The 144,179-nt window shown below is 41.0% G+C and overlaps 1 protein-coding gene across 5 annotated transcripts; it reads left to right on the top strand.

Annotated features, from left to right (window-relative positions):
- Positions 1 to 22,903: 22,903 nt before the first annotated feature.
- LRRC8D (leucine rich repeat containing 8 VRAC subunit D) lies at positions 22,904 to 142,496 on the top strand. Of its 5 annotated transcripts, none has more exons than XM_039460941.2 (3): positions 22,904 to 22,982; positions 45,823 to 45,966; positions 139,238 to 142,496. In XM_039460941.2, the coding sequence occupies exon 3, from the start codon at positions 139,240 to 139,242 to the stop codon at positions 141,814 to 141,816; it is 2,577 nt and encodes an 858-aa protein (XP_039316875.1). In that variant the 5' UTR covers positions 22,904 to 22,982; positions 45,823 to 45,966; positions 139,238 to 139,239; the 3' UTR covers positions 141,817 to 142,496. The 5 variants fall into 5 exon arrangements, with proteins under 5 accessions (XP_039316875.1, XP_039316876.1, XP_010342172.1 ...); XM_039460942.2 differs by lacking the exon at positions 22,904 to 22,982 and adding an exon at positions 23,269 to 23,337; XM_010343870.3 differs by lacking the exon at positions 22,904 to 22,982 and adding an exon at positions 23,536 to 23,841.
- Positions 142,497 to 144,179: the final 1,683 nt, after the last annotated feature.

The raw sequence follows: 144,179 nt of genomic DNA, 5'->3' as shown, positions 1-144,179 counted from the left end.
AAGAAAAAAGACCTGCATTTCTCCAACTACCCACACTGAGAGACTTTCCTGCACGTCTGAGCTGTGGCTAACACTCCTCACCTTTCATTCTGTCCTCAGTGTTTTGGGGAAACACCTTTAACTCTCTCTGACTTACAGGTTAGTAAGTGGCCCTTATAATTCCCTCCAGAGATAGAAAAGACTAATGATGAGGGAGTCTGAGCTCACAGCAGCAAGTGGGCATGTGTGCTCAGCAGCCATGTGGCTCATCTGCTAGATTACTACATATGATGTTCTGCAATGTTGCTTAACACAACGGGACTCTCTCGCAACTCAGAAGGTTTAATTGCTCACCTGCTTCTTTTTCTGCCCTCTTGGGCTCCTAAAATGAAAAGACCTCTAGGCTGATACAGTGAGTCAAAGGAGTGCCAACCATATCACAGCAAAATAAAGATCCCTAAAAAATCCCTGGCCTAAGATGACAGCCTTGGCTGGGTAAGTCTGAATGTGCTCACAGTGGACATGGGAGCGTGAAGGTGGTCAAAATGTTCACATTAAAGAACTTCCACACAGACTGCAAGAAAAGAGGGAGGAATGGAGGTGGCAGCACGAGTCCCTAAAATAATAGCAGATGTTTTGAGATCAGTTATATTCTTTCCGACAAAAATTAGAGACAGAAACCAAAGTTTAGCCTGAAGCGACAATTAACTGGGCAATGAGCCAGAGGCACATGTGGCATAGACAGATTTAAGTGTTCTCCCTTATATTAATATAAATACTAAATTAATGTCATATAAATATAAACACTTGGGTCTACAGTAGTTTTAAAGGAGATCTCACAAATGGGTTTGGCTTTTTTTTTTTTTTTTTTTTGAGACGGAGTTTCACCCTTGTTACCCAGGCTGGAGTGCAGTGGCGCGATCTCGGCTCACCGCAACCTCCGCCTCCTGGGTTCAAGAATTCTGCCTCCACCTCCCTAGTAGCTGGGACTACAGGCGTGCGCCACCATGCCCAGCTAATCTTTTGTATTTTTAGTAGAGACGGGGTTTCACCATGTTGACCAGGATGATCTTGATCTCTTGACCTCGTGATCCACCCAACTTGGCCTCCCAAAGTGCTGGGATTACAGGCTTGAGCCACCACACCGAGCCCGGGTTTGGCTTTTGAAGGTTAGCACTGATGGTCCAGAGAATTCATTTCGTTGCAGAGAGAGAGAAAGGAAAAATTTCTCGGGTCCCTTCAGGAAGGCGTCTGGCTTTGCCTCTCCTTGTATGTTTGAACTATGCATATGGCAGAAGAAGACAGAATTCCACAGATTTAAGGTGTGAAAAGTCCCTGGGTGCTTTAAGAAGCCTGGAATTCTTGGAAAAATAAGTTTATCGAGACAAAATGAGTTGGAGAAGGTTGTTATTGAAGTGAAGCAGAATTGCTTTTAGTAATCTGCTTATTATCCTCACCCTCACCCCCTTAACCTCTAACCCTAAACACTAACACTACCCCAATCCCTCATCCTACTCTTTAGCCCTGACCCTTGACACTTGACCCCAACCCCAAAACCCCAACACCGACCCTAAACTGCAAAGGACTCAGGTGTCGTCCCTGCTGACTGAAGAGGACTCCCATTTCCCCTCGAACCCAAAGTCACAGCAAAAGTAGCTTTCTCTTTGAAGAGCACACAACTTTTTCGAAACACACAGCTAAAACGATCCCCGCTTTAAGTGCTTCAAGCGGGGACCGTTTTAGCTGTGTATTCTGAAAAACTTGACTAGCATTCAAAGCACGGACAGTTTTAGCTGTGTATTTTCAAAAAGTTGTCTCTACGTGCCATAGCTCATGAAGTCAAAACGAGTGATCTGTGTCCCCTTGAGTTGAGCATTCTTTTAGTAAGAAAGGATTAAGCTCTATTTGAATTCTGGAAAACTGCTTCTCACCTTGTCAATCAACTGTCAATTTTGTGTGTTAATTTCTAGGAGAGGTAATAGAGTCAATCCAAAACCAAAGGTGTATTCAAGTCCAGATTGACAAGTAAAATCAAAAAAGCAGGCACTGAGCTGGAGGAGGGATCTTTTCCCAGTGGGCCTTAAGGCCCACATAAATCCCTGTGAAGGAATCGGGAAACAGAGACAGAAAGGGACTCGCCTAAGGCTTGTCACTTGAAAGTGCCTGGCAGACTGACTGGCAGAGGGCTGGAAATCAAATCCAAATCTTCGGACGTGTAATTCCACAGGGTGCACCGCCTCCCTCAGGCCCAATGTGACACTTCAATGGCTTAACGAGAGCTTGACTGGATTGATGTCAACATGAAAAGACATTAGATTCCATCGGACCTGTCTTTGGCCCCTTGTCTCTAAGGAGAATGTGCCTGGTTCAAATTCTCACTTTGCTTCTCACCTGAGAGATGTGGCCTCAGTGGTCAATGGGAAATGAGCTGGTTTCAATCACCACACTCTCACACATCATCAAGAAAAATTTCTTCAAACATACATAGATTGTGTTTTCAGGAGTGCTGGGCTTTATCCACGGCTCTGAGTAACATGGTACCAGAGGAAGAAAGATTTGCTGCTCTGGAATGGAGACAGAAATGCAGACACACACACACACACACACACACAGTGACACAGAAAACACACAAAGACAGGCCTCACACACAACTGTTAGTGTTCAGCCAAATACTTAGTGGTATGAGGTGGGCTTTGAACCCGTCCATGCTCCAAAGGAAGACACACCTTTCGCTATTTCACCCGTCTATTCTCGTAGGGAATGTGAATAAATCTTTCAGACATGGCTCATGATGACAGCGACCACTCTCATTTCACCCTCAGAGGCAGACAGGAGGACTGCAAAGGACTCAGGTGTCGTCCCTGCTGACTGAAAAGGACTCCCATTTCCCCTCGAACCCAAAGTCACAGCAAAAGTAGCTTTCTCTTTGAAGAGCACACAACTTTTACAAAATACACAGCTCAAACAGTCCCCGCTTTAAGTGCTTTAGCAGAGCCCGCAGCTTTTTGCTCTAGCTGTGGGCTCAGAGTGTCTCACTGGGCTTCCAGCTTTTATTTTTATGTTTTGCTTTTATTTTTAAAGGATATGATGTGATGTCCTCAACCAGAGTTGAGGACCCAGTGACAAGGAGTGGCTGTCCCGCCACTGGTCCTAATGTTCAGTCTTTACTAGGCAGAGCACGGGGGCCTATGCTGGGTGAGCCAGTGCCAGCTCCGTGAGCACCGTGGTCCAGCAGGCAGAGAATTCCAAATCTAGAGAATCTCGATATTGGGAGCTTCATGTATAATCACCCTGTTTTTGTAGCACTGGCTTCTTAAATCAATTAGAACATTGAATTTCCGAGTTGGCTATTTAAGTACATCGCCAGAAAAACCGCTAAACCCGCCATTCTTACACAGTCTGAGGCTTTCTGATGATTTTCCCATTAACATAACACATTTCTAGAATTAAGGATGTGAGATAAATAGCAGGTCTAAAAAGAATTCCAGGCCAGGCCCAGTGGCTCATGCCTGTAATCCCAGAGATCTGGGAGGCCAAGGCAGGAGGATGGCTTGAGGCCAGGAATTTGAGACCAGCCTGGGAAACACAGCAAGATCCAATCTCTACAAAAAAATTTTAAAACTACCCAGTTATAGTGATGCATAACTGTAGTCCCAGCTACTCAGGAGGCGGAAGCAAGAGGATCCCTTGAACCTAGGAACTTGGGGCTACGATTTTGCCACTGCACTCTAGAGTCGGTGAAGGAGCAAGACCCTGTTTCTAGATAAATAAATAAATAGATACAATTTCATGCAAGGTTCTAGGAATGAGGTTGTGATGAAATGAAAAATCATTTAACTTTTTTCCCTAGCGACTTTACCCATTAAGAGCTAGAATAAAATTGATTAGAGAAAAACAATAGCACCCGTATATTGATCTCTTACTATGTGCCAAGCCCTGTTAAGCCCTTTCATATCTTTCTTATTTAATCTCCACAACAATTTTGACTTTTCTTCCTGTTACTGGAAATGTGGCTTAGATTTACCTAAATTTACGGGAGCCACTAACCAGTAAGACTGGGATTAAAATGCACATAAATCTTTGTTTAAAGCCCTTAATTGCCTTATGTCATTCACAAGAAGATGACTGGAAAGGGTCTTTTTTATTTATTTTATTTTATTTTATTTTGAGATGGAGTCTTGCTCAGTCACTTGCTGGAGTGCAGTGGCATGATCTCGGCTCAGTGCAACCTCTGCTTCCTGGGTTGAAGTGGTTCTCCTGCCTCAGCCTCCTGAGAAGCCGGGACTACAGACATGGGCCACCACGCCCAACCAATTTTTGTATTTTTCATAGAGACATGGTTTCACCATGTTGGCCAGGCTGGTCTCAAACTCCTGATCTCAGGTGATCCACCCGCCTCTGCCTCCCAGAGTGCTGGGATTGTCACAGGCATGAGCCACTGCAGCCGGCCAAGGTCTTTATTTTTGAACCTTGCATTTTCTACAGCACTTTGTAATTTTCAAAATATTTTGTGAACAGTGTCTTTTTTTGAATCTCTTAACAATTCTGTGAATAAGGCAGACAAGGCTTTTTTTTCCATTTTGCAGATGAGGAAACTAAGGCCCAGACAGGTTAAATGATTGACCAAGTTTCCGGAACTGGAAAACATTGGAACACCAATAAAAACGTAGGTCTCACTCCTGTCCCAGTGTGAGATCCATTCCTCTCACCACCTCTTCATATAAGCAAAGAACCACGTGCTGAAAGAGACCTGAGTAATCATGGAGTGTAAAGCTCTCATTTTTAATTTGCAGAAACTAAGATCCAGAAAGAGTGAATTCTTTAACCAAGGTCAGCCAACTAGCCAATAACAGAACTGGCCCCAGAAATCAGACCCCCAATATTTGCCACTCTTCCAAAAAAAGAAGAAGAAATGTGTAAGCAAAATCATAATCAATAAAAAACATTTGACGGAGACATTTTGCCAGTTGCATTGGAAGCATGAAAGAGGAGGCCTCAGGACAAAGCGTTGCTGGTTGAGTTCTAACCTCAACCTGCACAGTAGTTACCAAAAGATTTTGTTTCAAGAATAATTTATTCATCAGTAATTAATATTATGCCTGTAAAGTCGCAAAGCAATTTTTCCTCGATGTTAATGTGTAACTTGCTATTAAAGATGTTTTTATGTAGGCCAAAATAGCCTTCAAAGTCCAGCATGCCTTAAATTAGAAAAGTGAACAGTTCAGAGACAGCATGCCTCATTACAGCATCCGGCACTAGACGGCGCTCTGTGAGAAGGTTGGCTATACAAACAGGAAGCCTCCGGGAGCGGCTAGAGACCCAAAAGGGAAGCCATGAAGAGAGGAAATAAACAGTAAAAAAAAAAACCAGTAATATCAATGGGTCTGATGTCACAAGCCACACGATAGGCAATGAAAAGGGGTGTGTCTGTGTCTGTGTCTGTGTGTGTCTCTATAGTTTGGTTTTAGTTTTGTTCTTGTTTTCATATAGCCTGAGTCCAGAATAGGATTGATTTTTCATGTGGATACCATTAAATGCTCACAAACTTGAAAGGTAGGTATTAGTATCTCCACTTCATAGATTAAGAAATCAAGGTTCAGTGAAATTAAGTCATGTGCCCAGGGTCATAATGCAAAAGTAGTGTATTATTAACACCTACCCAGAGCATTTTCAAAGCAATAAGGCTTTGATTACTGAAGAACATGTAATAACACCCTATTGTCTAATTAAATGTCTTTTATTTGCATAATTCCTTAGAATTTCTTTAGTTAAAACTGTTATTGCACAACTTTGTCCTTCCACTCTAATCAGCCCCATAATTTTTTTTGTCCATAAATATATCATTCTGTATTCTCTTAGTGACTTTATTCCAACTTCACTTACTAAAAACATCCTCCTTTCTTCGTCCTTCTCTGAGACCACCTAACCTTCATGCCATAGGGTCTGCACCGGCACCTCCTATGGCCCTTACACCTCTCCTCTCTGATCCTGACTGTCGGGACTTCTTGAACCCAGTAGGTGCCTGATAAATACTGGCTGACAGTGGTTCTCAAACCGTAATAGGCATCAGAATCACCAAGGGTGCTTGTCAAACTTGAAGATATTCAGGCCTTACCCTAAGAAATAATGATTCCCAAGGGTTGGGATAATAACCTTGCATCTTGGCTGATTCTGACATAGGTAGTCTGTGGACCTCATCTTGGCAAAATACCTCTTGTTGCATTCTTCTAATATGTTATGATTTGCCATTTGTTACTGTTACTTGAAATATCGTCTCAAGTTGCCACATTTCAATGCATTTTGTCTGTCAAGGGTGGAAGCTCTTAAAGGGCAGAGAGCTCATTTTCTGTTCTTTCCTATTCCTCCCTGTCACAGCCATCAGATCCCCATTGGGCTGGCAGATCCCCAGCACTCCGCTTCGCCTACAGCAGAACTCTCTCCCCATGTCCTTTACCTGTGTAGCTCCCACCCCGCTTCATGGCTGAGTCTGGATGGGTCCAAGTAATCTTATTGCTCAAGTCCAGGAATGCACTCCTGCTACATGTCAGCAAGGCACACTCCACCTCTCCCGCCAGGGCATGGCACACGATGCACACAGCTTTGCCTTCCCTTAGAAACTTTATCCAGCCTCACCTATTAGATACTTGCTGTACCCTCTTCACGAGGATAGGACCTTTGGTTTTCTTATCCCAGCTCTAGGAACAGAGCCTGATATGTGATAAGCACTTAATGATTGTTTATAGGTAAGTGAATGAACAAGCTGAGAAGAATGATTAAAAAGAGAAATACAGGAGAACAAACACTTTAAAATTACCTTATTTCATAAAAGACATGTGAAGTGTGGGGACAGTGGCCTTTGGGTTCAGAATGGGGTACCCAGGGATGGCCAAGGGGAGTTATGAAGCCCTGGTTACTTTACTAACTACATTTGCCGGGTGCATCTAATACAGTTCAACTTAATACATATTTACTGGGAGGCTTTGATGTGAAAGGCACTATGCTGGACACTGGGGGATCAGAAATGTGTAAGACACAGTCCCCGAACTTGAGGGTATGAGATTTAAAGTGAAACCATTTTGTGATCTATATGCCAGTGTGTTGAACTATTAATAGGAAGCAAGAGATGATGCTAGTCCTCTCTGAGGAGAGTTCAAATGATTCTGGGTCTTACAATTGCTACATTATGTAAGGTGAGTCTTAAGAAGCAATGAAGCACAATAGGAAAAAGAAAAGCCAGGTTTTGAAGTGCCACACACCCATGCTGAATACCGTAGCTGCCTCCTCTTACTAGTTATGCTACCAGCAGCCTGCACTGCCTGTGTAACGTAGGTCTAATAATAATAACACCATTTCTGCCATGTATTAGCAGTGGTTAGCATGATTTAGCATTGTGCCATGCACTCTGCTAAGCACTTTCCATGCATTATCACATTTAATCCTCTCAACTATCTAAGTAACACTTTTATTCACATTTTACTACTGAGGAAACTGGCTGTTGTAGACTGAAGGTTTGTGATCCCCCAAAATTCATATGTTGAAGCTCTAATCCCTACTGTGGCTGTATTTGAAGACAGGGCCTCAAAGGACATATTTAAGGTTAAATGAGGTCATAAGAGTGAGGCTCTGATAAAATAGGTTTAGTGTCCTTATAAGAAGAGACACCAGAAAGCCAGGCACAGTGACACACACCTGTAATCTCAGCACTTTGGGAGGCTGAGGTGGGAGGATCACCTGAGCCCAGGAGTTTGAGACCAGCCTGGACAATATAGTGAGATCTTGTCTCTACAAAAATTTTAAAAATTATCTGGGTGTGATGGGGCACTGGTAGTCCCACCTACTTGAGAGGCTGGGGTGGGAGGATTGTTTGAGCCTAGGAGTAGAGATTGCAGAGCCATGATTATGCCACTGCACTATAGTCTGGGAGACAGGGAAAGACCCTGCCTCAAAAAAAAAAAAAAAAAACAAAAGAAAGACCCAGGCAAAACTCTCTCTTTTCACCCCCTCCCCTCCAAGAAAGGCCGTGTGAGGCTTTTGCACCAAAAAAAGGCTGTGTGAAGACATAGTGAGAAGGCAGCCATGTGCCATCAAAGATAGACCGCTCACCAGACACCAACCCTCCTGGCATCTTGATCTTAGACTTCTAGTCTTCAGAACTATAAGAAAATGAATTTCTGTTGTTTAAACCACCCTGATTATGGTGTTCTCTTATGGCAGCCCGACTTGACTAATATAGCTCAGAGAGGCTAAATAATTTGTCTAAAGTAACCAGATATCAAATAGTACAGTTGGGATTTGAACCTAAATGAGACAATGTAGGTAAAATTCTGGCATGGTGCTGGCAAATAATAAGCTTTTAATAAATGGTTTATAATATTCATATTGCACTCATAAGTCAGGCCCACAGAATTATTGCTGTTAGTTACTATGAGGATGGCTCAGCAAGAGAGCAAGGAGGGCGAGGTTCCAGAGCCTGTGGCATGAGCCAGACACAGGAAAGGAGCCTCTTCAGCCATCACCACTGCTTCTGCAACTCCTCCTGCACTGAGCGTCCTTGGACTCAGGAGCTGCCACCCAGATCTGTGGAACCCTAACATCATAGGGTTACAAAGGCCTCACAGGTCACCCAGGTCCACAATCTGGTGCCTGCATGCCTCTACCACATCCCTGCCAAGGGACTGCAGCCGCTTTCACCTCTCACTGATGGCCTCTCAGTATGGTTCTCAGGCAGGGAATGCAGGGGATAGAGCCTAAGTCCCAGAAGTCATCCCTGGATGACATGTTCAAGATCTTCTAAGTCAACCCCAAGTGTTCCACATGGCCTGCCTGGTGGGGGAATGGCAGGGACTTAACCTAGGGAGAGGCTGCAGCTTTTCCCTCCATCCTGTAGAATGAATCATTCCTTCCCAACCCACTTTTCTCACTGTCCCTCCAGAAGGCAGTGAAAAGATTCCCATATTTGGAAATCCAAATTAACATTGATGCAAACAAAAGGGCCCCTAAGTCATCAGGAACTGGTGTGGTTGGCATCACCACGGAGACCTGGGAGGCAGTTGTCAGAGGAGATCTGGCTCAGATGCCAGAGACGCACACACTTGTACACGCTCAGTCCACAAGCAATACCCCCGAGCTGGCATCTAAACCCTTGGTAAAGCTCTTGGCTACGGAACGCTCATTGATGATGAATTTTCATCTCCAAGTCTCTCCTTGACTTTCCTTTCACTGATACAATGTACTGCACCTTAAAGCCTCCTGCGTCAGCTTTCAGCACAGGAGGTCATTAGTGAGGGGTAGTGCTGTATTCACACACTGGTTACCTGTTCGTCATGTCTTCTCTTTTCTGACAACACACAGCAGGGAAGTCCTTATCGTCCTTTGATGACCGGGGACAGCTATCTTCTTCAAAGGGCTGCAGCCTCAAAATGAGATGGTCCTTTAGATTTTTCAATCTCAGCTGTTTCAGGAAATCGTACCAAGATCCTGATTTCCCAAGCAGACATGAGTCAGGAATTTCGTTATTACCATTTAATAGCTTATCTGTGGCCGGGCGCGGTGGCTCAAGCCTGTCATCCCAGCACTTTGGGAGGCCGAGGCGGGTGGATCACGAGGTCGAGAGATCGAGACCATCCTGGTCAACATGGTGAAACCCCGTCTCTACTAAAAATACAAAAAACTAGCTGGGCGTGGTGGTGCGTGCCTGTAATCCCAGCTACTCAGGAGGCTGAGGCAGGAGAATTACCTGAGCCCGGGAGGCGGAGGTTGCGGTGAGCCGAGATCGCGCCATTGCACTCCAGCCCGGGTAACAAGAGCGAAACTCCGTCTCAAAAACAAAAACAAAAACAAAAACAAAAACAAAAAAATAGCTTATCTGTTAGTAGGTACTTGATAAAATGCACATTGAAAGGGACCTGAATGTGAGTCCATCCTTGGAGCCACTGCTCTGTCCCTCAAGCTTTATCTCCCCTAGCCCTCCAGCCTTCCCCTCCTGCTGGAGTTCTGCTGCTCCTGCAGGGCTGTGAATTTGAGTGGTGAAAACATGTCTCCAGACCTCATCATCAGTTCTTCCTAACAATGCTAAGCCTCTAATGCTTGTGCTTAGACTATTTTTAACTTGTCCTTTCTTTTGAAAAATTACACCAGAGGAGTTTAATAAGCCCCATTTAACTTTTTGTAGGAAAAGAAAATTTGCAGACATTAGCCAGTAAGTACTACTGAATGCCGTGGTTAGCTGGCACGCTTCTGTACACCAGCCTTCTGCCTGTGCAATACAATAGTTTATTTTTGGACAGCAGCCTCCACACAACATCACAAACATGTCACACTGGGGTTTTTAATGAACTTAAATGAAAGTGAAGATTTAGGTGAGAGGTTTAGAGAAGGAACTCAGGATTGCAGAGGGCCGGGTATGGGAAGGAGGGACGAGTTCCCGGGCAATGAGAAGTCGTGGCTGCCCAAAGCTACTTCCAGCATCTCGCACCTCCGGGTTCCTTATTTTTGCTTTGAATCAGCCAGCAGTATGAATTATATGAAGCAAGTGGGAGAAAATAAGGAAGATTTCAGATTTTTGTTCATTATCATGTAAAACTAACACACACAAGCGCTCACACACCACCACCACCACAACCACCAAAACCAGCAACTAACCAAACAAAAAAGAGCTCAAGCTCTTGCAGAGAATAAAACACTGTGGCAACGAACGTTTCGGTCATTCATCCATCCAAACTCCAGAGTCCCTTTGAGTCAAAGTTGATTCTAGGAAAATGTTCCCAGCTGTCCTACAAGGCCAGAAGAGGTCAAAGTCACAAATCACAGCCCTGCCTCCATGCGCGTCACAGCAGCTGGGACATGACTATTTGCCCACTGGATTTTAGTGGAAGTATCGTGGGGGTCTTTACAGGCATGAAAGTAAAGCCCCAGTCTTCTTGGTGCTCATACCCAACCACGCTGGTCATTCCAAAGTCACCTGATTACTTTCCCTATCGTGATCGTGGCCTTCTAAATCGGGGCTCAGACATGCCTTTACCTAATGGGGTTACAATAAACCCTCTCTGTTCTGGGGTTTCTGAATGCAGTGTGAGGCCCACAAACCAGCCTTATTTCACTGTTTCTGGTGTGTCTAAGGTCTGGGGACAATAGAGGGAGGAACATAGACGTCATCAGAGGAAGATCTTCCTCCTTGGATAACTAGCCCATTCTTTCTGAACAGTGTTAGTGTTATAATGATAACAGTGATATATCTTTATCTAATTTATCTTTAAATTATCTAATTTATCTTTAAATATCTATACTAATTTATCTTTAGTGATATAAAGATAAATTCTAAATTCTTTAGAATTTATCTTTAAAATCTACATTATTTCAAGAATTCCATGATAACTCGGAAGATAAAAATGCTTGCTCAAAGCAGGACAAAGTACTGTCTGGCTGTGTTGGCTAAAAGAAAAGATTTTTAAGACGCTAAGAAATAAAGGAAAAATTTGTACATGACAGGAATAATTTTTAAGTTGATTACTGTAAAAAGTTACTTGTGATCAAAATGAGTGTGAAGTATTTATTCAGTATAAAACTTTGTTTAATTAATCAAAAGGAGACAGGATAAGAAGAGCAATTCTTTTGAGATGCCACTCAAGTCTAGTGCTCATAATGAAAAAGGCAAAGAGTTTCATGTTTAGACTCTTGATGAGAGGTTAAAAAGTCAACAAACTCCCATCAAAAAAAGCAATTTTCTGAGTTCTTTACTTGCATGTTTGCTAGTGAGGCAAAAGAATTAAGCCAAGGCTTTTGCCTTATGCACAGCGTAAACAGAAATTGTGTAATCCTTACTCAATGACTCATTGAATTTAGGTCTAGAAGGGGCCTCATTGCTTGTCCCATGCTACAAGATAGAATGGAGATGAAGACAAGTCTGTACCCGTGCTCATACTGTTCCCTCTGTTGGTAGAACCTTCCCTGCCTTATCCACTAGGTAAATCTATATTCATCTTTTGGGACCCAGCAAAAAATACCACCTCCTCTCTGAAGGCTTCCTTGATGCACCCAAGGCAAAGTATAATCTTTCTATCTGGATTTCTGTCTCTCCTCACAGACTGTGGGTTCATAAAGGTGCAAGAATATGCTTTATTGACATGTGTATTTTGAGCACAAAGGTTGACTCACAGCAAGGAAATATTCACTAAAGGTTATTATTTATCATGTGTATAAATAAATGCTTTTAGAAGGCATGCATATATGGCAGTGACAAGGAGAACAAATAATAAAAAGAATTGAGGACAGGCATTATTTCATAAATTAATAATCACTGACTCATCACTGTGCCAGGAAGTGGGGAGACCGAAGAAACATAAAACAGAGTCTAGGTCCTAATTGGGAGAGTTAAAAGAAACCTACATGAAATAGCAGGGAATATAAAAAGCAATATGTGATTGCATCTTACAGTTAACGGTTCATAGTAGTGACAGTAGGTGTCAGAGCTTTGAGTTCTACCCCTCTCCAAGTGGATTACACCAATCCAATGTTTATCACCCAAAAAGCTGTCAGAATCCCTTTTCTGGGTTGTTCCTCACCCTATTTTGCACTTTGTCTTGGATGGTAAAATGTGCTGGAAATCTAGGCATTTATGTGAAATCTCCTGATTACTAAATATCAGCAACTAATTAAAAAAAATCTTAGAACACTGTGCAGGGAAAACACATTTGTAGGCTTTGGGTCTACAGCTTGTCAGCCAAGTGTTGCACAAGAAGAGAAGGGAGACTAACGTAGTCAACTCATAAAACTCTTAACTCCATTTGAGAGCGAAGAAAGATCATGTTTTAGGAGATAGGTAAATATTACTGAGGAAGGTGTCAGGAGAACTATCTGCTGATGTGCTGGACATAAACTTCCAGGGGATATAGTAGAAGCTCAGGAATGGGAGGTACTTGGTCACCTAGTCTCATGAATGGATAATTTACACTCTTGGTCTCAGCCCCCTGTATTTGTAAGGGTTCTCTCAAGAAATGGATCTAATTGTACATATATAGAGAGAGATGTAAAAGAGGATTTATGATGGGAATTGGCTCATGTCATTATGGAGGCTAAGCAGTCTGACAACCGCCTTCTGCAAACTGGAGAACTGGGGAAGCCAGCAGTGTAATTCAGTCTGAGGCCAGAGGCCTGAGAACCAGGGAGCCGGTGGCATAATTCTCTGTCTGAAGCTGCAGGCCTGACATCCTAGTGGAGCCGTTAGTGCAAGGCTGGGAGTATGAAGGCCTGAGAGCCTGGAGTTCTAATGTCCAAGGACAGGAGCAGATGAGTGTCCCAGCTTCAGAAAGGAATTTGAATTTGCCCTTTCTTTGCCTTTTTGTTCTATCTGGACTCAACTGATTAGATGGTGCTGCTTTCATTGGGTGAAGGTGGATCTTCCTTACTCAGTCTACTGACTCAAATGTCAATGTCTTCCAGAAACACCCTCACAGACATACCCAGAAATAATGCCTTACCACGATCTGGGTATCTTTTAACCTAATCAAATTGACACCTACATTTAAGTATCTCACTCCCCTTTGGTTTAATTTCCCTCCCTGAGCTGAGCAAGGGCACCAATTTCGAGAATGATCAGGAACGGAGACAGGACTGCTACCTTCTTCTGTGCGTCTGTGTTGCCCAGGGAGCCACTCATATCAGAATAATGCTGACTTTTAGTTCCATGGCTACAACCTCTCAGCTCGAACTTGATTTTCAAATCAGCTCCAGGTTTCGCTGCTTTGAGAAGCTGTCGGGTGAAATTTCAAACAATGCTCAGATATAATAATCTTTTAAAGCCAGAATGCCAGAATTTCATCCATGAGTAAGAAAACCCCACAAGCTGGCTTCCCTCTTCCTGTTCCTACATTCCAGTCTCCAGCACAGGCACTGCTCAGCCTCATCTTGACATTTAAGGTTTCTGGCTGTGCTCATCTTCTCTTCCCACAGACAAGTGTTATGAGGAGACACACCAACAACGTAATTTACATGTGGATTTCTAAACATTCAACTCACCATTTGGAAACAGCAATTACTCTTCCACTTTTCAAATGACTATACAAATCAGTTTACTTTGGGAGCTTTTTAATTTTTTAAGAATTGCTCAGTTCTTTTCTTATGGTGATGTTCCCGAGGATTTTATTATTATTTATATTATTTGCCATTTCAACTTTCAATTGGCAAAAGTATAACTAAGATTCCCACTTGCTATTTTATGTCACATCTGTGTTCTTTAGTCTCACTTAAACCTTTCTTTTATTTTAGCCGATTAGAATACATAGCAGCCTTACTGAATAACATGACAGTTTTAAAGTAAATAATTTGTTACAGGAAAATGAACGTTGAATCTGCTCTTACTCTTTTCACTCCTGTGTTACTTTGCTTTAATATTTTCCTTAATTAGAATATAACTTAGGACTTTGGAATTACTATGTAGCAATTTTGTTTACTTGTTAACTCAGATTAGATTGTTTTTCCGTATAAGAGATGAGTAAAAATGGTAATGTTTTTCACAAAGTTTCTTCTCCTGCCATGTAAATGACTAAGTGTTTGTTTAGTAATAGGTATGTATGATGGAAACTCTGAATATGAATCCCCTTTTCAATTAACAAAACTCAGAGAACAGCATGATGTGGGAAAACTTTTCCTGCATTTACTATTGATTAGAAACCTGAAATAAATGCATTAGTTCATTACGAAATGATTATTCAGTGTGTACTACATATGAGACACTATTCTAAATACATGTGGGCAAAATAGATAAAATTTTCTGTCTGCAAAAAGCTTATATTCTAGCAGGAAGAGATAAATAAGACACAAAAAATATAATAAGCAAGTGATAAGTGCCCAAAGAAAAATAATGAAGCAAGGTGATGGGAACGGAAATAGGCAGGGAGTGGGTTCCAATTTTAGATCTGGTTGTCCGGGTATGCTTCTCTGAGTAAGTGACATTTGGGGGTGTGGTATGCAGATCACATAAGAACCTCACAAGTCACCATAAGCACTTTGGCTTTATTCTGAGCAAAATGGGAGCGATCACAGGGTTTAGACAAAGGAGTGAGACGATTAGACACATGCTAAAATGATCACTCTGGCTGCTGCTGAGAATAGAGTGTGGGAGGGATATGACAGAAGCAGAAGCACATAGACTAATTAGATGACTAATGAGTTAATCTAGGAGAGAGATGATGGTGGACGGGACCAAGGTGGTAGCCGTGGAAGTGTATACTTAGAAAGTACAGCCAACAGAATTTCCCATTTCAATATGAGTTGCACTGTGGAGGAAACGGAGCTGGGCAGATAAAGAGTCAAGGATGACTCAGGCTTTTAGCCCAGGCAACTGGAAGAATGGAATTGCCATTTAGTAAGCTGTGTGGGATGCATAAGTTTTCGGGAGAAATCAGGAGTTCAGTTTTGAACATGCGGAGTTTGAAATGTCTATTAGACGTGTAAGAAGGAAACCCAACCAGACAGTCAGACACACAAACTGGAGCTCAGCAAAGAGGACTGAGTAAGAGATATAAATGCAGAGTTGTCGGCATAGAAAGGGAATTCAAAGCTATATAACTGGATAAACTCATTGAAGGGGATGAGTTTGGTGTCCTGAAAGGCAAGAGAAGTCCACTTGAAGAGGCAGTAATATTCAATGGTGTCAAATGCTGCTGAGAGGTCAAGTAAGGACCAAGAATTCTTGACTGTATTTAGCAGTGTGGAAGTTACCAGTTTCTTTGGCAAGATCAGTTTTAGTGACGTTTTGGTAGTAAACCCCTGATTCAATTAAGTCTAAGATGGGAGCGGGGCATGAATTGGAGACAATGAGTACAGACGATTCTTTTGAGACACATCCATAGTAGAAGCATGCAGGAAGGCAGTGTATGGTTACAAATTCATAGGCAGTTGAATTTGGTGTATTTCCTTTTTTAAAAAATTTAGTGAAGGAAAGACTTATTTCATGGTTACCTATTAAGAAGTACCCACTCATTTAGATAGGTAACCCTAATTTCACCACTTTTCAAATACATTTTTTATTTTTATTTAAATAGAGATGGGGGTCTTGCTATATTGACCAGTCTGGTCTCAAACTCCTGGTCTCAACCGATCCTCCCATCTCAGCCTCCCAAAGTGCTGGGATTACAGGAGTCAGTCAACACAACTAGCCCTATGAATCCATTTTAGAAGGCATAGATCCACTTCTTCTCCTTGTGGTTGGTTAAGACATGCCCCCTTAGTTTTTCTAGTTTCAGTTTCACCATGTTATTTCTAATGATAGCAGTCTGGCAATTTCCCTTCCTCTTTGGACTTGATGTTATGTCATACTCATGGAGGGTTACCCCCAACACTCTGCCCAGCTCCGTTTCCTCCACAGTGCTTCTACCCTTTCAACCTGCTCATTGCTAGTCTTCATCATTTCAATTTCCTCAGCTGTGAGGAATGGAGACAGCCTCTTCAGCTACTTACCAGGCTAACAGTTTAAGCCTGGGCAACACAGACCCCATCTCTACAAAAATTTTTTGTTTTAAATTAGCTGGGCATGGTGATGCATGCTGTGGTCCTAGCTACTTGGGAGGCTGAGGTGGCAGGAGTGCTTGAGCCCAGGAGGTTGTGGCTGCAGTGAGTGGTGATGGTGCTGCTGCGTTCCAGGCGGGGTCACAGGGCAAGAACCTGTCTCAGGGGAAAAACCGAAACAAACAACAAAACAAAAAAAAAGCAAGTGTTTAAATAAGTCTGAGAAGTGAAATGGGTCTAACCCATACAAAGACTAGAAAGAAGATGAAAAAGTAGGAGGTAGCACGGAGGAGGAAGGAAAATGAGAAAACGTTAGTTTTACTATTTACTTAGGCTGAACTCCCACCATGTCATTTTAAAGCACCGTTTGTATTGAATTCCCGTCTTCTGACAATATGAAGGTGCTCTAGATATTGCATATCATGTTATTAAGAGCAACACGAGATTAAGAAATTTTGTCACACTTTAATGTGGTTGTACTAAGGTAACACTTACTGAGCAAGGTCTGTGAGGCATTTGGCTAAGCCCTTTCCAGATGTCATTTAATTCTTTCCCTCATAATAAATTGACGTATGTATTAGTACGCCCATTTCAGAGATGAGGAAACTGAGAGAGGTGAGAGAGAGAGAGGCTCAAATAATTTGAAGCTTTTCAGCATTGCTACCACTTTCAAGCAAATACATTGTACATTTATTTGTGTATGACTATGCAGATATATCCCTAGTTAGCCCCTTCCCCCAGGGCCATTTTTCATCTCACAAGGAATTCATCATGACATTAACTCATAAGCCACCTCAGTGAGTGCATTTGAGATCAATTTATAAAGTTTGGTTGCTGCACAATCTTTCAAAAACATGTTTACAGATTATTGAAACCCATATTGCCTACCATATGTTAGGCACTCTGCTGGGTGATAAAATGGAAGAATGTAAAATCACTTCTCGGAGGAGCTCAGATTCTCCTTTTGTAGGAAAGTCAATTATTCATTCCCTCACTTAAAAGTATTATTGAGTGTCCTGGAATATGCTATAGTTTAGGTAAGAATAAATTAAGTTACAATCAGTATACTTAGTAAGAAAAGATGTACAAATAATGACATTTATCTTACCGGGTCCTTTTAAGACAGTACTGTGATTAAGTGCTTGGACCTCTAGAGCCAGGCCACCTGACTTAAAAATCTAGCTCTGTCAGTTAAACGCTGTGTGGTATTGAGCTAGCCACAGAGCCTCTTTAAAGCCTTCTGTTTCCCATCTATCACATGAGAATAGTATCTCATCAGGTTGCTGTGAAGACTAAAAGCATGTGTAAAGTATTTGGAAGAGGACCTATGTAAGTATTAGTTGTTATTATTGTGATACAGACTTACCATGTGCTGAAACAGTTGCTAATTCTTCACTATAATTAGTAGGATAGTAAGTGCTCTGTAATTTTGTGTTGAATAGAATTTCCTAGAAGCTGAGTTTCTCTGTAGATATGTCCAGAGTAGCCTCAGATTCCTTTTCCATCATATTTTTTCATTTTGAACCCAATGTGAAATCAGTTATTGTCCTTTGCTGCCTCCGTTCTGCTGGTTTTTTTTTTTTTTTTTTTTTTTTTTTTTTTTTTTTTTTTTTTTTTTTTGTGGAAATGGGGAAGCTGATGGGCTGGTGGTTTTTTGTTTTGTTTTGGCATTGCACATGATCAGAGTTATTTTTCATTTTTTATCATTGATAGACTTTTTTTTTGTATAATTTTTTTAACCAGAACATTTATTACATGATAAATCATTGAAATCCCAAGATGAACTGGGTGCTGCAACAGCTGCCCTCTTGGGTTTAGGTGTTGTTCTTTCATGGAATCCACACCTGAATCTGCAGTATACAATTTTTAGGTGCCTCCCTGGACCAGTCCCGGTGGTATTTCGTCTTTCAGCCTTGGCACTCCAGTTATACTTTCTCTCACGCTTGGCGGGGCAGCCACATTTGCCACAGGTTGACTTCTGAAGGTGGCAGGCCTCAGAGGCACAGTGGCAGCACAATGTGTGCGTCTTATTGCCCGGCTTTCCAAATGATGTTACCTTTGTCATCTCGCTTCTGCTGCTGAGACCAGAGACGATAGGCTTCTTACTAATTTTTTGCAGGCTATAGACTGAATATTGTGTGTCCCCACGCCACCCTCCATTTTACATGTCGAAATCCTAACCCCTGAAGTGATGGGATTAGGAAGTGGTGCATTTGGGAGGCAATTAGGTCATGATGGCAGCGTCTTCATGAATGGGATTAGTGGCCTTAAAAAGGAGGCCTGAGAGAGACCCTCATTCCTTTCCCTACAGCTAGTGCTCGACTTATGACCAGGATTGGTTCTGACAGACTGGTTATAACACGATTTGGTCGTAGGCTGAGTAGGCTATATGTACAGTACTGTGAAATGATGTCATAAAAATCTTTAAGTCATATTTTATCATAATTTTCTTTCATTATTGTTATATATCATAATTTTCTTTGTTCATTTTATGCCATTTTTATCATCTCTACACCATTTTGTTTCTTATTTTTACATTCGTCAGGTTTAAGTAAAACACTGCATTACCAGTACAACTGGTTTAATATTTGCAAAACATACAAAATCACAAAATACAGGTGCATACAAAAATACAAAATACAGGTGTAAAAAAATACCGTAGGAAACATTCTCCATTTCGTGGATGGGCCCACTTCGTTGATTTGTTACAACCTTTTACAGCTTCACGAATTCTTTATCTTTCAAAATCGTCGACACAGTCGAGTGTGATAACTTCGCATCACGTGCGATCACATTCACTTTCTCTCCTCCTTCGTTCTGCTTAATTACCTTCATGTTCGCGTCGAGACCGACGGCCTTTCTTTCCTTCCTGTCAGGCTGAGGCGTAGACAAAGACAATTTCCTCTTGGTAGACATCTTGGGAGGGGTTTGATGAAAAATATACAAGACACAAAACACAAACTGCTGTACCGAGTCTGGGATAACAGTTGAAATGGTGCACGCGGAGATGGTACTGCTGCCGGAAGCTCTTCCGCACTGTCGGAAGCCCAGCTGGGCAACGTTTGCGCTGCCAGACGCGGAGCAGTTGTGGCTAGCGATTGTGGTCGTAAAGTCGAATGGTCATAAGTTGCATAGGTCGTAAGTCGATCTATACCTGTATATGAAGATACAGCAATAAGTCACCCTCTATGAACCAGACAGAAAGCACACACACGGATGTGGAATCTGCTGGTGCCTTGATCTTGGACTTCCTGGCCAACCCCAACTGTAAGAAATAATTTTTTTTTTTTTTTTTTTTTTTTTTGAGACAGAGCCTGACTCTGTCACCCAGGCTGAAATGCAGTGGCAAGATCTTGGCTCACTGAAACCTCCACCTCCCGGGTTCAAGTAATTCTCCTGCTTCAGCCTCCCAAGGGATTACAAGTGCTTGCCACCACTCCTAGCTAAGTTTTGTATTTCTTTTTTTTTTTTCCTTAGACGGAGTTTCGCTCTTGTTACCCAGGCTGGAGTGCAATGGCGAGATCTCGGCTCACCGCAACCTCCACCTCCTGGGTTCAAGCAATTCTCCTGCCTCAGCCTCCTGAGCAGCTGGGATTACAGGCACGCGCCACCATGCCCAGCTAATTTTTTGTATTTTTAGTAGAGACGGGGTTTCACCATGTTGACCAGGATGGTCTCGATCTCCCAAAGTGCTGGGATTACAGGCGTGAGCCACCGCGCTCAGCCCCTAGTTTTTGTATTTCTAGTAGAGATGGTGTTTCACCACTTTGGCCAGGCTGGTCTCTACTCCTGACCTCAGGTGATCTGCCAGCCTCAGTCTCCCAAAATGCTGGGATTACAGGCATAAGCCACCATGCCCAGTCAATTTCTGTTGTTTATAAGCTACCCAGCTTATGGTATTTGGTTATAATAGCCCGAATATACTAAAACAATCCTTTAAGAATTATTTTTCTGATCATCAAAGTGATGTGTGCTCAATATAAAAACAATTCAAACATATAGAACTTCATAACAGAAAGTGAAAGGCCCTAGTAATCCCACATCCAGAGATAATAACCATTAACAGCTTGTTACATATGCTTCCAGATTTCTTCTGAAGCATACATTTAATAACATGTATATCTTAATGCAAAAAACGACCCCCAAAATGGAATCATACTATTCGTATTGTTCTGCAGCCTGCTTTTATTTTCACTTATAGATTTTCGACATCCTTTCATGTAGGTACAAATACAGTTAGGTTATTTTTGTTAATGGTTCATTAAGGTTTCCTTCTACATATCTAGAAAAATTTGCTTAAAGTTTCCTACTGGAACTTTATTATTTGATTTTTACACTATTACATGTTCTCACTATTACAAACAATGCTGTGATAAAGACACTTGTAATATATATATATATTTTTGTACACGTGTAATTATTTGTGACATAATTTTTGCACAAATCTGCTCAAAGTACAAACTCCTAGACATGGAATTACCTGTTCAAAGAGAACACACTTATTTATCAAAAATTTCCAAACTGTCCTCCAAAGGGATTTGTCCAATTTCCTCTTACATTTAAAGTGTGAGAGAATGTCTATTTCTCCAGTTTGACTGTTTTCTGAGTATCACTCCTTTTCTCAATTTATACCAATCTTGAAATCATGTTTTTTTCAAATCTAGTATCATAATTTAGAACCCAGGGAAGATCAAAAGAGCAAAGCACAAAATAGTTTATTATTATTTTTTACGAACAGTAAAACATTCCAAATTCATTTTAATAGTGGGCTGTTTTCAATCAAAATATTACTCCACTAGTTGCTAAGTTGTAAAAGACCGCTCATCTCTTAGATCAGCAAACCTGACACTGATTAGATCACTTGCTACACACTCCTTGCCCACATACCTCCTTGGCAGTGTGTGCAACAGGAAAGGCTGCTGGCAAGGAGGGACGGGGAAGAAAAGTGGGAGCAAGAGAAGGGCCGAGGGCTCAAAATCTGGTGTCATCTTGTGAAGGGTCTTGGGCATTCCCCTGAGTATATTCTGGATCTCTCTGTTCATGTTCCTGTTTGGGCTGCTCTTCTTCACGTCTAATGCCTGATGGCCAAGTGCTCACTATCCAAGGGTCAGTTCTATCACCTCCTCTCTGAATCCTTTCCTGAAACCCTAGACAATCATTCTCTTTAATATCTTACTATCTCTGAACCAACACCTTCCTGAGTACCCATAAGACTCTGTGAAGCATTCTTATTAAGAACATTTAGATGCTGGGTAAATGTTGATTAAACATTTGCTGACATGGAGAGATCTTGGCAGAAGACAGCTGAGACTTTCCATGGTTTACAGAAACATGTGGATTCAGATAAAAGAAGATACTGAAGCACAGGATTTAATCACATATTTTATTAGAACCAAGTAATTCCAAACATCCCACCTTAATTTATTTCTTGGCCCCTGCCTCTTCCCACCCACACACACAGACTGCAAACGAGCCTTGATCCTACAACAACAACAGCGTCTATAGGGCTGCAAAACTCTCTTAGCAGAGAACAATCTTTTCATCTGCCTGTTTCAGATATATGACATTTTTGATTAAAAGAATGAGAAGGGGCGGAGTCAGATAAAAACAAGCACCGACTTTCCAATACCGCTTCAATAGCAGACAGAACACATGAAGCTGGAAACTATCCATGCCAAGAAATAGTTGTGTGTGCCCTAAAGTTCAGGTAAGTATTCTTAGAGTTGGAAGGCACTTAAGCGACTTTTTAACGGAATTCAACCCCCCAACCCCTGCGCCAAGTCTTACTATCAGAGTTTTAGTCGACCTGACGGACTCCCTCGCCCAGGACGGGTGAAGGTCCCTGACGTTGCCTCGCACCTGACTGGTAACATCGCCTGCCCGGCCCGGAGCCCTACTCAGGTGGGCGCTAGAGAGAGCATTTCGGCGACGGCGTCGTAGGCGGCCGTTCTTCCCCTCCAAGCACCTGCTCGGCATCTAGCAGTCGCTCGCCGCCACTCCCCATCCGAGGGCCACCTCCCTAGCCACACAGACCCTGTCCGGTCAGCAGGCCAGCTCGCTGAGGAAGCGCCCCGACCCCGCCGGGCGCCGCAGGGCGACCGGAGAAAGTGCTCGCAATCACATGGAGGCCCGGGCCCGCCCCATTGGCTGCGGCCGGGCCAGTCGCGGCGCTCGCAGGCTGCGGTTGGTCCCAGAGCTGCAGCGCCTGCACGGGCCCGGAGTCCATGTTACGCTTTGTCTAATTCCCCTCGTTACAGAGTCATGTGCTGCTGCTCCCGTCGCCGCCGCTGCCGCTGCCGCTGCCGCCACCCGTGGTGCCCCGGCTCCTCCGCCGCGCTTCGAGGTGGCAGCCGCGGGCGGGGCCGCGGGAGCAGGGTCCAGGGCGCAGCGCGCCTTCGCCGCCCCGGCGCGTCCCGGTGCAGCCGCCGCCCGCCGCGGGTGATGCCGCCACCTCCGGCCTCAGCATAAGCCGTGGCTCGGCGGCCGCGCTGCCTCCCAAGGTTGGTGCGCACCTCTCCGGGCAGGGGCCGGCGGCGGCGAGGGAGGGCGACGCGCAGGTGGAGCCGAAGCGCGCAACCCTGGCGCAGGCGCCGCGGCCCGAGCTGAGGCTGAGGCCGGGAACTCATTCGGGGACGTCCGGGGGTCGGGAGGAGGTGGCGGCGAGCGGAGTGGACTCCCGTTTGCAGCCGCCAGGGCCTGGGAGGTTGTTCCGCTTTCTGCTGTCTTAGCTGCGGCCGCTTCGGCCGCGGGCGGCGGGCTCCGGGACCCCTCGCGCGCGCTCCCTGTTCTCGCCTCCCTCCGCCCAGTCGGAAAGGCGGGGAGAGCCGGTTTCGGCTGCGCTGCTTCCCCCCGGAGGTAGGTGTTTGGTGTCTGGCCTTGCTGGCCCGGTGTCCATAAGGTGAACCTTGAACTTCTCCAGAATCGCCTCCCCTCCACTTCCTTCCTGTGGCGGGTGGGCTGCCCCGGGAACCCGGCGGGCGGGGGCGGGGAGAGGAAGGCCCCCGCCCCGCCCCGCCCCCCGCGCCTGTGGGAGGGAGCTGGGGGCCCGCAGGTGCACCCAGCCGGCCGCGGGCCATCTCCGGGTTGGGTACCGGTATAATCCGCTTCTAGCTTGTTTGGAGGCGTGGGCTCTTGGGAGCGGGACTTCTGCTCAAATCCTGTCCAGGGGCTTGAAAGAGAGGAGAATTGGGGGTGGTTCCCCGGAGGACCAGCACCTCCGGTTACTGGAGGGTTGATAGGACCTTCCCCTTTCCGTCCCCCTTTACTGGGGGATATTCCTTGCAGATAAATGAGATTTTTTGATTTCTTAAAAAGCCAGCCGCAGCGAAGAAGAACTGCTGCAGGTCGAGGGGAAGAGAGGTAGGTTCCTGCTGGAGAGGGAGAGGTGGGCTGTGAGGTCCCAGGAGCACGCAGTTGGGGGTGTATGTGGCCGAAAGTGTAGAGGTAGCGTTGTAAGAAAGAAAGAGCCGGAGGAGAGAGAGGGCGCACTCAGGAGGAAGTGGGAGAAATGGGGAATAGATACTGGGGAGTCCTAGTGGCATGTAGGACCCAGCTGGAGCCGCTTGGGCTTATATTTGGCTCCTCGTGGCCTCGCAGATTTCCTGCTCTTGGATTTTGAAAAACATTTTTTGTTGGACAAAGAAAGCTATGAGGACATATTTTGGAAGAGAGATAGGACTAAAGAACTGACTTCTGGAAACTTTCCTTGGCAGCATTAATAGTAAAATTCCGTTCAGGCAGCGTTTATTGAGCACCTATTACGTGGTCCGTACTGGACTTTTGGAAGAGGCTGGACAGGCAGGGAATTCCCGTTTGCAGTAATGGTGAGGGCTGTCTACCTTATAAACAACCAAGAAGCCCGTCCGAGTGCCAAGAATGACAGTGATTCAGACCTTCCTCGTCAAAGCATCTGGAGCCTCTCTGCCTCTTACAGACCTGTGGGAAGAACCCTGTACCGTATCCCGTAAATGGGGTCTTCAGACAGCATTTATTTTTACAGTCCAAAAATAGTGACCACACACCTACTGTCCGCAAGGTCAGGGTTGGGGTTCTTGCTTCATCTGTCTTGACACCAACTAACTAAATTCCTATTAAAATCCAAGTGCAAGATAGGGAAGATGAAAATTAGGTGGTTAAAACAGGAGTCACAGAAAGTTGATTTGGGGGCGTTTGGTCTCTGTAGGTTATTTATGGAGACCCCCATGAAATGATTAGGCAATCGATGGAGCCAGGGAGAAATTCCAGAATCTTGAATTGGCACAGTTTATTTATATATCTGAACACTTTATCATAGATTTGAATCATTTTTATTGAGGGTGTATGTGTGTGTGTTGATTAAAACCTAACAGATTAGAAGGTTGGAGAGGAAACTGTCCTTAGATGACCCAGCTTTCCATTACCATGTGGAGTAGCATATGATGCAACAGTTAAAGTATTGAGCCATATTCATATCATTTTCTTCCTGCTGTTTTTTTTTCCAGCATTTAAAAAACGTGGTCAAAACTTGGCCTTTTTTTTTCCTCAAAATTGCTAAAGTTTAAAAAAAAAAAAAGAAAGAAAGAAAAGCTAGGCCCCCTCTTCCTTATTTTTTATGCAGAGTTTAAAAAATTAATTTTAGAAAATTCTGATGTGTTTGTCTTGTCCAAATAGTTAAATTGTTTTGGTAGCTATAGTTTGGAAATTAGACTTGATTCTATTTTCTGTACTGTAGACAAAATAGCTATTAAAAATAAAAGTCAAAAGTTTGTGAAAACTTTATAATCATGATTATATGTTCTTGAAGTGGTAGCTTGTAAGGGATTTCACTTATTTTTAATTGGAGCTGGTGTTTGACATTCTAAGAAACACCAGTTAATATTTGTTGAGTGCCAGCAGGAAGCAGAGAACTGGAGTGAGTACTATCCGATCTTAACAAGGCAGGAGAGGATTCTCGCAGTAATCACAGAGCAGATAAGACAGGCACACAGGAGAATGCTAGCAGAAGCAGACAGTTACAGTTGTATAAAATCCAGGGTGTATGGAACCAGATGAAAGTGTACGAAGTATGTTGCGGGAGGCGTGGAAATCTGAATTGACTTTTGACAGTGGTCAGGATTGTGGAACAGAAAATATGAGTTAAAAAGGAGGGTAGAGGGAACCTAGTTAGTGAAAAACTTAACCACAAGTCAGTGGTGTTAATCATTTGCCTCAAGACCAGTGGCTCTCAGCAGTAGGCAATTTTGCATCTCAACAGACATTGTGAAATACCTGGAGACATTTTTGGTTATCATAGCTAGGGGGCAGGTACTGCTGTCATCCAGTGGGTAGAGGCCAGAAATGCTATTTAAGCATCCTACTGTGCACAGGACATCATCAACCCCCTTCCTCATAAACAGAGAATGATCCTGTCCTAAGTGGCGATAGTGCCAAGGTTGAGAAACCCTGCCCTTAGATCTCAGAAGGTCTTGAAGGGCGATGGTGCTTGGCATGGGAGGAATAATAACATTGAGCTTAGGAAGCCGATCTAGGAGACTTCTGTGCTCAGGCCTGATGTGATTAGGGTCTGGGCAAATCCTAGTTGAAAGAAAGGGGCAGTTTGGAGGGAGATCATAGCAGATGAACTATTAGCACAGTATGATAGTGAAATAAGTTGGGAATCATAGAATCAGAATTGGCATTTTAGAGGGGCCTTGTCCAATTTATTTATTTTAGTAAATTCTTAACCATTGCTAGGTAACCTTTGTTTAAATAACACGAGGAACCGTGAACAACTTCTCCTGAAGATATGTTATTACATCTTTGGACTGTTTGTTGTATTACTACTTGAGCTGAAGACTGTCTCCTTGAATTTTTTTTTTCCATTGATTTCATTATTTTGGAGCTGCTCTGCTCTTTGAATGCACAAAGACAGTATGCTGTCCCCTTACCCCCAGTTAACTTTCCTAATGCAAACTAGTCCCAGCCTTTTATTGGGATGCAGTTTCTAGATGTCTTCTCAGTTTGTCAGCATCTCACGTGGAGAGTCTGGAATTGAATATGTAATTGAGATATGATCTGGCCAACAGAAACAGCTGTTTGCTGAGACCTAGTGAAAATGTCTGTTTACTGCACCTTAAGCTTACAACTGCCTTTGGTGTTTTTTAGGCAATGCTGAGCACAGACTTCTTCATTAGATAATCATGTTTTGGATAGTCAAAACCCCTCGACATTTGCTCTGTGAGCTGCTGCATTTTGTATTATTTGAGCAGATTTTTTTGGAGAAGTTTTTTTTTTGTTGTTCCCTTTTAATGTTAGCCTACTTATTTTGATCCTGTCTTCTAGCCTTTGACATTTTTGAATTTATGTCTTCTAATTATATCAGAGAGGAATGGAGGATGATTTTATTGAATACTTTGTAGTCAGTACTACGTGAAACTCAGTAGTTTGGGGCACTGCTAGTCCTTTTGAGAGCCGGAATTACTGAGTGATGGAGGTGAGTTCAAGGGCTAATTAGCCCTTAGTTTGGGGGCTCCTGAGAAATCTAAATGCTAAGCCACATGGCGTTTAGCTATTGAAATGTTTGCACCTGAGGTACCATTTTGAAGTTGTTTGAGTCTGTTCCAAGCTTCTGAAATCTGTATTCCTTCCTCTGGGTCTTTGTAGTTCTGTTTGCTTATCTGGAAGAGAGTTTTTAATGTTTTTTGCAAATCTGAAGCTTGCAGGATTAGAATTGCTTTTGAAATTTGTGAGGAGGTAGGATAACCAGCAAAATCAGCTATGGACTTGGTTCCCACTCAGCTAAGCTTTGTTCCTTTTTTGCTAATATGCCTTAAATACTTAGTGACAGCCTTACATTTAGGGAAGGAGAGAGGACAAACCTTTTTCTCAGAGCTGGACTTCAACTTGTCATTGATATAAGTCCATACTTGACTTTTACAGTCTTCACTGCAAAGACATGAGGAAATTACCATTCCCAGATGTCTTCTGAAGCAGGCAAATAAGAAATCCCAGGTAACTTTAGTGTCCAGTTCTCCAGATACTCTAGATCTATCCAGTGAACTAGATTTAATAAATTACTTGATTTGGCTGGTAGCTCTCTTACAGTGTTGAAGGATTGCTAGAGGAAAATTTCAAATCTCATAGCCAGTGTGTGTGACCTCTTTGTGATGAATGCCCATTGTGTCCCAGTCCTTTGTTAGTGTGTTGCCTGTCCAGATGGTGCAGTCTACTTGGTCTCCCTTCTCTACCAGTTCACATGTGAAACCTCTTTGTATCTTCTGGAGATGAAGGATATTCCTATGAAAAGAAGAGATGTCTTCTGAATAGTTGAGATTTCTTGAGGGGAAAATTATTGCTGTCCTTTTATATCATCAAAGGCTGTGTCAAAGTTGAAGTCTCCTTAGAATTAAGGATGCAGTTGTGTCATTTTGAGTAGAAAGACAGAATATTAAAGCTGGAAGGGGTCAACCCTTGAATTTTATAGTTGAGCATATCCAGGCACAGGGAGGTGATGTGTAAGTTTACACATGTAGTGACAGAGTAGGCATTAGAATCTGTCTCCCTTAAAGACCACCGTAAAGGCAAAGGATCAGGATTTCTTCTCTGCTTAGAGGTGTGTAAACAGTGGGGTCCCTGGGGTCTTATTTACATAATTGATCTAAAAGAAGGAGCACACAGTGGAATTCTAGGTTTGCAGATTACAGTAGGCTTTTCTGGGTTATGAAATGCCTAACCACTGGGGATTTGCTTCAGGAAAACCACACTAGGATGTATTAGTCATCTGAAGATTTGCAGATGAGTTTCTTGTGGGCAAATAGGAGGTTGGGTATTAAGGGGAACTTATAGAATTTCCATAGGATGGTGTTTTGTTGGATAAACTAAGGGAGGGGCTCTGAAAATACCTTAAAGCTTTACAAGACATATTCAGAATGAATGCAAAGAAATTTGGTTTTTCTCAACCCTGGCTGGCATCAAAATCAATCTGGGGAATATTTTAAAAATGCGTATAACCAGACCCTTCCCCATGCCTATTGAATCAGAATCTCCAGATATGGAGTTTAGTTTTGAAAAGAGGTCTCCATACCTCCAGGTAATTCTACTGTGCAGTTCAGTCAGGGTATTTTCAGGGCCCCTCCCTTAGTTTTTCTGATTTGTTGCAGAAAAACAAACACCACGAAATGCTAGGCTTCATCAGAAAGATATTTGGGCTGGTTATGGTGGCTCATGCCTGCAATACCAGCACTCTGGGAGGCTGAGGTGGGTAGATCACCTAAGGTCAGAAGTTAGAGACCAGCCTGGCCAACATGGTAAAACCCCATCTCTACTAAAAATTTAAAAAAAAAAAAAAATTAGCCAGGTGTGGTGGTGGCGCCGGTAATCCTAGCTGCTCGGGAGGCTGAGGCAGGAGAATTACTTGAACTCAGGAGGCGGAGGTTGCAGTGAACTGAGATCACACCATTGCACCCTAGCCTGGGTGACAGAGCAAGACTCTGTCTCAAAAAAAAAAAAATATATATATATATATACACATATATATATATACACATATATATATATATATGTGTGTGTGTGTGTGTGTGTGTGTGTGTGTATGTATAGAATGTTTGGACATTGCTGCTACAATGTAAACTTTATGAGGGCAAGGTCCTTGCTCATCCGTTTTTCTGATAAAAATATTAGGATTTCTAGTATCTGGAAAAAGTCATCTGAGAGTAGATGGTATGGAGGCCTATGAAACCATGAGGATACGGCCATGGGCAGCCTTGATGGTTCACTTTATTCTAATAAGCCCGAGTGTGCTATTTTAATTGCCTCCTGTCTTCATGCTCCAGTACTCTGTCAGTGCGGTGAAAGTAGGGATTTATCTCTCTTGTTCTCTCCTGATTTTCTAGTGCCTTGCACTTGTCAGGCCCTCTATTAGTAATTGTCATCAAGAGGAATGAATGAAGAGGTATACCTTAGCGCTTTACAAGACATATTCAGAATGAATGCAAAGAAATTTGGTTTTTCTCAACCCTGGCTGGCATCAAAATCAATCTGGGGAATATATTAAAAATATGTATAACCAGACCCTTCCCCTTGCCTATTGAATCAGAATCTCTGGATATGGAGTTTCGTTTTGAAAAGAGCTCTCCATACCTCCAGGTAATTCTACTGTGCAGCTCAGTCAGGGTAAGAACCACCATCTTAATAGTTGTACGCAAAGGCTGGATACTGACTGAAGACACCTTCAAATGGTTTTGAAACATCTGTGGCCAGCAAGCCCATAATTGGTTATTAAGACAGAAGAGGAGCTTTAAGGATATTTCAGTCTTCTTGGAAGATATGGTGACCCAAACAGCACATGGTCCACAACATGACCCTTGGTGCCTCCATGAGGTAGAGCGCTCTGGGCTGGATGGTATGATGGGACCATCTCCCTGTCCATTCTTGAGTAGTCATTTCCAGAGTGGGTCCCTGAGGAGAGTTTCACAGCCCATGAGAAAATGAGAAGAATAAAGACAATGCAACAAGCTTTCCTGCTTCAACTTTCGTGCTAAGTTTATTTAATTATAAGAGTCTGGTTTCTTTGTTTTAATTTGTTTAATCTTGGGTTGTCCTTCCTACTGGAGGATTGGTTGGTTTTTTCATTTTATGAAAGATGGTGATGGTTTTTTGGTGTCATTTTTAGGTCCAGTTTTAAGCTGGCAATTTTATGATAGTCTTTCTTTAGAAATTTTAGTGGCCTGTGAAGTCAAAAGTCTGGGAACTACCACTCATCTGAGGTTTTCAAGATGTCTGTATCTATCCCTTGACACCTGCTATTGGGGAATGCTCATAAATATGGTAGTAGCTTCCATTACAAACATTGTTTCTTTTAAAACATTTTTTCTTTCCTCTTATGCTTGCTGCTAATAGGAACATTGCCAGAGAAAGCCTCACTTCCCCAGGAATGCATAAAACCCATTGCTCCATCTTACTATCAACAGGTAGTCAGCACTGCAGTGAGTTCTACAGATCAAGGATTAAGGATGTACAAGGGGACACCTTTTTCTAATGGTCACTGGCCGCCAGAAAGCTGCCTCTCAAAGTCTCAGAAAAAAGGCTGCCTCTCAAAATCTGCTATGGAAACAGGACAGAACTCTTCAGACTGGTTATTAAATGCCATCAGTCAAAATTCTTTTCACTGATTGCTTACAACCCAATTTTAAGAAATATTAGAAAATTAAAGTTCTTGGAAAATTCATCTCCATGATGCTTGCAATGGCACTCTACTGAAAAGGCTTTTAAAATTAGTTTATTCTCAGACATGGCTAGTTTTTTATTTTTGTTTTTAACTTAGCTTGTTAAGAAGTATTTGGACAATGTACGGAACACCTAAAGTTATTAATAATAACAGCTATCAGGCACTTATGATTGTCCACACCTATGCCCTGGAATTTACATGCATTCACATGTAATCCTCAGAACAATTCTGAATGAAAGGTAGACTTATTTCCATTCTACAGATGAGGTCATAAGGCTGGAGAGGTTATGTAATTTGCAACAATGTCACATAGAGGTGGAATTTGAAACCAGACTCGTTTTATATCAGACTTTTGTATTTTAAATCAGACTTTTAAATATTTTATAAAATATACCTGTTATCTACTGTACCCTTTCTCATTTCTGCACATTTTTTGTATTTATTTTACAATACCTGTAATACCTATTGATATTTCTGCTACACGAAAAAGAGCATCAGGTTTCGGACTGTAAAGGTACCTGATAACTCCTGTAGTTGATGCTGCATGTTTGAAGAGTGGAGCTGTAGTGATGCCCCAGCATGTAGGCTTCCAGGCCAGTGCTCTTGTCCCAGATTGGTCTTAGAAGTATCAGCCTGCTGGTAAAACTACTTCAGTGAAAATTTATCCTGGAATTCAGAGGGTAACTTTAAATCACTTAATTGTGTTGGTGTTTTCTCTAGCCCTGCTCTCTTTTGTCACCCATATTGACAATAAAATGCCACTTGTAAAGTACATTTTTTTTTTTTTGAAACGGAGTTTCACTGTTGTTGACCAGGCTGCTGGAGTGCAGTGGCCTGATCTTGGCTCACTGCAACCTCTGCCTCCTGGTTCAAGTAATTCTTCTGCCTCAGCCTCCCAGGTAGCTGGGATTACAGGTGCACACACCATGCCCAGCTAATTTTTTAGTGGTGTCTCCATGTTGGTCAGGTTGGTCTCGAACTCCTGAACTCCTGACCTCAGGTAATCTGCTCATCTTGGCCTCCCCAGGTACTGGTATTACAGGCAAGAGCCACTGTTTCCAGCTGCAAAGTACATTTTAAGCACCCTCCTCCTGGTTAGATCTCACCTGACAACAATAACTACTATACATAAATATATAAAGTTATACCTAATTTTGCAAAGGTGTTATATCTTAGCTGAAAAAACTGCTCTAACAAATGTTTGCTGAACAAATGTCATAAATATATTTAATTAAAAAATCTATATCCTCAAAGTAAATGAAATAAATATCCACATATCTATATCATAGTCATAGGCTATTTCATTCATTCCTTTATTTTTTAAATACAGTAAAATTATACTTCATTATACTGAAGTATAATCTCTTCACTGGAGTGAATTTATTATGTTTAAGTTTTACTTTAACAATTTAATTATTAATGTTACTGTTTAGCCAGTAATAAAGTACAAATTGGGAAGTGGGCTGCAGTTCTATATATCTTGCACAAAACACCCTCTTCCTATGTGCGCACGTGCACACACACACACACACACGCACACACAGAGTGAGAGAGAGATATACTTGTTTTTTAGCTTAGCTCTCAAAATATTTTTCTATTCCAAAATATTTTCTCTTTCATCTGTTCTAAATTCTTTTTCTTATAACTTACTTATACTGGGTAAGTTCTGTATCAAGCAGAAATTAGATCTGTAATTTCTGTGCTAATCAGAGTTGGATACTAGCAGTAGCCTGGGGGTCTTGAGCAAATAGTGTGCCTCAGATGGTTTGTGGCAGCAGGCACTCGCCATCAGGGTGGGGTCATCAGGAGTGGGAGGCCCGCCTGAAGTGGGCCTGTTGCGCAGTGCATTGTTGCTGTGTGGGAACCTGTGGGCCTGTGTTGCCAGATCTTTTGATTTTTTTTTTTTTTTTTTTTTGCTGTAAGCCAGAAATCTGCATTATTGTGTAAAATCTGATTTTAAAGATTGGCTAATTCAAAATTGTAGAACTTCCTGTAAACCAAACAAAATAGCTTTGTGGGCTGGAAACAGCTTCTTAATTTAGGCCCTTGAAGATAGCCTAACTTTAGTGGCCAGATAAATGGAAGCATAGAGTTTGAGTAAAAAGCACAATACACTTTTTTTTTTTTTTTTTTTTTTTTTTTTTTTGAGATGGACTTGGGTGTGGTCCAGGCCAGAGTGCAGTGGTGTGATCTTGGCTCACTGCAGCCTCCGCCTCCTGGGTTCAAGAGATTCTCCTGCCTCAGCCTCCTGAGTAGCTAGGATTACAGGCAGGCACCACCACGCCCAGCTAATGTTTTGTGTTTTTAGTAGAGACAGAGTTTCACCATGTTGACCAGGACGGTCTCGATCTCTCAACCTCGTGATCCGCCCGCCTCGGCCTCCCAGAGTGCCGGGATGACAGGCGTGAGCCCCCGCGCCTGGCCTGCACTTTTAAACATTAAATTGACATAAATTGAAACTTGATTTCATCCTTTTCTCCCGCAACCCCAAACACGACGCAGAGCAGAGCAGATTCCAAGCCCCACACTTCCAATAACAATTTCTGACCTTTAAATGTGGTACATCATACCTAGAGTGGATGCATTGGAACAGGTTGTCTGGCCTGAGGATTAAGAGGTTTAGGGAGAAATAGGTAGAGTATGAATATGAGTGGGGAGAAGACAGGTGGGACAGAGAGAGAGAATGAAGGGTAAGAGCCACTTAGAGCTGAGTAAAGAGACCATCTACCCCAGAAGATAAGGGAATATTTGTTAATATCTTAAACTGGATTTGGGGTAAATGAGGAAGAAAGAGAAAAAAAAATACTAATATTTAGAAATAGTACAGAATTTATGTTGGTGGAGGGGCAAAGAGCGCTATGATTTTGCCATTCCTAGTGTATCATGTTGATGTATGATGTGGCTTCTCCAAAAGCGGAATTGGAATGAGAAGGAAGGGAAAGAGTTTATGTCAGAAAGAAGAAGTAGGGAGTGAAATAAAGAAGAGGGGTCCAGAGAGTAGCTAATAGCAAAAAGTAAACCAAGAAAGCTGGAAAATGTTTGCATTGTGGAAAGTTGGCTATGTTGGAGTACAAAGCAACACTTTTCTGCCCCTACCCCAAGTATGACATTGAGGGGGTATACACAGCAGTCCCGAGGAAAAAGAGGGTTTGGAACAGCAGCTTGTTTTGTTTTTGAAGGGCCAGGCTCCAGGGTCCCTTTGTGTGAAGCAGTGTCAACGGGGCTGCGTCTGCGCTGTCAGGGCACGCTACGGGGAGGACATTGTCTCCTGGGTTTTAGACCCTCTCCACCTCTGGGTATTCTGGTGCAGGACAGGACCTCAGGCCTTTACTGTGACCCCAATAGTGTTCCTGTCTTTAGTTTTATTTGCTTTTCTGAGGCAAATCAACATCATTTGTGTAACTTGTTGTACGTATACCCTCTTTGAAAGAGAAGAGAGTGGTAGTTGAACAGATTTCCACTACTAGCAGAATCCTAGTCTGAGAGGATTTTTAAAAGCATTTTGCTCTTAATCATGCCACTATCTAAGTGCCTTGTTCCTGGAATTTGAGCATTTGGGTGGGGTCTTTTGATTCATCTGCGGGTTTATTCCAGTCCTGGGACTGTCATCCCTGTGTGATCTGAAGTGTGTCTTTCTAGACTGGTGTAACTTTAAATTTCTAATACTTTGGTTGCTTTTTAGAATAAAGGCATTTTAAAATGCTCCCTTCTGTTTGTTACTTTAATGCAGTAAGGATCTTTATGGATTGTTTTCCCCCTTATGGAAACCATTTGTAGTACTGAGAGAATAGGTTCAGGTTTTGCATTTGCACTGTTGTTGGGAAGAAGAAAAATTCTTCAAATTCCACTGCTCGGCCTTCTAGGGACTCTACCCTACAGATTGAAATCCTGGAAGATCCTATCAGGAAGTGAAACTTGTGAAGAGTCTTTGTGCTCATTTGGGGCATTATGGATTAACAAGTTGTATAAGAAGTCTCGTTTAACCTTTTTTTATAAAATACACTTAAAAAAGAATCCAGTCCCAGTGACTAATTTGGAAATGAGAATAGGAAACACTTCACCATGTGCCAGGCTCTGTTTGCAGCACTTTACACATGTTCCCTCATTTACTTCTCACAGCAGCCCCATTTTGTAGTAGAGGAAACCAAGGCTGGGTTCTCTAGTCTGGCTGCACCTCCCGGTCACCATGAACAGCCCAGGGCTTTACCAGAGGTGGCAGAACTGTGATTTGAACCCAAGCTGCCATGGTTTCAGGATCTGTGCTTTTTAGGACTGCGTCATTGCCCCTTGAACTCCTCTCTCACAATGATGAACACAAATTTGCTTTAGAAACTTGTTTTGCCTTCCACACTACCTCAGTCTTAAAGTCAGCATCAGAGTTTGGTTGAAAAAAGAAAGGGAATCATATTCCTTCCCTGATACTGCCTCCCCAAACCAAATGACCAAATGAAATTGTGGAGACAGTTTCCATCGAGGAACAGAAAGCTGACTGAAGGATCTTCCTGGAACAGCGTACTAAAATGCTGGACTGATCATGACACAGGCTGCAGTTGGAGCCGTGTTGCTGTGACAACACACATCCTTGGCGCCAGAATTGTTTTTAATAGCACAAAACTCATCTTGTTTTACCTTTACCTTTACAACTGGTGGATTTGGCGAGCTTCTGAGAGCACTTTTAAAATTGCGTTTTGCAACCTCTATGGAGGCAGTGGGAAGGACGTAGAATCTGGAGCTTAGAAGACTTGAATTCTGGTCCCAGCGCTCTCTTCTGTGGGCTTGCGTGACCTTGCGTTTCATCTTCTGTAAATGGGGGAGGGGATAGTAACAGCAATAGGATTGGTTTGGTGAGGATAAGAAACTATTATATATGACCGTATTTTATTCACAACAATAGCAGTGTGTATCAGGCAGTGAGCTGACCAGCATGTCCTTTGTAAGTCTTGGAATGCATTTTCCATGGGTGGGTGGTGAGGTAGGTGGCTGGGGAAGGTTTGTGTTCATCTGAACCCCTTTCCTTTCCTGTTCTCTCCTTTACCTGTATTCTAGTGTGAATGATAGTGTGGGTGTCAGCTCAGTTTCTGGCCCAAACTCCTTTTCCTTGGTTTTCCCCCCTTCTATCTTGGGCTCTCTTCCAGTTTGCCTACAAAGTGCTGTTTGTTGCAAGGGTGAAACAGGCAATTCTCCGCGCACCGACACTGTGGCTGCAGGCGGTTACTGTAGTTCAAAGCAAACAGCCAAGCTAGAGTAGGAGAGACACTGACAGGGCTTGTTCCTTAGAATTTTGAATGTTGATTTTTGAAGGAAAGGAGAGTGCAGATAGAATAGGAATAGAAATATTATGAAATATCCTTTATCACGGAACAAGATTGGGTAAGGATAAAGGACTTTAAGAAATCACTTAACATTTATTTGAAAGCAAATGCTTTTTTTTTTTTTTTTTTTTTTTTAGTAAAAGTAAATGCTTTTTAGCATTGACTTTGCCTGCAATGCACTGTAGTGGGATGGGAAAAGTTAAAACTAAATATTAACAACAGCTATTATGTTAGTGCATTTCAGGTGGTCCACAGTGGGCCACTTTTCATGTTTTACACTTAAATCAGCTGTGAAGGTTGGTGTCATTGGTGTTCCGTTTCAAAGATTACAAGACTGAGGCTCAGTGTGTTTAAATAACCCACTCAAGGTTACAGTGCTAGTTACTAACTGGGAGAGCTACACTTTGACCTAGGTCTCTATTTCATCCCCGATATGAAAGATGAGTAAGGTAATGTTCCTGCTTTGAAGAGGAGACGTGCATGGTTTAGTATAATTCAGCACAACGAGCATTATATGTTGTAATTGTTGTGAGAGCTAATTTTTTTGGACATTTGCTCAGAAGGAGATACTGATTTTGACTGGAAAGATCAGGGAAGGTCTCACAAGGAAAAATACCTTGAGTAGGGCCTTGAAGGATGACAAAGATAGTGACAGGTGGAGAATTGATGGGAGAGCTGAGGGAACGTTGGAGCAGCAAAGCATGGAGATGTAGAAGTACAGAACGTGTTTGGGGCATGCTGTTGGGATAGAGTGAGGGATGGAGGAGGAAAGGAAGCCAGAGAAGTAGTTTGGAATAGATCACAGGGGGCCTAGAGTGCCTGCTGAGGAATTCAGACTTCACTTGCTTGCTTTTGAATAAAGGTTATTCCATTGAAGGTTCTTGGGAAGGGAAAGAATTTCACGTTGATCTCTGCCTTCAGTGATTCTGGTGACAGCATGGAGGGAGGAGTAGAATGTCTGTCTACAGCGGGCTTTCGCCAACTGGACTACATCTAACAATCACTTGGGAATTTCTTAAATGTGCAGATTCCAGGAGTGCCCCTCCACCCTCGTGATTTCAACGGTGCACATCTGGGGTGGGGCCTGGGAAACTTTTGAAGGCCTCTGCAGGTGGTTCTGAGGGCAGCCTGGTGAGGGAAGGATTCTGGAGAGCATTGGGGCATTCTAGAAAAAGGTCTGAGCTGAGGCCAATTTTGAGTTTGTCATTGTGTGGATGATTTTTTAAACCATGGGAGGGGGCCAGTCATCCTACTTTCTGGTAGATCTGTCTGTGTAGGTTTTATGGTTTATGGTTTGCTTTTTGTCCTCTGTAAGTATTAAACAAGAATCTCTCCGAGCATTGTCATTTGGCTGAAGTTTTTCACATATATTTCCTTTTCAAATCTAGAATGTGGGATGGTTCTAATCCTTATGCCTCTGTGCTAGATTGCTCCCTTTTTGTTGCTGTTTCTTTTAGAAGGCAGCAGAATACGTAGGATTTTATTGTGGGCTGTTCCTTCAATGACAGTCTCTTTAAGAGCATGAGCTCTGGAGTCTACTGCCACGGTTTTTACTCTGATTTTCTAGCCATGGGACCATGGGAAAGTTACTTAATTTTCTATGAAATGAAGATACGACAGTATTTACCATCTAGGGTTAGTTGTGAGGATAGGCTAAAATGCTTAGAATGGTTCCTGGCACATAGTTAACACTCAGGCGTTAGCTGCTGCTGCTGTTATTATTGTCATTAATTCTGCGAATGCCCAAAGGTATTCATTGTCTGCATTGCTCACATATTGAGGGGTTTACTTTAAAAAATAACTGTACAGGCCAGGCACAGTGGGTCACACCTGTAATCCCAGCACTTTAGGAGGCTAAGGCAGGTGGATCATAAGGTCAGGAGTTAAGAGACCAGCCTCACTGATATGGTGAAACCTCAACTCTACAACAAATACAAAAATTAACTGGGTGTGGTGGCAGGCGCTGGTAGTCCCAGCTACTTTGGAGACTGAGGCAGGAGAATTGCATGAACCTGGGAGGCGGAGGTTGCAGTGAGCCAAGATCACGCCATTGCACTCCAGCCTTGGCGACAGAGTGAGACTCCATCTCAAAATAATAAATAAATAAAATAACTGTACAAATTATGATTGAGAGTAGTAAGGGTGACATATTAGAAAGTTTTAATTATTCTTGGCTGGGCACAGTAGCTCATGCGTATAATCCCAGCACTTTGGGAGGCCAAGGAGGTTGGATCATGAGGTCCAGGAGATTGAGACAATCCTGGCTAACATGGTGAAACCCCGGCTCTACTAAAAATATAAAAAATTGGCCCCATGTGGTGGCACCCACCTGTAATCCCAGCTACTTGGAAGGCTGAGGCAGGAGAATCACTTAAACCTAGGAGGCAGAGGTTGCAGTGAGCTGAGATCATGCCACTTCACTCTAACCTGGGCAACAGAGCGAGACTCCATCTCAAAAAAAAAAAAAAAAAAAAAGAAAGAAAAGAAAGTTTTAATTATTCAGTGACACTCTTTCCTTTCAGAGCCTCTTATTTTCTAGAAAGGTATGCTTTTCTACCATAAATAAGCCTGCTAGGGTATACTTAGAACCCATATCTGGGCAAGAACCTCTTCCTACATGTTGGCTGCAGAGCTAATAGTGCAGTTCTTCAGTCTCTGAGGAGCTGCATGAAACGATGCTCACTTTTACATTTCCTGGGGCCCAGCCTGAATATAGGTCATTTTTTTTTTCAAATGTTTCAGACTTCTCTTACTCTCATTTTTTGACTGCTAACATTTAAAATACAGTTTTTGCTGGGAAGACAGTTCTACCAAGGGAGAAGCTATTTCTCAACATTAAAGAAATTAGAAATTATAATTTATGCTTAAAAAAATAATGTTAGTTCAAATTTTAGCTTGCTTCTCTCTTCCTTCTCTGCTGTTCCTTATCCTGCTATGTGTTTGCAAACCATTCTCATGACCTTCTGCCTGTGTGGCATATTTGTAGTGGGGCCAGATTATACATACCCGACTGACTTTTTCATCTGACCTCCTAAACTCAGCCTTTGAGCCCCTTCTTTTCTTTAGGTTTTCCTAACAAAGTCTTGTTGAAAGGAATATTATTTCCCATAGAACTTTAATGATGGTGTATGGAGTAATAGGATCATGCTCTGTGAAGTTCAGATCTGAAGTCCTAACATGTTAAACATGTATCTATTTGCTATTAATTACTTAGTTCAGTCTTGGCATTTTAGGTCTAGAGGTGGTTACTCCCCACGGGACGTCCGTAGCCACTCCCTGCAAATTAAAGGGGACACAAAAATGAAACGGAACTTCTGTTGTTCTTCACCTCTCTGCTAATTTAACTAAGTCAATTGGCTTGCTCTCATTTGCTCTCTTCACACCTCCCACATTAATGTTAGGTGCAAATTTGATCGAAACAAGTGTAATTTCTAAGTTACTTTTGAGTAAAGATTGAATTCTGTTCCTTGTGGCTTTTTTCTTCATCATACTAGTAGATGTAGCCAGTATTTTTCTTTCTAGCCTGCTTAACTTGTGTGGTTCTTGGAGCGACATAAGCTTTAGTTGATTTAGGATCCTGATTTCATAGGACGCTGTATCAACTACTTTACCAAGATCAAAGTGCATGGGTTCACTGCATTCCCTTCAGTTGCTAATGCCGTTGTGCTGTAGCCAGGCAATCCTGGAGCCTTGAAATCCAGGATTCTGGTTAAGGTGAAGAAGCAGCCCTTCTTCCTGGCTTTTTCATTTTGCACATATCTTTCCTTTCTTCTTAATATTCATTTATTCAGCAGTGTGGCCCAAGCTCTGCATCCCTGACTTCCTGAAGCTTTCAGCCAATGCTCCTATGACCAGTGGTTACATTCTTACTACAAACTGGAAAATCTCTGAGTCCCTCACCCCACTCCTTTAATTCTGCTGTGTCTGTGGCACTGTACCTCATGAACTTTCACACTAGAGAAAGCAAACCATCCAGTTGTGTCTTGTGGGTAAAAAAAAAATGTTTTGGTTAAAAGTAGACTGGTCAGTCAGGCTGCCGAAGTTTTAGTATTTACTAGCAGTGTGACTTTGGGCAAATTATGTAACATCTCCATATCTGTTTTCTCATCTGTAATATGGAGGTAATGCTAATGCCTACCTCATAGGGTTGTTGTCAGGAATAATTGAGTTAATACATGTAAAGTGTTTGGCATTTATTAAACTAGGGTTAGTTAAAAAATTGATGAATAAGCTTGTAAAAGTTCATAATAAAGTTTCTGGAGTTTGCAGGTACTCTGTTTCTCTTTCACGCTATTTACCTTGGCTATTCTAGTACAGGCAAAGGAAAGAAGATGAAATTCAAAGTATCCAGTTTTGTAACATTAAATTATTCATGAATTTTTCTTCATGTAGACTCCACTATAATGTATACTGGAGAATTGTATTCAAGATATGGTGTGTGACTTTATGAACTCTGAAAGTCATTTTTAAGAGCATTTTTTTTCTTTGCGTAATAATAAACATTGTATTTATTGTATGTTGTATTTTTAGGATCCAACCCTTTTACATTGTTGGATTTTTTAATATATTATTTTAAAAACAAGATTGCCCAGGCCAGACGTGGTGGCTCACACCTATAATCCCAACACTTTGGGAGAATGAGATGGGTGGATTATTTGAGTCCAGGGGCTTGAAACTAGCCTGGGTAAGGTGGCAAAAGCCTGTCCCTAAAAAAAAAAAAAAAAAAAAAAAAGGAAAAATTAGCTGAATGTGATGGTGATTGCCTGTAGTCCCAGCTACTGGGGAGGCTAAGGTGGGAGGATCGGTTGAGCCTAAGAGAACAAGGCTGCAGTGAGCCGAGATGGTGCCACTGCACTCCAGCCTGGGCAACAGAGTGAGACTCTGTCTCAAAAATAAAAATAAGACAAATAAGATTGCCCAAAGAGCATTAAAACACTGTTTCAAATAAGGAAACAGATATTACCACAGAAGATTACCAGACAAAACATGCCTTCCAAAGAAGAATGAATTATGGGACGGTATTTAGTCTACATAATACACATAACAATCAACAGTCACTAAATAACCCAAGGCTATTCATTGCTAGCAATCTATGCTGGGAACATTCTGAACAGTCTTTTATACAGGTATTTTCATTTAGTCAGAATTTTGGGGTATCTTACCCTTCTTTCACAGTATCATGCTCAGTGAATCGCAGTACATCAACTAACATGGCCCACTTTACATGCAGTTTTTGCATCTAATTGAAAAATGAGAGAGAAAGCTTGGAAAAAAAAGTATTAAGATTTTGTTTATCACAGTTTGATCAGTAGATCTGTCTTACTATTTTATAAAATAATACCTAGCTATAGCTCAAGTGCATATTTTACCTAATTTATATCCGTTTATATTCCTGTGGCTTAAAATCATTTGGCCTGTTACAAAATACGTGTTTATCCTTTACACTTTACCAAAATATGGCAAGGTGATGAGGGTGTATGATGCACTTGAGAAAGAACATTACAAGTTATGTTTTAAACTGGAATTTTTTCTGAGTAAAAGATATGTAGTGCAGAATAATATATCCACAGCCAAAATGCACCCACTCATTTCTATTCAATTAAAAGAAGGAAGAACAGACCCCTTGAGTTTCAGCTCCATTACCTAAGGCTTTGAGAATATCACTTAACATCTGTGAGCCCTGCTGCTGCTTCTGTAACACATTAATAATGACACCTCCCTGCAAAGGCAGTTCTGATAATTCACTGAGGCAGGGCCTGTGAGGGTTTTTCCTGTGTGCTGTTAGTAATTTTGTGCAAGGTGTGTGAGTTCATCATGTGTGTTTGGAAGCTGAGGAAATTGAAGCACTGAGCTTAGATACCAGCTCAGGCCTGTAGCCACCCTGGCCCTGTGTTTCTGCCTTGTGGCTGGATGTTCTGTCGTTCTGTGGGGTGCTTTAAGAAGTGCTTTCCTTATTAGCTTGCTCAAACTCAGGAGACATATCTAACAGGCATATTTCTTAAGAGATGATTTGCAACCCCTTGCTGCATTTTGTCACGTGAAATGACACTTACTCTGGCTCCTTGAAGATGGCTAATGGGTAATTGCCAATGAAGCCAGCCAGTTGGCTCTGAGAAAGGCTTCCTTGAAAGCCATGGTTCAAGTTTTGCAGAGGCCAGGAGGTGAATGTGAGTTCCAGGGACCTCCTTCCCAGAAAATCCGGTTGCATGTGCTATCCTGGAAGTGAAGACAAGGTAGGGACACTGCTGTGAGGGCTGATAGTGCAGAGAGGTCATCTCTTAGGTAACCAGACAGCTTGTCATTTTTTATTTTCTTCTTTTCAAAATTCACATGAATAATCACCAAGAATTCCGACATTCACACAGAGAAGTGCTTGTGGCAAACATTTTTAACTGCCAAACTAAGATCTTTCTTTTTTAAGATGAAAAAAGATAAGCAGCATTGTTTTATAAAGATGAGTTTATCATCTCCTCCTCCACACCCATTAGTCCTCAGAAAAGCTATTTCTTGAAACTGAATTTGGAGCTTCTAAAATGGCTTTCACAGTGTTGCTGTCTTCATCTGGGGATTATGGTGCTTAGGGAGTAAAGACTTTCAACGTGAACACCCCAGATTTTTCCAAAATCTTTTGTGGCATCATTTGTGCCTACCTGAGAGTGTATTTTTTTTCTTTTTATGAGGTTGTGGTTTTAATACACACACACACACACACACACACACACACACACACAGAGAGAGAGAGAGAGAGAGAAAGAGAGAGAGAAAAGCCTAACAGTGGCTATGAGAAGGAAACGCTTCTCCATGAAACTCCATCAAACTTGAAGGCTGCAATCATCTGGGTACTGAGCAGGTGAATAGCTGACCCTGGGGGCAAGTATGAGAATAGTGTTCAAGCCTCATGGTAGTTAGAATTAGGAAATGTCAGGAGCTGTGTTGTATTCTCCAAACTGTAAATTTTAGGAATCCTACAGAGTGAATGTTAATAAATATTTTTGATCAGGAGGAGGGTTTGGGTTTATAGGGAACTTAAGAGAGAGAAATGTGGCTGCCCTTCCCCCACAGCTGGCCACTACTCTGGAAGGGAGAGTATTACACATTTGGGTATGGACACAGGAGCATAGGTGAGTATGGTTGTTAGTCTTCCCCCAAATGCTTTTCTGTATTTTGTTACCTATTAACCATACAAACTTTCCTATGTATCATTAAATTATCACTCAGTACAGTACTTGGGCAAAATAGGAATGGTTTACCATTGACTGTTTTTAGATTAATAACCTTGAATTTTTCCTAGGAGAGATTTTAAGAAGTTACATAGTCTAATCTCATGAGTCCCAAATATAAGAAACAAAGGCTCTGCAGGTTCAAGTTTTCCTTTGCCTTCTCTTAAGAATTTAAATATTTTTCTTCAGAGGTTTTCCTTTGGGCTTTTAGATAATGAGTAACAGAAATGAAGAAGGGATACCAAAAGATATTTTAAAACATAATTGTGTCCTTTAAAACATGGTAATTATTGACAGGGTTTTAAAACGACAGAAGTTTCTAGCTAAATGCCCTCCTTCACACCCCCACTCCCACACTGAGTACTTTGTGGGAAATATGTGGTAGCTCTTCGGGAAGAAGTATTAAGTTTGTGAAAAGAAATGAAGAGTTGTCAGGTCCAGGGTAAGCAGAGGACTGAGAGAAGGAAAAAGGTGGACAGAGCTAAAGGATGCCAAGATCCCCTGGGAATTCCTTTAGTAAGAAGCCCTCTATTAGAGTGTGAGTGCCTGATGGACAGGAGTGCATCTCACTGGTCCTTGCAGTCGTCTTCCCAGCCCCCGCCTTTGTACTTGAAGGCTGCAGTCATCTGGGTATGCTACTACAACTCAGGCCTGTGAGCTGGGGAGAAAGGGTGGACGAGATGTGGTTCATCATTTGGAGGCCTCAGTATTGCCTTTTTTTTTTTTTTTCTTTTGAGCACACGAGACTCTTAATCACGTTTTCATATGTGTTCTGTTTCTTGGCCTGCATCAGGAGGCCCATAGCAGCATGCTACTGACAGGTGAGCGTAACTAAGTGTTAGAGGAGAAGGAAACAGAAAATGAGAGAATGCCAACTTGAAGCCATGTGTGCGTTTTTGTGAACAACATTTGCCACTTTCTTAAAGAGCCCCAGTTAGAGAAAAAATAGTGTCGGGAGCAAATTTTAGTCGGCTGGTTAGGTTCTGAACTGGACAGACTTTGGACTTTGGCATACGAGTAGTCATTCTAGAACCTTTTGAACTTTTGCCACCAAGTAATTCTGAAAAGGCTGATAGCCAGCAGTAGATAGTGGAAAAAGCCAGTGTCCTCTGCCTGAAAAATTAAGGTACATATTATCCAGGTGGTTAAAGAACCTGCCTAAGCACCACAGCAATAGCTGGTACATGATAGGATCATCCAGAGATGAAGGGATGGATCACAGGATGGTTGCTGTGCTGGACTATCCCCCTAGAATTCATGGTCACGGTAGGAATTCACAGTGTAGGGGAAATGGTGCAGATTTTATTATTAGGAAACACGTGTATTCTGCTTTCCATTTGACCACTATCTAGCAGAGACATGGGAATACTTAATTTCTCTGACCCTGTTTTCTCACTTAGGAATAAGGCTTTTGCAGATCTGTTGGGAAATATTCGGGTCAAGAGGGGTTTAAAATGAGATGTGCCCTGGCACTGAGTAGGAGCTTAATATCCATCAGTTCCTTTCTGCTTCAGTCAAAACTGACCTTTTTATGTAGAGTAATTATTGTTTGTATTCCGTTCTCCATTTTGAATATGGAACCGTGAATGCCAACAGCTTTATGATGAAAGGAGCCCTTTGTCAGAGACGGTCCTGTAAGTGCCTTGTAACCTGGTAGATTCTGCATGTAAGGGCAGGCAGGTTTCAAATGCGAATCCCCGTAGCTACTGCACTCTGCGCACAGCAGATTCTTAAGCCATCTGTCTACTCCTTTTAACACTATCCTGAAGTCCACATAAGCCAGAGTTCAACAAAACGAATGAATGTAATCCCAGAACTGTGGAGCTTCTCTGTGATTACATAGCACAGAGAACTACAGAACCGTTTTCTGGAAGAATGCACGATGCGATTACACTCCATGTGGAATGGGGATACCTAAATGTTGGTAGACTGAGGGTGAGGTTGACAGGTTGATCTGAGTAGAGACCCTGGGAGGAAGCTAGGATGGTATGTAGTTGTGTTGTTGCTTTGCAGTTCCTGGCTGCTCAGTGTTGGCAGCTTTGTGCACGCTTTCTCTTTTAAGTCAGCGAGGCACACAGCAAATAATTTCTCATCCTGAATCTCTCACAGCTGCTGAGCTGTGGTGGCTATAACTGGGATGTGGCTATTAACTTTAAAGATTTGCATAAATCCAGCCCCCACTCCCCTGCAGAGGCTCAGTCTTGTCTTTACACCTTCCCCCGAGGTGATTCTTTTCTGGGGGTAAGGGTGGGAACCGGGGGGAGAAGAAAGGAGGAAAAAGAAGGCGGACCCCTCTGGGCACCAGCGGAGGAAGTGTGGAGTCCATTGATCTAGGTACTTGTGGGGAGGGGAGAACTCGAGCAGCAGCTGCCAACGGAAGGGCTGTGAGTGAGCAAGCGGGCGGCTGGCAGCGAGGCCACCGGCGGGGGGGGGCCGGGCCGAGCCGCGCCACCTCGGCACCACGCGGGCAGCCGGTGCGGGGTGGCCGCGGCCAGGGGAGCGCTGGGTGCCCACCATGGCCGTCATGCAAGCGGTGGCCCCTGGTCCTGCCGCCCCGCGCCCCTTCCTCCACGCTGCTGACACTCGGATCTCTCTCGCTCTTTCTCTCTCCTGTGTTTTCAAACAGGAAGTGCACGGCTGTCGATAACGTGCTGCCGGGTCCCAGGATGGAGGAGTGAAGTCCCCGTCGCCGCGGTTCCAGCCTCCGGAGCTCGCCCGAGCCGAGTCCCCAGAGAGCGCCCTGAGGGAACAGGGTGGCCGCCTGGTCCAGGTGCGCGGGGTCGGGTCTGGGTCCGGGGCGCTGGTGGAGCGGTCCGCGGCGCCGAGTGCTGCCGGGGTCGGATGCGCACCTCCCGCTCGGTGCTGCAGCCTCGCTCGCCCGCCCCCACCGCTGGCTTCTCACCCGGGGGCTCTGCCAAACTCCGGCTGCTGCCGCCCTGGCCCCGGGTTCGGACGGTGGAAGGCCCTGGGCGCGTGCTGCGAACGCGCCTGCCAGGACTCTGCTGGGGCGCTTTCCAGGCGGGGTGCCAGTGCCTGGGGAGTCTTCCTGGAGTCCCCGGCTGCCCTCGCCACTCTTCCTCCAACTGCTGCTGCCTGAAGCGCAGGCAGCTCTTTGTTCCTCCCTTGCTGGTCTGAGGTTATGAACATAAATGTCCTGGGAGGCAGGGTGGTGTGAAAGCAAGGGCTGGGGACGTAGGGAAGAGGAAGAAGATGAGTTGTGGGTGGACAGAAGATGAGTTGTAAGGTGGACAGGAGAGAAGAATCTGAAGTGTCCATACTCAGAAGTCAGCTTTTCAGCTGCTGAAACACAGGACCACGGTTCCTTGCTTTCTGTTTTGGGAAAGCCAGGCCGTGCCAAACGGAGGGAATTAGTGGTGCAGACACAGACCAGAAAGGTAGGGACCAGGAATGAGACACAGCGGCGAGTTCTGAGGTGTTTAGTCTGGTGTCTGGCTTGTTAACTCCACTGTGGTTTCTTTAGCCAGGCTTCCTTGCTGAGACAGAAGGTACTTTAACATGTGAGCCAGGCATCTTTATTGATTCCATTTGTCATCAAAGTAAAATTGAGAGTAACTTTTCTCAAATTCACCAAGTAGATTATAATTTCACATCCACATCGTGTTCCATCTCAAAAGTTCATAGAAGGAGAATAAAACGCTAGGGCTGGTCTTATGCAACAGACTTTTGCATCTTTATTTCCCTGGCAGCTCCTCTTTCTCCAGACTAACTCAGATTGACCTCTCCCCCAGTGAAAGCCTGGCCTTGTTTTACTGCCTGTTTATCTACCTGGTGAAACTCCAGCCTTGAGGAGGACACTAAGGGACTGGAATGGTTGAGAAGGATCAGTCTGACCAGATCATTATATGGTCTCAAATTAAATGTTTGAGCCCTATTAAAGCCAGTAGCATCTTCTTAATTTTTATTTCAGAGGAAGGGATGTGAGCATATGTCTAGAGGGGAGGAAAGTGAGACTCTGCCAAAGAAGGCCTCTCCCTGTAGCGCAGAGGAAAAGTGAATCTGTGTGGCACAGTATCACAACACTGTGTACTTTCACTTTATTGGGTAGCAAAGCCATCTGAGGAGTCAGGGTTAGGTGTAGAATTTACATTTATGACATGGGATGCTGACTATACATTCTGATGCTAAAAATTTTATAATAAAACATTTACTATCTAATTAAGTTTTCTTTGAAAGGAAAATTTACCAGGGTGGGACAAATTTACCCACCTGAGTAAAAAACATTTACTCATTAAGTACATGACATTAAGTAGCCAAAATGCACATTAAAAACTGAACAATTAAACTTATCCTTCCTAGATGGACATGGGCTTCTTAAGTCTGAATTTGTGAGATGGCTGTGTTTATGCCTCTTCTTGCCAAATACATCATGAAAAGTGAAGAAAGTAATCAAGAGAGTTGTTTTTTTGTTTAGTTTTTTTTTTTTTTTTTTTTTTTTTTTGAGACAGAGTTTCAGTCTGTCACCCAGGCTGGAGTTCAGTGGCTCCATCTTGGCTCACTGCATCTTCTGCCTCCCAAGTTCAGGTGATTCTCCCCCCTCAGCCTCCCAAGTCGATGAAATTACAGGTACACAACACCATGCCTGGCTAATTTTTGTATTTTTAGTAGAGACAGGATTTCGCCATGATGGCCAGGCTGGTCTCGAACTCCTGACCTCAAGTGATCTGCCCACCTTGGCCTCCTAAAGTGCTGGTATTACAAATGTGAGCCACCGCACTCAGCCAATCGAGAGAGTCTTGAAAGACCTGTACAACCGTAGTGTTTTGCCTCTACTTTTATACCCATGTGTATTCCTTGCCCCCCAGTTTTTTATCTGGGGACTTTCTTTAGCATTTGTCAGTCTGCTCTAAGATACAGTAGAACAGCTTTTGTGACCCTCCAAATCTCTTTCCCATTTAGGTACAGAGTCTCCTTCCATTCTACTGGTACATAAACTCAAATATTATATCTGGCCTTTAGATTGTCATTTCTATTTACACACTGTATATTATATATTTTTTCTGTACTCCTTTCAACAGAGGTAAACCCTTCTTGCTCCTTTCCATGCTGTAGTGAAGTAGGATTCATTTTCTCTAGTTTATGGAGAGAGAAAACAGGCTGATGAGATGTGACTTGTCAGGGGTCGTATTAGTAAATGGAGTGGTTGAGACCTGAACAAGGGTCTTCTGATGTAATCCGTGGCTCTTTTGTAGTCTGGAAAGTTGCCACCTAAGGAAGAGGTGGCAGTGCTGATTCAGGTGGTCCTTCGCTATTCCAAAAGAAAGCTGGATTGCCTTGCCACATCTCCAGGTTTTTGGTTACTCTTCTTCACTCAGGCTCTGCCTGGAGCTCAAGGTTGTTTTTATTCTCAAGGCAATTTTTTTTTTTAATAATTGAAACTTACACTTCCTCTGTGTCTGTGACTAGATGTAGCTGTGTTTGCACCAGTGTGATTTGTGTTCTGCTTCCAAAATTCTAATAGTATATTTTAATTTACAGATATTTTTTGTCAGGTTTTAGTGAGCAAGTATCTTTCTGAGGGACCAGATTAACACATTTTAATTTTTTAGAATTAAAAAACCACTTCTGGCTTACTCCTAGAGCAGTTTATGTCCCAGAAAATTAATTAGTTAGTAAACGATGTATATGACTCCACTCCCCACTACTGCTGTCACCATGCACATACCCTCGCTTTCATTCCTGCTCAAGGTAATCCACTGAGAGGGTCACGTTACAGAACAACGTGAGCAAACCCATGTAACTTTAAATTATAGATGAAATATTTTTGTGATATTCCTTAGATGGAAGTAAGTTTATTTCCTTATCTTTGTAGCGCTTAAAGTTGAGGCTCTCTTTAGCTGTGGTTTTAATGTTGCACCATTAAGTAAACCGTAAAATAATGGTTTAATTTGTTATACTGCAAATTAAAATTTGGAGTACATTTGTCATAAGTGTTGGATAAAATATTCATATTCTCTTCCATAATTAGAGTATTTGTAGTGGTCTATAACTTTCCCTCTGTAAAACTGTGGTCAAAACCCTGAGAGAGAGAAGGTAGGGGAGGAGCAAAAGAAGAAAGGAGAGATCATTCTTCTATAAGGAATGAAATGATACGTGTATAGTTCCTTAGCACACAGTGCAAGGCCTTTTCTGTCTGTTGGTGAGTCGCAGTGGCTTGTGAGCTAGCCGTGTATCTCTTCCAACAGAAAGGCTAAAAATGAAAGGGTAACTAGCTTTGATGTTAAATGCCAAGGAAAAGTTAATGGCCAAGAGGGGACTAGGAGTGGAGATAAATGCAAGTTAAGATTTCATTTTTTCAAAACCTTTTTTCTTTTCATGTATATTATAAAGCAAAAAATGGCCTTCTTCGTCAAATCGTAAACTGTAATGCAGTGGCCCCCGACCCTTACAAAAATCAGGAAGCTTTTATTTACTATTAAAAGATTTCAGTGATCTTAACTGGTTCACTGTTTTACTTCGAATCTCTTATAATTGCAAATGTTTCATGAGGGTTATGTAATATCACTCAGCTGAGTATATATTGCAAGTAATGACTTCAGCATCTTCCTGTGTTTGTAAAATAGCACTGCATGTATGCATGAGATAGGGATTCAGCCTACAGACCTCTTCCAGCACCCTGAAGTCTACAGGTTGGGAATCGAGGCCAAAGCAAAACAACCGCTCCAGACTGAAAATGTAGAATACGTTAGCCGTCAGCATATAATGATTCACAGATGGGATTTTTCCTCTTCGTTGTACATTAAAAGGATGACGCGGTAAGCCCTGATACTGGATCTGGTCTTGTCTCTGGACTAATTGTTTTTCATGGTCAGCTTTGAGATCTTTACAGTTAGTCATGGATAACTGGATTTCTTCTAAGAGCATTTTCCCTGCAATACATCTGTGAATATCCCCTCCCTGTTTTTGTAGAGTCAGGACTCTGAGGCCAGTTGCAGAATCACGACAGTCATAGCCACCACCACTACCAGCCTTGTATTCATTTCCCAGAAGCTAAAAGAGGCTTCCCAGTCTTAACCTTTGCAGTTTAAGTGTAAGAAAAAGGAGACATGATTTATCCCTGTTCTGCAGTGGAAAAAACTGACGTGTGAGTTCACATTAAATTAGTCCCTGATTTCTGTGTGTGTTGTATAACACGAATGTAAGTCATTCTGCTTAAGATAGGTTGAGCAGGGCATGGAAATCTAGTAGGGTTATTTCATGAAGTTGCTTTATTTGGTTAAAATAAATCACTTCCTATCTATTGAACACTATAGTTTTCAGGCACTGACAAGTAGACATTGGCTATCTCTAATCCTCCTGGTATGCAGAGTGGGTAATAACCATGTTTTGTGTGAACAAACTGAAGAAGGCAGAGATTCCAAGTCACATGGACAAACTTAGACCTGGACTCAGATGCAGATTTGTGCAGTCTCCAACACTGAAACATTTCCCTCACTGCATACCCTGCTTTCCTTTTTCTTAAACTCGCCTATGTGAAGAAGTGATCATGGTTGGTTTAGTCTTACTTACCTTTTCAGCAAAGGTTAACTTAAAACTATAGAGGATATGGAGACAGTATGAATAGGGACATGTAAGGGTCAACACTTTGATGAATATTTTTGGCTTCCATGTAGTATGTATTCATTTCTTCCTAAGGAACCTAGACATACGGAATTTATTGGCCCTCATGAGAATTTCTTGAGACAATATTGCCCACAAACAAAATTGCTGGATCATAGGATATATGCATAGTAGGAACTGCATAATTTTACTGGGAACTCTATAGATGGTTGTCAACTTTATATCTCCACCAATACTGCATAATGCCTTTTTCTTAAACAAATTTCCTGATTGCTGCCAACCTGATAGATGTCGATTATATCTAATAGTTTGATTTTGCCTTTTTCTGATTGCTAGTGAAGCCGAACATGTCTTCATTTACTTAATTTAATTTCCCTTTTCCATGAATTGTCTTTTTACGTCTTTAGCCTATCCTTTATTTTCTGTTGGGTCTCTTGCCTTTTTCTTGCAAGAACTTCTTGAAATAATTTTTGTAGTGTTTCTTGTATATTCTAGAAATTTATTCCTCATTGTCTTTAGACACTGTGAGTAACTTTCTTCTAGTGTGTCACTTTTCTAATAACTTTGTCTATGGTGCCTTTCAGTAATAGCAGCCATGAAATCTTTAGTTTTAATGCAGTTATCTCATCACTTTATAATATTATTATGGTCTGTGCATTTTGAGTCATTTAAGAAAACCTTCCCTCTTCCAGGCTCACAATATTGTCTCTCTTCATTTTCTTTTATTGACTTCAGAGGTTTACTCTTATCATTTAGGTTTTTAAACCACTTGGAATTTGAGATATGAAGTATTAATCTAATTTTTACTTTTAAAAATCTGGTTCATATTATGAGCCAGTTTTCCCAACACTATTTACCAAATAATACATTATTTCTCCACAGAGTTTTGGTGCTGCCTCTAGCATGTAAGTGCATATATGAAAAGGCCTCTTTTTGAGATCTCTATTTGGTTCCAGTTGACTTAATTGTATGTTCTTGGGCCTTTGATACACTGTTTTATTTATTTATTTATTTGTTTATTTTAAGTTTAGGGGTACAAGTGCAGGTTTGTTACATAGATAAACTTGTGTCAAGGGGGTTTGTTGTACAGATTATTTTATCACCCAGATATTAAACCTAGTACCCATTAGTTATTTTTCCTGATCCTCTTCCTCCTCCCACTGTCCAAAAGGCCCCACTGTGTGTTATTTCCCTCAATGTGTTCACATGTTCTCATCATTTAGCTCTCACTTAGAAGTGAGAACATGTGGTATTCAGTTTTCTGTTCCTGTGTGTGTTTGCAAAGGATAATGGCCTTCAGCTCCATCCAAGCCCCTGCAGAGGACATGCTCTTGTTCTTCTTTATGGCTATGTAGTGTTCCATGGTGTATATGTAGCCCATTTCCTTTATCCAGCCTGCCATTGATGGGCATTTAGGTTGACTCCATTTCTTTGCTATTGAATACACTGTTTTAATTGTTCCGTGTATCTGTATGTAACTTATTAGCATGACTTCTTGTTACATGGACATTTATATAATTTGGTCATATTGGCATGATTAATATAGTAATATAAATTTTTTAAAGTTCAAGACTTTAAGACTATTTGGAAGCAGATTCCTTGCCCTTATTTGCATGTGTTAACTTTTGCAGCTGCACATTTTCTAAAAACACATTTCTAAAAGACACATTTTTCTAGAAATGTGTTGACCTATCTAGGAATATTGTTTGATTTCCTTACTTGGTAACATAATTTTCATATTGCTGACGTTACATTTTCTTCTGGTTTTGTTTTTTTGTTCTTTTCTTTCCTTTCTTTCGTTAGCAGTCGTGGCCGCCTTTCATACTGGGTCATCTGTGTAGGGCAGCGGTGTCTCACTTCAAAGGCTTGTTCTCCTCCATTGCTCTGTATGTGCTTGTAGAGCTATGACGTACATTCCTGGTATGGCTTTTGATTGAATTATGTGGTGTGATGCTGTACTGACTGCATGAGTGAATATTCTTAAGTCTCTTAATTATAGATGTCTCTTTATTATTGGGAAAACTTTGTCAGTTTCAGCTTGATTTTGTCCAAGTTTACTTTGCTCCTGTCTTCTCAGTGTACTGGGTCTTGTTCTTCCCCCTGTCTCCAATTTATGTCACACTGAATCCTGTGTCACTTTATTTGATAAGTAGGTGTGTGTGTGCCTGTGCGGAGTACGATGTATTTTCCCCTTGGTTTTTAAAATGTGATGAAACCATGCTGTGTACATAGCATGGCTTATTATTACAAATAAATTTGAAATCATTATGGGGACAAATTAAGGTCTCAAAATAGGTATGTGTGACAAGGTTAGGCTAAGACAAAGATGTTACCCTTGGCCAATAGTTATAGGATTAGGTAGATGATAGCTGTATTTTTTTTTTCTTGTGTCTGTAGTTCTTCAGGTGCTTTATGGACACAGGAGAGAGTTGCAGACTTTTTAGTTAACTGCTGAGATTTACGAAGCTTTCACAAAGTCTGATAAAATCATAGTATGTAATGTTCTAGAGTCTAAAACCCACTGAGACAGATAAGACCGATATCTGTGGGCTGTTGGTATTGTTTTCCTATCATGCATTAAATGAGATTTATTAGGTATTCTCTTGAGTTTGATTATAACAGTCCCAGCTAGTGACCTGACTAAACTTACATGCTCATTAGAGGACTTTTATCAGTATGGAAGTTCTCTATTTCTCATTCACATTCCTCTGTGCTTTCCTTAGCAGCTGTCCTACCAGCCTTCCCTCTTATTCAATTATTATAATATAACTGACAGTCAAACTACTTCATCCATTCAACAGGAAACATTTGCTGAGCTCTAAATTATTAAATCTTATTCCCCCCACCTCCTGTGTACCAGTCATTTTGTTAAGTTCTGGGGATGCAATGTAACTATCAAATGGTGCATAACTTTTGAAGATAGACTCATAAACCTTTAACTGGAACTTAATTTTAAAACTTAAGGCACTTTATAGCAATATATTGTGTTAATGATGATAGAGAGTAGGACACGTAGGAGGGAGAGATTTGTCCTTGTTTGTAAGGAAGGAATTCCTGAAGGAGGTGATTTTGGTGCTGAATATTGAGAGGCTGAGATCATTTACCAGGCTGAGGTGGAGAAAGGCCAGACAGAGGAAACAGCCCAGCTTCAGAGCCTCAAAGGGCTCAGTGAGTGCTGAACATGGAATATGAGTGAATGGCGCCGAGTGGTGGCGGTGCAGAGGGGAGAAGAGGCTGGAGGTGCTTGCTGGCTTGGATTCTTGGTCAAACCCATGTCTAGGGCCATGCATGTCATTTCTGGAAGTATGGACTTTATCTTGACAGCATTGTGGTGTCATTAAAGGGAAAATAAATGCTCCAGTCACTAAAGGGAAAATAAATGCTCCAATCACTGTTTTCAGATATGCAGAAAGGAAGCAGGGAGAAGTCTAGTGGCTACTATAGTAATCCAGGCAGACGTCATGAGGACTCAAACTAAGGTGATGAAGGTGAGAAAGGAAAGGAGAGACTGGATTGGAGAAATAATTGATTCTTGATTAGATGCAAAGTGGGAAGGCTGTAAGAGGAATAAAAAAGAGAGATGACTCTTGATTCTTCTGGTTTGGATGACTCAGTGTCTGAAGGTGTCATTAGTAAGGGTGGAAAACATAAGTTTGAGGGCAATCCTGAATTTAAGTTGAAGTGGAGTTGGGTTGTCTGTGGGGCATTCTTTTGATCTTAAGAGACCTGAGCCTCAGGAAAGAAGTGAGGGCTGGAGACAGTTGTTGAAGAGTGACTAGAATTGACTGTGTTGGCTGTGAAATGTCATTGAGACTCCACAGGGACGGCCAAAGGATCAAAGACTGAGCAGACAAAAGAAGAGGAAAATCTGAAAACGAAGGTGAGTATCAGGCGCTTGTTTGTGTGTTTTTTAAATATTTTATACAATTCTTAGAACAGTGCTAGTCTTAGTTCTTCCATTTAATGGAAGATAGGGAGTTCTTCCTCCCCATCTTTCAATGGAGGAAGTTGCATTTAATGTCCTCTGAAGTCTTCTGTCACTCTCAGAACTTCTGTGACATTTGCACATCATTAGACAAACATCAGTGGAGAGGAGAGTAAGAGCAGCTAGAGTCCTACCATTGATCATTTGTGGAATCTTCTGATAGCAGCACTAATGCCAGAGCCTTCGGGAAGTTGCCAGCGTGAAAGCAGGACAGCTGTGAGCTAAACATACCCAGGTGTCTGCAGTTGTGTCTGTATGGCAATGGGAGAGGGGTAGAACGTCAGAAAAGGAGAAGGACAGGGGCATGAAGCTGTGATGGGATTTGTGCATGAGGTAGACAGTGTGGTATTACCATGTGCCCCTCCTGCTGAGTGCCACAGTTCCCTGAGGAATCACTGGTAGCAGATGATTTCGTCGTTTCATAAGAGATGATGCTCTTTGCATTCATCTCTATGTTGTTTATCTCTCTCTCTCTGATTGCATTTTCCCTTTTTCTAGGCTCATTTCTCCCTCTTTGTTAAAAGTGTGGTATCGTACAAGAAAATCGAACAGTTGGAGAAGGCTCAGTATTCATACCATCTTACCTTATGAGTATATTCTTCTCGGCTTCCATCACTGCACCTTGATATTTCTTTGCCTATAGATTTTTGAAGGATTTCATCGTTCCTCTGAGTTGGGTATATTATTCCCTTGGAAGGTGTACTTATTCTTCAAAGCCATTTAACTGTCTGAGCCCCCTTTTAAGAACAAGGATAACATCTTAAATCCCTCAAGGTGTGGTTAGCATTAAAAGGTGAATCCAGTCAGGTGAGTGGCTCCAGAGATTAGTGTAATAATTTAACAAGCCTAAGCAGGTGATAGGACACTCCTTTGTAAATTAAGCCTCTAATTTTTCTCTGTGCTCATGCAGATTTGAGAAAAACCTGGGAATTTCCTTTTCCCCATTAAGTTATTACACAACTTAACGCTTGGAAAATTCTTCACAGGAAGAAACAGGGTGTAACAGTTTTTGTGAGACATCTTTTAAAAATTCACCCTTTAGCTTGAGTCTGAGAATACAATTCCCTCTCCACCCCGTAGCTCTAGATTCTTTCTGAAAGTCTTAATTTCTCCACATAATTATATACTCTTCAAAGTGAAAATAGTTAAAAAATTAAAACCACTTAAACTGAAAGTTAAAACATTGTTCATAAGTGTGTTCTTCGATTTCCTGAGAAACAACAGGAAAGATTTGCTTTCTCAAAATAAACTAAGTAGCTTGACTATGAACTCAGACCAGTAGAGATCAAAGATTCAAGCATCCGCATACAATGGGAAATTTTCAGTCATTTTTCTAACCACAAAAATAAGTCTAATGCTAGTTTTTTGGGGTTTGTTTTGTTTTGTTGCCTGTGGCATTAGGATATATATGTATATCTTTTGGCATATTTGAAATTGGCTTAGCCTAGTGTGACCACCTTGTATGTCTGGGAGAGAGTATTTTCAAAATATATTTGATGAGTGTGAACATGCTACATATGGAGCAATGGGAAAATGGCCTTCTTGGGCATTAAATTTAGGAAGAATATAGAAGAACCAGTTGACTTTTTGTATCTGTTTAGTATCTAAAATTAAAATTAAACTTGCTAGATCAGTAAATAATTGCACAGCTGTGCTTATAGCAAAAGTTGAGCAGCCCATGTTGAGCACTCAACTATATTGGAAAAGGCATCTGCTGCAGTAATTACACACACACACACACACACACACACTCTCTCTCTCTCTCTCTCTCTCTCTCTCAGGTAAGAATAACAGCATTTATTAATATTTCTATATTTTCAGAAATAAGATATGAGAGGTTATTTTAAAGAAAGAGTAAATCTTCATATGGTTGGCAAATTTTTATTTGTGGGGTACAAGCAAGTTGAGGGAGCAGTATATCCATGCAGTATTCGTCTATCATTAATTTGTGTCAAATAATGTGATTCTGTATTCCTTAGTGTAAAATAGGTCAACATTTTGTCTTTCACAAAAATATAGAAAATCAGATCACCGAGCAGTTTACTGCTATGATCTCAGCAGTAAATCCTTTTTCAATCCCTTAGGTATTTTAAACCTAAGTCTTTATATTTAAAATGGGTCTCTTGTAGGCAGTATGTATTTGGGTCTTGTTTTCTTTATCTGCTCTGACAATCTGTGTCTTTTAATTGGTATGCTAAGGTCATTTGCATGTATAGTGGTTATTGATATAGTTGGATTAAGATCCACCATGCTTGTAACTGTTTTCTGTTCATCACATATGTTCTGTTTCTGTTTCTCCCTCCACCTTTTTTTTTTTCTTTTCTGAGACGGAGTCTCGCTCCATCACCAGGCTGGAGTGCAGTGGCGTGACCTTGGCTCACTGCAACCTCCGCCTCCTGAGTTCAAGCCTCCTGAGTTCAAGTCTCTTACCTCAGCCTCCCGAGTAGCTGGGATTACAGGTAGTGCTGTCACACCCAGCTAATTTTTGCGTTTTTAGTAGAGAAGGGGTTTCACCATGTTGGCCAGGATGGTCTCGATCTCTTGACCTTGTGATCTGCCCGCCTCAGCCTCCCAAAGTCACCGTGCTCAGCGTCTCCCCACACTTTCACTGCCTACTGTGGTTATAAGTTAATATTTTATATAATTCCATTTTATCTCCTCTTTTAGCATATCAATTGTACTTTCTTTTTAAAAAGGTTTTCATGGTTACCCTAGAGTTTATAATTGATTTCAGTTTCTTAAAACAAAAAAATACCCCAAAACATACGTATGTGTATATATAGAAAAATTTTGAAGGTTATACAACAAGACATTAAGAGTAGTTATCTCTGGGCAGTAAGATTATAGATGATTTTGACTTTTTGTAACTTTCCGTAATTTTTAAAAAAATAACAAACAGGTATTAGAAATTTTGATGGAAAAGAAAGGCAAATCACAGCAAAATAAGCTGAAAGTCTTATTATGGTTCTAAAATGTGTACCCTCTCTCTGCTTCCAGCTTGAGATAAGCACATTATCCTATAATGACCTGCACTCCATTGGTGGGAAAAGGAAAGTGTTGACTGCTTTTAAGCTTGCATTGGAAAGGTTGTTAGCCCCTGTCTTATACCTTCTGTACCTACACAATGAAAATTGAATCCTCAGAGTGACTTGGAGTCAGTCTACCCTGTGGCTTGACATAAAGTTTTCTACATGTATAAAGTTAACCAGACCCCACCATTTCTGCATAATTGAGGTTTCTCCTCTAAGTGGGATGTCTTTTTACCTCTTCACTATCTTTCAAAAGATAATGAGCAGAATTAGAGCACTTGAAAACCTCTTTAAAGTATAGCCTTTGCCAGCCACCATGGCACACGCCTGTAATCATGGCACTTTGGGAGGCCGAGGTGGGTGGATCACCTGAGGTCAGGAGTTTGAGACTAGCCTAGCCAACATGGTAAAACCCCATCTCTACAAACAATACAAAAATTGGTTGGGCATGGTGGCAGGCAACTGTAGTTCCAGTTACTCGGGAGGCTGAGGCAGGAGGATTGCTTGAACCTGGGAGGCAGAGGTTGCCGTGAGCTGAGATCATGCCACTGCACTCCAGCCTGAGTGACAAGAGTGGAACTCTATCTTAACAAAAAGTATAGCTATTTATGTAAACCTTTCTAATACTTTTTTTGTTTGCTGTTATGAAATCTCTCCTTTTGGGTGGAGTGGAGAAGGGATGTCAGGTAGTATCAGTGGTAGCAGGTGACGAGATGATAGCTAACCTGAGGCTGTTGGTCCGTCTGGATTTCAGGGAACTCACCTTGTGAAATATTAGAGAAAATTACTGTTGCTGTTCTCATAAGGCGAATTATATCTTCTGAAGTTTTAGAGGTTTACATATAAACCAAACCCAAATTAAGGTTTAAGAAAGTGGCATGGATTAGTGCAAAGAGACAAAATGTTGATTTCTTTAAAAATTGTTTTAGTACTAACTGACTTTGCAGGTGTTTTCAAGAAAGTTACACATTTTGTAACTATCATTTTAGTAGCCTGTAAAATTTGGACTTTTTCTTTTTTTGCTGCTTACCTGTTGCATTAAAGTGAACAAATGACAAGTGAAATTATTCTGAATCTTCTGAGAGAAGGAAGTTTATAAAAGCAAATGCCTTTTTCTGTACTTCAGATGAAAAATTGTAGGCCTCCATTTTAATATAGCTTATTATTAGAACAAATTTCATTTAAGACAAGAAATGAAGTCATAGTTATAGTCTGTTTAATAGAATTAAACATTTTGACATAAATAACTAGAAAACTTAAAAAATAAGTGTAAAAAAGAATTCATTCACAGTACACTGAGTATTACAGCTATGTTAAAGTCTATACAGATATTGAACACAAAATGCAAACAATTGTTATTTAAGGGATTATAAGTACATTCAATAAATTTTCTTTACAATATTTTTGAGGTTAGATATCTTACAAGAAGTAGAGGGGTCAGAAATCAAATTGTTGGGATGCTTATTAAGCTAAGCACAAAATGTAATTGAATTTTTAAATTTGCATTACAAGTCATATTTGTGAACTATTCGGTAGATGTGGGGAGTAATGATAGGTAACAGCAAAGCTAGGTAATTTGACTCTTCTTTTAAAAAACAATTATTTTCAAATGAGCTACTCCATACACAGAGATAGTAGTGGCAAACGGAGTTGTTAACTATCTTAACACATTTATCTAAGCATTTACCTATGTTGGCCTTGGGGCCTTTAACCTGCTAACATTGGACCCTTCTCTCTGTTTTTAACTTGTCAGAATTGTCTTTTTTTTTTTTTTTTTTTTTTGAGACGGAGTTTCGCTCTTGTTACCCAGGCTGCAGTGCAATGGCGCGATCTCGGCTCACCGCAACCTCCGCCTCCTGGGTTCAGGCAATTCTCCTGCCTCAGCCTCCTGAGTAGCTGGGATTACAGGCATGCACCACCATGCCCAGCTATTTTTTTTGTATTTTTAGTAGAGACGGGGTTTCACCATGTTGACCAAGATGGTCTCGATCTCTTGACCTTGTGATCCACCCGCCTCGGCCTCCCAAAGTGCTGGGACTTTATAACATCTACCTACCTCTTTATTTCTCCGGTATAGCTGTGAAAATACTTGAGTGAGAAATGGTTTGGGGTTAAGGATTGTGAATTGGAGGAAGAAATAATCCCCTCATTATTTTCAATACAGGAAAAGAGGATTATTTGTAAACCTTTATATTCTTTACCCCAAAAGAACATAAAGTATAATAGGTGATCTTTGCTTTTATAGATGTGAACCGTAATAACTACTCTTAGGAAAAGATTGGTAGCCCCTATTTTCGACTTGCCTTTTCATCCGTTTATTTCATGATGATTCCTCTATGTTTCCTGATCATTGGTGCCTCGGAAAAAGTGAGAGCCTGTGGTCCTGCAGGGAGGCCAGTACATGGTCTAGATGTTAAGAGGAATGCATGGACAAAGAGACTGCCTTCCACTTTGCGCTCCCAAGAGGTGGTTAAACAGGAAAGTGAAAATTGTTAAATGACAAAAATTACTTTGGCAGTACTATGTAAAAATACTGAGCACCAAAACGGTATTTATATGATTGCTAAATGTATACATTTAATAAACATTTACATACAATATATAAAAGATATGAGATATTTTAGACATTTGCGAAAGTAAATTTCTCTGCCTCTTTGTATTTAATTCTAGATGAAGAATTATATTTTGGGACAGTAACAGGCCAAAAAGCAGTGCTTTTACAGCGGTCTCAGAATATCTATTTGCCAAATATTGTTTCCACTTTATGGATAGGGTGTAAAAGCCATATAGTTTGTTTGACTTGAAGGTCACTGGTTAGGTGAGCCTCTTATTACCAAGTAAGTTTTTGCCAGTGCTGGGCAAGAAACCTTACAAATCTCCTTCTTAAGGCAGGCTTATATCGGAACCATTCTAAGATAAAGAAAATGTACAATTTAAGCTTTTCTGGAAGAAAGAAAAACCTTAACACTTTCTGATCTCTCTCAGATCAATAGCATTTTAAACTAAATCTTTTATGCTAAAAGTTAATTGAGGCAACTCTGATTCCTTTCTTAAGTTTTACATCATCCTCCATGAACTAACTAACCAAAGACCAGGCCCACTTCCAACCTTCTCCTTAGTAAGTTTATTGATCCCAGGACTCTTTACTCTTACAAGTCCAATTTTAAAATATACACACATTTTGTGCATTTTTTTTTTAGATTTTCTTTTGAATTCTTTTAACATTCTCCATTCTCCTTTTTAAAGTTACTTGGAAGAGCTGTTACAGGAAACTTCATTTGTAGATCTGATAATTTTCTGGGGTAAAGATAGGTAGAAGTTGCAGGGAGACATAACTTTAGGTGAATGCAAGAAACAAATCAACTTCAAAACCATGCAGAGCTGGACTGAATTGCCAGGTGCTGTCCAGGACCTTAGCACTAAGGGCACTTTTGAGAGTCTGTCCATCCTTGGCCAAGGGAGTAAGGAGATTTGAAACTTCATGGGAGGGCAGGGCAGAGATGCTCTCTTAAGTTTATGCAGTGTGTACATACCATTCAGTCACAAGCTTTATACTAGAAAAGCCCATGCTTAAATACCACCTCTACCCCCTACTAACTGTATGACCTTAGAAAAGTCAGTTAAATTCTCTAAGCCTCAGTTTCGTCTTCTTTAAAATGAGGTCAAAATGGTATGAGGATTATCATGTGAGTTTAACATATATAAAGCACATGGTTTAGTTAGTCTCACCGACTTTGTGATTCTATACTTTTTCTTTCTGTGCCCCTTGTCCTTCCTTCCTTCTTTTCCTGCTCTCCCATTCATTCACTGTAGAGCCTTTGATGATTTTTTCACCTTCTATTATCCTCTTCTCTATTTAAATACCCGTGTCTAGGGACTACTAGTGGTGCCCAAGGATGCCCTGAACTCCTTCGGTAGCATCACCATCCACGTCTCATAACTGGACAAGTCAGTGAACAGGTATTGGTTCTCTGTATCCTTGGACTTGACATATGGGCATCCCCGAAGACCTTGACAAAGCCAAAATTTATTGCTACTTTAGCTTTCTTATGTGTACTATAACACATTCTGTTCCACAAAAGCATCAGATAGCAGTTGGGCATAGACAGAGGAAAAGGTTTTATACAGGGACTAATGGATGCAGTGTGCTGGTAACATTTATTTTTTTCTTCATTTAAGTTTCTGGTTTTGGAGCCAGGCTTCTAATTACAAATAATTATATTTGAAAGAGAAGAATATCAGATCCAGAAGGGCCAGAATGATTCATCCTCTTTAATGGGAACATTTAACATAATTTTGGGGAATAGCTGTAATTACTAAAGAGGCAATATAAAACATTGATTCATTAAAAACTGTATGAAGACCCACTTGCTTGGCAGAGTGATGTCATTTAGAAAAGTGGTAAAATCTCATTAGTATATACTTCATGACTAAGAGAGCTGGTTATACTGCTAGAGAAATGCAGATTGTTAGAGCTAGAACGAGCCTTTCAGGTCACTCTATGCAGTGACTTTCTTTTATTAAAATAAAATGGAGATCAGAAAAGTGAAGTGACTTTTTCCTTGAAACGTAACTCTTGATACTAAAAAGGGAGATGTGGGCCCTAACAGTGTTGTTATTTTCTTATATCCAGTGTACCACCATGACTTCAACCTCTGGACCTAGGAGTCATTTCTTTGTAACTCAAAGAAGGCTATATACACCCTGTTAGTCTATACTACTTACTTTGGTGTTAATGAAAAACCTTTTGTGCTTCTTTTGTCTATGTTAAATAATTTTATCAAACTTTTTGTCTATTTGGTTGCTCTAGCTTAGGAATAATTGAAGTAGGCAAATCTTTGGAACGTTTTGTTCTCCTGTGTTTAGCACTTCTTTGATTTCTTCTCTGTGCTGGAGGTATTTGTGATAACTCATAGCCTTTCTGTGAGTTATCTCTAGGAGATGGGTGTAACTGTATCCATTATTGTCATATGACAAAATGAGGCTTGAAAAGCTTAGACGACTTGTTCCAGGTTGTGCAGCTTATAAACTGGAACTGGATCCCAGGTGAGTTTTCCAGAGCAGATATTCATTATTGCTGTCCTTTTTTTTTTTTTTTCACATTTCCTGCTTTCCTTACTCCCCAAGTAAAGGGGGAGCAGAGTATGGAATTGAAGATCTTACAGTGACAGATGATCCAAGGAAGATCATCTAGACTGACCCCTTGGCTTTCAGCAGACAGGGTATTTTTTCCCGTGATTTCATGGATCAGATATTCAAGGCCTTTTTAAATTTATTTTTTGGTTTGCATTTCAAAATAAAAAGGCTTTTAGTTTTTGTTATTATAGAAGTAATAAATTCTCATGTAAAGAACATATGGGGAATAAGGAGAATTAAAAATGACCTTTGTAGCTCCTTAGTCAGATGATGAAGAGTGGATTCAAATAGCCGTATCCCTCACTAGCTGTTTGACTTTGGGCAAGTTTTATAGCCTTCTCATGCTTCAGTTCTTTGTGTGTAAAACAAGAATAATAATAGTGCCTGCCTTATACAGTTGTTATGAGGATTACATGAGCTCTTACTTGTGAAGAATTTAGAACAGTGACTGGCACATAGCAGGTGCGGCACAAGCATTGATTGGATAAAATAAAGGGCTGCCCATGTAGCTAGTCTTCTGGTCTGTGGCCCCTGGAAGAAGAGGCAGAGGCAGACCTAAAGTGTAGATCACACAGTACACAAGTGGATAATGGGCTGAGCTGTGTTGAAGCAGAGGCAGGGAAGGCGGCCTGGGAACCTCAGTTTCTATTTGCTTCCTCTTAGTGATCCTAATAACCTGGAATATTAATAAACTTCTGTCTCTCACTTTCAAGATGCTAAAAATGATTGTGCTTCTCCTTTTTCTTCCTAGCTTTCAGAGAGCCCATGGAAACTAAGCCTTTTTATTTGAGATTTTTCTGTTGCAGGGTAGGCCAGACATGAATTTCCTTTCATGTGATATTTTCTGTGGTCTGTGTTAGTTTAGTTCTTCCTTTGTTTTCTTGTGCTTTGGTGTGAAGAAAGAAGATGCCCTATTTATAAAGCCTTGGTGTCTTTCATGTATCATGCATTCTTAAACCAATTCCAGTTGCTCTGACCCTTTGAGATTTTAAACTTGCTTTGTTCCGGTTTTTAAGTACTTTTGAAATATTAAAAATGTTCACGAGGTAGTGGGTCATGGGAAAAATTTCCCAGGGTTGTTTGTTCTTAGAAAATTGTGAATTTGCATGAAGAGGTTTTATGCTGGGTTAAATTCTGCCAGGTGCATTGGTCCCTTGAACTTGAGTCCAGTTCTTTTGATATTTAAATCCCTGTTTTTATGGCATAAAGTGCAGAGCTGGCACCTCTTAAAACTAAATGCCTGCTATGTTGAGCTCTTGCCCCATTGTCCCATCAAAGAAAGGTCTTAAGTAGTACTAGGGTTTGCATTGAGGCACCACGTCAATAGTGAGGATCAAAAGATTTGTCTGTTCTGTTTTTTGTCTTTGAACCAAGACTTTCCAAAAAGAACACAGACTTGTTTTGAATATTGCTGCCTCTGGGTGTGAGTGATAATGCAAGTCAGTAGTAGTTTTGTTTTTTAAAAACTGTTCTTCATAGATGCAGAGGTAAGAAAATGCAAGAAAAACAAAAACACTTTTGCAAACTTGTACAAAGCAGTCTTTGAATGCAGGTGGTCCTCAGTTTGCAAGAATTTATAACCCTTCCTTCATCTTGTGAAAGATACCACTATCCCCAGTTACCATTTGAACATTTTCCATTACGTGTCCTTCTCAGTTAACTCCCAGCTGTGATGAATTGCCAAACCCTCTTAATTCTATACCAAATTTTATCTGATGTCTCTTGACTGTCTTCCTGTATACTGCTGGAGTCCACAGCCCCAGCTGCAGCCTCCATCATGTCTTGCCTGGACTGCTGCAGCTGCCTCTGAACTCCAGTGCTCTCTATACCTTGAAACCTTAGTGACCTCCTTAACACCCTCCAGTGACTTCTCATTGTCCCGGGAACTCCTTAATAAGGAGTTAAAAGCCAGAGTCCTTAAGACATCAAGACCTTGCCCCAGGAAATCGTGGCCTCCATCTCTAGTCTAAAGCTCTAGTCTTCTGTCCCCTCCCCCCACCATCTTCCAGACACACAAAACTTCTTTCTGTGTTTCTTACTGGACAAGTTTTCATGACAACAGAGTGTGTCTGATGCCTAGCACACTCTTTCCCCCTCTGCTACTTCACTTTTGTTTGGCTAACTCATGTGTCTTCTTTTTGTCTTAATGTCTTTCCAGCAGCTCTGTCTAACCCACTAAACTGGATTAGGTCTCCTTGCTGTCTCCATAGAACATTACACGTCTCCAACATTTCACTTATTACATTTATTTGCCTTTTCTAATAGATTCCAAGCCCCATGAGAGCATAAATATGTCTATTGTGTTCCCTACTGTGTCCCAATACCCAGCATACAGTAGGATCTCAGGTGTTTTTGAATGAATGAATGTGGTCCAGATCATTCCTGTATTATTACCTGTAGTAATGCCTATCACACAACCTGGGAATGAATTTCGTTTCTTTTGAAAAAAGGAGTTTTCAAAAACCATTTTTGTTGACTTTACTTTGCTTAATTGTACTAAATATGTATAAAAATGAAACAATTATATCTTCTATGCTTATAGTTCTTATAAAACTATTAAAATATTTTAAAATCACACATACAAATAATACTTTAAAACTATTAAAATTTAAATTAACAATAAGATGAATACTTTTTTGCCAAAGCCAAATCACTTATGTTGATTTTTTTTAAATATAAAGTTGTTGCATTGGGTCCAAATATGTACTTAATGCATATGAGTCTTTTGACTTTGATAACAGTAATTCAGAGAATACTTGCTTGCATAAGTAAGTTATTCAGAAGCACATTATGGACTCGAAGGCCTTGCTTGCTAGCTCAGGACTATTGGAATTTATCAGAACACCAGTCTGCCAGTCAATAGCTCTTTAGCTGCAATTTTAATGATTGTAATAACTTGCAACATTTTTGTTAGAGCTGTAAATGTCCTGTTCATTCATTCAAAGATGATGTTACCATTTCAGAGTTACTGACATCAACTCCAAATATATATCTTATTCAATTATTGGCAGAATCTGGTTCAGGAATATGCTTGTACATTTTAGTTCTTAATGATACGGAAAATTCTTAAGGTCTTCAGCATGCAGCTGAAAGTGTCAGACTGTTGAAGGAAGTCAGTAGATTATAGAAATGACTCATTCACATTATTTTGAAAACAACTTGAATGGAACTCTTTCTTATTGCCTTCTCTTTGTAGTTTTTGAAACCTTTGTTCTGCAGTACCTTCGTGTGTAGCACACACCTTCATGTCGTTTGACCTTCCCTTGGTGTGATGCTGTGGATTGTGTATCAAGTCTGCCTCTGCCCTTTCCTCATCAGCCTGACAGTTTGTCATTTTATGGTGCCATGAAATCGGAGTCTTACTCAATGACAATCTTAAATTACACTTTTTCAATGTCATTTGTGCTTACCAGCACCCCAGGAATCGAATGGCTGACAAGGAACACTCAGTACTATGGCAATCATAAATATACACCTGGGGACAGTATTGCTAAGGGGGTCATTCAGATGGTCCAGTGTACATTTATATCAGTTTCCTTTAGATTAACACTGAGATGAAAATGCAGATTGAAAGATTATTCTGGAGAAGTCATAGACTCTTGAATGTGTCGGTAGTTTTTTAGAGATCCTTAGACCCCTGTTTGAGAACACTTGTTTATAACACTCATAGCAGACTGTGTACAAAAATACAGCCAGATTATCATGTTTCTGCAAGTGTTGTGGCTTTTGTAGGCCATTCCTTTAGTTCTCTACTTTTCTTTAGCCTTCAAGTCTATCCCTACGTCTTATAAAACCCCTTCTTGTTGAGAAGAATGTCAGGCTTTGTCTCACTAAGGCCCGATAGGCTCTCTGTTGAGGTTTTTCTGTGGCTATTTCTGGTTACCGAGGTAACCCTGCAGCCCTGCCCCTCAGGAGCACGGAGCACCTGTTGAGGAGGGATGTAGAGAACAGAGCAGCAAGGAGAGTTAAGAGCGGCGTGAGGATTTCAAGTATATCAGTCAGATGGATCCCTAAACTTAAAAAGGAAAAATCAGTGTGATGTGGACCCCAGAGCTGAAGGCATTTTATTAAGCCAAACAATGTCAGGGTAGAAAGTCACTTAGTATTTACATATATATTTTTAACTGCTTTATTGAGATATAATTCATATACCATACAATTGGCCCACTTAAAGTTTATAATCAGTGTTTATAGTACATCTAGAGTTATGTGACCATTACCACAATCAACTTTAGAACATTTTATTACCCGAAAAGAGACTCTGTCTCTAGTAGACGTCATTCTCCACCCTTCTCAATTCCACCAGCCCCTGACAAACGTGAATCTGTAGATTTGCCTATTAAGAACATTTAGTGTAAATGAAATCATACAATATGTAATTTTTTTCTCACATATTTATATAGTCACTTTTTGACTGGCTTCTCTCATGTTTTTAAGGTTCAGCTACATCGTAAGCATGTGTCAGTATTTCATTTCTTATGATTGCCAGATCATATCCCATTGTATAGATATGCCAGATTTTTAAAGTGCACCATTCTCTAATGCTAAGTATATTCATGTTGTGAAACAGATCTCTGGGACTTTTTCATCTTACAAAACTGAAGCTATATACACCACATTTTATTAATCCATTCTCATAGATTGCGTTATTTTCCATTAAAGCAGTTGTGTAAAATGCTGCTGTGAATATTTGCATGCATGTTTTTAGGTGGAGATATATTTTCACTTTTCTCTTGTATATTCTGCCTAAGAGTGGAGTTGATGGGGCAGTCATCTGATTATTCTTTAACGTTGAAAGTAACTGCGAAACTGTTTTCTAAAGTAGCTGCACCATGTGGAAAACATTCCCACTCGCAATGTTGTTTTTTACTTGCATTTTTCTAATAACCAAGGATGTAGAACATCTTTTCATGTGAAGACATTTAATAAAAATATTTTCCTTGAAATAATGTTTTACTAGATTATCAGGGTTATAACTTAAGAAGGAAACATCCTTTTGTAATTCTTCAAGGATACAAATTGTATCCTAAATTATGAGGATTGAAAGACGGAGAGTAAATGGCTACCCTCATTGTAAGGACTGACTGTTGGCAGGTTAGGATTTAAGTAGAAATGGTTTGGCAGTCTTATTTTCAGGAACCTACTAAAGGGAGTCCTGAACTTGGTTATCTATGATAAGCAAAGGCAGGAAGAGAAAAAGTGGCAGATGGGCCAACGTAAGCCATTCCCCTTCAAGATGCTAAACTACTAGCACAATCAAACCAAATAATGGCCTTCAAATGTTGAGAACATACCTAAGCCATCTATATGTTTTCTAGTACCTTGTTTGGAGTCTGTCACAAAGTATTTATGATTGGTTTTGAAGAAGATAGAACTTTGAATGCAGCTGACACACCAAGAGTTTTGAATCATAAAATGTAAGGATTAGAAGCTGATGATTCCCACAGGGAATTTTATATTAAGTAAAAGTGGGCAGCACAAACCCATTAAATTCTTAAAGACACTGGACCCCCTCAGATTATGCAGAGTTCTTTAAAATTATGTCTTATCTCTCCCATGATCCCCACAACACATGCTTGAAAGATATATGTGAATTCCATAATGCCAGTGAGGTGTATTTATGCAAATATACCTCAGCGTATCCTCCTGCCAAATAAGGCACATCAATTTTTACAGTAATAAAGAGCTAATTGTTGAGTTTTAACTATATGCGAGGCACTGTGCTGAGCAGCGTACATTGTGTCATTTAACTGACATAACAGCTTGATGAATTTGATCCTAATCCTATTCCCATATTACAGAAAAGGAAATTAAGTTCAGCAAGATCAAGTAGCTTGCTGAGTATCACACCAGCTCTAAAGAGGCAACAGAAGGATTCTAGGCTTCTGGTCAGTAATCTCAGCCACTGTATGTAAAAATGTCTTTCTTATACCTCTTAGTCTGCTGTAGAAATCGGGAGGATATAGAATGAGAAGTTTGTAAGTGTTGGCACTGTTTCGGGGGGTTGTGGTGGTGGTTGTTTTGTGACAGAGTCTCGCTCTGTCTCCCAGGCTGGAGTGCAGTGGTAAAATCTTTACTCACTGCAACCTCCGCCTTCTGGGTTCAAGTGATTCTCCTGCCTCAGCCTCCTGAGTAGCTGGGATTACAGGAATGTGCCAACACACCCAGCTAATTTTGTATTTTTAGTAGAGACGGGTCAAGCTGGTCTCGAACTCCCAACCTCAGGTGATCTGCCCGCCCTGGCCTCCCAAAGTGTTGGGATTACAGGTGTGAGCCACTGCACCCAGGCAGATTAGATTTAATTTTCTAATGAAATATGATGTGGCATTGCCGAGGTTGGACTAGAATGTGTAGAAATGGGTGGAATGGATCTACATTTGAGTTAAAGCCCAGATTTAGGCAGTGGGAGGGAGAAGACCAGTGTAAAAGAGTTCAAAGGTGAAACCGTTTGGACTTGGTCATCTGCCTCTGTGATAGAGGGCTTGAAGATGGGTTCAAGAAGTCTAGCTTGGCAGACGTGGAAGAGGAGCCATCACTGATGCGGAGTTGCAGGGTTAGGGGAGAGATGGGGCGAGGACCCTAAAAGCCAGTGATAGACTTAGGTTCAGGACTCTACTCTGATGGTCTGAGAACTGTTGAGATTCTTTTGTGAGCTTGGGAGCTCTTGTCAAGTTAGGAGATAAAGAAGTTAATTTGTTTTCCTGCCTTTTGGTTTTTCTAAAAATCTGATAGAGACTAAAGTGTCTCTTGGCTTCAGTTTTCAAGGTCAAGAAGAGAGTCTAGTTAAACTTTATGTACTTTTACTACGGATTTCCTATGTTTTTGCAAAATATTGTCTTAAGTTGGTGCATTTAGAAGGGAAACTCAAGAAATACTTTGTCACTGAACAGATGAGAGGCATTTGACAGTCCCTCCCCACCTTCCCCTCAGAATTCAACCTGACAGTGCAGAGGCTTTCACAGCCATCTAGTCCCAACACTGTCTCTAAGATGCTTCAAGATGAAACTTTAAGGAAAACAGACCTGTAGGAGGCAGTGACCAGGGGTACCTAGAAATAGGTACCCTTTCCAGTTCAGCTTTGTGAACTTTCGTTCAATTTGGTAGTTTTTAAGTGAACTAATAGCATTGTGGGCATTTTTTTCTTGGATTTAAATTTGGATATTTTCTATAGGATACTGAAATGCCTTCTACCTAGGCATAGAATTCAACTTTAAATAATTCTACTTTAAGGCTGTTCCTGGGATGAGGTACTTAGTAATACAGTATTGAAGCGGTAGATGATGAAGTTACTTCCTGTGCTGTTGTTTCATTCATGTCTTAGGTTACAAAGTTACGTAAGTTGTAAGTCGTTTACAGTAAAATACTGGTGAGAAAAAGTTCATTTGCTACCGCTAGAAGGTACAGACTCCCTGCATTTAGAATGATGACTATCTTTGGTCTTTTCTTGCAGCTGTCTTGTTTACAGAGTCACAGTATCTTATGTCTGCCTACCGTTAAATGTCACGATCTCATGCATAATGTCATGTAACAATGCTTGTGTTTAGTGCTTTGTTAAAGAAAACAAGTAGGTGATTACTTCTAGTTGAATCAGTATTTGAAGACTCATTAATGATTAATTGAAAACATATACAAGCCCTTTTTTGGTTAAGTGCCTACGCATAGTGGTTTCTTGGGGTTCAGATATTTAGCAGATACCCCCTTTCCACTCCTAAAAATATACATTTGCTCTTAGACTTAAATTATATTTTAACAATACGAAGTTTCTGATTCTTAGACTATTTGCTTTTACATATGGCATAATTACTATTAGGTCTTTGATGGTAATAGACGTCCTTTTTTTCATTAATACTCTTGTTTCTTTCTACTGTTTATTGGAATACTAACAAAATACCTTAACTATCATCTCAAAAGTTAATGACAAATGTCAATAAACTTCATTACAAACTTCTTGGTGATTTACAATTTGAAAATATTGGCAACCCATTGTACCTGGTACCTGTAGTTTGGAACAGATGGTAAATGGGTTTATTTCAATACCTCCAGTGGCTCTTTTCTGAAAAAGTCCATTGAAAATCTTATGAGGCCTTTTTTGTACTTTTGCCTTTTTTTTTTCTTCTTTTTTGCTTGTTTACTTCCAAATACTGCTTCACGTTTGTCCACTTTTACTTCTGGGCACTTACAGCCTTTATCTTCATTTCTCATTGCGGCCATTATATTTCTTTTGACCTGGTATTGCTCAGTTTCTTGGATGATCTCTTCCTCATTACCTGGCAATCTCTGGCAAATTTTCAAAGTTATATTTTGTAAATTGGAATATCAGTTTCCTGAGAGTATATTCTGTCTGCAACTGAAATGCAAGTTCTTTTGGGACAAGTACCATAATTTAAATGTAAATTATTAATTGACAGTAGCAAGCATGGTGCTAACTATGCAGTCCTTTCTCAGTAAGCGCTCATTGAATTGGGTTTCCCTGTGTGTATGATGGACAGCCGTATTATCTGGATGTGGAACACAGAGAGTGTTCTGCTAGCTGTTTGCAGAAATGTTGCATATCCCTTCTGGGGAAGACCACTCATTGCCAAGGCATAAGGTTGAAAACTGCCCAGTAGGGTGGTAAGCAAAGGCAGTTGGTTAGCTGTTAGTGCTTTCTTTCCTTTCTATGAGGATCTTTCGATGGCAGTGACCAGGACTTCATTCAGTTATTTGTTATAAAGAGGCAAGACATGAACCAACCCAGTCAAATTCTGTCCAAACATATTTGTGGTCCATTCTGCTTTCCCCAGCTTTGGTTTCTTCATTTTACATGTCCAAGATAATTTTCTTAAGGATAACCATCTTATTAGAAATATGTCTAATTGATGATGAAGTATATATATTTAACTATTGAACTTTCCTCTGGGTTCTCTCTGCTTACTTAGTGTGACTGCATTTCCCTGACATGAATGCTGTGTGTTTTTGCAGTCGCTCCCCAACTTTGCCCCTCCCCTCTCAGATGAAGGTGCATCACTAGCGAACCTGCACCACTGTGTCTCCTACACTGCGTCAGGTAGACAGTACGTGATTAGTAATGTGTGTGCAAAGCTTGCATGGATGCTTTTAAGAAGTTGAACTCTTGATATTTTGCTTAATTTCCACAGGTTTAGGATAGGATTAATGTAGAGTTCAAATTAAGATAGCATCTTGGGAATTTTAAGTAGGAATAGTTTGTGACCCAAAATGAATGAAAATTAATATTATAAGCAGGCTTTTAGTCCAGAAAATTGACTTTTTTCTGTCCAGACTGTGAACAGTTGTCTTGTTCTCACCAAAGGCAATTTTGGTGTAATGTTCTTAGAAACAGTTTGTACAGGCTTCTGTAATTGTACAGGGGAGAGATCATAGAGATCCAGGGAACATAATATACTAATTCAACCTGTCCTCGTCGAAAAATTTGACCCCCCTTCCCTGTATCTCAACAATGCCTCAAAGCTGCAATGCAAAGCTGCAAAACAGCAAAGGCTTTGATATAGGTTTCTATGTTACAGCCTTCTGGGAAGAGGGTGCTGGGAGAAAAATATTTCTGTATGTATATTTGCATATATACACTTTTTAGGTTCTCCTCGTATTTTTAATGATCTAAAACCTTGAACATTTTGATAAGTTTAGTTCTTAAAACTACCAAACACAAAAGCCAGCTGGAGAAAGGAAATGACTAGGTGGGTATTGATTGAAGCTCATGACCTCCTTTCAGTGATTTCTCCTCCTTACACAGCTCTGTGCTATGTCCAGATGGACTGACTGTATTGATAGGTTCCAAATACGCAACGGACACATTAGAAGAGGGATGTTACCAGGAGGCGGAGGTTGTGGTGAGCCGAGATCGCGCCATTGCACTCCAGCCTGGGTAACAAGAGTGAAACTCAGTCTCAAAAAAAAAAAAAAAGAAGAGGGGTGTTACTATCAAAAACTAACAGCCAAAGAGTTAAAATATGAAATATATCTTGGTCATTGTGTAGGATTGAAAACTATCATGATTTAAGCTGTTGAATCAAATTTATGGCATGGTTCTTGTAAACCTAAATTTTGTAATCCTATCTGTTAAGTTGGTTGGCAAAGCCCAAATGTTTTCCCTCATGAAACAAATTTATAAAGTCAGAGAATCAGCCTTATCATTGCAAATGTAGAGTGCCTTTTGATAATGAATGACCTAATAGGTTATCAGTCTTTTCTGTGAGCAATGTTTTTTTTTTCTTCATCAGCTGCCTAAAATATTTGGGAAGTTGTATCTTGTGGGAGTTGCCATTCATCAGGAAATGCTTGTTCATAGATGTAAGCCAGACCACATGTAGCAGTAAATGTTATTTATCACTATGGAAACTAAAAATCACAAATGGGATAGTCTTAAGTGTTAACCATTCTGCTTCCTATGGCAATAAGTCATACCCAAATTTGGTTCACTTTACTCAAATATTTATGGGACACTTAAAGGGTTTGTAGGTACTTTGTTTAATAACTAAATTTCTTCTACACAAAGCTGAAAACATCATAAAGGGAAAAACTAGGAGGAAGAGTTGCCAGTTTATGTGGATCATCAAGCTCCTAATTGTAGACCCCTAAATTGGGAGTCAGAAGATTAGAGTTTTTGCTGTGGTGCTGCCAGAAACTAGCTGTGTAGCTCTTCTAACTTCCTTGGAACTCAGTTTTCTCCTCTGTAATGAGATAGAGTTGGACTCTATGACCCCGAAGTGTGAATCTGTTTTCCTTTATTATTCCTTGAGAAATAAGAAACTATTTGTGTGTATGTATGGCAAGAGGGGCATAATATTTGGATTAATTATGTCAGGAGTAATGAAGATTACTATTACACTTCAGTGACTTTATCACCTAAAAAAAGGAACAAAAACTCATGCTCAGTAAGGTTTGGGTCCACATGTTGCCATTTTTCTATGGATTATGCCTTCCGCTCAACTCAGTATATATTGACAAAGGATGTCCTTATCATCTAGCAATGATGAAGTATTGCCATAATCTAAATTGTAGATGTTGAATTGACTTGTAGCCAAAAGGTGACATTTAAGGAATATAATTGCTGTTCATAAATAAAAATAAGAATAATGACTTAAGCAGTAATCCAAAGACGTTAGAAGTTGGTGGAAGAAGAGGCTGGCTGAATTGATGAGTGAGAATGTTTATTCATGAATCCATTTAATTCTTAGTTCTACCAAGACTTTGCCGTGATTGTCATTGCAGTGGTTCCTATGTACAGTAGTGGGAATATTTTCCTATAATGGAAATTTGAATCATTTGGTGTTGCTGTGGTTGTGTCTGGACAAGGCAACTTCTCTTGCCTGTTGTCTCATTATTAAGTGGGGGGAATATCTATCCCATCCTTCTCAAAAATAATATGGAGATAAAAAATACCTATATAAAGCTATAAACCAATATTATTTTGTACAGGTTAAGTAGCCAGGTAGAATCTCTTGGACTCGATTGAAAATACAAATGCCTTTTTGATAGGCATTGCTATTGGATATTTTTTTAATATGGGAGAAGTTGACTAGATTTCAAATTTCAAAATATGCATATGAATAAAAGTTAGAAGCTCTGAAACATTTAACTATCTGGTCTTCACAAAATATCTTAACAGCTGTCCATTAAATGTTCTTCATTCACTCATTCATTTATTTTATAGCTTTTGATCATTTGCTAAATGCCAAGCACTGTTAAGAAGCTGGAGTGCACAGTTGTGAATATAACAAAATCCTTATCCTTACGAATACCATATAGTAGCTGAGTCTGGTAAGCATGCATTTCATGGATATCTATTAGATGTCCTGTAATAAGTGCTAATAACTAAATTAAGCAAGATAAAGAGATAGGGCAATGAGAGAAGTGGGTATTACTTGGTCAGAGAAAGCCTTTCATATACAACAGTGTAACGTCCATCTCTTTTAAGGTCCTCTTTATTTCTATATTTTATCATCTGACACTCTACCCAATACATAGAAGGTGCTTATTAAATGTTAAATGAAATTTTTATTTATTTAACAAACACTGACAGAGCACTTGCTCTGTGCCAAGCAGTGTTCTGAGTGCCTTGCAAATACTATTTTATTTGATTTTCACAAGAACCCTTTGTATACTGTTTCATTTTATGAGGAAACCGAGGCACTGGGATGTTAAGGAACTTTCACAAGGTCACAGCTACTAATGAATGAATTAAATTGTAAAGGAATTTTAAAAAATAAAGACTCTTAAAGGGTCTTAGTGACATCTCTGGCTTTCAGGAACACCAGAGAGGATAGGACTCTATATTTTGGGAGCATGGTGGGTGTGGGGCATGTCAACCCCTGAGGTCCTTTTGAAAAGCTCCTAATACCCCTACCTCCCAGGCCAGGCAGATACCACTCTTCCTTAGGCTTCCATCCACTCAGAGCTCTTTTCTGCTGGACCCGTTAGAAACTTCAGTTGTGCCCTCATCTGCTCTGCTGACACCTGGACTTTCCTGGGACTGAGATTAAGTGATAGCTTTTTCTCTGTGGTTGGGGAATTACAGCTACTAGAAAATAACTTATCCTCTTCATCCCTTTGCCTACCTAGTAGTTAAATGGCAAGCAGTGTTTTTTTACTGTGATCCACAGACCTTCAAGATTAAAACCACCATGGGGCTCATTCACTGCACATATTCCTGGGCTCCACCTCAGACCCACTAAATCAGGCTTTGCAGATGGAGCCCAAAAATCTCTATTTTAATCTTCTTAAAAACTACTGGGTTAGAGGATGTGTGGTTGCCCTTGTGAGGGGAAAGAGATGAAATAAGAAAAGAGTTACATGAGACAGGTTTTTCTCCACAGAGTGCAGAGAGAGTCTGTAATTCTGATGCAGTTCTTTCCCTGCCTGGTTAGGGCAGAGAGGTGGCTGGGTAGTAGGAGATCAGATATTAAGGGAAAATTCATGTGAAAACTCCAGAGCCATTTAGAATAAGGGTTAGTTAACTGTGGCCTGTGGAACAGCTGCCTGATTCTGCAATAAAGTTTCTTTGGAACATGGCCACATTCATTGGTTTTATGTATTATCTGTGGATCCTTTGCACTGCAATGGTAGAGTTGAGTAATTGTTACAAAGACCATACTGCCTGCAAAGCCAACAAATAATGTAGGCCAACAAAAATGCCTACAAATATTTGGCATTTGGCCCTTTATAGACAAAGTTTGTTGGATAGCTAAGCTGGCCAAAGAACTTTATATGAAGATTGGAAAGTTTCTGTCTGCTCTCCAGTATGGTAGCCACTGGCCCTTGAAGTTTGGACAGTTGAGCACATGAAGTGTGGAAAATGTGACCAACTAACCAAATGTTTCATATTATTTAATCAATTCTTAAAAATAATTTAAACCTAAATGGCCACATTTGGCTAGTGGCTACCACGTTGGATAATGCAGAACTAAAGTGAAGCTTTCAGATTGGAATTGGCCGTAAAATGTCAAATATGACAAGGGCCTGTTTTAGGCCTCTGGAAGAGGGGATCTAGGGAAAGGAACATCTAGTTAGGATGTATTTTAGAAGAAGCTCCAAACAGTTCTTTTTCTTTTTTAATTTGTGTTTATTATGAGTAACCTGTGAGAATCCAGTTCTGCCACTTAACAGCTTTTTGACCTTGGTCAAGTTACTTAGCTGCTCTCTGCCTCAGTTTCCTCATTTGCAAAACAGGGATAATAATAGTACCTACATTCTAAGATTTGTATGAGCTTTAAGTGTGTATATGCTTTTAAACTACCTTGTATATAGTAAAAGCTTAGTGAGTGTTTGCTGTTCTTAATTATTGTTATCATTATTTCATGATATTTTATGACCTAATCTAAGAAAATAATCCCCGTGTATTTGCCCCTCTTCCCCTTTTTTGTTCTAAGGAAAGTGGATTCTGAATTACAGTGTAATTTGTCTATCAACCTGGCTAATGCAGCCTGTTCCTAATTTAGGGACCAGCTGTGCTTCATATCCTCCCATGTAGGTTCATTACGTTAACACCGTTGGGTCCAGCATGTGACATACGTGGTATGGTATTGTCTGTGTTTTATTGGTGGTCGCTGTAAACTTTGATAGATAACAGAAACTCTTCAAAAATAGACAAGGCATTTTTATTTAGAGACAGACTGTTTTTTAGTGTTAGTTCTTCTTCCTAAGCAGAAATCATAGTAATATTTGAAAGAAAGTATGTTTCTATTTTATCTTGAGGTGTCAGAATCTCCTAACATGAGTAAGCTTGACGTACTCCCTTTTTTTTTTTTTTTTTGACACGGAGTTTCGCTCTTGTTACCCAGGCTGGAGTGCAATGGCGCGATCTCGGCTCACCGCAACCTCCGCCTCCTGGGTTCAGGCAATTCTCCTGCCTCAGCCTCCTGAGTAGCTGGGATTACAGGCACGCGCCACCATGCCCAGCTAATTTTTTTTGTATTTTTAGTAGAGACGGGGTTTCATCATGTTGATCAGGATGGTCTCGATCTCTTGACCTCGTGATCCACCCACCTCGGCCTCCCAAAGTGCTGGGATTACAGGCGTGAGCCACCGCGCCCGGCCGTCCTCCCTTTTATAGAAGCTGAGCAGGACCAGCAGGAACCGTTTGAGATGTGGGAGTTGCAACTGTGTGTAAATGATAGCGGTAACAGAAATTGAAAAGTGAAAAAAATATTCAATCGTGTCACTATGGGTTTTTAAAATCCAGTGGCTATTCCTTTTCTTTTCTTTTCTTTTTTTTTTTTTTTTTTGAGATGGAGTCTTGCTCTTTCACCAGGCTGGAGTGCAGTGACACGATCTCAGCTCACTGCAACTTCCATTTCCCAGATATAAGTGATTCCCCTGCCTTGGCCTCCTGAGTAACCGAGACTATAGGCATGTGCCACCACGCCTCGCTAATTTTTTGTATTTTTTAGTAGAGACAGGGTTTCACCATGGCCAGGATGGTCTCCATCTCCTGACTTCATGATCCGCCCACCTCGGCCTCCCAAAGTGCTGGGATTACAAGTGTGAGCCACTGCACCTGGCCTCCAGTGGCTGTTTCTTAACTCTTTCATCTTTAGGATTTTTTTACCAAGTACGTATCTAGTTCTGTAGACTTGCAGTGGATAAACGATATACTTAAAAACTTCTCAGAAGCGAGTGAGGGCGGCTTCTTAAAAATCGACTTTTAAGTTTTCTGAGACAGCAATTATGTAACAATACTTTTTTAGTGCCTAGATCTGTTATCCAAGGGTCTAACGGCAGAGTGTTCAGCCGATATTATGTACTCAACAGTTGCTCATCATGCTGTTTTTGATCTGTAAGATGGCATTGCCAATACCCCTTGATGAGCAGATGTATAGAAGAAAGCCCTTGCCTAGATGTCAAGAGCTATTTTCTTATGCAAGTAGTCCCATTGTTTAGGCCATATTGTTCTGTTTGTTGTATTTTCTAATTCTGGTTGATGTTTGGATGTATCTGAGATGCACTGAACTTTCTTAGAGTTTCCATGGGCTCATTATACTTAGAGCAAAAGGAATGAGAACATGGTCAAGTATTAATATCCTCTAGCTTGAAACCAGCTACAACCTGAAACTTTAGTCATATTAGGGAAGGAGGATATGGAAGCATAGAAGTCTGATGAGGGCCAGGTGAGGTGGCTCACACCTGTAATCCCAGCACTTTGGGAGGCCAAGGCAGGTGGATCTCCTGAGGTCAGGAGTTTGAGACCAGCCTGGCCAACATGGTGAAACCCCATGTCTGCTAAAAATACAAAAAAATTAGCCAGGCATGGTGGTGGGTGCCTGTAATTCCAGTGACTTAAGAGGCTGAGGCAGGAGAATCGCTTGAACCCAGGTGGGCGGCAGAGGTTGCAGTGAGCTGAGGTCACGCCATTGCACTCTAGCCTGGGCAATAACAGTGAAACTCCATCTCAATAATAATAATAATAATAATAAAAAGGTTCTGATGAGATGTGGCCCGTGAGGGACTGGACTGCCCAGTAAGCACAGCTGTTTGGCTGCAGGCTCTATTTTTCTGTGCACATCTGTGCCCCCCGCTGCTCTGTATCTCCCTGCTGCATTTGCCTGCTAGACTTTATCCATGCTTTTGTGGCACTCTTATCTATAGCCATTGACACCCATTTGTATCTCTTCAGCTGCAAAAGAGTAGGCAATGAAAGGGTTTATCATGCTGTAAATTCAGTATGTGCTCGTCTCCTTTTGTTTGGGATGCAGCTTGCAGTTTGGAAGGTGGTTCTAATTATCAATTTCCTGGGGGTATAAACTTTATTAATATAAATTACAGAGCTAGAATTAACGAGTAGAGGTTTTTGAGCAGACTGATTTCAGCTCACTGTAAGGAAACATTTGTTGAGAACTAAAGCTGTCCAGTAGTTTGCTACTGAAAGACCTTGGACAAGCTCAATCAGATGATTCTGGTAGGAATGTTGAAATGGATAGGAAGCTGGTGAGATGGTTTTGTATGTTGGGATATTGTACACTTCAAAGATATTATAACAAAAATACTCCCTTGGTAAATCTGTCATGTTACCTTATTTATAATATTGTATACAAGAAACAATTTCTTTTTTCCTAAATCATAGGTGAACGATACTATGAAAGTGGCACACTAGTAGATACCATTGTTCTAATGATGCATGTTATATAATCATTTCTTCTCTACAAATGTATTTTAAAATTAATTAACAATTTGCTAATTATCATATACTTTACTGTATTCAGTAGTTATTTGTTTGGGATCTATTGTATCCATTACACTGTGCTAGCTTCATGAAGGATTAAAAATATAAATATGGCTCTGCTTTTGCATTCTAATTGGAAAAAGAGATGTATAGGTTAGCTAGAATATAAATGAAACTATGAAATATATTAAGATTGAATTACAAAAAGGTGAAGTAGGAGCCATTTAATTCCTTCTGGAGCAATCTAGAGAGGTGGTGTGGACTGAACTTGAAAAGAAGTAAGGTTGAAAGAGGCAAAGATAATTATTATTAACATTTATTGGGTATTTATTGTATGTGAGGCACTTACGTGCTTTGCATGTCTCTACAATGTCTGATACTGTTACCATCATTTTACTGATGTAGAAACTGATGAGGGGCAAGGAGGACATTTGGTATAGATGTGTAAGCAGGGAGTGTTGAGTAGTCTAGTGTAGCTGACTATGCAGAATTTGTGGGGTCAGAGAACTGGATAAGAGATGAGAAATGTAGACTAGTGTCAAATTATCTAATCCAAAAGAAAAGTTTGACTTTCCGGAGTCATTTCTAGGATCATCTGAGGCAAAATATTTAATGCAAAATACATTGGCATTGGAGTGATGAACTTTAGATTCCAGTGCTAGACTATTAGACAGTGAAATCTCATTAGGTTGAACATTTGTCATAAATCAGAAAGAAGAGGCTGGTTTGATTTTTTTTTTCTTGGCCTACCAAGTACTTGCTGAATATTCTACAATCTACAGAGATTTAGGCTCTTTATCCATAGCATGAGAGGTAATAAAACTTACCCATGAGGATGTGAAAGTTCCAGGCTTGGTGTCTTAAATGTATATAAGAAGAGTGTAATAAATATCAGTGGATCTAAATCAGAAAATAGGATTAAAGCAGCAACTCTTGCCCAGCCAGCTAGATACCCTTATATATATTTCCTTTTTTATCCTTCTTCAACCTTTCAAATTCAACACCTTATTTCTTCTTGCATGGACTATTTGTACTAGTCTTTGAACTGATCGTTCTAGTCCAAATACAAAATGTTAGATTAATTTTTTCGAGCATAACGTATGTTATTGCCCTGTTTAAAGATTTTGATGGCCCTCCATTTCCCACAGAACGAAAAGCAAGTGCTCTAACTATTCCATTATTAATCTCTTCTCCTTACTGGCCAATCTCATTTCCAGCTCCATTTCTATCCCTGATCCTCCCAGTCCAATGATTTCTCCTTTATGGTTCTTTACATCCTTAAGCATTTTTCATCCAGTCACTTATTCAGCCAACAGGAAGGCTGGTAAAAGTGGGAGTATGTAGAAATTCTCCTTCAACTGCATATTCTTTGGAAAATACAAAGTGCAGTTTTCCAGCTGAGGGTGGGGAGGAGATTTCTAAAGAGAGGAAAATGAATGAAATAGTCATCTAGGAAAGGAGAAGAATAATGGACTTGGGACATGTACTAGGATTGCCAGGCTAAACTAAGAAGCCACCGGAGATCAGTGGTCATAAGTTTAAAACAGTACTTGTCAGTCAGCATGGGACTGATTTTCAATAATCATGTTCGGCAGCTTGGGTACGGTTGCGGAGTAGGTGCAGATTTGGACTTAGCAAGAGCTGTGGTTTGCCAGATGAGTGAGATGGAGAAAAGAAGCAGCAAGGGAGCTTTGGTATAAGGAACGAAGGAAATGTTATAGTAATAGGCAAGTGGAAGAGAGGGCCTGAAGGGGCTGAAGGCATGAATGGCATGAAAAGGCATGATCACGCCTTTTCTTAAGCATGAATTGTGATTTCCATCCATTAACCTGCAACAGCCTCACTGAACTTCATTTTTAGCTTCTGTTTTTCATTTCTAACATCATAGTTGAGTGGTCATTGGCCTTATGACTCCTGGCCCAGAACAGCAAGGCCATGCTGAGAGTGCCCCGGCTATAAAAGTACAGTGAAAAAGCATAGGATCATTGGAATTTCGTTCCACGGACGTGAACAGATCATTAGAGTGAAAACCAGAGGGAGTGATTTGGACAACTGAGAGTTTTAGAAACATTGAAAGATAAACAGAACTTTCTAATCGACCAGATGTGAAGAGAAGGAAAGAGTGAAGTCAGAAATGCTGCTTAGACTTTAGCTTGGGTTGACTGGATAAATATGGTTTTCAAATTTACATTGTCATAGGTTAGCTGGGTAAGAGTATTGGAAAATAATGATTGCATGAGGGCTATGGTAAACTAGCGGGCACTTGGTCTTTCTGAATGGGGGTTAGCTCAGCTACAGTTGATATTATCATGGGGTGTGTGGATCCCAGTCTGCTTGATATTTTAGTATTTAAAAATAGGTCAAGACTTTAATATGCAATCTCCCAATTTATAAATGCTGGCTTAAAAAAATGGCAAGTTGTATTTTGACCCCAGATATCACTTTTCCCCTTGAGGACATTCTTTCCCCTTATGAAATAAGATTTATCTATATGAAACTGCATTTATACGTCACCTTCAAGAATGAATTTGAAGCACGTTACACAGAGGCAAAGCAGGTACTGAGCTGTGCCATCCAGGCCACAGGCCTTACTTATAGCAGTTCTGGGAAGGGGCATGTGGGGGTTATAAGTGCCGGCCAGCCTGTGCTATCACCAGGCTGATAGCATCCTTTTCTTAGGCATGAATTGTGATTTCCATCCATTAACTTGGCACAGCCTCACCTAACTTCATTTTTAGCTTCTGTTTTTCATTTCCAGATTTGTAATTGAGTGGTCATTGGCCTGATGACCCTTGGCCCAGAATGGCAAGGCTATGCCGAGGGTACCCCTGGCTATGAAGTAAGAGATGGAGTTGGCCCTGCCAGCTTTAACTCTTTCTGTGAACTGTTTATGAGTCTTCATCTGGAAGCGGTTTCATCCATACCCAATCCCTTGGTGACGGAGTAATGTACTGGGAGGGGCTGGGACTCCTGAGGCTCTTCCCAGGAGACCAGCTGCTAGAGAGAGGAAGATAGGCCTCACTGCCATCAGTGTTAGGACCAGGACCTCTGTTTCTTGTTATATGCTGCCTCTGGAGCTTTTGAGTGTGCACTAGGACAGGAGACTAGAATCCTTGGCAGTTGTTTGAGAAACTAGTTCCCCTAAAGCAGTAGCTATGGCTATTTAGCATATGTTTGTTGTGTCCCTTTAAGTACTAAGCCCTATGCTGGGCCCCAGGAACACAAAGGTGAATAAGGTAGAGATAGCCCTGCTGTCATGGTAATTTATTTCTTGCTTCCTTCCATTCATTCATTTCATGAGCTATGCTGTTTGAGTACTACATGCCATGCACTGGACTGGCTACCGGGAATTTTAAAAATTGATTAATATGAGTCTATTCAAGGATAAGCAGAGAAATTATAATACCTTCATATTTACTCCATAAGTGAGATCTCCTGCAAGTGCTGTGAGTCCACAGATGGTAAGTGCTGTGGGAGATACTGAATGCAGAAAAGGGCTCATTCCCTGTCCTCAGGGGGGTTATAGTCTGCCTAGGAAAAAAAAACCACACCACCTCCAGAAGCATATCCTGCTATTTAAATGTTTCACTTTTTCATTATTTGTATGTCAAACTCCAAGTGTTTTTGTATTCCCAGCAGAGTACTGCCACTCAAGTGCTAATAAATGTTGGTTGAATTAATGCATGAATAACTGTGTATCACAGCGCAGAAATTGACATGTTGCTATAACACAAAGTGGTTCTTCTAGAAACAGTGATATTTGAGCCAGGCCTGGGAAACTAGATGGCAATTCCACAGGAGAAGAGAAGAGGCATGCCAAACTCCAGAAATGACTACTTGTTAAGCCCAGGAAACAACCCGGGTTCTGCCTGGTAATGAGCCTATGGCACATGGCGAAATTAGGAGAAAGGATGCAGGCAAATAGTGGATGGGGCTTCAACTGCCAGTCAAGGGACTTTAGAGTTTATTTAGCAGGCAGTGGAATTTTTAAAGGGGATATCCAGAGCTGGGCATGGTGATGCCTGCCTGTAGTCCTGGCTACTGAGGCGGCTGAGACGAGAGGATCCTTTGAGGCCGAGAATTTGAGGGTATGGTGCATGATCACACCTGTGAATACTGCACTGTCATCTGGGCAACTTAGTGAGACCCCATCCCTTAAAATGTGTGTGTGTGTGTGTGTGTGTGTGTGTGTGAGTGTGTGTGTGTGTGTTTGTATGTGTGTGTGTTAAGAGGGGAATATTTTTAGAAACTTCTTTCAGAGGATACTTTCAGAAACTGCTTTTGTGAAAATCTAGGCAAAAGCATTCAGGACATAGGCATAGGCAAGGACTTCATGACTAAAACACTAAAAGCATTGGCAACAAACGCCAGAATAGACAAATGGGACCTAATCAAACTTAACAGTTTCTGCACAGCAAAAGAAACAGTCATTAGAGTGAATCGGGAACCAACAGAATGGGAAAAAATTTTTGCAATCTACCCATCTGACAAAGAGCAAATATCCAGAATCTGCAGAGAACTAAAACAGATTTACAAGAAAAAAACAAGCCCATTCAAAAGTGCGCAAAGGACATGAACAGACACTTTTCAAAAAAAGACATGTATGAGGCCAAGAAACATATGAAAAAATGCTCATCATCACTGGTCATTAGAGAAATGCAAATCAAAACTGGATTGTAATACCATCTCATGCCAGTTAGAATGGTGATGATTAAAAAATCTGGAGACAACAGATGCTGGAGAGGATGTGGAGAAATAGGAACACTTTTACACTGTTGGTGGGAGTGTAAATTCGTTCAACCATTGTGGAAGACAGTGTGGCGATTCCTCAAGGACCTAGAAATAGAAATTCCATTTGACCCAGCAATCCCATTACTGAGTATATATCCAAAGGATTATAAATCGTTCTATTATAAGGACACATGCACACAAATGTTCACTGCAGCACTGTTTACAATAGCAAATGCCCATCGTTGATAGACTGGACAGGGAAAATGTGGCACATATACACCATGGAATACTATGCAGCCATAAAAAACGATGAGTTTGTGTCCCTTGTAGGGACATGGGTGAAGCTGGAAACCATCATTCTCAGCAAACTGACACAAGAACAGAAAATCCAACACCACGTGTTCTCACTCATAGGTGGGTGTTGAACAGTGAGAACACATGGACACAGGGAGGGGAGCATCACACACTGGGGTCTGTCGGCGGGGGGTGGAAATAGAGGAGGGACAGCAGGGGGTGGGGAGTTGGGGTGGGTAACCTGGGGAGAAATGCCAAATATAGGTGAGGGGAGGAAGGCAGCAAACCACACTGCCATGTGTGTACCTATGCAACAATCTTACATGTTCTTCACATGTATCCGAAAACCTAAAATGCAATTAAAAAAAAAAAGAAGAATCTTACGGGAAAAAAAAAAAGAAACTACTTTTGATAGCAATGTGGTAAACAGATTGGGGTAGTCAGATCCAGTTAGATCAAAATAGGGTTTTATTTTTGACAGTGGGTGAGACCCAAGCATGAACAAAGGCTAAGGGGAAGGAACCCTGGAGTTTTCTGAGTGTATGGTCACTCTGAGATGGTAAGAGAGGAGATAAACAGCACACCTCATTGGGATCAGCACTGGTATTAGAAATTCTCAGCAAAGTCCCTGCTGGAGAGTGATGCCCTGTAGGAGCTTGCCTAGGCTGTGGATTCTGGGCCTTTAAGGCTGCTGTTAAAATCACTAACTGTGGGGTTTCATCTGGGTAGGGAAACAAGAAAGAAAAAACAGGAGGGGCTAATGATAGACCCCTTGCGTGCTCCAAAACATCTAACATGTTGTTCAAGTGGTATAATTGACATTGATGATCAGACAGAAAATGTAGAGCACTGATTAGGACTTCAGTTATACCGCCTTTGTAAAACAATCCTTCAGATTCTGTTCAGCACTAGCAGTCTGTGAATCTGTCAGTGGAGAGACATAGGGACTTTAGAAAAGCTGGGTGCTTTCTGAAAACCCAAACACACACCCGCTGCCAGCATCCAACTCAGAAAGGGCATCCAGTCCTATCAGTGTGGGTACTTTGATCCATTTCTTTATTATTATTACTGATTCGTCTTTGTAGGTAAAGTTTATAGGAAAGCAAACCAGCTAGTTTAGAGTGTGTTTCACGTTAACCCTTTTTTCCTTTCTCATTGCTGAAGAAAGTAGGGCAGGTTGTTTGAACAGCATCTACTCATGCTACAGCCTGCACCTAAAATTGCAGATGGGCCTTTCTGCAAAATTCCTAAATGCGTGAACACAGATTCTTAATTTGTTCTTTATATCTTGTTACAAAAGAAAATGATCTCACAGTAAGCCTTAGGGTGGGCTGTAGATGAGGTAGACGTGTGTAATGGAGCCCTTTCTATTTCCTGACATTAGTCACTGAAGGAAAACGCCCACATAATAATAAAAATAATACCTAACATCTGTTCAGCACTTTGGAGCTCCCACTTGCCATATATATTAACGTCCAGATATCAGAAATCGTATGTGTGATGTTATACTCTAACTAATAAAAGCAAAGGGAAGTATTGAATATTTAGGTGCATGCATTTATTTAGGTAAGGATTTGTGGTGAAGAGCAGGCTTTGATACTGGGGAAGCAATAGCATGGATAAGAAGCATGAAGTTAGATAGACACGGGTTCAAACCCTAACTCTTGCAGCAGGGTGATCTTTAGCAAGCTGCTTAATGTTTCAAAGATCCCAGCTTTCTCATTGTAAACTAGAATTATAAATCCTCTCAGACTTGATGTGACGATGGAAAGAAATTAGGTTTGTAAAACTCAGATATGTTTGGAATCAGAGAAGGGCACAGTAACTGATAATGACAATTACTTAAATGGTGTACTGCTGGATCTTGGCATCAGGAACCTTTTCTTGCCTCTGTGCCTTATACTCACACTATCACAGTTCCCACCTACATTTCTCCCTTTAAGATACTGCATTTGCACTTTCTACCTCAGTCCCACTGATGTCATGCTTGAAGTTGCCTCTAGCTAAGTTGTGGCAGCAACCTCCCAGACACTTAACTAGTATCTCTCATCTTCCCATGTCCCCACAACCACACTACAGATCTCATATACCATGGTATGACTATACATTCTAAACCATTTCACATTATTGTGAATCTCTACCATCTATCTGCTGCCTGTTAAATAAAACTACACTCTCTTTGGATTTTGATGTCCTCTGAAATCTGGCAAAATCTTATGCTTTGACTTTATTTCCTGTGACTACTCAGTACAAATTTTTGGCTTAGTTCACACCAGGCATCTTAACCTTCAACGTAGAGTGAACTCAGTCCTCTTCAGTGCTTTTGTTCATGGTGGTCTTCCTGCCTAAAATGCTGCATATAGCATTGTTTATAAAGTGTGCATGCATGGATGCATGTATTATGAGTCATAAAAGAAACAGGAGGGTCCAGAAACACATCTTCCTTTTAAAGATGATGGAGAAATTCGTATCTAGACACATTCCTCTGCTCTCCTTTTCATTGCCACCCTGATAATTAATGTCCTGTAAGTGTTAGAACACATGAACTTCACAATGGCGTGAATACATCCTAGTAAGGATCGTACCAGCGCATTTAATAGCCTGAAGGACGAGATTTTTATGTTAGGTATTTGGAAAGGACAGAAAGGCAATTGTAGGTTTCCTATATATGTGCACAAAGAAACATCTGTCTGGACCCATCAGAGAATCCTTATTCTGCTGTTGCTGGTACTTACTGTCTTCCTTAAGTTTGTTTTCTTTAGCGGAATAAACACTTTGTACTTGAGCATCAGTGAGACCTGGTATGCAGAGACTTCCCTGCTGTCCATCTCTTACAGGATCCTCAGTTCCTCAAACCACGGCTTCAGGCTGCAGGCTGTGGAGGCAGAATAAGCAAGGAGTCATTTTAAGTTTACTCCCTGGTTTCCTTTACATGAGTTTTCATAAGATGTAACCTGATGTGTCTTTGACCTCTAGACAAATGCTGTTTTACTTGGTCTTTACAATGTAACATTCTGGTTTGTTGCGATGTTTTACCTCACTTACTTGCATTTTTCCTTCTATTCCTTTACTCCTTAAAGAAAAGTGCTGGACCTGGTGGCTCATGCCTATAATCCTAGCACTTTGGGAGGCTGAGGTGGGTGGATCACGAGGTCAAGAGTTCAAGACCAGCCTGGCCAAGATGGTGAAACCCATCTCTACTAAAAAATACAAAAATTAGCCAGGCATGGTGACACATGCCTGTAATTCCTGCTACTCGGGAGGCTGAGGTAGAGAATCGCTTGAACTTGGGAGGCGGAGGTTGCAGTGAGCCAAGATCACGCCACTGCACTCCAACCTGGGCAACAGAGCAAGACTCCGTCTCAAAAAAAAAAAAAAAAGGAGAGGTAAGAGAAGGGAGAGGAATAGTAATGGGAGAATCTGTTGTATATCATACTTCATCCATGATGAATCTCATTGTCTTTGAAATTTTTCCTCCCATTTTTAAGAGTGTAGTGCCTCATCCATGGCAGTTAGGGGAAACTTAAATATCCTAAGATTTATCCTTTGCCAATTTATTTACTCTCTGAAGAGTGAGAGACTCTTCTCAAGTCTCAAGACAGGAAAGTGCTCTTTTCAAGTGCCCCAGACAGAAGAGGTCATTTGTAACTTCTTCAGGCATAGAAGTCATATTTAGGATTTTCTTTTTCCTGCAAGTTTCTTCAAGTTTCTTCTTAGAAGTTTAAGTAGTGGAAGAAGGATCTATAGCTCTTATATGCTAGCTCACTCAGTAACATTTTTTTCTTATCCAATAAGGTAAGTGCTTGTTAAATCATAGTAGCAATTAAGAGTCTGCTTCTCTCTTTCTGTTAGCATTTATTTATTGTAAGGACAAGAACATCTTTTTAGAAACCTTAAAGCACTAAATAATAATCAATTTAAATAAGGTGAGAAGAAAGAAACATTTTCTTCAGGTTTTATCTCAAAACATATGTTGTATTCACATAAATTGGTAGTAACAGCAGCCTACTTCATAAAAGGGAAATATGCATGAGAGGTTAATTAAGTTAAATACAAATATGCATATGCAGAATGATAACTTCAAAGAAAACCGCAAATTTGTTCATAGCAAAGAGTGGTGGGGAATGCCATAAATATTAACTGTGGTTAGAAACTTACCCAATTTTTGTTTCGTTTACTTCTATGTGTTTATATTTTCCAATTTTTCCTTATTGAATGTCATTAACTTTATAGTCAAAATGTCATTTTTTTTTTTTTGAGATGGAGTTTCACTCTTGTTGCGTAGACTGGAGTGCAGTGGCGCAATTTCAGCTCACTGCAACCTCCACCTCCTGGGTTCAAACAATTCTGCTTCAGCCTCCCATGTAGCTGGGATTACAGGCACATGCCACCACACCCAACCAATTTTTGTATTGTTAGTAGAGATGGGGTTTTGCCAAGTTGACCAGGCTGGTCTTGAACCCCTGACCTCAGGTCATCCACCCCCCCTCGGCCTCCCAGAGTGCTGGATTACAGGCGTGAGACACCTCGCCTGGCCAAAAAGTCAGTTTTTAAAAAGACATTTAAAAAATGTCTTTTAAAGAAATGATGCCAAATGATGGGTGTATGCTGATTTGGTGATCTGTTAAATTTTATTTCTTAGAAGAAAAAAATGCAAGAGAAGTATAAAATCTGAGAGAATAAGTGACTAAATATGACCTGTTGAATGTACTAATCATTTACATGGGTATAATCTGGAAACCTCAGATATCTGGAAGGTTCACAAAGAAGGAGTTTATCTGTTTAAGTTAATTAATACAGACGAAGTGCTTTGACCAGTGCTTGGACATGATACACTTTTTTTTATTATCACCCTTGGACACTAGCAAATATTATAACACCTTGTAGGAATGGTAGTATTCACTAAATCCTTGCTGAATGAATTTTTCTAGACTGTTTATAGCTCTGGTTCATTTGGTAGTTGTGTCACATTTGGACTTTGATGCCCAGAACTGAACTGAACACAGAACAACACACATGATCTGACAAGCGCAAAAACTAGTTGCCCATCTCCTCCCCTGTCCTGGTCATTGTCCTGGTAATGGTTTTCTGGTGACCACGTCCCTTTGTTGCCTCATAGCAAGCTTTCAACCTATGAAAACACTGAAGTATCTCATGATGAAGTAACTAAACTAGTTCTCTTTCCCTGATCTGTACTCTTGAATTTTTGAATCAAATTATTGACTTCCCTGGTAATCTAGCCTTTTTTTGGTTTGGCCCATCTTTCAGCCTATTAAGGTGTTTGAATTGCTAATTCTTACTGTGCTGTATGCTATCCTCTTAAGCTTTATGAATCAAAATTTCTGTAGCAGTAGCATGAATTTAAAATGTGGGATAGGACAGAGAGCCCTATGGCATGGCATCCTTCTTATTATGTTCTTTATAACGTTACTACCTCAGTTATTTAGTTTCTTGGCTAACGACAGATTTGGGAGCCACAGGGAGAGAGGTTTCTTAGAGACAGGTGGACTGATCACAGTCTGAAATTACCTGATGCTTCAGGAGAAAACGGAAAACATGTAAAAGGACACCAGGGAAGACATGACACTATGCATTTGTCAAAACCCATAAAACTTGACAGCACATATATTCAACGTTATGTACCCAAATTTTTAAAAGTCATTTGGGAGGTTGGAGGATCCCAAGATGGAATTCGGACTATGACAAAAGAATCCAACTGTATTACAAAGTATGGAATAAACTCACTGAAGAAAGTGAATGAAAAAGGATGCTGACCTAAGTAACTTAGGAACTATATACAAATAGTGAGTTTTGTTTGATAAAATTGTTTCCCATGAGGATATAGGCTAATGATTCTGAAACCATTATATATGTATACTGGAATTGAATAATTAAGTGGATAGTGGATCATGAGGGTCTTGGTTTCTCACTTTGGAATGAAAAGTTACAGATAAGCAAGGAGAGGAATAATCCATGTGGTAATGGATTTGAACTGGAGATATCGTATGAATTCATGTTTAGCTTGATATAGATACAAAATACAAAGGAATATTTATAGATACGTGTATAAACACGAGTTAGTAAACACACAATTTCTTTGCTGTGTCAGCTGAGAGGGCCTAAAAGCAACAACGCCCCAGCAGCAACAAGCACACCTGGCATCAAGATATTGGTTTCTTATACCATTATCCTATAAAAGCAACCAGGAGTCCTCGTTCCAAAACAGAATGACGGATTCTGGATTGTAGAGCTGGAGTAGGGAATGGGCAAGATGAACTTGGTGCATCTTGTAGTGCTGGAAAGTAAGGAAGAGCTTAAAAAGCCCCACAGTGATGCAGGTTTATCAGAGGGACACAGAAGATAATTGAAATAGCTCAGTATAGCCAAAGATGAAATAATTTGAGTAACAAAATAAAGTATTAATGAACTATAACCCAAATTATTAAATCGTACCTATACTGATATAAATAAATGTTGAATCGCTACATAGGGAGATAGACAAATATGTGCAGAAAAATTCCAAATGACTTCTGTAGGTATTCCATCCTCAAGGAAATGGGTCATAATAACATGTCTTTTCCTTAAGTGTGGGTTGTGCGTAGTGACTCCCCTCCAAAGAGCAATGTGGAAAGGGGGAGAAACCTGTCTAATACTGCTAAAGCCTGGTGAGCAAGGTTAACATCAACAGTGGTAAGTCAGGCTAGTAGTTAATGCTTGATATGATGTGATGAGAATGACACTTTACCTCTGGGGTGTTCCTCCCAGAAACCCATAATTTCAGGCTAATCATGAGAAAAACATGAGACTAATAATTCCAATTGATGGTCTTTCTACAAAATACCTGACCAGTACTCCTCAGAACTGTCAAGGTTATCAGAAACAAGGAAAATTTGAGGAACTGTTCCAACCAAAAGGATCCTAAGGAGAGATGAGTAATAAATGTAATATGGTGTCCTGGATGGGATCCTGGAACAGAAGAATGTTAGGTAAAGACCAAGGAAATCTGCAAAAAGTATGGGCTTTAGCAGATAATGTATTTCTGTTGGTGTGTGATTTGTGACTAATCTATGGTATTATTAGTGGGTGGAGTACATGTAACTCCTGGCAGTAACATCACAACTTTCCTCTAAATACAAAACTATATATATATATATATATATATATATATATATATATATATATATATATTTAAGGCAGGCTGGACACAGTGGCTCATGCCTGTAATTCCAGCACTTTGGGATGCCAAGGCGGGCAGATCACTTGAAGTCAGGAGTTCGAGACCAGCCTGGCTAACATAGTGAAACCCTGTCTCTACTAAAAATACGAAAATTTAGCCAGCTGTGGTAGTGAGTACCTGTGGTCCCAGCTACTTGGGAGGCTGAGGTAGGAGGATTGCTTGAGCCTGGGAGGTCAAGGCTGCAGGAAGCGGAGACTGTGCCCCTCTACTTTAGCCTAGGTAAATTGAGTAAGACCCCGTCTCCAAAAAAACAAAAACCCACACAAAAAGGCATCAGGAATCCAAAAGCATTGTAGGTGAGGGCAGCGTACCGCACCCTAGGAGCCTGGGGGCCTCCGTATTACAAAAGTGTTGACTGATGTTCTTGATAGTGGAGCTGAGTCATCATGAACAGGTTCAACTTTGTCCTGAGAACCAACTAACTCAGGGATGTTCTCACTACATTTTCCTGGTTACAGCCAACTTTTTGGTATTTATAGCCCCAGGCTTTGTATACTGTATCGTTCATTGAGTCTTTTTCCTGACATGGTTTAACGTAGAAGTCCCCAAACTCTCCTCATTCCCTGGCAGAATCTCTGATTCCTGGCTTAGGCACATCCATGTTTTTCATTTTGAAATGTTTTTTGACTTAAGAAAAAGTCACAAAAGTAATACAGGGTTCTCCAGTACCCTTCACTCAGCTTCCCTTCATATTAATGTCTTACATACCATAGAACAATTCAAGAAGCCAGGAAATCAGCATTCATACAATACTGTTAACTAATCTAGAAACCTTATTCAAGTTTTGCCATTTTTCCTACTAGTGACCTTTTTCTAGTCCAGGATCCAATTCAGGATCCCACATAGTGCTTCATCTCCTCCAAGCCATGAAGACAGTTCCTCAGTTTTTGTGTTTTATAACATCAACAGTTTGGAAGCATACTGGCAGGTTACTTTGTACATTGTCCATCCATTTGGGTTTTCTGGTATTTTCTCATGACTAGATTGGGTTTATGCATTTTTGGCAAGAATACTACAGAAATGATGTGTTCTTCCAAGTTCATCATACCGAGATGCACATAATACTGATATGTTTTATTACTGGTGGTGAAACTGTGATCTGTTAGTAAGGATGATGTCTGCCACTCCATTATAAAATTATTCTTTTCACCTTTGTAATAAATATCCTATTACAAGGAGAGATACCTTGAGGCTATGCAAATATCCTGTTTTTCATACTTTTGCCCACTATTTTAAGTTGTCATCAGTGTCGTGTGCCTGCAGCAGTTACTGCTATAATGTTTGCCTAATGGTGATTTTTGTCTTTCCATCATTTCCTCTACATATATTATTTGTAATTCTACTTTAAGAAAGAGCTGTCAAGGTGCATTCATTTCAGAAATAATAATAATCACAATCATGTTGATTATATTAATAGCACCCGACATTGTTATTATGACTTGCTTTGTGCCTGACACAGTGCTGAGTTCTTGATTTTACTTTTATAACACCTTCTTGATTAGCTCATCTGTCCACAAGAGTTATATTTCCTGGAGAACCCTCTCCAGCTTTTCGGTGTGGATTAAATAACTCCCTTTGTTCCTGTAGTTTACATCTGCCCCTCTGCCTTTGTCCCCCTGCCTTCTGTGGTAACAACTCCGGGTTCTCTCACTCCACACTAGCCCTTTGGTCTCTTATATCTGTCTCTCCACTTCCATGTATAATGTCCCTCACATCGTAAGTGCTCAGAAACTATTATTGAATAAAATAATTTGTTTTTGAGCCTGTATAACCCCACTTCATCCTACCTGAGCATGCTACATTGTTCTGTTTTGCATTCTGATAATTGTTCTTCAGTAGTCAAGCCATGTGTTTGCCCCATGTGAAGCTCACAATGATAAAATGCTGGATATTTCACAGCGCTGCTGCTGTTAGGCCAAGTGTCCTGGACTCCCCCCCCCTCCATGCCTGAGCTGTTAAATTATGTACCAGGCTTTAGACTGATCCCTGTTAAACATCATCTTGTTTGTTTTAGCCTGCCTTTTCAGCTTATGGAGATCTTTTTGATACCTGATTCTGTTCTCCAGCCCATTTGCTATCCTTTTCAACATTGTGTGATTTAAAATGTTTCATCTTCCAAATGTTTGATAACAGTGTGGAATAAAGCCAGACCAAGTTACCCGCTTCACATTGTTTAGCACTCTAGGTGCAGTGATTCGACCTGTAAGGAGTCTACAGAACTGTCACTAGATTGATATTTCTATCAAATTCACGAGGTTGTTGTATGTACCTTTGTGAACACTTTCTTCAAATTCATCAGACAAAGTTTATTTGAAATCACGTCCTCAGCTCTCAATTGACATGTGGTTCATTTGTTCTTTCATTCATTCATTTGTTAAACAGATAACCTATAAACATTTATGACAGGTACTGTTCTAGGTGCTGAGAATAGAGTGTGAACAAAATAGACAAGATCTCCACTTATGGATCCATAAGCAACCAAAAACATAAACAAGATAATATAAAATAGCTGTAAAAGCTGTGAAGACAGTGAACTGAGATGGGGACCAATCAGGAAAAGCCTCAATGAAGACATGCCAGTTGAGCCAGGGCAGGAGTGATGAGAAGACTGGAACAATGAGAAGATCTGGGGAATGAACAGTTCTGCAGAGGGATGAGCATGTGCAAAGGTTTTGAGACACAAGTCAGCTTGGCATATTCAAGCAACAGCAGGGCAGTCAGTGGGCAAGAACATGGTTATAGCTTTCAGTTACTTGAAAAATATTCATGTCACTTTTTTATCTAGAAAGCATCTAATTTCATGCTTAAAATTTGCCTTTATTTGCCCATTTAACTAGGAAAAAAATGGTAGCCCAGAATTGCAAGAGAATTAGCATGTTGCCCCAGGAACAAAATATTCTGAAAACAAAACAAAAGAAAATACTGGAAATCATGCATTTTCAAGGATTGGTAAGAATGCTCCTGTCCTCCCAAGCATACATTTTTTTTCCTGAAGTAGGTACAATGAAACCCATTCATATTGTAATGGGACGTACAGTATTGTTCTGGATGCTTTAATACCTAGTATTTTAGAATGTCTTTTATATTAGATAGTGGTGTAAAATGCCTTGAAACATGCAGTTGATTTTAGACTTAAGACCTCTTGATGATTTCAGACTTACTCTTTTTCAGTAGAGCATAGTGGAAAATAAAGAGTATTGTTAGATGTATACTGGAGTAATTTAATTATCATTTGAATTGTTCTGTATTTGCAGATAATTGGTGTTGTGAGTTTTTAACTAACTTGAGATTAAAATTTGCTAAACCCTTACCTGATAACTCTCATTAGAGCAATATATGCTGGAGGCAGAGGGCTCTTCTTATGGGCTGAGTGTTTATGTCCCCCACAAAATGTTGAAATCCTAACCCCCAGTGTCATGCTATTAGCAGGTAGGGCCTTTGGGATGTAATTAGGGCATGAGGGCTCTGCCCTCATGGATGGGATTCATGCTGTTAGAAAAGGGACCCTAGAGAGCTTTCCTGCCCTTTTCTTACCATGTGAGGATAGACAGGGAGGTCAGCTGTCTGCAGCCTGGAAGAAGGCCCTCACCAGACCCAGCTGTGTTGGTACCCTGATCTTAGACTTCCAGATTCCAGCACTGTGAGGAATAAATGTTTGTCATTTAAGCCACCCAGCCTGTGTAATTTGTTGTAGCAGTCCAGACTGACTGAGACAGCCCTGTATTACTCACTCTTCATATTAGAGTGAGCTGAGCACACAGCATTCTTGCATCAGTAGCACAAAGGCATGAAAGGAAATGCTTGAAGGTGACTGGAATGTATAGTAGAAATGTGATTCCTGTTTATCTCTGAGTGTTAACTTTCAGAACATAGGAAATTGAGATGTTCCCTTAAACGTTCTTTTAGATAGCAATTTAGAGAGGCAAGTTGAACTTAAATTTTTCAGGAAATTGGAGAGTCATAGCCCCTTGGGTTTACAGGTAGTGTAAGAAATGTTGCTGACATGAATTGGCTAAAAGTGAATGCAGAACATAGTAAACCAGGAAGATAATGTTCATGTACATTATCAGCACAATATCGAGTAAGCTGAAATACAGAAAAATAATGTGTACTTACTATTGTCTGAATGTTAGTGACATAAGTAAATTTTATAAAGGCAATGTAAGTCACCACTCAAATAGTTGCTTCTTTCCTTTCTTTAAGATACCAGTATTCCATATCTTATAGGTGAGGACGATATTGGCTGACATGGTACGGAAAATTCCGTCAAGTTCAGAAAGAACCATAGTGTTGAAAGGGGAAAATACTGTATTCCCTGCAAGATGCTCATGTTCTTTCCTTGTCAGCTTCCAAGACCCAAATGTGTCTGTAACAGGTGAAGGTTGGCTGGGCGCAGTGGTTTACGCCTGTAATCCCAGCACTTTGGGAGGCCGAGGCAGGTGAATCATCTGAGGTCAGATGTTCGAGACCAGCCTGACCAACATGGAGAAACCCCATCTCTACTAAAAAAATAAATAAATAAATACAAAAAATAGATGAAGGTCTCACACCGCTCTCCCCTCCACCCACCCATCACTCAGTCAGCAAGCAGGCTGATGCGTCAGTGCCTACAGTGAACAGTGTTAATCATTGACTCCTGTACTTGCTTCTCTGAGGACAGATAGGTGTGCTAGATAATTAACATTGTTTTAGAAACAAAATTATTACATGATCCTAAAAATATATCAAGGTACTGGGAACACATGCAAGACTTTTATCTTACTACCCAAGAAAAGATAAGCCTACTATATTTATATAATGTATTATGAAGTCTGTTAGACGGCCTTTAAATGTGTTCATTTTTCTTATTTGGCAAGAGTTTTAAATCCCTATGTACTTACAGATTTGGCAGACTTGGTATGCTTTCTTCAAGCTATCATTATAACAAGCAAATGCCTCAGAAAAATTCCCAGCTAGGTCATTTTATCTCTAATATCGCTTAATTTCAAAGGCAGCTTGAGTTAGCCCTGTGCAAACTCAAAACACTGTGTATAAATACATATGTAATAAATTTTTTTTCTATGTACCATATGTATCTTCTAAGTAGTATAATGTTGGTTTTAAAGAGGTACCAGTTTGTTTTTTTACTTATCTTTTAATTTTCTATGTGAACAAATTTGACATGTACTTTTAAAAATTAAAATATCTTCAAGTTTCTATTGATACATAATATTTCATTTTAGGCAGCAGTTGAACTTCTGAAAAGTTGTTGAGACCTTGAACTTCTGTAAGCTAAATTATTTTAAGATGTCTTGAAAGAACTCTAAGAAGATGAATAATTATACCAATTTTTTCATGATTTTAGTAATCTCTTTACCATGTTTCTTAAAGCAGTTTACATCTATGTATAATTTGTGAGGCCCAGGATAGAATGTCTCTGAGTCTGAGTCTGATACTCTCAGGGAGCATACTCAGCTCTACATGGGTAACTTCTTTATGGGAAACATCAGAAAAGGAAAGGCATGCTAACGTACGTTCATTAAACATTCTACATAGTGTATATATCATGTCTCCTACTAAGAGGCAAGTGTTGAAATCTTTATTAGCCATTGTAGTCCTAATATGTCCACAGATACATTCTCTAATAGACAAAAAAATGATACATGAGTTTTAGATTTCCAGACTAACCACCCAAAAATCTACGGCTTAAGTGACTTTGTATAAATACACGGCCAATAATGGCATATTTCCAGAACTTGGAACAGAAGGAAAAGTGTGGGGAGAGGATCAGTCTTGAAGACTCCCGTGGGTGAATGGGAGGGCAGAGGGGAGGATGATGGTAAAGGATAGATGGGAAGAGGCCAGGAGGTGGGGAAGGGAGGGGCCGTAAACTGGATCTGGAGGAGCCCTTAGAGATCACGTCATCTGACAGCATCAGCACACAGAAGGGGAAGCAAGATACAGTACATTTCTGTGCCTGGCTTGTGGTCACATAGCTAGTGGCCAAGCAAGACTAGAATGCAGGTTTGTGACTCCCCGTGCACTTTACACATTGGCGGTTTGCCAAGAGGAGCTGAGAAATGCACACAGTGGCTTGGCAGGGAGAGAGAGGCAGTGAAGAATTAACACAGGTGAGGGGTGCTCAGGCCAAGGGTGTGTGAAGCTCCTGAATGAAGATCAGGGTTTACCACCCCTGGAGGACAAAGGTGGTATGAGAACCCAGCACACAGGTCAGGGTCCTAGTCAAATAGATTGGCATGCAGGACGGAGTCCAGTCTAAGAGTGAGAAATCGCCATACTAGTGACGACAATAATTACTCTACTCTTTCCATCTTTCTCCCTTTTTGTCTTTCTCCCTTTCTCTCTCCTTCTCTCTTTTCTTGTGAATCACAGTTGTTTAAAAAAAAAAAAAAAAAAAAAAAAAAAAAAGCTTAATCTATATCATGAGAAATAAACCTAAATAAACATATTCACATATTCTCAAAAAAAATTTACTACTTGTTGGATACCTATTGTCCATTAGACATTAGACTAGGCAGTTTATTGCAGCATGATTATTTAATTTTTATAAAAATCCCTTTGGAAAGATGTGGTGGTTCAGCCTTTGCAGAGGGGCGTACTGATTGACATTCAGAGAGTTAAATGATTTGATGTCAGAGTGTATTAGAACCTATTCATTAGGTTGGGAGCAGAGGGGCAGAAGGAAATCCAAAGGGAGAGAAGTATGCAGATGTGTTCATGTGCACATTTTGGTGATAACTATTGATGTATGTGCATCTCTCTTGGCTGTACTATAGGAATGCATTCAGTAACCCAGTGACAACATACCTTCTTGCTAATATTATAATAGTATGGATCCATTAATGAATTCTGTTAGAAACATTATACTTGGTGTATTCTGTTGCTTTATGGTTTCCTTTTAAGTCGAATATCAAGGGAACACAGTACTTTAATCGGAACTCTGCCAATGCTTTTATCTAGAAGCCTGTTGCCATTTTTGTCTTTGTTTGTCGCAAGAAAGATGGGATGATGTTTTCTCCTAGCAGATTGAGTTGGTGTAGTATCTTCTTGGTTATCAAAATACTTATATAGCTTTGAGATTTAGAATTGGTAAATATTCATGAGGTGTGAAAAAGCATGATACACACTGTGCAGTCTTAATCCCATAAAACTGAATGTTATGTCTATACACACGCAGGACCTAGGAGGACATATCAAACTGTAAACTCTTTGTGATTGTAGATGACTTTGTACTTTGCGTCTTGGGTTTTTCAATTTCCTATTAGGCATACATTAACTTTTTTTTAAAAAATAAAGGTTATTTTTAATTATCTGAAAAAAATAGGATTTTGAAAGTCAGTAGTTTGCTCTGAGTAAGCCTACCATGATTCGAACCTGTCTGCCTTAGCCAAATCTCGTTTGATTTCTGCAGTGCTATGTTGCCCAACCAGAATCAACATAAAAGGGATGGGCGGCAGAGGTGCTTTGGAGGTTGAGGCTGGGACAAGGTGCATCTGGTGAGTGCTGCATTGTCAGGATGTACCTCTCCTGGCACAGCAGACAACAGAAGGCATTCCCACCGGATCCCTATACTTGCTTCTGAGCAGCTGAATAAAGATGTCTCTGATATGTGACTGAACCTCTGTGTGTGGTTTAGTGTCCACCAACAGCTGATACTGGGAGGAAAAATCTTGCGTTCCTAAAACTCGTAAAGCATTGAATATGAGCCAGTAAGCAGTCATTGGTATACTGCAGTTATCGTACCAAAGTTAACTGATGCTGTGAAAGTGAGGCCACCACGTTTATTCAGTCTAAAAGTAATTCATGAGAGGATGGTGAAAAATGGAAAATCGCAACCTGTTGAGGAATCATGAAATATCTATGCATGGATATTTAGCCTTGTATTCCACCTCTATGGGGAAGGGAAGGGAAGCCTTATTCCTTGAGCATCTCACAGTGTTCCAGGTATTAGGTGCTGGCCAATCCTCACAAATTCTATAGAGGAAATACTCTTACTTCCTGTGGATCAGGATACTGAAGCTCAGAAAGAGCTCCTTTGCTGTGAGTCACATAGCTAGTAAATTGATTCAAACCCAGATATACCTAAATTCAGAGTCAAGTGGAAGAGGAATTAGGCTTAAACCTGAGTGGCCCCAGCAGCAAGGCCAGGATCAGTGAGTGTAACAGAGAGATTGATTAATTTCATAGAAAGATCCAAAGGAACTTTCTTGTAATAAGTGCAGTTCCCAAAATCAAGCAAAGTACCTTGAAGCAGATACATACATACACACACAGCTTTACTAAGATTTAATTTACGTCTTATAATATTCACCTGTTCTAAGCATACAACTCCAAAGTGCCTTTTAAGGTAGTATGTTTCCTGTCATTAGAAATGCTTGTACAGAAGAGGCTGGAAAATCTCCCAGATAGAGTAGGGGAGTGTTCTGTTTCCATCACCGTGAAGGCCGGTGCTGAGTAACTCAAAAGCAGTGTCCATACTCCGACGTGTTGAGTGGCTCTTTACTTAAGTTTAAATGCTGATGGATGTAAAGGAAAGGAAAGTTCCAAAAGATGTTCCAGTTGTGCTTGTCATCTTAATTTTGGATCAACCAGATGAGCTCTTCAGCTTTGAAAACACCCAGGCCTTTAGTTCTGGCTGCATGTCACAGTTGCAGAGGAACTTTTCAGTGATTCAGACGTAGATGCAAGGGCCTACCCTAGGCCCACTAAGTTGACACCTCTGGGGCTGTGGCCTAGCATTACATTAGTTTTTGAGGCCACCCCACATTATTCTAGGGTGCAGCTGTGCTGAAAACCACTTTCTTTGGCTGAGGAGAGGCCACAGGTTCATGGAGGGTCAAAGGTCCAAACCAATCTCATGCTGTCGGTGGCCCCTCTTTTCTGCCTGGTCAAATCAGCCACGTCCAAGTTACTTCTAGTTTGCCGGCCATTGCTGCTGTGCCGTGTCTGGCTGATTAAAGATGTCTGACAGTGTTGGCAGTTAACCAGAGGCAGTTTGTTTTGTGACCTTACCACCAGATCAACTTTGTATCTAATTCACGTCCACCAGACGTTTCTGCAGAGCTTTAGGATGGAGAGGTCCTTGAGAAAAGAATTAATGTAATTAATTCTCCATCACCTTAGCTGATCATCAAACCTGCTTTTAGAACAATGCTTTTACTCACATTTGAAAATTTTGTGTATATGTTCTTCGGTTATGCAGATCACAATGTATAGGCCCACATCAAAGGATCACTGCTTTCTCAGTTGTCTTCTATGTGGAACTTGTATGGTTAAATGATTATAATGTAGTAAAGTGAAAATCTAGCCTGGGAGCTGAAGGGTGTCAGAACTGATGGCCCTGGGGATCCTTTGAAACCTCTCTGAGCTTGTTTCTTTGTAAAATGAGACCAACAATTCCTGCCTTGCAGTGCCACTTTTAAGAATTCAGCTAAAGAATATGTGTGATAATGTCTTACAACTATGTAATTATTGCAACCCTTCCATGTTCTGGGTAGTATACTAGTCCCTGGGGAAACAAACGTGAATGAATTATGATCCCTGCCCTGGAGAATCTTGCAGCTTTAGTGAAGGAGACAGACTCAAAACCAGGTAATTACATGGGAGTGTGGAGGGGCAGGAATGCACAGGATACTCTTGGAGCATCAAGGGAGGATTAAAAGCACTGGGTTATTCCAGGAAGGTTTCCCATAGGCACTGACAGCAGGCAAAGACAGGAAATTAACAAGTAAATTGGAGAAAGCTGGGTAGTTCAGGCAGCAGAAACACAGGAGGCAAAAGCCTGTGGATGAGATCCTGGTAGAGGGACAATGTGATGCTGATGCTGATGGTGTTTTATTCAATTCTTGCTTTCCCCTAGGAGAAATGACTTTTTTGGGAACAGCGCATCAGAGATGATTCAGAAAGTAAAGATGGCAAGATATGTAGGTTAGAAAGTCATCGTCTGTTTTCTTCTTAGTTTGCCCTATTTTGTGTGGGTATTTGAAATATACCCACACAAAATGAAGTATAATACAGTTGAGTGATTTATGTCCATCATTAAAAAAAAGTGACTAAAAACAAAACTTTGTCCAGGTCAGATGCAGTATACGTTTACCACTTGAGGTGGACATCGAGGCATAGTGGGACTTACTAGAAGCGTCTCTCAGAGAAAGGAGGCTGATTTTATAAAGTCTTTGTAGCTCAGGAGGTGTGAAAACTAAGAGTTGGTCCACAGCTCACACAAGTACTGAAGATAAGCTTCTCTTGAGCCTCACACTGATTTCTCTTTATGTCCCAATTTTTAGGCAGCAAAACCGCAGCAGCATCTCGTCAAGACTATTGTTAATGCAGCGTCTCTGTGGGTTTATGTGTCTTATCCTCACCCTGTTTCCTTTGCAACTGTACCATCGTAGGAATCGGGAACCACAAAGCCAGGTATCCAATGGTGATTTCAGTTATTTGCCATGGCGAGTGGAGGCCAGAGGAGTCAGGGAATGTCAGGAGTACATAATTCTTGTGCTGTAGGCTTTCCTGCCGTAAATTGTCAAGTATACTCCACAGCATCCTGATACCAGGCTTCCTCTGCCCTGGGAAACAGACTGTGCCCCATGCATCTCTAGTCTAGCAAATCCTATCAGAAGACAAAATGACTTCATAAAAAACAGTGACAACCTCTTCTCTCTTGCCTCTTCTGCCGACTGTTAACAGGCAGCACTGGGGCAAGAGAGTCTGCAGGGCGTTTCATGGCTGGAGTTCTCCCCTGTTTGAGCTCTGATTCCCCACGCTCTGTAAGCGTAAAGGAGATATGCTGGGTGGAAAGAGCTCTAACGAGGTACCAGGAAGCCAGATTTCAGGTTCATCCCTCCCTCTAACTGGCAGCCTTGCCTTGGGTATATCATCAGTGGACAATAGTTTCTCTCCTAGATAAGGAAAAGATTGGGTTTAGATTGTTTCTGAAGTTCTGTCTGGATCGAACCTGGCAGGAGCTGTAATTGCTCACCTTACTCTAACTGCGTCAGGGCCTGATCCCAGCCGTCCTGACCTCTGCCCTTGCCCCACCCTTTCACTCTCCCCGTCTCCTTCATAAGTCCCTTTGCATCGGACCTGCTCCTGCCAACTCTGTTCTTTCATGCCTGCCTCTCTGTATCTAGAGGGAATACTTTGGTGCCCAAGCAGGGCGAGATTACCACATAGGCAGGTTAAACATGTGTTTGGGACACCTGAAAAGCAGATACCCCACTCAAATTTTTTTTTCTTTTTTTTTAAGAATTTGATATTTGCTGCTTTTTCATGAGAAAAAGCAGACCTTTGCTGGATTTTTCTTATGTCTATTTTATGGTTTATTATTTAAATTTGACTTCTATTTGGAGGAACACTGTAAGTTTTTTTTCCGTACTTTCTGCCTCTGAAGTCATCTTTTTTCTCCTCCTAAACTTCTTGGACTCAGCCTTTTCACTGAAGCCTCACAGAGGTAGAGAGATGCTGCTTTGCTCTGCCGTTTTCTCTGTATTGGCCTTGTGTGTGCTGTTTTTAGTGTAGTAACACATTTCTCTATAGCACAACTCACTCAAATGTTCCACTTGATTGTGTACTTTTTTTTTTTCTTTTTTTTGAGACAGAATTTTTGCTCTGTTGCCAGGTGCCAGGCTAGAGTGCAGTGGTGTGATCTCGGCTCACTGCAACCTCCGCCTCCCGGGTTCAAGCAATTCTCCTGCCTCAGCCTCCTGAGTAGCTGGGATTACAGGTGCGCACTACCACGCCCAGCTAATTTTTTGTATTTTTAGTAGAGATGGGGTTTCACCATGTTGGCCAGGATGGTCTCGATCCCTTGACCTTGTGATCTGCCCACCTCGGCCTCCCAAAGTGCTGGGATTACAGGCGTAAGCCACCGCGCCCAGCCCTTGATTGTGTACTTTCTAGGTGAGCATCTCCATGCTGGGGGCTAGACCCTGGGGAAGAGGTGGGCCAAGAAGAGAGGCACAAGGCATGAGATGCACTCATCTTCCTCCAGAGTTTATAATTGAGACACATGTTTTCTCCACAACAATTAAGCACCAGAAATGGCCATACGTATTTGAAGGAGTACAGGGCAGTCTCTGAAAGATGCTCCTGCAGAAGAGACCTCGAAGAGAAGATGGTGGAAAGTTTAACCATAGTAACCCGATGTGAATGTCGGAATGGCCTGCTACTATTTATTTCCAAGCCCTAAATCCCATGATTGTGGACTGTTGGCTGTTACTCATTTTCAGAGCTGCCCCAAAGCAGTTTCCTCCAGACTCAAGCATTCTCTCTCTGTCTTCATATCTCTCCTGCCCTGCCTTTTGTCCTTTGAGCCTGCCTTCTTTGATAAGCTGCTGTAGCCACTGAGAAGAATGACCAAGTTGAGTCCCTGAGCCCACAGAATAAAAGGATGTTTTATAATGGGTTCAGTCTGGTTGCCTAGCGGGGAACATTTGTCTTTTACACAGTCTGTAAGTAATCCCCAGTTTCTTATTTTCATCATCTGGTTAATCCCATGTCATTGCCTTTGAAGTTAAATAAATTGATTGCTTAATGTGCACTGGGCACTGTTGAGTGCAGACGTGTATGGGCTCACTAAATCCCCACCACAGCCTCCGAGGTGAGTGCTGTTGTCTCCCTCTTACTGAGAAAGACTGAGGGGAACAGAGATGTTAGGTAACACACTTGACATCACACAGCTCATAAATGGCAGAGCCAGGATTCTTGGCTCTGGCAGTATGACTCCTGTTTCTCTTCTCTTAATCGTTGCACTGTATGTACTCTGAGTGCAAAGGCAGAGAGGGTAGAGTGGTGTAGAGTGCTGGCAACAGCATGGGGGGAGTCGTAGCACTCTCCGTTTGAGCAGAGGAACTGATTTTCAGTTTCTTTCTATCACAATGAAAGTTGTTTGAATTGTTAGTGAGGAAATTTTGGAAAATGCTTCTCCTTGAAAAGATGAGGTAATATCTTTTCTCTGTGATGACATCTGTTTAATTCTCTTCATCACTGTTTTGTTTGTTTGTTTGCCAGTATTTGATCAAAATTAAAGTTGTCTGTCCTGATGCCTTTTCAATGAGGTACACTGTATCACATTGCAACATGTAATTTACACTCATGTGACACTGTTCTCACTGCTTTGAGAAATGGCAGGATTAGCAGAAAGGGTGGTATTAGATATTTTATCTCTTTTAATCTGTGGGCAAGCATGGTTACACATATTGGAATATGTCTTTTCAGGATTCTGGTGGACTTGGTTGGTTTATTTTAAGGATGAGAGTTTCCTCCAGAAAGTTAAACATTATTATATCTGGTGCTTTACCACACTTACTTTTTGGGGTGTTTGCTGATGTTCATAACTGTAGTAATAACTGTGATTCATAGAAAGGAATCTCTTATTTTACGAACATTTCAATCTGGTGTCTTGAGTTGAGCCCAGAAACTTTATAGCTGGCTCTGAATTGATTTCTCCTAAAACATAAATGTACTTTCAAGATTCTCTTAATACCTCTTCCATCTGATATTCACATGTCATTTTATTTAATGATTCTAGAGGCGTGGAAGGCTGCTAAAAGTCATTGTTTTTGCCTTTGAGAGTAATTATCATCATGAAATCCCCAGGTTAGCCTGAGACCGTCTAACCCTCCCCTACTCAGGATTTAAGCCAGTTTCTGACTCCAAGGACAAACCAGAGAAGGGAGGGCCTAAAGAATTAAAGTGGGTGGGACAAGATGAAAACACTAAAAGTAGAGATAGCTTTCTGAACTATCTGGAAGGATCTAACTCACCCACCCCCAATACTTCTACCCAAGCTAAAAACATTTCCCCGTTAGTTTGGCTCCTTCGAAAGTCCCTAGGCTCAGTTGCAGTTTTCATTGCAGCTGTAAGTGACCATCTGACCACTGGTGAATTCAAAAAAGTTGGACCTTCTGGCTCTTTTTGGAGTTAATGGAGCATCCTGTAGTTTAACAGATGTGAAACTGTTTTTTTAGAAGTATCAGCTGCTTACTGGTCTGGTTCCTGGGCTGTGCCTTTTTGGTTCAGCCCAGGGGAAAGGAAGGAAGGAAATAAAATGAAATGAGTTCATTCACTTTTCTTCCTTAAAAGGACTGCAGGAATACAGGAGAAGGATCAGGGATATCTGAACTCAGTGAATTAACTTGTTCTGTCTGCTCCCGGTTCTTTCATTTGGTTCTTGCTGACATGCTTTACCTGGAGCTCTCTTGGCCACTCCTGCACTGCCCAGGTATTAGGACCAGACACTGTAAAGCTGCAGGGAGGGGTGTGAACGCCTTAGCATCCAGAGTCCTGACTTAGTAGAAAGCATGTCAGTTTTATTATCAGAAGACCCGAGTTTGAGTCCCAGTGCCACTACTATTAATTAGCTGGGTAATATTGAGCAATCTTGGAGTTGAACTTCTTGAACACTTTTCCCCCTAACTTGAAGTTGCTAATAACACTCACTTTACAGGACTTTACAGGGTTGTTGTGTGGTTGTAAGGATGAATTAAGATGATGACCATGTTAAAGTCACTTTGTAAGCCATCTAGGATCCTTTCCGTTATAGTTCTATACACAGCTGACATTTTTAGTTTCAGGCAAATATACTTGATTTTGGAGGTTTTAAATAACCCTTTTATAAAGGATTGATAGTTTAAAATAGTTGGTCATAAAAATGAAAAAGAACTTGGGAAGAAGTGTCATGGTTCCCTTCAGATTTATTTCAGCACAGGTAAAAGAAGCCTCCTGAGAGCTAAGTTTTCACTTGTGTCATTTGGCTTAGACAATAGTTGGAAGAAACTTTTCATGGGTTAATAACCTATTTCCATGTGCTAAGACATAAATAATATTTTAATAGAGCTGTTTCTCTTTTGAACATATGTTAATTGTTTTCCTCTAAGAATTCACACAGAAATTGGATATCATGTTTTGGACTACCTCCCAAGAATTTTGGGGGATGGGATATGGTCAGATACTCACTCATGAACTAATCAAACAGATTTGTTTCCCTGTCACCACATTTTTGCACATATATCTTTAATAAATATTCACTGAAAGCTGTACGCTACACAAAGCAAGGAAACCTATCCGCTGTTGAAGTTTGAGGGAGCCATGTGAATAACCCCTCTTCCATGCCCAGATTCCATATCAGTTAGAAAGATAAAGGAGTCAGGCTGGTAGATAGCAAAATACCGTCTTTATTACTGATGCATTTTGGAGAATATGGCTTTGGGTCTGCAGCCAAGTGGGCTTCCTGAAATTTTATCCCTGAATTAGAAAAAACTACCCACCCTTTCTTGCCATGCCAGGATAACAGAAGCTGATACCCTGCAGGGGAAAGCTGCCTACCCCTAGCAGGAGAGGAGTCCAGAATTCATGACCTCTGCAGACAGGCAAATCTCAAAGAGAACGAAGAGGAGGAATTAGTGATACGGCAGCAAGGAAGGCCTGGTGTATTATTATAAGAAATTCTCTGAGTGGGCAGCAAGGAAGGCCTGATGTATTATTGTAAGGAATTCTCTCTTGGTGATGTAACATGAAGAGAATGAGTAAGTGTCCTCTTACCTCAACAGCTGCAGTAAGGTCTCCAAAGGTAGCTGAGACCTGGCCCCTGCTTACCAGGTACATTGAATGGGGAAGGAGGAAAAGGCATCTCTACAACTGTGTTTGAACAGTCGTCCTTCACAGCTTTAGCTAAGGCTCCAAATGCAAGTGGGAGCACATTTGTATGGGGCAGCCACATTGTTTTCTCTTGTTTTAACTGCCCCCCACCTACTGCTGTTCACTTTCCACATCTGAAGCTTCTTTCAAGTATCACTTTTAGGCTTAAAAAGAAATCCTGCCGGGCGCGGTGGCTCACACCTGTCATCCCAGCACTTTGGGAGGCCGAAGCGGGTGGATCATGAGGTCAAGAGATCGAGACCATCCTGCTCAACATGGTGAAACCCCGTCTCTACTAAAAATACAAAAAATTAGCTGGGCATGGTTGCACGTGCCTGTAATCCCAGCTACTCAGGAGGCTGAGGCAGGAGAATTGCCTGAACCCAGGAGGCGGAGGTTGCGGTGAGCCGAGATTGCGCCATTGCACTCCAGCCTGGGTAACAAGAGCGAAACTCTGACTCAAAAAAAAAAAAAAAATCCCTATTTGACTGAAAAAATGAGAGGAACGATTCCTCTTCATAAAATGCTAAACAGAACTAGACATCTAGTACTGTACTCACTGTAGCCTAAAGGTGAATTTTACCCTCAGTGTAAGCAGAGTATACTGTACGGCAACAGTCAGCTCAAGCAGAAGCTCAAGCATCATCACTGCTCCTGAAGAATGGAGAAAAGTAGGGCCGCTGTCATCTCTAAAGGAAATTCATCGTTATCCTTGTGATTAATTTCATAGCTTTGGAAATTGGTTTATAGTATTTACGGAACCCCATAATCCCACCCCTGACCCTGCCTTTTCTACTTTCTCCATCTTCTTTCCCGTTTCTAAAAAACAAGCTTTTAGCTGGGTGCAGTGGCTCACATCTGTAATCTCAGCACTTTGGGAGGCTGAGGTGGGCGGATCACAAAGTCAGGAGTTCTAGACCATCCTGGCCAAATGGTGAAACCCCGTCTCTATTCAAAATAGAAAAATTAGCTAGGCATGGTGGCGGGCGCCTGTAGTCCCAGCTACCCGGGAGGCTGAGGCAGTAGAATTGCTTGAACCCAAAGGCAGAGATTGCAGTGAGCTGAGATCACGCCACTGCACTCCAGCCTGGGTGACACAGCAAGACTCCATCTCAAAACAAAAAAAAACAAGCTTTTATTTAAAAGTAGATCATGATGGCCAGGTTGCTGCTTGCTCACAATGCCTGTCCTTGGTGTTGGTTTTCTCAGCCGAACTTTTGGGAGCCAGTCGTCACCCAGGACCTGGGACTGGCATTCTTTGGAAAAACCTGCCTGTGTGTACTGCCAAGTTGTGTTAGCCACTCCATGTTATTCTTAAATGGGCTCTGGAGTAAGACCAGCCTGTGTGCATGCGTTTGCAATAGGCACTGGATAAGAACTGGAGTAATGACTCCAGAAGTGAAGGGTCACAGCTCTAACCTGCTGAGTCATCTCAGCTCAGCCTTGCTGGCAAGGCCTCCCAGGCTGCATATAGTTTGCTTTTCCTGTTCACTGCATTCCAGCCTGTCAACAGCTATTTTCTGAAGGTCTGTGGGGGCTCATGTAGAAAGGGAGTAGGTCTGGGTGAAGGCCAGGAATCTGAATTTGTATTATGTACCCTAGCTCATCTTAATTCAAATGTTTATAAGAAACACATAAGAAGGGGTAACTCAAGCTTCTCCAAACAAACCTGTCAGCATTTATTCATGCAGAAAGGCTATTGTCATGTATTACGTTTGGAACACAAAGGGTCTCAAAGGGCTTCCCATCCATCTTTCAGGTGCTGGGCTTCCTGTCTTCCACTGTGTCTTTTTTTTTTTTTTTTTTTTTTTTCTGAGAGTGAGTCTTGCCCTGTTGTCCAGGCTGGAGTACAGTGGTGAGATCTCAGCTCACTGCAACCTCCGCCTCCCAGGTTGAAGCAATTCTCCTGACTCAGCCACCTGAGTAGCTGGGATCACAGGCATGGGCCATCACAACTGGCTAATTTTTGTATTTTTAGTAGAGACGGGTTTTGCCATTTTGGCCAGGCTGGTCTTGAACTCCTGACCTCAGGTAATCTACCCACCTAGGCCTCACAAAGTTCTGAGGTTCAGGCATGAGCCGTTGCGCCCAGCCTTCCACTGTGTCTTAATTCTGAGTGCCAGCACCCTTCTCTCCCCTTGGTTCCTAATTGCCAGGAATGTGCAGCAGCTAATTAAGTAACCTGTAGTTTGTGCCAGAAACTGTTCTAAGTCCTTGTAAATTTTTTTTTTTTTTTTTTTTTTTTTTTTTTGAGACGGAGTTTCGCTCTTGTTACCCAGGCTGGAGTGCAATGGCGCGATCTCGGCTCACCGCAACCTCCGCCTCCTGGGTTCAGGCAATTCTCCTGCCTCAGCCTCCGGAGTAGCTGGGATTACAGGCACGCGCCACCATGCCCAGCTAATTTTTTGCACCTTTAGTAGAGACGGGGTTTCACCATGTTGACCAGGATGGTCTCGATCTCTTGACCTCGTGATCCACCCGCCTCGGCCTCCCAAAGTGCTGGGATTACAGGCTTGAGCCACCGCGCCCGGCAGTCCTTGTAAATATTAACTCATTTAATCTTCACAAGAATCCTATGAGATTGGTGGCCATTACTACTACTGCTGCTACTACTACTACTACTACTACTATTACCACCATCCACCATTTAATAAGCAAGGAAACAGAAGCCCAGAGAGATCAAGTATATTGCCCACATTCATCCAGCTAGTTCCAACAAAGTCAAAAGTTGAATTCAGACAGTGTGGCTCTAGGACCCAGTGTCATAATTACTGCACATGGGGCTAACCTTGTTGTATAGACCCAGTTACCACAGACTTACAAGTATGATTTGTATTTAAATAATATTCTGAAAATATTATCTTTCATAGTTTTTTAAGTATAATTTTCTAACACTTTGGATAACTAAGTTGTTGTTGTTGTTGTTTTGAGATGGAGTTTCACTCTTGTTGCCCAGACTAGAGTGCAATGGCGCAATCTCATCTCACTGCAACCTCTGCCTCCCGGGTTCAAGTGATTATCCTCCTCAGCCTTCAAAGTAGCTGGGATTACAGGCATGCACCACCACATCTGGCTAATTTGTGTTTTTAGTAGAGACAGGGTTTCACCATGTTGATCAGGCTGGTCTCAAATTCCTGACCTCAGATGATCCACACTCCTTGGCCTCCCAAAGTGTTGAGTTTACAGGCGTGAGCCACAGCACCCAGATACTCATTGTTTTAAATCATGTATTGGCTGTGAGCAGATGAAGAAGAGGAATCGTACTGTGTATTGAGATTGCTGACAACCTTTCTAACCTGCATTTTCTCAGACTTTTAGCCTCAAAAGGGACATGGATCAATTTGTAGTCTGATTTCCTTCTCTTCTCAGTTTACAAACAAATTAGAGGAGTTCTTTCATGAGTGCCCCCTACGTTAGTCATTTCCTGCCTTGTGATCCCACGGCATTTTGTTCATACTCCATATTTTAAGTAAATACTGTTTTGTAATTAATGTGTTTGTATGTCACTTCTTTCCACCACCATCATCAGCCGCCTTGCCCCAACTAATTTTTTCTAGAGATGGAACCAGGTCTAATTTATGTTTGTCTTTCACCAACCAGTGACAAATAGATGAATCATGTTGCCTGGAGAGGTTAAGGGATTTGCCTAGAGTAGCAGCCCTGAATTGTGAGTGACTTTCATAACTCCCAGCCATGTATGTATCACTCACATGTTGCCACAAGATTTTTAAATAATGTGAGTTCTTGCAAAGGAGTTAGGACATAATTTTCCCATTATATGCCTCTACACCAGCTCATTTATAAAACATTCATAATAGTGATGATGATGATAATGATGATGTCATCACCACCCACCCAACTGTGTCATTTTGAGGATCAACCTAAATGATAATATTTGTGAGAGCTTTGGAACTGGCAAAGCCACCTATGCAGGTATGTAGATTGCTGTGACTCTGTTGCTATTTCTGTGTCTGTTGTTATTTCTGTGTAATTTACAAAGTATTTCATATTCATCATCTCACTTCTCATTACACCTTTGTGAAACAAGTGGCCTCATTGTCATTTCACAGACACAAGAGCTGAGGCTGAGCAGGACTAAGTATGTCAACTATAATCACAAAGAACTGCAAGGAGTCTAGAACCCAGTCAGCCCTTCTGCTTTCTTCCAGTACAGCCACTAGAACAAGGCTGCAGAGTCCCTCAGGGGGCTTGTCATTATCTTCTGTTGAATCTCCTGCATCTTCTGTTGTGTGTTTAGGTCCTTGGGCCCTTAAAGCCCTCCTGGGTGAGCCCAGGAAAAGAGACATCTTCATGAGAAATGAGAATGAGGTCTTTCTAAGACCAGTTATGTATGTGTGTTCAAATGCTAGTCAGATTTTTCGTTTTATCAAAACGCAGGGCTTGGACACACAAAGCTTTGTAAGACAAAGCAAGTTTAATGTGGCTGACCATTGTCCATGTTGGACCAGCAGCAGCAGCATGTGAATGTGTGGGTTCAGGCAGGAGGGGCTAACCTCTCCATGGCTTTTGTCTCAACGGGGAGTTCCTTACCGTGACTCTCAGAGGAAATGAAGGATGATAAATCCAGCTGCTGCTTCCTGTTTCTATAATTTGGGGATTTATTTTTTTAAAGGGTAGAATGCTTTATTTTTAAACCAGTGGAAAATACCCTCAACGTGTTCCTTGTTAGTATTTCCTTGAAATCTAGATGCACTCAATTGAGCTTTAAAGGGGTGTGTGTGTGTGTGTGTGTGTGTGTGTGTGTGTGTGTGTGTGTGTCTGAAATTCCCATGATGCTGCCTGGGATGGCTCACTGTCTTTCAGTTTTTCAACAATAACAACAACAGAATGAAAACCAATTAAGGAAGATTTTACTGGGCAGGAAGCTCTATGTGAGATTGATGACAGTATCTGATTTAGAGGAGGCCTCTAATTTATATCCGTGATATTATTATCTCTCAGGCTATGCTTGTGCAATTCAGGTCTGGTTTTTCTTCTGCTTGTGATTGTGTCATTAGTAATAAAGACCTGAGTCATTTCGGAAACACACTGCCTCCTCACATATCATTGTTTACAGAGAGTAGCTGTTTGGTATAAATATTAGAATGCAGCTTTTCGGATTTGATTGTGTAGCCACTGACTCCATAACTAAAACCAATAGGTGGAAATACTTTTTTCCTGTGCCATTTTTTTATTTCCTAATTTAAGAGAGAATGTATATGGGGTTCCAATGGTGCGTCATTCAGGAGCAGTATAGAAAATTCATTGGCATTATAAGAATTTAGTAAATACACCAAATTCCCTCACTGATTTAAGAAACTTAGGTCTAGTTTAAGTCCCTGAGCCCCTTCTTTCATATTCTTAAAATCATAGCTAAGGTACCATTCTGCTTATAGTGGGTGATCAGTACATATTTTGTACTTATGAACCAGTGGGCATAAGTGAGTTGTTTATTCTTTTTTTTTTTTTTTTTTGAGACGGAGTTTCGCTCTTGTTACCCAGGCTGGAGTGCAATGGCGCAGTCTTGGCTCACTGCAACCTCCGCCTCCTGGGTTCAGGCAATTCTCCTGCCTCAGCCTCCTGAGTAGCTGGGATTACAGGCACACGCCACCATGCCCAGCTAATTTTTTGTATTTTTAGTAGAGACGGGGTTTCACCATGTTGACCAGGATGGTCTCGATCTCTCGACCTCGTGATCCACCCGCCTCGGCCTCCCAAAGTGCTGGGATTACAGGCTTGAACCACCGCGCCCGGCATAATATTGTTATTAAAAGACAGTTGGGTTGTTTTATTTTTTTAGGCTTTACTCCTTGTGTCCTTAGGCAGCCTTTAACTACCAACATTTTGTCACCTTTGCTTTAAAGGTTCCTTCTAATGATTTTTTAATTTGTAGAAGCAAATTTAATTTAATTTGAGTTAATCTCTAATTTAAAATAAGCGGAGGGGGCAGGTATGGGCTTCGTAGTGTCAGTCAGTTCTGGGTTTCAATCCTGGCCCATCATGCATTAGCTGTGCGATCTTGGTCAAATTACTCAAACTTTCAAAACCCATTTTCTCTCACTAAAACTGGAATAGTAATACCACTGCTCAGGATGGATAGGACACTTAATAAGCTCAAGTATGTGAGTGCTTGGTTATTCACGAAGGGTAGTTTCCTTCCTGTCTTCCCCTGCCTATTAGCAATAGCCTCAGTGTTGAATGGCAAGATAAAGCCCAAGATTTCCATGTAAAGACACCAGCAGTGCACAGCAATTCCCTTCTCTACCCCATCTTTGTCCCTGTATACCATGGCAAGGAAATGAGAAGTAAACTAACTGCTTTAGGTCACTGACATTCTCCTCAGGAATAATACATATTTCTTTTCCCACCTTCTTTTTTTCAGTGTAATCTGACTTGAGTTCTCTGAATGCTTGACTTTCCCAGGGAGTTTCAGTGGGTGAGAAAGCCTGACTCTGCTTAGATTACTTGAATATATACAGAGCTACTCATTCATATGTTCTGTATTTGGGTTTTTTTTTTTTTTTTTTGATTATAAAGTTTGTGGAATTACTTTTCAAGTTACCGTTTTTCCTTTAGACTTTTCAAAAAAGAACCTTTTAAAATTTTATGATGGGATAAGTAACATGGTGGTTAGCAAGGGTAGTGTTTACCAGTTTGCTGAAGGGAAAATCAAACAACGTATGTCCAAACTGTTTAAGAATTTCCCGGCCAGATGCGGTGGCTCACACCTATAATCCCAGCACTTTTGGAGGCTGCGGCGGGCAGATCATCTGAGGTCGGGAGTTTAAGACCAGCCTGACCAACATGGAGAAACCCCATCTCTACTAAAATTACAAAATTAGCCGGGCATGGTGGTACACGCCTGTGATCCCAGCTACTAGGGAGACTGAGGCAGGAAAATCACTTGAACTTGGGAGGTGGAGGTTGCAGTGAGCCAAGATTCTACCATTGCATTCCAGCCTGGGCAACAAGAGCAAAACTCTGTCTCGAAAAAAAAAAAAGGAATTTCCATGGAATTCTGAATTCCTCAATTTCTGTACTTTTATGAAGTCATAGCGACATGCTGCATACTTGAGTTCTAGCTCCTTGTAGAAATACGTTTGTATGATTTGACTTTATGCTCAAAATAAGAAACAAGTAACCATAAGAAAAACATGTCAGTACTTTCTCACACTGCTATTTCCAACCTCTCTACTCCTTTCCCATCCTGAAAAATATACCCTCCCATCATACCTGCCTTCCTTCCTTACTGTTGTACCAGCCTTTTGTTTTCGTCTGGAGCTGAGATTTGAGAGGTGAATATTCACCCTCCCACATACGGTGAGCCAGACTTCTTCACCAAAGTGCCCAGGCCAGAATGTCAAGTGACTCTCACCTGCCAGATCCAGCAGTCCCCTTTACCCCTTAATGTGCGGGACTTGCTTTTGACACGTGCAATACTGTTTGCCACTCTCTTCCTGAAGGGATTGCCTCCTTTGGCTTCTAGACTGAACATTCTCTTCATAGTTCACCTCGTCCTCTGGCCCACCCGCCTTCTCCTCTGCTGAATGCTTTTCTTCTGGCAGTTCCCTAAATGCTAGTGATCCTCTGGATTCTGCCATTGGCCTTCTTTTCTCTGTGTGTGCTCTTCTTGGATTATCTCATCTTGCATATATGGATTATTCATAAATATGTAATTCCATCTCGGATCTTTCTCTTAGGATTCAGAGCAACCAACTATGAGATACCTTGACTTAAATTTATTATACCAGTACCAGCCATTCCAACTGAAAAATTGAATTTACTGGAAATCATGTTGACTGTAGAGCAGTTTTATCCTTCATCTCCCTGCCTTCAGCTTTTCTTGCCTTCAGTCCTGCTTCTACGGTCCTGGCAGATTTCTTTTTAAAACAGAATGGTGACCTTATTGCCTCACTTGTTAAAACCTTTCAGGGGTTCCTTACTGTCCCTTTCTAATTAGGATCTGACAATATTGAACTTTCCCTTAGTTGTACTCTGAAAAATCTACCCATCCTTCTGTTTTCCGACTCTCACTCCCTACCCCCACCCTTTTGTGTTCTGGAAAACAACGAAGGGTTATCTTGCTCTCCCGTATTCTGGGGTTAGACCCATCTCTGAGATTAGACCTATCAGAGTCCTTCCTCCTGACTCCCAGATGCTTCCTTGTTTATACGCCTCTATAAAACTCCAGACCCTGGCCAGGCGCGGTGGCTCACACCTGTAATCCCAGCACTTTGAGAGGCCGATGCAGGCAGATAACCTGACGTCAGGAGTTTGAGACCAGCCTGGCCAACATCTCTACCAAAAACACAAAAACTAGCCAGGCATGGTAGCATGGGCCTGTCATTCCAGCTCCTCAGAAGGCTGAGGCAGGAGAATCGCTTGAACGCGGGAGGTGGAGGTTGCAGTGAGCTGAGATTGCGCCACTGTACTCCAGCCTGGGGCAAAAGAGTGAGACTTCGCTCAAAAAAACAAACAAAACAAAACCAAAAAATCCAGACCCCTTCCTTTTCTTTGAGGCGGCCCTCATTAATGAATGTTTTATTGCAATAGCTTGAATAAAATCACCTCCTTGTCTGGTGCATTTTGTCTCTCACAAGTCTTAACCCTGTTCACTTTGTTATAGTTATTATATCCTTTTATGTTTGTTTATATTAACATAATCTCTATGTTTATAATACATTACAATATATTGTTTAAATTGTTAGTATAAAATACTATTTTATGTTTATATTTCCACTTTTAAGTGTTTAGTGTTTGTAAAATACTTGTATTTATAAATAAGGATCAACTGTAAGTCTGTCCAAATCTTCCTAGATGCTTTTAGTTAAGAGGTGTTTTTTAGTAGTTGGAGGTTTTACTAATTATGGTACCAACTAAACTGTTGAGTCACCCAAATAGAATGACTGAAATAAGATCGATGTTTATTTCCTCCTCAGAACAGTCCAGATGTGAGCAGCCAGCAGCGGGCAGGATAGCACTGCTGTGTTACACACGTGATTTCTAAGGTTGTCCTGCTGGCACCATTTCTAGCCTGCAGGAAAAAATGAAAAGGCAGGCCAAGTCAAGTAGCCTTGTCTTTATGAATGTTACCAGGAAGTTAGTTGAACTGCTTCTTGTATCTTTTGGTCCCTCTTCATTAGGTGGCCACACCTGGCTGCAAACGAGGCTGGGAAATGTTATCTCTAGATGGGCACCAATGTACGCAGCTATACTGGGTGATAATGGTGGCAGGTGTCTCTTACCAAAGAATGGTTTTGTGGGGACACTTAGTTCTCAGAGAACTATTTTGATTTGAAAGTCAACTTGGGAGGAAATGAGTGACCTACCCTAAAAGTTTCAGTACCTGCCATAAGTAACAGAACTCAATACTTCATTTTTCCTTCTAGAAAAATATGCCATGCAGAGTTTATGTAAATTTAAAAGACAGTTGGTAGCTCTTATCCTGAACCAGTGCATTTGTAGTGAAAAGTGGTGGCACAGGATACGAGAGCATATTACAGACAAGTGCTTGCAACATGGAACCCTCTGTATACTTTTGTCTCATTGCTTATATTTTCAAATTCAGTACAATTTGTGGTATCAGTTTATCACCATCTTCAAAATATTTTCTGAAAGATAATACTGATACATTTTCTAAGTGGAAGAATTACCATTCCTTTCCTGCTATCTTGTATTCCTCACTTTCAAATGTGTTACGTAATTTGGGGCAATTTCCTGGCTGATGTCCTGTGACATGCTAGTAACAGAATTAATACATGCTTGCCGACGTGCAAATCCTCAGCCCGTGCATGGTACAGGGCAGCCTCTAACCACGAGCAGCTTCAGCTGTTGCCTGCTTCATGCAGCAAAGATCCTGTCATGTTGTACATATATTCTGATTCTGATATGGAAAAAGGTGGGAAATGCTGTTATAATGGTTTATGTCAATTTCATCTCTTTTTGTATTCCAAATTTTTTACTAGAAAATAATTGTTATAAGATACTACCATGGTAAAAGGTCAGTCCCCTTCATAAAGAAGTAAAAATTATCCTGCTATGTTATCCACTTTCAGTGGACTATAACTGTGAAATATCTAAGATATAATATGACTATAGATTATTTGCCTAAAAATATCTAGACTTTATAGGTTTATATATCAGCCTTACATAGTGGCATCAGACCTTTCTAGCCTTTGTGGCTTATAATTAGGGTGACAGTAGCACCTGGTTTTCCTGGAAAAGTCCTTGATTTTGTTTACTGTTATTGCTGATTGCTGGTCTAGTTATCACAGTTTTCTTGGCATTCATATACTTCATTGTCTTTTTTTAAAATTTTACATATAGTGAAGTCAGGGTCTTACTACATGCCCAGGCTAATCTTGAACTCCTGGGCTCAGGTGAACCTCCCAAAGTGCTAGGATTACAGGCATGAGTCGCTGCATCCAGCCATGTCATTTTAGATATTAGCACTGTTTACCCTAAATGATTCTGGGCAGAATGGTGGTAGTGGTCCATCCTCCATCTTTTCCAAACTAATTAAGATAAGCATGAATGAATTTTTTTTTCTTAGTTTAATGTATTTTAATAGCAAACTTACAGGAACAGCACAGAAGACAGACAACATTAAAAACATGTACTTGCATGTAGGACAACTCAGTTAGAAAAGTATAGTGAAGGGATGGAATCTACTATATGATAAAAATGCTACAAACACCATTTAGTTGCCGTCAATAAGAAGTTTACTTGTTTTAAAAAAATCCAAATGCTGGCATTGTCCAGAAAAATTTAACAGGTTTATTTATAATTATTATGAAGTTGAACTGCTGAACCTTGTTCGCTGAAACATTTTAACTTGCATTAATGCTTAACGTCTCCACATTTATATTAAAAATTCACACACAAATGAAAATGGAAAAACTGCCAATACCTGATTTCCAGCCCCTATTTTTCCACTCGCAATCATATACTTAGGTGCCTTTTGACCCCATGGAAAAAAATTATCTAACGTTCAGAACTACCAGTAACAGAAGAAGAGAATTTTTTTTTTTTTTGAGAATGAAATGTTTCCCATCATCGTGGATTCTTAAGCACGCTCTCCACATATGCGGCATGCTCGCTGGATGTCTTTTGGCACGATTGTCACACGTTTGGCACGGATAACACAAAGGTTGGTGTCTTCAGAAAGGCCCACCAGATAGGCCTCACTTGCCTCCTGCAAAGCACCGATAGCTGCGCTCTGGAAGCACAGATCTGTTTTAAAGTCCTGAGCAATGTCTCGCACCAGACGCTGGAAGGGAGGTTTGTGAATCAGAAGTTCAGTGGACCTGTGATAACATCTCATTTCACGGAGGGCCACAGTGCCGGGCCTGTAACGATGAGGTTTCTTCACCCTCCAGGAGAGGGCGCACTCTTGCAAGCGGCTTTTGTAGCCAGTTGCTTCCTGGGTGCTTTACCACCGGTAGATCTGCGGGCAGTCTGCGTTGTACAAGCCACGGTATAGAGACCTCCTGACTTACCCCCCTTCTCCTTCGGCTGGAGCTCAGGGAGCGAGAGGCCACGCTGGCATTGAAGAGCTCTGGGAGGGTGAGGACTGTATGTATCTTGCTGTACTCTGTGAGTGTGAGTGTGTGAGTGTGTGTGTGTGTGTGTACAGCACCTAGCACTTAACTAAGCTAAACATTCGTTGAAAATGTAAATGATAATGAGTTTGATGACTTCATGACAACACGAGTTTGGTAAAGTCTGTGATGGGCAAGATATGTTGTTGCCAACTACAAATCCTAAATACCTAACACAGTGTGTCGTGTTTAGGAATGAAGTAGATTAATGAATGGTCACCTCAGTCTTCTATGTTTCTTAGCATTTGCAGCCTCTATCTAAAGATATTGTGGTCCATCAAGACATTAGACGTTTCTCCAATTAGTTGTAATATGTTGTGTATAAAGTCACAGAAACAAGAAACGTGTTTCTTGGTTATAATGATCTGTGTTTACTGTTTTTTGGTTTTATGAGGAAAAATGACAATCACTCTGAAAATGATCACATCATAAATTCTATCACTTCTAAGTTTTAGTCCTTAATTTATAAACAATGTATGATATTTTAGGCTGGGAGTCCCACTGGATGTGCCAGAAATGGTTACTAGATGGCTGAGATATCTGCTCCTTTGGGTGCGGCTGGAGACCCTTTCCCTGATTGCATTCGCCCTCCTCAGTTTACTCCGGGGTGTGAATGTCCTTTCCTCTATCGGCCTTGAAGTGAAACAGATTGGGAAACACTGTTAATGCCCTCTACAACTAAAATAGCAGGTGCTTAAATAAATGCATTGGTACAGTCGGCACTTGAGTTTGCAAAATACTTTTTCAAAAATATTATCTTGGGCCATTTTTTGAGAGTTAAAATAGATGTGCTTTATCAGAAAGTAAATATCTAAGATTATCCAAAGTCAAAGACCATAATCTTCAAAGAAGCAATTCATCTAAAATAAGTAACAGCATACGGAATTAGAAAGCATGTTCTCACATGAAGTTAGAATTAAAAAAGAAAGATAGTACGTTTGTTTCTATTTTGGACCTTCCCACCACAAGAAGGTTGAAGAGTGTTTATGAACTGTGGGCTGCTCCATTGTGATTCAGTCCTACATCTCTACTAATGATTTATCATGGGGAAAAAATGTTTTAAATTATAGTATCATGACAGTGGCTCTCTACTAAAATTCTGCTAGTTAAGATAATTTGGGGAAGGAAAGAGACCATTAATTCCAAGCACATCTTAAGCTTGTGAAGGGCTTCCAGTCAAATGTCCTATCAGATCTGCTTTTCTAAAGATCATTTGTTATTTTCACAAGAGCTGCACAAATAGATGCTGAGTACTTAGAATTGAATAAATCGAATGTGAATAAAACATTTCTTTGCTTTATCAAATCCTTTGAAATAGAACAAAAGGTATATTTAGCCAAATTTACCAATTTATCACTAAATCGAAAATAAGGACTTGTTTGTGCTCGAAAGGCCCACCCTTTAGGGAATTTTTATTTATCTCTAAAATATTTTCTAAGGTCAATAATGAATTCCTCTACAATAGAGGTTATATTGTCAAAGGTCATTAATGATGTTTAAGTCTTCATTATCCTTTAATGAGATTGCGATTAAGCTATCTGTAATATTGACTGATGTATATTTTAATTCTGTCTCCTCATCTATTAGTTTTCTTGCTTTTCTGGTCTCTCGTTTCTTTGTTGATTTTTTTTCTTTGTCTCAAAGCCTTTATGATTCTTTTTTTTTTTTTTTTTTCATCTGTCACCACCACATTTCAAATCCTGGGTTTTCCTCAGGGACCCCACCTTCCTCAAATATTTCTGGACATTTAAATCCAATTATGGGAAGTCGTTAGGGTAGGAACATTCAATGAGCGGGCCTATCATGTCTTCAGCATTACACTGGGTGGTAATGTACCTTGTCTCAGGGGGACTTCATTTCCATTTCATTGATAAGGAAAATGAAGGCCCAGGTTTACACAGTGATGTGAAACATTATCTGTGTTCCTATTTTACAGGCAAAAAAGCTGGAAATAGGGGTGAAAACTCAAGCAAGCTAACTCCTTAAGCCACATTCTTATCCAGTATTCTACAAACTTAGTAATTTAATTTCTAGTTAAATTAGCTCCATAATAGATACTCTAGCCTATTTGTGTATAAATTATGCTGTTGAATATTTTATACAGGTGTAAACTATTTGGCCTAAATAGCCTATTAATCTATCCATTTTACTCAATACCTTTTCTATCACTTACAACCTAGTTTTAACTACCTACATATATATCCTTTTCCTTTGCCTGGAGTCTTGCAATAGCTGCTTTCCTGATCTTACATCTTCCCTCACTAACCTATATGCTAAGCCCAGAGCAATCTTTTAAAAGGCACAAATCTAATTTTCACCTGTAACCGGGGTCATGGGATGCGAGGGAGGCTTGGCTCCCTCCCCCATGGGATGTGCCCAAGGTTTTTGGGCTCTCACTCACCCAAGAATGGTGAGAGGGCCCTGGCGGCACGGTGAGCTTGTTCAAGCAAATATCAGACCCAAAGAGTTTTGCAGACAGCGATTTATTAGACAGAGAGAGAGAGAGAAGTAGAGTTCCATGCTATTGTGGGAGGGGATCTCAGAGAGGGAAATTCTGTGCAGGTAAAGAGAGAGAGATGGTTCCCATGTTACCGTGGGAGGGGATCCGGAGACTGGTCCCCCAGGTAAGGGAGTAGGGGAGATTTTAACCCTGGAGTTACTCCCACCCCATTCAAGTTCTCATCCAGTTAGAGGAGCTATTCGAAACTTCCTCTGGAGTGATTGATCTTCGACTCTGATAATGGATTGGTTGCCTGGCCCGAAATCAAAGCCTCCTCCCTTGGAGCTTTTGGTGGGCTTTCTAAACAAAGGAAACTCCCCTGGACTTTCTACCTAGCCCGTGCAAGGGAATGTTAGACAAAGAACTCTAAGTTCCCAGATGGGGACTGGGGACGGGAATGAAGGCCTGTTGGGCATGTGGCTGGGAAATTTCTGCCTTTGAAACCATGCCCCTTGTGGACTTGGTTTTCCTTGACACAATCCCTGACACCCACCTCCAGTCTGCAGCTAAAAACACGCCAGTGACTTCCAACTGCCCCTTAGTTTGATGACAGCAAACTGTGCTTCTAAGACCCTGCATCATCTCCACTCACATTCCTGTGAGTCTTCAGGCTTTGGGCGCTAGTGTTCTTCCAGTTCTCCAGTCATTCTGTGTTCCCTCTCTTCACAGAGCCTTTGCACATTCTGGGCCGCCATACCCATATGCTGTTTCTTCACACCTCCCTGCCATCGTGATTTTCTCAGACAATTCCTCCTGGATCTTGAAAACCAAAGTAAACACCCCATTATGCACTTTCATAGTACTGTGCAACCAGGGGAAAGTCCAAGCTTCCTGGGATCTGAAATTTATGCAATGTATGGGCTCTCATTAAGAAAACTGTCATGAAATTAGAGATACAAATGTGACTGCAGGACCTTGAAAGAGGTCAGTGTCAGGATAGGGTCGGCAAACCCACCGCAGTCTGCACCTCTTGTTGGTAGCTCTTCACGGTGACGATTTAATTTATATACTCAACGAGGTGAATTTTTTTTTTTTTTTTTGAGACGGAGTTCGCTCTTGTTGCCCAGGCTGGAGTGCAATGGCACGATCTCGGCTCACCGCAACCTCCGCCTCCTGGGTTCAGGCAATTCTCCTGCCTCAGCCTCCTGAGTAGCTGGGATTACAGGCACGCGCCACCATGCCCAGCTGATTTTTTGTATTTTTAGTAGAGACGGGGTTTCACCATGTTGACCAGGATGGTCTCGAGCTCTTGACCTCGTGATCCACCCGCCTCGGCCTCCCACAGTGCTGGGATTACAGGCTTGAGCCACCGCGCCCGGCGAGGTGAATATTTTTTCCCCTACACTATGCACTGTGTGAGAGAGGAAATATGTCTGAATTTACTCCCCAAGCTTTCTCCAGGAATTTGCATAGCGTTAACACTTGAGTATACAGTATAGTTTTCTTGGGTAAAGGAATAAATGAGCAAATGGATAATTAAAAGAAGACTTAGAATTATTGCTTATAATGCCTGTATAAAATTGGCTGAATTTCTTGGAACCCAAAACCAGGTGGAGAACATCTGGGTTCCATGGCTCATACCATTTCATCATGAAAGACAAAATTCTCAGTACCAGGTGGTAAAGATGAATGTTTGTAGGGTTATTTATGTAAAGCACCTTATTCCTCACAGTGAATAATAACCAGCAGCTGTCATTCAGGGCTTACCATGTCCTGGGCACTTGCTCAGCACTGGCACATGGTATTCTGCCTTAACACATGCAGCATTCACCGCTAACTCACTCTCAGTCACAATTTTTGCCTCCATTGTCCTTGCAATGCAGAAGGGCAGAAAACCCCATCAGGACAAGGAAGAGGAGGCCTGAGGTGCTGCCACTTTCATTGTCTCAGTGGGCCTCGCCCTCTTGAGCTCCTTCCTCTCTGCCCTTTTATATCACCTGTTATGTGCTAAGTTGCTGTTTGCTTGCCACTGCCCTAGAGGTCATACTGGCTTATCACCTGCCTTCTGCTAGGAATTAAGTCTTGGTATTATCTCCTAGTGAGGATATGCCCACGCTTACCTTCGTCTTTGTTTTCCTGTAGAGTGCTTAATTATGAGCCAAACTGCCTACAGGTGGTCTATCAGAATGAGTTAGCATTAAAATGACCTGTTAAAAAGAGTTCTAATATGTTGCCCATCTGGACATTGAAAAATGCCTGACAAAGTTGATCATTTTGACTTTGATATAATTAATGGTGAGTGACCTTTTCTCACCGACAGTATTCGGTTCAGGTTGGGTGCCTTTGAGCGCCCTTCTGGAATGCTGTCACAGTTGTGAGTGATTCCTTCTGTTAACAAACCTTTATTAAAGTTCCTAATCTGTGCTGTACTCTGAGGATATGCAGGTAAAATAAACTGTCCTCCCATTAGGCAGAGGCATTGAAACCCAAGTGGAGGAAGAAAGGGAGACACAACTAACAGTTCTGCAAGTGTCCTGGGCAGCCATTGTCTGCCTTTGCATTTATTTCTGGTCCTAATGGCTAGTCTCTTAATCAACTACCAAGTAATCCTTTTAACTCAATAAGCTACCTATCCAAGGATTAGAATTTGTGTCTGAGTATTTTCTCTCATACTAACTTTGAGAAGTTTTTGAGGGTTGGTGAGATAAGCACCAGGTCAAGGTACTCAGGTACTTTTCCAGCAATCTGTACCAAACCAGGAATAAGGACTGACAGGCTCTCAGCCGTCTATCGCCAGAGCACACATTTATGGGTTTATGATCAGAGGGGGCTTTCGGTAGCAAAAACACTGGAAGAGAATGTAGCAACTTCGTGGGACCATGGAAAGCTGCTTGGGTGTCAGGGATGTGCTATGCCAGGCATGGGCTAGAAGAAATACTATTAAATGTCAGTAAACTTAAACGGAAAATGGTCAGGTTTTATCTAAGATATCCATTTTACAAATGGAAAGAAGCAGGGAATTTTAAAATTCGAGCAAACCTCTTGCTTCATAAACTGGATGAAGTTGAACCAAATGCTTCACTCAGTTTGGGATGACTTTCTCTGGAGCCTTTATTAAGGTCTCTTAGCTGCTAGACTGTCTTTCAGGGACTAATGAAACTATTGTCATTGTCCTTTCCTTTTTTTAATGTTTCCTCTAAGTTGCTTTCCCAGTAAGGGCAGCTTTTAATTAAAAAAATAAATTATTTCCCTTTTTGATACCCAGAACCCTATAGCATAAACTCCGTAACTATTTGTTAAGTAAAGTTTCTAGTAAAGGATACACTAAGTGGGTTATGTAGATACTGAAGCATTTGTGAAATTGGGCTGGTTGAGTTCATGATTTAAGGGAATGCTGGTGATAGCTTGTAGAAGAAACAGATTGTATGGAATAGGATGTGGAAGGCATTGATTTTAGAGCCTCTTTTGTATTGTTCTGTGAATAAAATCTCATTTGTAAGCCCTCAGATGTGGGCCTTGACTTTTAGAATTGAGAGCTAGAAGTAAAAACAAATTTACGGCAGTATACTAACACATTTTTGTTAATTCCTAAGATACTTTGTTTCAGACCTATTAACACAGATTTAGAGTTATTTTCCTTAGCTCTGAAGCAAATTTGCACTGAATAAGCAGTACACTAGGGAGAAATCCTGAAAGAGACACTAAAATGTAATTTGTGTAAAGTTCTTTTTATATTTCGCAAGTTACGAATTTTTCTATAGTCCTTTAAGGTGTTAACTGGATTTATAAAAAGCTTTTGGTGGTTAGCAAAATGGATGAATTTTGCCCTATGAGAAATCTGAGATTAGTGAGTTTTATATAAGGAATGTTTTTTAAAATCTTCATGTTTTTCCCTAAAAAATTTCAGTTATTTTTTAATATCTAAACCAAAATAGCATTAGAAAGGAACTGTTTTTTAAAGTATAGTTTCTTACCGTAATCTTTTAAGAGGGAATGACACTAGTGATTTACGTTTCATTTGTAGATAGAATTACATGAGCTATAGAGTATATTGTATACTTGTAGTACCCATAGCTATTAACACTTAAATAATACAGTCACACAGAGGCCTATTGGAAAAAAACTAAATCATTCCTTTTTCCCCTGTTGCTTCTAAAGCATTTGTTATTTTCTTTAACCATATATGTTTTTGATACCTGATTTAGGTGTGGTATGTGAGTCTGTATGTACATACACATATATGCTTATGTGTCTATGAGTGTTGGGGAAGTTTTATTATAGAGGTGGTATAGCTCTATAAATTTTAATTTGTTCTCATTTATTTCAACGAAAGGTTTGAGAATTTGATCCTCGTAAGTCTTTTGTATATTCTGCCGTTTGCCCAGGTTGACGAAGAGGGCTGACTTTTTTCCCTATAGGAAGAAAGTGAAAGTTGATATTTAATTGGGTAGTGAATTCATGCCTACCTGAATCACCACCTACTGACGAACGTGGTGGTTAACACCTGTAATCCCAGCACTTTGGGAGGCTGAGGTGGGTGGATCACTTGAGTCCAGGAGTTCAAGACCAGCCTGGGCAACATGGTGAAACCCCGTCCCTACTAAAAATACAAAAAATTAGCTGGGCTACTTGGGAGGCTGAGGTGGGAGAATCACCTGAGCCCAAGAGGTCAAGGCTGCAGTGAGCCAAGATTGCACCATTGCAATCTAACCTGGACAACTGGAGTGAGATCCTGTTTCAAAAAAAAGAAAAGAAAAACTAAGTATAATTAAGTATTATATTGATTAATCAAGCCATTTGCTTCCTTATATATTAAACTCTTTTATTTAAATAATATTTCAAAGCCATTTGGCTTTCTTATTTTAATCGGGGTATTAAGACCTCCTAGTGCAGATAAACTTTTTAAGGTAGTTTTATTTATTTATTTATTTTGAGACAGAGTCTTGCTCTTTGACCCAGGCTGGAATGCAGTGGCATGACCTTGGCTCACTGCAACCCCCGCCTCCCAGGCTCAAGCAATTCTCATGCCTCAGCCTTTTGAGTAGCTGGGATTACAGCCACCCACCACCATGCCCGGCTATTTTTTGCACATTTAGTAGAGGTGGGGTTTCACCATGTTGGCCAGGCTGGTCTCAAACTCCCGATCTCATGTGATCCGCCCACCTCAGTCTCCAACAGTGCTGGGATTACAGATATGAGCCACCGCACCCAGCCAACTTTTTAAGTCTTAGTTTAGGTGATTAAATTTTTCTGTTTTAATGCTAGGGTTTTCTTGCATTGCTCATAACAATCTCATGCATACATGTCTTCCAGCAGTCACCGAGCTACTCACATTTGCTATGGCTAACAAATGTGAACAAAGAGCAAGATTTGAATCCAGGCCTCTTGGGCGCTGGAGTTGTGCTCTTTCGAATATCATTTGCCACCTCTTCATATAAATGTATTTTTTTTTTTTTTGAGATGGACTTTTGCTCTTGTTGCCCAGGCTGGAGTGCAGCGGGGCAGTCTCGGCTCACTGTAACCCCTGCCTTCTGGGTTCAAGCTATTCTTGCGCCTCACACTCCCAAGTAGCTGGGATTACAGGTTTCCACCAACAGGCCTGGCTAGTTTTTTGTATTTTTAGTAAAGATGAGGTTTCATCATGTTGGCCAGGCACCTGACCTCAGTGATCCACCTGCCTCAGCCTCCCAACATGGTGAGATTACAGGTGTGAGCCATTGCGTCCAGCCAGTAATTTTAATATAAATACATCTAAAAGAATAAATAAAATCAAATACCAAATATTTATTATCAGTTGTTTATTTCAGGATTACTCTATGTACATGGTACTAATGCTAGTTCAAAATGCAACAAATTGGCCTAGTCATCCTGTGTTATTAACAGACTAAGACAGGCTTTTCTCCTCAATGATTCTTTTTTTTTTTTTTTTTTTTTTTTTTTTAATTCAGACTCAGCAAACATTTCTGGGGACTTACTTTGTGCCAGACCTTGAGCCAGGTGTTCCTAATACATTGCACTATGAGGTGGTTTTTATTATTAAGATTTTACAGATGAGACATGGATGTTAGAGAGATAACATAAGCAATCACTTAAAAACATATTTGAACTTAAAATGTAGTCTAGCATGAATAGCTACAATAGGCTGCAACCATATCTACCTTCACTATCTTGTTTCTGTTGAAAGGCAGTTTAGGCAGTAAAATAAACAAAGGTTGAGATCTAGTTTCTTTATTTTAACAGCTTTATGGAGATAAAATTTACATAACTTACAGTTTACACATTTGAAGTATGTAATTCAGTGTTTTTTAGTGTAATCATGGGATTGTCCAATGCACATATCTTCTGATTTTTTAACTTGACTCGTTATTGACTTTTTCCATTACCACTAACCATACATTTGAATAAGAAAACAGGATCAGCCGGGCGCGGTGGCTCAAGCCTGTAATCCCAGCACTTTGGGAGGCTGAGGCGGGTGGATCACGAGGTCAAGAGATCAAGACCAACCTGGTCAACATGGTGAAACCCCGTCTCTACTAAAAAAAATACAAAAAATTAGCTGGGCATGGTGGCGCGTGCCTGTAATCCCAGCTACTCAGGAGGCTGAGGCAGGAGAATTGCCTGAACCCAGGAGGCGGAGGTTGTGGTGAGCCGAGATTGCGCCATTGCACTCCAGCCTGGGTAAAAAGAGCGAAACTCCGTCTCAAAAAAAAAAAAAAAAAGAAAACGGGATCATAATTCTAAAAGGATTTAGATTCAACCTTGTTATTTTCAGATTTAGTTTCGTCCAACCAAAGTCCAATAACTTTTCCTTTTCAGTCCTAGTACAAAAACTTCCTTGACTTCCCCGAGAAATGTTTGCTTAGAAGAATGTTAAGCTGATTTTCATGTGTGCCATTGACAAAGGGAAGCTTTGGAATGTGAAATCCACTTTCTCATAATGTAATTATTTGAGTCCTTTTGCAGTGGACATACTATAAAAGAGAAACCAAAGAATATATGCAATTAATGTTTGTTAAATGTGCCTTTCTCAAATTAAAAAACAAAAAGCCCTTGATAACCACTTATAGCCATTCTGAGTCCTGATTCACTAAGGAGTTCAAACCTCAGGATGTGGATGGGATGCAGAAAGCAGGTGCTGATCTCCTCTCTCATTGGCTTAACTTCATATTTGAAAGAATCATATTGTTATGATGGCCATACTTCCCAAAGCAATACACAGATCTAGTGCTATTCTTATCAAACTACCCTGTCATTTTTTGCAGAATTAGAAAAAAACTATTCTAAAACTCATATGGAACCCAAAAAAAGCCGAATCGCCAATGCAATACTAAACAAAAAGAACAAAGCTGGAGACATCACATTGCATGACTTCAAACTATACTACAAGACTACAGTAACCAAAACAGCATGTTCCTGATACAAAAGCAGACATGTAGACCACTGGGGACAGGACAGAGAGGCCACAAATAAAGTTACACACATACAGCCACTGGTCTTTGACAAAGTCAACAATAACGAACAACAGGGAATGGATTCCCTAGCTGGGATAACTGGCTAGCTATATAAAGAAGATTGAAACTGGACCCCTTCCTTTCACCGTATACAAAAACTAACTCAAGATGGATTAAAAACTTAAATGTAAGACCTAAAAAAAATTAAAACCCCAGAATAAAACCTAGAAAATACTATTCTGGATGTTGGCCTTGGCAAAGAATTTCTGACTAAGTCCCCAAAGGCAATTGCAACAAAAACAAAAATTGACAAGTGGGACCTAATTAAACTAAAGAGATTCTGCACAACAAATTAAACTATCAACAGTAAATAGACAACATACAGAATGGGAGAAAATATTTGCAAACTATGCATCTGACAAAGATCTGATATCCAAAATCTATAAGGAACTTAAATCAGCAAGCAAAAAATAATTCCTTTAAAAAATGGGCAAAGGACATGAACAGATACTTTTCAAAAGAAGACCTACCTGTGGACAACATATATATGAAAAAATGCTCATCATCACTAATCAGTAGAGAAATGCAAATCAAAAAGACAGTGAGATACCCTCTCATACCAGAATGGCCATTATTAAAAAGTCAAAAAACCACCAGAGGCTATCAGGGTTGCAGAGAAAAGAGAACACTTAGTGCACTGCTGGTGGGAATGTAAATTAGTTCAGCCACTGTGTGGAGATTTCTCAAAAAAGTTAAAACAGAACTGTAATTCAGCCCAGCAGTCTGTATTGCATATATACGCAAAGGAAAACAAATCATTCTATAAAAAAGATGCATACTTGAATGTTCATTGCAGCACTTTTCACAATAGCAAAGACATGGAGTCAACCAAGATGCTCATTGACAGTGGACTGGATTTTTTTTTTTTATATGGTACAAACACACCATGGAATATTATGCACCCATAAAAAAGGAATGAATCATGTTTTTTTGCAGCAACATGGATGCAGCTGGAGGCCATTATCCTAGGAAAAGCAATGCAGGAGCATAAAACCAAATACCACATGTTCTCACTTATAAGTAAGAGCTAAATTACACTGAATATACATGGATACAAAGAAGGGAACAGTAGACACAGGGGACTGCTTAATGAGGGAGAGAAAGGAGCGGGGTTGAGTGGGAACGCTCCCTATCAGGTACTGTGCTCATTAGTCAGGGATCCCCAACCCCTAGGGCGTGGACTGCTACTGGTCCATGGCCTGTTAGGAACCGGGCCACACAGCAGGAGGTGAGCAGTGGGAGAGCGAGCGAAGGTTCATCTGTATTTACAGCCATTCCCCATTGCTCACGTTACTGCTCGAGCTCAGCCTCCTGTCAGATCAGCAGCAGCATTAGATTCTCATAGGAGTGTGAACCCTATTGTGAACTGTGACTTCAAGGGATCTGGGTTGTACTATCCTTACAAGAATCGAATGCCTGATGATCTGTCATTGTTTCCCATCACCCCCAGATGGGACTGTCTAGTTGCAGGGAAAACAAGCTCAGGGATCACACTATTCTACGTTGTGGTGGGTTGTATAATTATTTCATTATATATTACAGTGTAATAATAATGGAAATAAAGTGCGTAACAAATGTAACACACTTGAGTTATCCCGAAACCACCCTTCTCCCCGGTCCATGGAAAAATTGTCTTCCATGAAACCAGTCCCTGGTGCCAAAACGGTGGGGGACTGCTGACCTTGGTGTTGGGATCATTCATATACCGAACCTCAGTGACTCAGTTTACCCATGTTACAAACCTGCACATGTACACCTTGAACCTAAGTCATTTGAGGATCATAATGTACTTAATATACTATATTATATAAATGTGTTTAATATGCTTTATACACATACACACTCGGTACATATGAAAAGCTACTTTTGTTTTCAAAGTGCTTGTGCATCTTTAATTCAGTTAATGTTTGAAATACCCCAGGTAGGAAGGGCATGTCATTACCCCCATTTTTAGTGGGTAAAATGGTATAACGGATACATTAATTCAAGCCCTGTGGCTGACATGGCTGGAAAGTGCTGGTTTTTCTGCCTTATGGCCTGGGCACTTCTTTAAGCCTGTACCTACATCCATGCCTTGGTTTCCATGCTTTGGCTTACCCATGAGGTGTGATATCTGTACAGGGGTATAAGGGTATACTAGACAGTAACTGGGAGAGCATTAAAATTATTTGTGGTTTCTCTGGCACATCATTTATCTCGTGCTATGCCTTTGCCCTTGCCGTTTCTTCAGTCAAAATTGTATTCCCTCCTCTCCCCACCACCTCATGTATCACCCCGCCTTCATCTGTCAGCTCAAAACCACACCTCTGTGAAGTTGTCCCAGTTACCACATGCAGACTTGGGCTTGCCCTGTCCTGTGCATCTGCTGTACTTTGTATTAACTTCGTATTACTTTGTATTAAGGTCAGAGTGATGCCCTTACGATTAGGTTGGTGCAACTTTTGCCGTTACAAATAGTGGCAAAAACCTCAATCATTTTTGCACTAACCTAATATGTTGTAATTGTACACTTACTGCTTATCATCCTGCATTCGACTGGGATCTCCTTGAGGTCAAGGACTCTGTTAGACCGTCTCTGCATTCCCTTCCATGGTGCCTGGCACCATGGGGCTGGTGGCTTTCTTGAATTCCCAGTGAATGTCAAGAAAGGATGGTGGTGATTACACAGTTTCATTGCTTTGTCACCGCTAAGCCAAGGACGACAGTGAGGAGTTTCCTCCTTCAATAGCCAACAACATAGCCTTTGGACGCTGCATGGTAGAGAAAAAGATTTAGAGATGAGATTCTGTTAGCTCTCTAACTTAATTAGTTCAGAGAGGTCATTTAAGCTTTTTGAGCCTCAGGTTTCCTCATACTGTTGGGCAGTAGTAATGCCTAGATGACCAGATTATGATAAAAATAAATAGAGATCTTGTATAGAAAAGTAGCTTGTAAACCGTAAAGCACTACAAACGTAAGAAATAAAGAAGAAAAGGTCATCTGGTAGGAAGAGCATGTGCTTTGGCCTTAGGTGGGATTTTAAATCCAGACCCTGCTACTAATTATTTAAAGTCCACACTTCTGTGAGTCTATTTCTTCTCCTCTCAAGAATAAATAACAACACTTTGGCTGTTTAGAGTAATGTTGTGAAGGTTAAATAGGATTCAGGCAATGTTTTACTTGTGTTCCACCTGTGTGCATTCAACTTTTTCCAGCCAGAGCTTTCAGATACTATATGTTCCTACCTCTGCGCCTTCTTTTCTATGGCAGAATCAGTTCTTCGTACTCCAGGGAGAGCAGGCACCTACTCTCAGGCTGGGGAAATAAATAGTGAGGGGAGACTACCAGAGGAAGAGACAGGCTTCCCTGGCATGTGATCCCAGCCAGCCTGGATTGGCCTTGGGACAGGGTGGAGGTGCCGCCTCAATGTGATGTCACAGCACATTCCCAGGACAGCTGTTTCTGCTGAAGCTTCTTTTACCATTTCCTTTGAAACTTTTTATTGAAGTGAAAGCCTGAGTGTACGGATCACATTTTATAAATTGAACACACCCATGTAACCAGATCATTCATTCTTGCTGTTGCCTAGTATTCTGTTTTGTAAAGATACCACATCTTTTTTGAAATTCTACAGTTGATAGGCATTTTAGAGCTAATACAAATGGTGCTTCAATGAGCATTCTTATACATGTCTTCTGATGAATATATACCCATCTTTCTTTTTTTTTTTTTTTCTTTTTTTTTTTGAGACTGAGTTTCCCTCTTGTTACCCAGGCTGGAGTGCAATGGCGCGATCTCGGCTCACCGCAACCTCCGCCTCCTGGGTTCAGACAATTCTCCTGCCTCAGCCTCCTGAGTAGCTGGGATTACAGGCACGTGCCACCATGCCCAGCTAATTTTTTGTATTTTTAGTAAAGACGGGGTTTCACCATGTTGACCAGGATGGTCTCGATCTCTCGACCTCGTGATCCACCTGCCTCAGCCTCCCAAAGTGCTGGGATTACAGGCTTGAGCCACCGCGCCCGGCCTACCCATCTTTCTTACAGGTATATAGCTAGCAGTGGAATTGTAGGGTCATAGAGTGTGCTTATGCCCAATTTTAGTAGATAATACTAAAACATTTCTCAGAGTTTCCCAACATTGACCAGCAGTATTTGCATTCCAGTTGCTCCAGCATCCCCACCAGCACTTAGTATTATCTGCCATTTTAATTTTAGGAATTCTGATGGATTTTATAATTTCATATAACATTTAGAAATAGAGCCATTCTCTTAGCACCCAAAACCTTAAACTAAACTTTTGAACATTCATTTTCAGGAATGTGCTTTGTATAAAATTGGGAAGTTGTATTAGATGTAAAGCTCCTACTACAGTGCTTGCCACGTGGAAGGAAATGACAAGTGGTAGATACTATTAGTGTCATCATTATCATCATTAGTAAGTGGCATCTGTGTTCGTCAAGGGTAAGAGTAGGGCATGGTGGATTACAAAAGTGACTAAGACGTATTTTCTGCCTGCGAGGAGCTCGAGAGCTACTCAAAGAGACCAAGATTAGAAACAGATTTTTGTGGGGGTTTTTTGTTTGTTTGTTTTTGAGACAGAGTCTTGCTCTGTTGCACAGGCTGGAGTGCCGTGGCACAATCTCGGCTCACGGCAGCCTCCACCTCCCAAGTTCGGGCAGTTCTCCCTGCCTCAGCCTCCTGAGTGGCTGGGGTTATAGGCGCCCGCCACCATGCCCCACTAACTTTTGTATTTTTAGTAGAGATGGGGTTTTGCTATGTTGGCCAGGCTGGTCTCAAACTCCTGACCTCAAGTGATCTGCCCACTTCAGCCTCCCAGAGTGCTGGGATTACAAACATGAGCCACCATGCCCAGCCCAGATACAGATTGTTATTAGACAATATGATAGCAATTTGAAGGAAAAGGTAGTACTTGAGCTGGGACTTAATAAGGAAAAGTTCAATAGAAAAAGGAGAAATGAGCTGGAGAAAACAGCAAGGGCACAAAACTTCTGGTGGGGGGTGGCAGAGTAGACAATGGGCTGGAGGAGAGGAGCTCATCTGAGGTTGGAGTGGTCGTGTGCTGTTAGTGAGTGTTAATCATTCTTGCAGGGAGTCTGGGACTCAAGCTGGTGACTGTGTGTGAAGTTACAGTACTCTGTACTCTGTTGCTGTGCCCATTGCCACTACCTTTGAACTTTTCTTCTCCCACTGGGAAGGTGGACAGCCTCTTCTATTTCCTGGGATCAAAGCCTGTCCTGAGTACAGGGTGCTTGAAAACTACCACTGACATTTCAATAGCTGCAAAATAACACTGGTTGCAAGGATCCAACAGTGTCTCTGCTGTATGGTCCTTTAACTGAGACCTGGCTTGTAGTGTTCATGCTGAGACCTGGCTTGTAGTGTTCGTTCTTGCATAGACCCAGGTTGCTTTGTGGTGGCAATTCAGTGTAATAAAATGCTCCTGTGCCCAATACCATCTGTAGATGTTAATAAATGTTCTCAAGGAATTTTTAGGATGCTGAAGATAATGATCAAGATCTCAAAATTATTTCATTGATTGAACACCTGCTACTATGTGTCAGGCACTGGATACATAGGACAAAGAAGGAAGTTGGACGTAGTGCATGTCTTCATTGAACTGGTAACCCAGTGGGAGATCAGACAAGTAAATACAGTGTCATAAGGGCTGTGATGGGCAGAGGTACAGAGTCCTGTGAGAACACATCCAAGAAGCACCTCACCCAGACCAGGGGATCAGGGAAGACTTTCTGGAAAAGGCTGCAGAAACCTGATCACCTAGTGAAAAGGAGTAGGGAGGAAGTAGTCAAGGCAGCGGAACCAAAGTGTTGGAGAGGCTGAACACAAGGGAGGGAATGGCTCGTTAGAGAAGCTGGCAGAAGTTTCTCTAACAAGACTAGAGCAGAGGATCCTGGAGAGTTTTTACCAAGGGACTTAAGGCAAGATGGAAAACGGATTGAAGGAGGTAACGACTGGCAGCAGGCACACCAGTTGTAATCATCATGATGTAAAAGATGGATAACCAGTGTTCTCAGTACACAGACTTTGAAAATTCGCTTGTCTCTCAGTCCTCCAACCCAAACATTCTGGCTTCTCTAGAATCAGGTGCAACCACAGTCACATGTCACTTAAAGGGATTACCTTCTGAGAAATGTGTTGTTAGGCAGTTTCATTGTTCTGTGACTATCAGGGTGTACTTATACAGAGCTAGATGGTGTGTGTGTATATGTATGCATGTATGTATGTATTCATATGGAAAACCAAATTCCCAACACCGTTACTGAATATCAGTCCTTTCGCCTACTGGAGGAGTCCTCAGTCCCCAGGCTGCAGACTGGTACCCATTGAGGCCTCTTAGGAACTAGACCACACGGCAGTAGGTGAGCCACGAGCGAGTCAGAGTTACCACCTAAGCTCCGCCTTCTGTCAGCTCAACAGCAGCATTAGAGTCTCATAGTAGCGTGAACGCTATTGGGAACTGTGCGTGCAAGACATCTAGACTGTGCACTTCTTTTAAGAATCTAGCGGGGCGCGGTGGCTCAAGCCTGTAATCCCAGCACTTTGGGAGGCCGAGGCGGGTAGATCACGAGGTCAAGAGATCGAAACCATCCTGGTCAACATGCTGAAACCCCGTCTCTACTAAAAATACAAAAAAATTAGCTGGGCATGGTGGCGCGTGCCTGTAATCCCAGCTACTCAGGAGGCTGAGGCAGGAGAATTGCCTGAACCCAGGAGGCGGAGGTTGCGGTGAGCCGAGATCGCACCATTGCACTCCAGCCTGGGTAACAAGAGTGAAACTCCATCTCAAAAAAAAAAAAAAAAAAAAAAAAGAATCTAATGCCTGATGATCCAAGATGAAACAGTTCCATCCCAAAACCATCTCTCCCCACAACCCCTGTTGGTAGAAAAATTGTCTTCTACAAAACCGGTCTGTGGTGCCAGTAAGGTTGGGGACCATTGCCCTACTTGATCGATAATGCCAGTGTTTAGTGTTGTATGTCACGTTTCTGTGCGGTTCATTATAAAATGGAGTCTCACTCTGTCATCCAGGCTGGAGTGCAGTGGTGCGATCTTGGCTCACTGCAACCTCTGCCTCCCGGGTTCAAGCAGTTGTTCTGCCTCAGCCTCCTAAATAGCTGGGATTACAAGCATGCACCACTATGCCCGACTAATTTTTGTATTTTTAGTAGAGATGGGGTTTCACCATATGGGCCAGGTTGTCTCATACTGTTAGTCTCAAATGACCCACCTGGCCCTCGGCTTCCCAAAGTGCTGGGATTACAGGCATGAGCCCCTGTCCCTGACCATTATAATCTTATGGTGCCACCATCATATATGCAGTCCATTGTTGACCAAAAGACCATTATGCAGTTCATGACTTTATTTTAAAAGTAAAGAAAAATCCTATTTGAAAGAAATCTATTGTTTCTATTACGTAAATGGCCCTTTAAAACATGGTCCCCAGGTATGACTGTTATATTCTTTGCCAAGGATAAACCTGTTTAAGGTGGATTCTCTAGTCTCTGTACAAGAAGTAAGAGTCACTCTGGGCTGGATGCAATGGCTCACGCCTGTAATCCCAGCACTTTGGGAGGCTGAGGCGAGTGAATCAGTTGAGATCAGGAGTTCGAGACCAGCCTAAACAACATGGTGAAACCCGATCTCTACTAAAAATACAAAATTAGCCAAGCATGGTGGTGTACACCTGTAATCCCAGCTACTTGGGAGCCTGAGGTAAGAGAATCGCTTGAACCCAGGAGACAAACGTTGGAGTGAGCCAGGATCGCACCATTGCACTCCAGCCTGAGCAACAAGAGCGAAACTCTGTCTCAAAAAAAAAAAAAAAAAAAAAGTCACTCCATATAACCTGCAGCTTGATGCTGTGTTTTCTGCATTCTAGATAGGAACTGAAGAGCTCAAAACGACATGAGGTTGAGCTGTTTCTCATTTAGTTTAGCTTGCTATGATTCCAGTAGCCTTTCTTCCTGTTTACCCAAGCCATTCACCAAAGCAAAACCCACACAAAATACAGGAGCTCAGAATAAAAGGGGTTCAAGTGGGCGTGTTGTCTCCCACTTCCCCTGCTAAGGTACAAATATTTTTTTTTCCACTTTCTTGGTAATTTTTTTTTAACAATGACTGGATACCAGGCATTTCATACTTAAGCCCTGAAGTCTGGGAATGTGATTTCTAACAATTTTATGTTTGGAGTTCTTAGGCTTGTGTTTACCTGCTTAGGCTTCTGTTTACCTGCTTACGTAAGAGACATTTTGCTCACAAAACTAACTATAGATGATGATCATTGCTGAAGTATTCATTGCATTTTATTAAGAAATATTATGTACCTGCTCTGTGCAGTACTAGGTATGGGGAAGGGTTTCAGAAAAAAAATAATAATAATAAGACCTGGTCCCTGCTTTCAGAAACTTAATTTAAAAAGGAGCAAAATCAAAGTACTAATGCCACCTTTCTTCATTGTGTCATCCAAGGACGACACAAGTAATCAGTCACAGCACTGTTTCCTACTGAAACCAGAATCAGCCTCCGAATCCTCAACGCAGTATTCCAGACAACCCATGAATAGATAAAAACCCATCTTCCATCCTTTATTTTAAAGATACATGCATTCTCAAAGTCTTGGGTACTTGCCTTGGTTTTTATTGCTTTGTCTGTTGCTCATTTTTAAAGAAACAAGATGATTTATTTCTTTAAAAAAGACAAAGCAATATGAATATGGAAACCCAAGAACCTTCCAAGAAAGCAAAATATGGTAATGTGGTTTTTCAAGAAGTTGAAACTTGAAACATTTGGCTCATGTACATAATCAGAGAAGCCCATTCCCATTACTTGCAACTATAAACAGTTTTTCTTGGTTACTTCCAGGATGATTGCCCTGGTACTTTATTATTTGTATAAACTAGTTCCAGTGCTATAAAGCTGCCAGCTGGTAGTGAATAATGACCACATTTCAAGTGTCCTGGTGCTGGGGCTTCCTTCATGGCTGCTCAGGTCACTTGCTTTAGTAGAGAGCATAGGTCTTCCAGGTGCTGACATTCAGCATCACCATCATTGATTATTTCATGGCCACCTGAGTCTTGAGCTGTCTTCTTAATCCACGTGCTTTCCATAGGCACTGCATCAAAGGCCAGAGTTTCGGCTATGGATATTGATAATTCGCAAGTGGATAAGACTCCTCTTAAACATTAGACCATAAATTTTAGCTGTTCATGGACCCTTCCACCAGAGTGAATGGAGCTAACATACACAGCTAACAAACACTTGTAGCCAGAGGGTGTGCTAAGAGCTTCACAATCATTACTTAACCTTTCCAACAACCCTTAGAAGTTTTCATCCCTGTTATGCAGATGGGAAATACAAGGCTTAAGGGATCGCACCATTAGTAAATGTTAGGACTGAGTTTGGAACTAAGACTATCCAGAGTTCAATGGTATTTAATGGTATACACAGACCCTTCAATTTTGGCTTACACAAAATAAGAGTCATCCCACTCCTCGACCTCCAAATTTCAGTCTTGACATTAAATGAGTCCAGCCGACAACAAATGCCATCCTGCTGTCATATCCTCCTTCAAGGTCCACTAAGTAACCACTATGGGCTTTATTTAGTCTGTCATTATTTCTTACCTAGAATGCAATTCTTAGTCATTTTACCTCCTTCCCTTGCACTAGGAGACAAAAGCTATATATTCCCCTTTTAGTTTATTTTCTTTTTTTTTTTTTTTTTTTTTTTTTTTTTGAGACGGAGTTTTGCTCTTGTTACCCAGGCTGGAGTGCAATGGCGCGATCTCGGCTCACCGCAACCTCCGCCTCCTGGGCTCAGGCAATTCTCCTGCCTCAGCCTCCTGAGTAGCTGGGATTACAGGCACGCGCCACTGTGCCCAGCTAATTTTTTTTGGTATTTTTAGTAGAGACGGGGTTTCAGCATGTTGACCAGGATGGTCTCGATCTCTCGACCTTGTGATCCACCCGCCTCGGCCTCCCAAAGTGCTGGGATTACAGGCTTGAGCCACCGCGCCTGGCCTAGTTTATTTTCTACTACACTTTCCTTGGATAAAAAGATAGGACCTGAATGAGAAAACTTTAGTTTGGAGCAGGCACAGGATTTTTCTCATTTACTCTTTTCACTTGCATCTCTAGAATAATGTTTTTTGTCTTCTTGTTTTCTAGGAATGTTTACCCTTGCGGAAGTTGCGTCACTTAATGACATCCAGCCAACTTACCGAATCCTGAAACCATGGTGGGATGTGTTTATGGATTACCTGGCTGTTGTTATGTTGATGGTAGCCATCTTTGCAGGAACCATGCAACTTACCAAAGATCAGGTGGTCTGTTTGCCAGTATTGCCATCTCCTGTAAATTCAAAGGCACATACACCACCAGGAAATGCCGATGTCACCACCGACATCCCGAAGATGGACACGGCCACCAACCAAGACCAAGATGGGCGGGCAACAAATGACATTTCCTTTGGGACATCTGCTGTGACACCTGACATACCTCTCAGAGCCACATATCCTCGCACAGATTTCACAGTTCAAAATCAGGAGGCAAAGAAAGAGAAGAAAGATCCAACAGGCCGAAAAACAAACTTGGATTTTCAGCAATATGTATTTATTAATCAGATGTGTTACCATCTGGCCCTTCCGTGGTATTCTAAGTACTTTCCATACCTTGCTCTTATACATACTATTATTCTCATGGTCAGTAGCAACTTTTGGTTCAAGTATCCCAAAACGTGCTCAAAAGTAGAACATTTTGTTTCAATATTAGGAAAGTGCTTTGAATCCCCTTGGACTACAAAAGCGTTGTCTGAGACAGCATGCGAAGACTCAGAGGAAAACAAGCAGAGAATAACAGGTGCCCAGACTCTACCAAAGCATGTGTCTACCAGCAGTGATGAAGGGAGCCCCAGTGCCAGTACACCAATGATCAATAAAACTGGCTTTAAATTTTCAGCTGAGAAGCCTGTGATTGAAGTTCCCAGCATGACCATCCTGGATAAAAAGGATGGAGAGCAGGCCAAAGCCCTGTTTGAGAAAGTGAGGAAGTTCCGTGCCCATGTGGAAGATAGCGACTTGATCTATAAACTCTATGTGGTCCAAACAGTTATCAAAACAGCCAAGTTCATTTTTATTCTCTGCTACACAGCGAACTTTGTCAATGCAATCAGCTTTGAACACGTCTGCAAGCCCAAAGTTGAGCATCTGACTGGTTACGAGGTATTTGAGTGCACCCACAATATGGCTTACATGTTGAAAAAGCTTCTCATCAGTTACATATCCATTATTTGTGTTTATGGCTTTATCTGCCTCTACACTCTCTTCTGGCTATTCAGGATACCTTTGAAGGAATATTCTTTTGAAAAAGTCAGAGAAGAGAGCAGTTTCAGTGACATTCCAGATGTCAAAAATGATTTTGCGTTCCTTCTTCACATGGTAGACCAATATGACCAGCTGTATTCCAAGCGATTTGGTGTGTTCTTGTCAGAAGTTAGTGAAAATAAACTTAGGGAAATTAGTTTGAACCACGAGTGGACATTTGAAAAACTCAGGCAGCACATATCACGCAATGCCCAGGACAAGCAGGAGTTGCATCTGTTCATGCTGTCGGGGGTGCCCGATGCTGTCTTTGACCTCACAGACCTAGATGTGCTAAAGCTGGAACTGATTCCAGAAGCTAAAATTCCAGCTAAGATTTCTCAAATGACTAACCTCCAAGAGCTCCACCTCTGCCACTGCCCTGCAAAAGTTGAACAGACTGCTTTTAGCTTTCTTCGCGATCACTTGAGATGCCTTCATGTGAAGTTCACCGACGTGGCTGAAATTCCTGCCTGGGTGTATTTGCTCAAAAACCTTCGAGAGTTGTACTTAATAGGCAATTTGAACTCTGAAAACAATAAGATGATAGGACTTGAATCTCTCCGAGAGTTGCGACATCTTAAGATTCTCCATGTGAAGAGCAATTTGACCAAAGTTCCCTCCAACATTACCGATGTGGCTCCACATCTTACAAAGTTAGTCATTCATAATGACGGCACTAAACTCTTGGTACTGAACAGCCTTAAGAAAATGATGAATGTCGCCGAGCTGGAACTCCAGAACTGTGAACTAGAGAGAATTCCACATGCTATTTTCAGCCTCTCTAATTTACAGGAACTGGATTTAAAGTCAAATAACATTCGCACAATTGAGGAAATCATCAGTTTCCAGCACTTAAAACGACTCACTTGTTTAAAATTATGGCATAATAAAATTGTTACCATTCCTCCCTCCATTACCCATGTCAAAAACTTGGAGTCACTTTATTTCTCTAACAACAAGCTCGAATCCTTACCAGTGGCAGTATTTAGTTTACAGAAACTCAGATGCTTAGATGTCAGCTATAACAACATTTCAATGATTCCAATAGAAATAGGGTTGCTTCAGAACCTGCAGCATTTGCAGATCACTGGTAACAAAGTGGACATTCTGCCAAAACAATTGTTTAAATGCATAAAGTTGAGGACTTTGAATCTGGGACAAAACTGCCTCACCTCCCTCCCAGAGAACGTTGGTCAGCTGTCTCAGCTCGCTCAGCTGGAGCTGAAGGGGAACTGCTTGGACCGCCTGCCAGCCCAGCTGGGCCAGTGTCGGATGCTCAAGAAAAGTGGGCTTGTTGTGGAAGATCACCTTTTCGACACCCTGCCACTCGAAGTCAAAGAGGCATTGAATCAAGACATAAATATTCCCTTTGCAAATGGGATTTAAACTATGATAATACGTGCACAGCGATGTGCAGGAACAAATTCCTAGATTGCAAGTGCTCACGTACAACTTCTTACAAGATAATGCATTTTAGGAGTAGATACATCTTTTAAAATAAAACACAGAGAGGATGCATAGACGGCTGATAGAAGACATAACTGAATGTTCAATGTTTGTAGGGTTTCAAGTCATTCATTTCCAAATCTGTTTTCTTTACTTTTTTCTTTTGGGGAAAGGGAAGGAAAAATTATAATCACTAATCTTGGTTCTTTTTAAATTGTTTGTAACTTGGATGCTGCCGCTACTGAATGTTTACAAATTGCTTGCCTGCTAAAGTAAATGATTAAATTGACATTTTCTTACTATATCACCTTTTTTGAGGGGTCTTAATTTACTTTGCTTAATTGGTGCAATATTGCTTTAACTCAGATCACTAAAGACAGACACCTCAAGTCCAAACTTGTAAATTTAGATTTACTAAAATACTGATTTATTTTATGTTTTAATTTAAAGCGCCTCAGATAAGCACTTCTCACAATAGTCGACTGGTACTGCTGCTTCTGAGCATCTCATGTCATAAATTTTATACTCTTACAGACTTGGAATGCATTAGAGGTATGTGGATTGTTAGAGGTTTTGTTTGTTTTTTAAGAATAAGTAACAATAAAATAAATTTCTTAATAGCTTTTTTGACATAGTTTGGAGTTCTGATTATATGGTACATTTTTCTACCAATAATATAGGGTTACCAATAAATAGAATATGTTTTCTAAAAATAAATTTTATTACAACAAAATAAAAATTTTAATGACTTATTAACACAACCTCCAGTATCACCACTATTTGGAAGATAACACAGAATCACAAGTATCATTTAATTTCTTGCCCTTTTCACTGTTGTTCTGGTATTGGTGGGAAAATAACAGGAAATGTAGTTCATTGGGTAGGGAAACTCTAACTTTCCCTGTCTGTCCTAGTGACAAGCTGTATGTTCTGTTTGTGTGCAGCTGGGAGGAGTCATAGCCAGAGAAATGCTGGCAGAATACACTTTTTAGATAATGATGTCCTTCGTTATCTAACTTACCAATGTCTAATCAATCTCAGAAAAATAAAAAAATTCCCTGCCACCTGTTTAGGTATTAGTTGGCAGGTGTTTAATAGACCTTTTACAGGACTCTTTTCAAGAGAAGAGAACAGTTTGGCACTCCGACAAAGTGGTGTCCTCTCAATACAAAACTGAACTCTCGTAATGAAACACTGGACTTTTGTCACTTCTAAGCACAGCTTGAAGGATTTTGCAGAGAATGGGCAAAGGTAGACTCATATCTTTGCTTTCCTCCCCAGAACTGAACTCAGGGGGTGCTGGCCTGTGGCCAGTGGAAGTGAAGCTTTGCCTGCAGTAGAGCCTACAAATGCCCTGTGAAGTATTATCACTAATAGAAAAGGCTGCAGCCCCTGTAGTTGAATTAGGAATCGATGCTGGCTCTGGCACCCTGGCCATTCCTTCTCCTCTTCAAAGGCTTGAGGTGGGGGACTACTTTATTAAATGTTTTTTAAGTTTAATCAAACAAAAAGCAGTGGCATATTTTCAGTACAAGGAAATTCTCTTCTATGCCTCTTCCAGTTGTCGCAGCATTCATTAATACATTCACTAGTATTGATGATGTACCTGCTTGGTGCCTATCTAGTACAAGGAACTAGGGATTCAGTGTTAGACTAAGTTCTGGCTACATGGAGATTTATACAGCAAAGTAGAGAGATAAATATTAATTATGTAAATAATAGAAATGTTTAATTACAATTATAGAAGGTATAGGCCAGGTGCAGTGGCTTACACCTGTAATCCCAGAACTTGGAGAGGCTGAGCCAGGAGGATGGCTTGAACCCAGGAGTTTGAGACCAGCCTGGGCAACATAGCAAGACCCCATCGCTACACAAAAATTTAAAAATTATCCAGGCATGGTATTGCACTCCAGCCTGGTGACAGAGCAAGACCCTGTCTCAAACAAAAAAGTGTACAGAATCTGTAAATGAATAATGGCAGGAATGGAGTGAACTTAAAGAGGAGCTTCAGGGAAGTTTTGTACTTATAAACAATCCTGAACGTTCCCCTTCCACCAGGCGCCAAGGGCACTCTTCTCCCTGCTTGGTAATGCCACCACCTGAAATTGGCACAGCATTTTTAGAAGGATTCCACCCTATCTTAGTTGTAACATAAGGAGTCCAGATCTTACGATATTTGCTTTTAGGACCAGAAAATTTGTCTTCCCTTTTTTTAAATAAAAAGCAAAAACTTATTGAAGTATAATTGGCATATAAAAGGCCATACATATGTATACCTTAAATATGGTATACATCTCAATGAG

Source organism: Saimiri boliviensis, chromosome 11 (assembly GCF_048565385.1).
Source record: "Saimiri boliviensis isolate mSaiBol1 chromosome 11, mSaiBol1.pri, whole genome shotgun sequence".
NCBI lineage: Eukaryota > Metazoa > Chordata > Mammalia > Primates > Cebidae > Saimiri > Saimiri boliviensis.
The sequence above is the reverse complement of the archived record's forward strand: the minus strand, read 5'-3'. Positions and strand labels throughout refer to the sequence as shown.

Bases quoted from the DNA above. Each gene is read 5' to 3' on its own strand.
- LRRC8D (XM_010343871.3), top strand. From the start codon at position 44,381: ATGATAGGATCATCCAGAGATGAAGGGATGGATCACAGGATGGTTGCT. The intron at 44,463-45,822 runs GTAGGAATTCAC...GTTTTCAAACAG, and splicing joins CCCTAGAATTCATGGTCACG to GAAGTGCACGGCTGTCGATA. The intron at 45,967-139,237 runs GTGCGCGGGGTC...CTTGTTTTCTAG, and splicing joins AGGGTGGCCGCCTGGTCCAG to GAATGTTTACCCTTGCGGAA.